This window comes from Heloderma suspectum, chromosome 1 (genome assembly GCF_057233095.1).
Source record: "Heloderma suspectum isolate Gila_16-S chromosome 1, 16-S_ref, whole genome shotgun sequence".
Classification (NCBI taxonomy): domain Eukaryota; kingdom Metazoa; phylum Chordata; class Lepidosauria; order Squamata; family Helodermatidae; genus Heloderma; species Heloderma suspectum.
The window spans coordinates 221,647,889-221,792,067 of NC_139458.1; the positions used below are offsets into that span (position 1 = coordinate 221,647,889).

General features: G+C 44.4%; 1 protein-coding gene across 1 annotated transcript; it reads right to left on the bottom strand.

The window, feature by feature from the left end:
- Positions 1-29,229: 29,229 nt before the first annotated feature.
- Positions 29,230-89,088, bottom strand: SH3BP4 (SH3 domain binding protein 4). Its single transcript, XM_084820124.1, has 5 exons — positions 88,890-89,088; positions 53,285-53,546; positions 38,884-41,237; positions 33,602-33,790; positions 29,230-32,604 (listed from the first exon to the last, which is right to left on the bottom strand). Exons 2-5 carry the CDS (start codon positions 53,400-53,402, stop codon positions 32,377-32,379), a joined length of 2,889 nt encoding a protein of 962 aa, XP_084676250.1. The 5' UTR covers positions 53,403-53,546; positions 88,890-89,088; the 3' UTR covers positions 29,230-32,376.
- Between the last annotated feature and the right edge of the window lie 55,091 nt (positions 89,089-144,179).

A 144,179-nucleotide genomic window follows, 5' to 3' on the forward strand; every position in this document is an offset into this window, starting at 1 on the left:
CCCTGGATAGGAGGGGAATTAAATGATGTCTCTGCTTTGTAGCCCATACCTTGGAGCTTTTCTACACAAGGTTGCTAATCACTGTATCTACTTTTGGTTTTGTCACAGAATTGAGATCTGAGCTGTAGACAAAGAGTATTTCCTTTCCTGCTTTTCTGCTACATAACCTCTAGGTGGAGTTGTGTAGAATAGCGCAAATACACTAGTATAAACAGCACTTTCAGAAATGATATCCCATTTTCTCCATTCTAAAAAACACACAAATTAACTGGGAAAAGGCTCTGAAAAAACAGAAGTGAAACTGGAGGATCACCACATAATCTGAACAACCCATAAACAACCGTGAGTGAATCACATGCACACAATAAATGCCTCATGTAGAAAAGCCTTTGGCATCTTAAACATTTGGAGGTAGGGTAGGGTTTCCTCACCAACCCGACATTTGATAGAAGCTCTGGTGCTGGTAAAAAAACCCACACAGAACCCTTTCCACATAACAGTGAGATGTCATATGGTAATCAGAGTTGGATGTGACAACACAAGTGTGGAAATTCACCACAAAGGAGCTGCTGGGGTCTGAAGAACAACCCCAAGGCATCAGGGAAGGGGATGGTGAGGGAGAATCCTGCATCCCTACCTTGACAATGGCATGAAATGGGATATCTCTCCTCTCCCAGGAGCTGTCAAGACAGGAAACTCACATCCCTGTTAAAGGATGGCCACTTATGTCCTGACAGAAGTGCTGTGCCCTTAGGAGTTGCATCACCAATAGAAAGGCAATGCATGCAACTTCTTCATCACTATCTATATGTCAACAAAAGTTCTGCCTGTTGAAAATCTGCCTGTTATGCAGCTGTTAAAGGCACATCGTGTCTGCTCAGAACTAACTGGCTAATTGCCAGTTTTGTGGTTGGTTCTTTTAACAACAGTTTGATCAACCACAATTAGCAGGTGATTGCATTTAGCCCTGGGGTTTGCAAAGCCTCAGCTGATGATTTCTGCTTATGGAACCACTGTTAAGGGTTAGAGAAAGAACCATTAATTACATGGCTTCTTTCAGCTTACCTGACAGTAGGCACTACCACTGTGGGGAATATTCCAGTTTCCTTAAAACAAAGGGCAGGATCCAATGCTGCCCATGTGCCAGCAGAACCCATTGTTGCTGCAATGGGAACTTCTCACTTCCTAAAGGAACTGGAAATGAGCCAAAATGTTTGTTTCCAGAATGGAGCAGGACATTCACAGAAGGAGCTCCATGGATTTGTCCTGTTCTGGAAATGAGCGTTTCTGGGGTTGCTTTGGGAAGCGGTAGCGGTGGGACCCACTGGTGTAACACAATCAGTGGAAGGGCAGCAATAACATTTGTCAGTTCATTCTTGTCACTGAATTCTTCTTTTTTTTTACTCATCCCTGCCATAATCCCTGGTCATCATTTTGTTTCCTGGTAACAGCTGAGACACCAATAAACATCTGTCATATTGCTGGCAATGCAATAGCAGCTGCTGTTGCCAAGGCAACAAAGGCTCTTGATATCAGGTTTAAGATATTTATGCTAACATATCCATTTGGAAGGGTCCCAGTAGCTTAGAACATTTGTACAACCAGCACCTGGTTGCATAAATAAAAACAAAAATATACATTATAGTTATGGAACTGTCTCAGAAATAAAATGCGCTGTTTACTCTAAAAAAAAAAGAGAGGAGTGTTCAGGTTACCCCAAGATGTTATGTAAAAGTGAAGTATTTGCACATTTCAACTTTGATGCAGTTCACAAATCTGATCAGTTTGGTGTAAAGAATTTGTTGGAAGGGCCCCTGCAGCTTAGCTGAGCAATTTGCAAATGTTATAAACTGAAAAGTTTGGAATTGTGAAGGCTGCAAGCATTCATTGCAATGGAATTCAGCAAGTTTCATAGATTCACATGATGTATATTGGGAGGAGGGGGTGTTGTGAAAGTAAATTAACACTGTCATTTTATTTACAAACACTCTTTGCTTAAAAACTGCAACTTGCATTTTTCACGCCCGCCCTCAGTGACATCTGTGTTTTACAATGCTGGCTGATGAGTCAGTGGTGGTATTAAAGGATCACTTTCCTCTTTTTCTAGGTCACTGTGCACCTTCTGAGATCTAAACCAGACTGCCGCAGATGTCGGTCTGCTTCTGTATTAGCCTTTATGGAGGCAAGAGGTTCTCCATTTCTAGTGTGCTAATAAGGGCCTGTGTATGTTGCCACGCTGTTGATAAACATGTCAAGTCTGAAATATGGAAAAATCTAAAGAATGCTGGCATTATGGACTACCACCTCAAGCAATCTTTCACTTCAGAGATTTTAACATATCAGTTTTGCACGGTGATCCTGCTGCCCAGGGCACATTGGTCTTTTTCACCTACTTTGCCCAATGTACAAAAACCTTTCCTGATTTGGTAGCACCTCTTTCATTTTTGAACTCAGAAAAAGCACATTTGTGTGTTTAGGTTTTCTCATACACATATGAAGAGGTCAGGTATAATAATAACAGGAATACATTGTTTGCTTTGTCTAGCACATTGCTTTGAAGTTATTAATTTCTAAAAAAAAGAAAGATGCTAGGATTCCAGCCTGTCTGGAAACCTTGCCCTCTAATCTAGATATCTTTCTTCTGAATCTTTGATGTTTAAGAGCTAGTACTGTTTACTCCATGGAGAAGGAAATGAACTCAGTCTACACAAATGCAAAGGGACACCCTGGGCCTGTTAGTTAATAATATTGCCTCTCACATGCCATTGGTTTGGTGATGGAGTGTGAGCCTTCTTAATCCAAATGGATGGAAGGAACACCCAGATTTCAACACAATTCTTATTGGCACATTCTGGTTGAAAACTGAGTTGGCTTTGCACTCTGCCAATGCAGGAGGTTTTAATCACAGAGATACCATAGAGAGGCATCTTTTCTGCCAATAAAGTAACCTGGCCAATGTTTCAGTTTTACCAGAAGTTTACGCTGTGTGCTACTGGAAGAGCAATGGCAGGGAATCGCACCAAATAACGATGCAAACAACAGGTTAATTTGTTCTTGAGTTTTAAAGCAGTTACTGGGAGCAACAGGAAGGGTCACTCAGGCTGCAGAACTAATTAACAACTCCAGATGCATCAGAGAACCTTGGGTTCATACAGGGGGTCACAATGGGTTGCTGGGCAGGCAGGTGGAGCCAGATAAGTTTCCTTTTTGCCTAGATTTCTCCTGTATAAAAAGACTAGCATATTCACTATGTTTAGTAGTAGTGGTGGTGGTGGTGATGATGATGATTTCATTTTGTTAGAAGTCTGGCCTGATTTGCGCTGCTGTTTTATACTTGTAGCTGCCTAGCCAGGGGACCATCTACTTAAGGCTCAGTAAAGTTTGTCATGCCAGTCACTTTCTGGATTCAGTCTGATTTATTCAGCCACTTCTCCTAACATGTGCCACTCTACCTTTATCTGTGGGGAACACTGTCTGCTTCGGCAAGAAGGGCGCCATTCCTCATGCCCCTCTGTTTCAGAAGAATGCTCGAAATGTTCTTATCTCCCGAGGAATGCTGTGAGTGGTTGGGAAGCAATAGGTGAATGTAATCTCTTCTTTGATATAAGTACACAGATATCTCAGAGGTTATTTTCACAATTCCAAAGTCATACCTACCCATTTGCACCAAGTTCTCACCAAATTTTTTACCCCTTTGTTCTGCTGGTGTAGTGTGTTCTAGAGATGAATGAATATTGAATGCAATGCTTGTTTTTCTTGCTCTGTGTCTCTCCCCCTCTGAAGTGGGAAGATATTCTGGTTGTCTAAATTTTTGTGAAGATATTCTGGTTGTCTAAATTTCTGTGAACCATCCAGAGAGCTTCGGCTATTGGGTGGTATAGAAATAAATAAGTAACTAACTAAGTAAGTAAGGCTAGGGGAGGGTTTCTACTAATGGTTAGAGCTATCTTGCTTCTACCACCACCCAAAAACAAATCTGCCTTGGGAAAATTACACATGCCAGAAAACCCTCAACTGGGTGTGAGTTATACATGCTGAAAAATTACTGGCCACAGAGGGAAGCTCACAAGCACTGGTCTGAGGCCCACAGGGGACAGCAGAATGGAGCTGGCTGGCTGGGAAGGTCAGAGGCTGCCAAGAAGGATGTCTCTGAGGAGGCTTTCACCATGTGAGAAACTGGTGACTCTTTGTGTTACCGAATCAGCTCCTCTACTGTAAGCTACATGCAGAATTGTGACTGACTCCACACATCAGGGAGTTCAGCACTGTGTGTGTGTGTGTGTGTGTGCGCATCATTCTGTGTTCTGGCTACACTAGTGGGTGTGACATAGACTTGGGGGTAGTAGTAAATAGCTGTGTAGGCAGGAAAGAGACAAGGCATGCCGTTTTTAAAATAAATTTTTGATCAATTTTTAAAATCAATCTTTTAATTTGTGATAAAGCACTTTTGTCAGTGCCATTTTGTGGTTGTGCAACAGTTAAAGGTATTTTAGCACAAATTAGAAGATGAGTCTTTTTTTAAAGCAACAATGTCGAAGTGGTGCTGCCCAGAAGGCAGCTATGAATGAATGAATGAAATTTGCACTACAGTTCTTTTTAATTTGCTATTGTGCACATACTTAACAGATACTTTAAAAATGAACAAATACAAATAATTTTTAAAATATGAAAATGAAGATGTGTTTTAATGCAAATCAAAAGACTGATTGAAAATAAGCATGCTGACAAAATGGTAATACTGAAGGTGTGCACAAATAAGTGCATCACTGTACACATAAAAAAGACATAGCTGTGGATACTTCACTAGCCTTCCTAAGGTCTTCCTGCCCATCTTCTTCCTCTCCTGCCCTGCAGTTGCTTCAGAAGCAGAAAGAGGCATCCTCTCCCCTGATGAGAGAGAGTAATTCAGCTCAGAAAAACTGCACCCTTTGTGTGCCTTTTCAGTGTCCAAGTCCCTCCCTGCACATTGCAGGGACAGAGGGAATCAATCTGTTTCCTCCTGCTGCAGAAGTGATTGACAGCTAAAGGGATTGGGCAAGCAGAAAAAACTTTGCCTGATCCCAATCCCGTCCTCCGGTGATGGATTCATTGTGGAGGGAACAATTTTACTGCATACTTTATTTTGTTTGGTGTCATTTCAATATTACTTATATAGTCGTATATAACAAAATGTAACCTTTGAAGAAGTGAACTCATAACCGTTAAGATGAAACTGAAAGAAAAGTGTGAACCCTAAACAAAGGTTAGGACTCACACAGCGACTTACCTCTTGTAAAATATGCTAGAGGTGCAATGAGTTGCCCTCACCCCCTGCACAGTACCAAAGTTGTCTTATTTGGACCCTTTGAATCGAGTGGGATGGAAGAAAGGAAATTAGTAAAGAGAATCAGGGAAGCCATCATGGTAATGACTGCAGTGTGCCTGACCTCCCCACTTGTTTTCCTGGTGGACTTTCCATAAAGACAGCACTGGCATAGAACCCTTTCCATTTTGGGAACTGAGAGGGAGGAGGAAAACATACAGGGTGCATTCAGTGAAGCAGCAGCAGGGCTCAAATAGTGATGGGGGAGTGAGGTTGTGCCCACCAGCTTCATCCCACCCTGCTACTGACACAGCTGCTGGCCTTGCCCCCTACACCCCACTAGTCAGGCATTCAGCAACTGTGAAGTATGGATCTGTGTGAATTGAGTGGACAGGAGAGAAAACAAACGGATGGATGGTCTAATTAGTGGCATATAGCCAGTCTTTCAGTGCCTTCTAGCTTAGCAATTCTATGATTAAAGTGACAGGTATGCACTGATCCTAAGATTTGACCCGGACCCCAGTCCCGCATGTCAGAAAATGGCCTAATTTGGCTCGGACCTACTCAGAGGCCATCTGCTTTGACTTGGGTACTGAACCCAAGTAGAAATTAAGAAATCTGAGGATTGCACCTGCCACATTTCAGAAAAAAGGTGCAGGATTTTTGTGCTACATGCCTTTATATTTTGTTTTTTTTCTTTTAAGGGAACTGCCAATAACTTTTTTATTTCTTGGCAGAATTAGATGTCAATTGCAAGGATAGTTGCCCCTCCTGACAGAATGAAGCCTGAACATTTTCAGAATGATATCTGCAGGGAGTTTTGTGCAAGAGCGGCTTTTATGTTTTGAGCATATCCAAAACAGAACATATTTATCCCCATAAGTTCCTTTTGGACCATTGTTCTGAAAATGACATACAACCTAGAGATGGCCCTAAGTAAGAAACCTGCAAGGTTTCAGAGTGATAGGTGCAGTAGTTTATGTGGAAGAGGCGTCCTCCAATTTGGGGGAGGGTAAAGTGACTCGCTTTCCCTTGCCTCCCACTGTATTGTACTTAAATGATGGACTTCATAGAGGTATCCTTCTATGAAAGAAACCTGCAAAGTTTCAGAAGGATAGGCACAGTAGCTAGGGAGTTATGATGTTTGAACACCAGTTTAAGGCTTTTTAATGAAGTGTTGTAGCATTGGATGAATGGGGAATTATCAAAGAAACATTTTTCACCACACGAAAAAGTCTGAGAGAAGGATTGTGTTAGAGGAGGGGGGGGGGAAAGGATTTGAAATCATGAACAAGCAAAACTGGAAGCCACCACCCAATGCAAAACCTCTCACTTCCTCCTACTTCCAAGCTGTTAGTTTGCACAGACAACTGAGAGAAATGGAAGAGAGAGAGAGAGAGAGAGAGAGAATATATTATAACTCAATTCCTCCCACAAAGCACAGTAATTGAAGCCACTGATAAAACATGGCTGAGGGTTAGAAGATGGACCTGTCAGTCACCGCCCACCCCCACTCATCATCAGCATTTAGAGAAACAAAACCAAAAGATGCTATTTAGAGAATATGGAAAATCTGCATCTCCAAAGCCTGAGCTGGTAATGAAGCCTTGTTTGGGTCCAGCTTTAGTCCTGGTCACTTCAGAGGAAAGCCTGCTTCACCTCAGGAAGCAACGAAATAGGCCAAAGGGACCTGATTTTGCCTGAGGTCCAGCCAGATCTAATGCTCATTCCTAATTAACATGGATGAATGTGAAATAAGAGCCTACAAATTATGCAGCCGGCTTCCTGGAAGGTGAGCAGAAGGACGGTACAGCCAGGCTGGTAAGGAAGAAGGACCGGAATGGCAGTTTCCCTCTCACATTCCGTTCACCGCCATACACTGGTTAAGCCCGAGATTCTGTTGCCTAGCAACCTTCTGTGGTTCATTTCATCCACCAGAGACTCAGCTAGTGTACTGGGACTTCAGAACAAAATTACAGGAAGTGTACAATTAACTATCAGCAAAGAGCACTGAATATAGGGTATGATTTATTTCCAGACCAATTAAATCCTAACGACTGCAGATGTGTGAGACAGACTATGCTTGCAGTCGTCTCAGCACATTTGTCCCATAACTGATCTCTCACTACAACAGCTGCCAGTGAGGCGGTCCTCTGACAGAAACTGGCCATCACCAGCCACCATGGAGCAGTCTCAGAGAGAGGCACGCCGTCCCCTCACCAAGTACTGTTGGGAGGTGGCAGTGGAGGCTGCCAGACACAGTCTGCTTGCACAGTGCTGACTAAGGTCTCCCTCACACGGGCGGAGAATTCCACATCAGTGCCAGTTCTTTCCCCATCCGGCATCATTGCAGGACTGGGTTGTTCTCTTTCGATGGCTGTCCCCCGTCGCATTATTTTTCATTTCTTCCCTTCTCACGGGGGTGGTGATGCCGCTCAGAGGCATCGCCACCTTTCCACAAAGAAGCATTACACATGCTCGGGGTGTAGCGATAATTCCTCCCTGGTTCTTGCCCCTTTTCCTCCCCTTGCACGTTACCGGCGGATGGAGACTGACACGCAGACAGCCCTCCCCACCGATCTCCCCAGGCCACATGGCTCTCCATTCAGTGCTTTTGACAATCTCTGCCATTTACTCAGCCTCTTACTCACTGGGAATGCGCAGAAGGGGGCCATCCCAGCAGGTCGGAAGGCTGGCACGCTGCTCTGCCAACCTGCTGCTCTGCTGCCCTGCCGCTCTGCTGCCTTAGTCAGAATGCTGCAGGCCGAGAATGGTGAGGACCCAAAATGGCGCCGGCAGGGGAAGACGACACTCCCCACAGCCCATCGTCACTGCCTTGGCCATCATGACCGCACTCCCAACAACCGCAAACAACTGCCCACAGCTGCCAACAAACAGCGGTTCATTCGAGCTAGGGGAGAAATACACGGGAAAGTCATGGCGCTCCATTTGCGCATATTTGGAAAAATACCACATTTTTTTTCTGTTTGAGGAAAACACAGGATAGGTGGGCAGAAATGGTGGGATAATGACTGGACGATGATGACGTCATGTAATGGATCCGCACAATTCAGTGAGTGGCCTGTCATGAACGTGCAATAAACTGAAGGTGTAGAGGTGCCGTAAGATGCTACTGGCCTCCCTCACCACTACCTGGTAGATACCAGCAAGAGAGGCCTTTCCCCTCCTCCCTTGATTGTCCCACAGTGGCAATCAGCAGCTCCTGCTGTGGACCACCAAACCAGTTGGCGGTCCACAGTCTATGTCCATACTACCCTGAACACACCTGATCTTGTCTGATCTTGGAGCTAAGCAGGGTCAGGCCTGGTTAATACTTGGATGGGAGAACAAATTGGAATACCAGGTGCTGTAAGCTTTTCTTCCTAGGGGATGGGCTGTAGCCCAATGGTAGAGCAGAAGGTCCCAGGTTCAATCCCCAGCATCTCCAGGTAGGGCTAGGAAGGAATCCTGCCAGGAACCCTGGAGAGCCGCTGCCAGTCAGTGTCGACAATGCTGGGCTAGAAGGACCAAGGCTCTGACTCAGTACAAGGCAGCTTCTTGTGTTGGCCCCACCTGATTACGTTAAGAGTCAGTTTTGCAACCTGTGCTTCAAAAAGGAGAATATTCTTTTGGAAAAGTGGCAGAGCAAGACACAACATTTCTCTCTTTGTGTGTGTGTGTGCATCCCTAGCTACATTTTACATACATCCTGAATTTCTCTTTACCCATCTCTCTTGGGCTGTAGCTATATTGCTCATTACTTATCCTTTAAAAACATTATATAAATGATTATAAGCAAAAATGCAGCAATTTTCTTGATAATTACACTTTGGTTAACTTTTGGTACAGAATCGTACCATTCTTCATTCAGAGTAGAAATAATCATGAGTTTATTCTTATGTACGTTATGGCATTTCTCTGACTTCTGTCCTTCCCTCAGTTAACTTTGTTGATCACAGGAGTGGACAGCCTTTTCACTGATGAAGCCACGTGTGTCCCTCCTCTCACTCCAATGGATCTAATGAATATGTTAACTTTTGTGAGAGAACAATAAATGTATTATTATCAGGCTATGCAAATTAGGCTGAGCTATGAACTGTCAGAGCTAGAGGTTGCATAAAATCTCCAGAAAGTAAGTGAGAAAACTCAAAGGGAGATACATAAGACAAATACGGAACACTAAATTCATGCCAATAGCAGGTACAAAAACGAGGACTCTAGAGGCTGCCTGTTGTCTATCACAGGCCCAGTAGATACCACATTGGGTTTTGATAAGATGGGTTCGAATCAAAGGGCTTCTGTACACCAGCCTAAAATCCTGCAGGGCTTTCTGCTTCCATTTTAAATGCAGGATCATGACGACTCCCCTTTTCACGTGCTTCCTTTCCCCCCACCCTTTCCCCCTCCTTCTCCCCGTACCTGAGTTTTCCATTATCTTTCATTGATCTCGCTCCTCGCCGCTTTTCCTCTTTTCACGGAGGGAAATGAAGTGGAACACAGTGGGGTAATTTGATAGCTCATTATCTGCGATCTATTTAAAAACGGAACAAAGGGCATATAGTGCAGGAGACGCCTTGGAGGATCACAGCATCATGGAAAGAGCCCACAAACTTCCATGAAGGAGCAATCTCAATCTCAGGATAAAAGATCAGTGTGAAGGAGCCCAAGGTCATCCACGAATTCACTTGGTGGTCTTACACAACAATTCTATCCTCATGTTTTTGGGTCCTGGCAGAACTGAGTAATCATAACTAAGTCTGATGTGCCAGTGGAGCAAAACAATGGCCAGGTTCAGACAATCATGGGGGACAATCACCGTGGCTTCTTTTCCCTGCTTTGCATGTGCTGCTCATGCAACCGCCATCTGCCTAATTATCCGCAGTGCAGGTTATTGTGAGGTGTGCGGCAGCAGTGGCTTCTAAACCACCCCACAAACATCACCAGGTTTGGGCAACACGCTAACCTGCACCATGGGTAATATGCCATATGGTAGTGATGTGAACGGCACATGTGGGGCAGGGAAAAGAAGCCGCGCCCACGGTGGCTTCTCCCCCCCCCACCGTGATTGTCCAAACCCACTCATTATCCTGGCACAATGAATTTATAGCAGCATAACAATACCATTGTGCTGGAAGTAACCTACCATTAGCATAAGGGTTATGTTGGTAGCACATCAGCAGCTAGGGAACATAGCAGTAGAACAAGCAGTACTTGCAGCCAGAGGTGCAGTGCAGCCCTCCCATGAATAGTTGAACTCAAGGAGTTTGATGTGCAATACTCCTAGCCACTGAGCTGTGCAGACCTGTGCTAGGGAAAGCTGCTGTGACAGTAATATTGTAGCCAGATCCAATATAAATTACAACAGTCATGATTCAGCCAGAGTTAAACACATCTCACGTCACACTTCCTGATTTCAATGGAGAGAATTAGAAATCCACTTAATTCTCCCATTGAAATCAGCGGGACTGATATGCTCAGCTTTAGTTGAATTGTGCTGAATATATCATTCTAAAATTTCACAAATACAGCAAGAATAAAAGTGTTTCTCCATATTTCTGAATGCAGCTCCCTTATTTACATTTTGCAGCTCCCTGGGTTTTTTTTTAAATTGATCTTTTATGCCAGATTTTTATGGCTAGTACAGGCGAAAGACTGGCTGGCACACCAAACTAGAGAAACAAAATATCAATTATCACAACTTGCTCTAGAAGCACAGTTTAGTTATTCATATTCAGAACCGAAAGGAATTACATTGACAGTATGTTGGTCCATAACGAGCCCTCCTGCAAATGGCAGTCACCTAACTAAGTCCGCTAGGACCACTTCCTATAAGTAGGGGAATGAATGTCCTATTAATTACTGGCCATCTGTAGCTTTCTGAAATCAGGAACTAACTATCAGTAACTAGATGGGAGATGTCCTCCTCTTACATGAGATGTGACACCTTTATGGATGTAAGCAGCGGTGGCTGGTGAGGCAGTTCACTGGCAGGGATGTCCTGCCGCCACTGTGGGGTGAGCAAGGGGAAAGGGAAAGCGCGCCCTCAGGGGCAGCTGCCCTAAGTGACAGCGGGGGCAGGCACAGGCTCAGTCAGCACTGTGCAAGGGCGGCGCTCCGACTGGGCAGCAGCAGCCCCCACCTTGGGCAGGGGTGGCAGCAGCTGTTTGTGTACATAGCTGGCTGAGCCACCTCCTGCCTCCACTGTTGCCTCCTGATGGCTGCTGTTTGGAAAAACAGGCACTGAATTTTGCTATGGTTTAGATTCAAACATGGGTAACCAGCCTTTTTGGCCCATGGGCACCTTTAGCAATGTGAGAAACTGTCCTAGGCATGACCACAAAATGACTGCCATGGGAGGCATGGTGAAAGACAAGTAACCTGCCCCAAAGACTGAGTACCAGGCAGAGGTGGGGTCTGAGCCCCAACCCACTAAATCACTCCTTTGAACCCACCATTTTCAGCACCAACAGAAACCTATTTCACTGCAATCCCAGCTGCTGGAAGGAAATGTGTTAATTTTAAAAAGTGGGAGGGGTAGGGCACCTTGGTAGGTGCACATTTAACTTGGGTAGACACGCCCTTTCTGTGGCATTAATTCTGCAGCTGACATTTTCCAAGATGGCCGATACGCGAATGTAGATATGTGACGGATACCTCATGAACGAGTGCATGTAGAAAGCTCATTTTGATGGCAAGATAGGGATTTTTTTAGTCAAGATGGGTAGAAGAACTATTACTAGCCACTGTTACTACCAGTATGGTCTAGTGAATAGAATGCGGGACTGAGAACAAGAAGACCCGAGTTCAAATTCCTGTTCAGCTATGAAGCTCACTCTCTACCCTTCAGTCAGTCACCATCTCTTAGCCAAGGCCACCACAGCAGAAAACTTTTTTTTTTCTTGAGAGAGGATCTGTCTCTCTAACCTGTGCTAGAAAGCATTTTGGCTGTGCTGTCAGTAGTAATGTGACTAGCCCCCTGGAGTTTCTCTGCAGGGAAGGATTTTTGTCCATTTGAAAGATCTGTAAAACCTGAAGAAACTGAGATGATCCAGAAGTTCTCGAAGCCTCAGCCATTTTGGAAGCACTAAGAAGTTAAATGGGAGAAGAAGCTAGAAGTAGAAATGACAATGATAAAGAGAATTTCCTTGAATCCGAGGCCTGTAGATGTTTCCAAAACAGATCAGTGCATGCTATGTCAGCAAGCAAAGGCAAGTATCAAATTAGCAAGAATGGATGGTTGGCAAAATCGAATAAGAGAGACAGCTGATGAGGGCAGGATGAAGGCTGTTAGTAACTAAAGCTTTTGAATGGCAGGGATAACATTTACTACTATGTGAATAAGAAATATTATTAAAATAAACAAAACACTGGGTGCAGTATGTGAAAAAACATTTGTGGGCCACATGTTACAACACTGTAGAAAGTGAGAATATGGAATCTGGAACTCATGAGGAAACCTTCAACATGTCTTGCAGATCTGCATCAACCACATGTACGTCACTCAGAGGCCATGTTTCCATGACAACGGAAGGAGAAGAGATTGGAAGAGTACCGGATTTTTTAAAAAAGAATCAGCTTTGCTGCAGTTTGGTCCATGCAGGGCTCCACAAGGGAGTGCTCTGGACCAGTAAAAATAATTTCACAGAACATACTTCCTGGTAGGGGTGGGGGTTGGAGTGAATGACATCTGACTGGCAGTGGCTGCTCAACCAGGGGCTTTCCCCCTCTCCCTCTCTTTCTCCTTTCCCCTGAAACTCTAGATGCACCTGCATTTCAGGAGCAAGCCTCATTTAGCACAATGGGAGTTACTTCCAAGTAGACACACATATGCTTGTGCTGGGAAAGGGCAGGGGGAGAACACAAAGAGGGAAACCAGCCCCCATTTTAACCTGCAGGCTCTCTATAACAAAGGGTTGAAGTAGTTTCTTCCTAATGCAATAAACCAAAAAAAGGAGAATCGGAGCCTCAAGATCATGTTTTACTGCACTTAGGGAATTGGGCTTTAAACTATGCCATGTCAGTTGAGGGGGATCTCTGCAAGTTCTGATATGGGCATTCAGAGGGCAAGCCCCATTGACTGCAATGGGAGTTACTTCTGAGGAGACACTAATGGGTTTGTTGTTGGAAAGAGAACAGTAAACACAAAGACAGGAAACCAGCCTCCATTTTAACCTGCAGGATCTCTATAACGAAGGCTCAAATTAGTTACTTCCTATTAGGCAATAAACCAAACAAAGGAGAATCGGAGCCTCGAGATTGCACTTTACCACACTTAGGGAACTGGGCTTTAAACTGTGCCATGTCATTTGAGGGCGATCTCCGTAGGTTCTGTGGGCATTTAGAGGGCAAACCTCATTCAGCACAATGGGAGTTACTTCTGAGGAGACAGTAATTGATTTGTGCAGGGATGGGAAACACACAGGAAATACCCCTTGACTTGGGTCACAGTGAAAGGCACACACTTGGGCAGGGCTACCATACCTGAGGTCAGTGTGGGGGTTGGGGGACACGGCAACTATACTGGGGAGAACCCGATGTAAGGAAAAGAATCGGACTTTAAGCAGTCCCAGGAAATCCGGGTTTTCCCTGATAAGCTCCAAGGTGGCTGCTGGATGGCCGCGACGTCATCTATCCCTAATGACCTCAACATGCAGCTGGCTCGGAGTAAATCGATGGTGGAAACAGGCCCAGGGTGAATCAACAATTTCATGATCTACCATGTATTGTGTGTAATAAAACCAGCACAATTGAGGTTGGAATTAGGGTGAGACTAAGTTCAGACTTTGTAGAAAGCAGCCAGGAAATAAAATATTAGTTACAGCTACTTTCTTCCAGGATGAAGTATTTGACTGCATTACAAATCTTGACAGTGAAAGTGGAATTTTTGCTGCAGATCTGTTTGCGGGTGGAAAATGTATGAAGGACTACCTTTTGAGATATCAGTGTATGTCTGGCAAGTCTGAGCATCTACAGAAAAGCTGCCAATCCACAGAAAAACTGCCAATCTCAGAAATTTCAGTTGTTTCAACAAGTAAATGATATAATAGACCCTCTTCTGGTAGTACACTGTGGCTTCATACTTACTGAGATTAGAGACCTGATGAACCACATAGATGAAAAGCCATTTAACAATAAAGTCAGCATTTTTTGTGTGAAAACCTATAAAGTAAAATTCTGTTTTGTTTGTCCAGCAAAAGAAATTAACTGGTGCTTCTGTTTTCAGCTACTTTGAGTGCTAAGGAATTTGCTGCTAATATATGATCGCACAATGCTGTGAAATCTGCAGAAGCACTTTCAAGGGAAGCAATGCAGAATATTGATTTCCAGTTGTGGGACAAATTCTGTGATGCTGAGGAACTGCACCACTCATAAGAGAACACAATAATATGTTCCTTACAAAGAAAAAACGCCATCTTTCTTCAGTATCAGCAAATCATGTTTGCTGCAGGTACAGCATGGAGATGAGCAAGCTGAAAAAAGTGACTGGGGTCTGACTGTGATGAGACTGACTGTGATACAAATAGTAGATTGACAGGAGAATTCCATTTGGGGGATGAAAACTCAGTGGATTTTCTGGTTTGGCCTTGGTGGATATTGTTTTATTTCCCCCCGCTGGCGTTGTCTTGATCTGTAGGAAGTGGAGCCAATATGTGAATTCCATTTTGTGTTTTTTTAATGGTGGCAATTTGAGCAAATTGGATGGGGTGGGGTGAGGTCTTTACATTTAGTGCTTCCACAGCGAAGTGGAGGATGAAATTCTCAAAATCTTTGACAAGTGTGGAATATGGCTCTGCTGGTCTAAATGAAGTAGTTTGTGGAAAGGAAGAAACTGACAAAGGTATTTACAAGAGGGGAATATATCTCTGCAGGGCTACATAGTGGACAGGTGGACTTGCGATCATGTGCACTCACACAAGATTGCCAATTTAAAAAAAAAATTGTTTTAAAAAATTATGTCCCCATTTGCACAAATTTAAAGATCCGCCCAATCCAATTTGTGCAAATTACAATTTGCACAAATGATGGGAGCCAGAAAAAAATGCACCCCCCCCCCATTTACAGAATCAGGAAAAAAAATTCACTAAAATCTGCCACCACTTACTGGAACAGAAAAACTGCAGAATCCTGTCAGGCTTAAATGGAATGGAATTCCTAGCGTTACACATCCCTAGCTGTACAACTATCATATCTTTTCCAAATAATGTTCCATGAACTCCACAAGGAAAAATCTGCTGCTGTCATTCCTCCACAGAAATTCACAGGCTCAGAAACTGCTTTTGGCTTAAAAAGAAAAAAGAAAAAAAGGCAACATCACAGAAAAAATACAGATGGCTGCATGTAATGTGTAGTTTGACCCTCAGCCTCTACACCGATCACACAGTGTCATACTTAGTCATGCATACAACCCATTCATTCCAAAATCCCGGGGTGGGGGAATTTCCACCATATTTAGGCAATAACATTAATAGGACCGACCAAAATGCCAACAAAGACTGTACAAGCTTTTGAGTTCTCCAGAATTCTTAATCAGGCTAGGTGGCATGGAAGGCAGGGATGGGGCGGCTATGAGGTCTGCAGTATAGGCTCTCTTTCAAAACAGAGACTGCAGATTGAATGAATTAATCACTGACAGATGCTGCAGAGATCAGCTTACATCTAGGATTCTGGGACAAGGGAGCCATGGGTGACCCCCATTTCAGAAAACATAAAGGCCAGTTGTAACTCAGATCTGTCTCTTGCCCTGGCCAAAACATACAAGTTCCTGAGTGGGCAGAGAGCATAAATAAAGAGAAACATGACAGTATTTATGTTAGCAAAGGCGTAGATTGTTTTTAGGTGGTGCACTAGGTAAAAAGGTCAATTGAAGCCAAATTGGGTGGTATTATGTAGGGGTTGGAGGGAATGGAACCCTCCAAATACCATCTTCAGATGGTACAATTATGTTGGACTTTTCTGGTCCTTCCCCCATCACTTGCCTTTTATACCACCTAGCCTGATGAAACGTTCTGGAGAACTTGAAAGCTTGCACACTGTTTTGTGGAGTTCTAATAAATGCATTGCCCAACTGTGAATTCCCCTGCCCCAGGACTTTGGGGTTTTTTTTACTCATGGACCAGCATAAGGTATTACTAGTGATATACAAATAACTATAGGTAAGACAGGAGTTAACATAGCCAGTGGTATTCCTCAATGTATGTGACTGCTCTTTAGTGTTGGATAAACATATTTGCACTAACAAGAGTGCATGGAGAGAAGTTTCTTCCTCTCACTCACTTTTAAGACATTCTAGCATTTGAATAGTGTGACATTTTCTTATGTTTGTTTCTTATGTGACACTTCATTTTAATTTTTAAAATTTTATTTTGCAGGTGCTTACGGAACAGCACTTGAATTAGCTGCAGTTTTCATTTAATCCTACTTACTTGCTCATTTGTTTCATCTCCTGCTGCTCTTTACATGGCTCTTATGCAATCAGCCTTCGTTTGTTTTCATACTACTGAATACGTTCTTTGAATAACTATGAATGCAGACATAGTTGAACTGTGACAGGAATAACTAACACAAGCTGTGCCCAAACAGGTAAGATCCATATTTTCATCCTTCTATTGAGAAATGCCTCTGTAACACTTCACTGTTAGCTAGGGATGGGCAAACGAGCGATTCTTACCATCGCTGAGATTCTCCAAACACCACCTTGAAGCTTGCCATGCCTCATTTCCCATATTCAATTGCGCTCTTTCTTCATTTCATTTGAACAGGAAAAGTACACAATTTGAAAGCCTTTTTTTTTTTCAAAAAAAGTGCACCCAAATGTATACTCCCCCGCCAATAGAGTAATGCATGAAAATATGTATTTTTGCAAAACAAATGCACACTTTGCAAATTTGTGAACTTCTTTTGGAGAAAATGCTCTCCTGCTTGCGTTCATGTTTGGGGTTGCAGACTGGTCATGTTCATATGATTTGTGAATATAAACAAAATTATTGTATGTCTACTTGCCAACTCTTTGGTTGGACCCTCCTTTTTGGCCACTTGTCTCCTTGCTTTATTCTGCTGTATTTGTTTTTTGGGAGACAGGTACCAAAAGGCCTTGGGGGGGCGGGGAGGTAATTGCTCAGATGTTACTTATCAAAGGAATTGTAAATAGTTCCTTTAGTCTTATGGGTCAAATTAAGGGATAAAAATCCTTCATGATGGTTATCATCCATTCTCCAATATTTTCAGTCAAGATTATTTTGTACTGCAAAAAAAGAAAAAGAAAAAAGAGGTCTATTAAAGATCTTTAACTCCATTTGAAAGAATTGAGCTGGAGACAGAAGCTAAAGGCCTTCCCCCTAACATACAAGGAATAAATGGAAAGAAATTTATCATTGAAATAAGTAAAATATAAACTGCCAGAAAGATGGTATTTTACTCCTGTAAATGATGTACTTTTTTCTTTGCAGCAGAAAATGCCCAGTTTTCAAGATGGGAGATGAAAAGCCGGACCCCAGCTTGCTGAGAGGGCAGCAGACTAGGCAGAGTGGCTCTTTTGCAAATATCCAGTATCCCGGTGCCCACCATCTAACATAGCGAAGCATAGGGATGGCAGAGAATTCCGCCACGGATCTCGGTGAGGCCGAATGCCAGTGCATTCGGCCCCCCGAAATCTGTGGTGGAATGGCCTGCCACCCCCCCCCCCGCAGATCCCCCCCGGGACGAGACTTACCTGGGGTGGATCTTCCGGGTGGTGGTGGCTCTGGCGGCAGCTGCGGCGGCGGCAGCTGGTCTTCCGACCGGCTGCCACCACCGCCATTTGCAGTCTTGTTGCTTTGTTTTTTTGTTTTTTTTACAAGATGTGATAGGCTACGTAAAGACTTACGTAGCCTATCACGTTTGGTTAAAAAAAAAAAACGTGTACGCAAATGGCGGCAGCTACGGCCGCCGCCATTTGCGTTCCTTATTTTTGACCGTCTTAGTCTACGTAAATATTTACGTAGACTAAGACAGCAAAAATAAGGGGAATGCAAATAGCGTAGCAGACGCTACCACGGCTGACTATAGGGACGCAAACGGCGGTGGCTATGGCTGCCGCCATTTGCGTCTCTGCTAGCCAGCGGCCGGATGTCTGGCTGCTGGCGGAGCCGGCCGGCGGCTCTGCGGAATCCCTGCGGAGCGGAGCTGGCCAGCCAGGATTCCGGGGGGAGGGACGGAGCGCCTCCCCCCCAGCGGAACCCAGCAGATCCAGGTAAGGGGACTTTCGTACATCCCTAGCGAAGCACATGCAGCCATTGAATATGGCTGTTGGTAGTGAGGAGGATCAAACTCAAGGCATGGGACACAGGGCGCTGCCTTATACCAGGCCAGACCATTGGCCCATCTAGCCCAGTATTGTCTGCTCTGACTGGCAGTGTGTCTCCACTGGGGGTCTTCCCCAGCACCTGCTATCTGGTCCTTTTAAGTGGCGATGCCAGGGACTGGATCTGGGGCCTGAAGGTGTGTGTTCTGTCAATGGGTTGCAGCCCTTCCCCAAAGGAAAGGGGTAGATGGTTGGTTGGAGAATGTGGGCTTCTCTACCTCAGCCTTCCCCAACCTGGCACCCTCCAGATGGTTGGACTCCAACTCCCATCATTCCCAGTGGCGATTATGGTGTTTGAAGTCTAACACATCTAGAGGATATCAGGTTGGGGAAGAAGCACTATTTCTTGTGAGCATGCTACCATTTGAACTAATTGCCTGTCAAACTGTGACATTAAAAAACAACAAGCCAGCAGGGTTTTTGCAAACTTATTGAGGATGAGCAAGGACATTTTAGAAGCAGTACCCTTAAAGTTCCACAGATGTTCTTAACACCACAGTGGGGGCTTGGGGGAGAAGAAGGCAGATTTTGGACCCTTCCTGGGCACAGAAATAGTCATGATATTGCTTTGGTTTGACTAAGCATAGCAATTCTAAATAATGCTGTTTTAAATGAAGAATGGCACCTCCTAAAGCACAGTATGCCTAAAGCCACCCCTCTGGGTAGATAAATCAGTTCTGGTATCCCATATCAAAAATCTGGGCTGTGTTTCCACCAGGGATTTACTTCAACCTGGCTGCGTGGTGAGGTCTCTGTGTTTCCATGATGTCGTGGCTATTCAGCCCCAGCGCCGCATCTTATCGTTGAAAAACTGTGTCTTCTGAGACTGCTTATAGTCCGACTTTTCCAGCTTACTGCAGCTCCATTACTGACCCATTTCCACAATCGCACTGGGTCCGGTATCATAGTCCTGCCCATGGGGCATGTAGCCCAGCCTTTGTGGGTGTGTTGCTCTGATCTCAGTGACCCAACCCTCCCTGTTTTCTGGAAGTTTCATCTCTGTTTTGGAGCAGGATGCTGAGGGACCAACTTTTAAAGCATCGTTGAAAAATAAGCACTAGAACACAGCCCATGACCCCAGTCAGGGTTTTTTTCCCTGCCATTGTGCTGAATGAGCTTTGCCCTCTCAATTACCACAGAAATGACAGAGAAGCCCTTCAATTGATGCCGCACATATCAAAGCCCTCAATTCCTGAAATGCGATTAAGCGCGATCTTGAGGCTTCGGTCCATTGCCTTAGGACGTAACTCCTTCACACAGCTTCCATATAGAGATCCTATGTGTTAAAATGGGGGCTGGTTTCAGTCTCTTTCCCACAACAAACCCATTAGTGTTTCCTCAGAAGTAACTCCCATTGCAGTGGATGAGGCTCAGATTCCCCCTCAATTGAAATGGCACACATTAAAGCCCAATTCCTTAAATGCGTTTAAGCGACCAAGCAAGGCTCCGAGGCTCTGATGAATTGCCTTAGGAAGAAAGTACTTTTGCAGCTTCATTATAGCTATCCTGCGGGTTACAACAGGGGCTGGATCCCGTCTTTGTGTGTACTACTCTCTTTCCCACAACAAACCCATTACTGTCTCCTCAGAAGTAACTCCCCTTGTGGTCAATGAGGTCCTCTGGGTTAAAATGGGGGCTAGTTTCCCTCTTTGTGTTCCCCCGCTCTTTCCCAGCACAAGCATATGTGTGTCTACTTAGAAGTAACTCCCATTGTGCTCAGTGAGGCTTGCTCCTGAAATGCAGGTGCATCGGGACTTTCAGGGGAAAGGGGGGAAGAGGGGGGAAGCCTCTCTTCACAGCAAAACTGATTCATTTGTAAAAATCCCCTACTCCTCCATTTGCTTCTCCTTCCATTGTCCTGGAAACACGGCCGAGGAGGCGGGAACACTGAAGTTGTGTGAAGGAGAGGAGGAGATGATCCTGGAGGGAGCAGTCAGGCAAAGATAAAAAGATGCACACATCAGCACCCATTTTAGGGGCAAGAAAGAAAGTTTAAAGGGGTGTGGGATGCTCCAGACACAGTGCTGTGATTTTTCACTCCTTCTCTAAAGCAAAACAGAAGGGCTGGGAAGGCAGGGAGGAGACTGGCCACAACACTTTGCTTTTTTGTCCCTTCGTTAATGAACAATTGCAGCTTAAATCCCCATTTTAGGGGCAAGAAAGAAGGTTTAATCAGGTGAGGGATGCTCCAGACACAGCACTTTGATTTTTTGTTGCTTCATTAATACACAATTGTGTTCTAAATCCCTGTTTCTGGGGCAACAAGGAAGATTTAAAGCAGGGAGGGATGCTCCAGACACAGCGCTTTGATTTTTCGCCCCTTTGTTAATGCACAATTGTGGTTTAAATCCCCGTTTTAGGAGCAACAACCAAGGTTTAAAGGGGAGGATGCTCCAGACACAGCACTTTGATTTTTCGCTCCTTCTCTAAAGCAAAACAAAAGGGCTGGGAAGGCAAGGAGGAGACTGGCCAGAGCAGGAAACTTCAGCAGAGCAGAGGGGGTGAGGGAAGGGGGAATCAGAAAGAGGAGGAGGCAGGAAAACAGACGGGGTAAGCAGACCCAACCTACTCCAAAAAGACTTCACACAGCCATCAAGAGAATAACACAATTAGGGCTCTTTGGAAACAGCGCAGACCCCCAGGGTACAACGATGATAAACCCAGTATTTTAGGACATGGAAACACACGCGAGAGAAGATACAACTGGAGAAATAGCGCAACAAAGTTGGACAAGAAGTGAAGCTGATGGTGTGGAAACACACCCCTGGACTCTAACCCCCAGTTCTTCTCACAAGCTCCATGACCTAATCAAGAAGTCAAGAAATGAAGACATTGCAAAGGAATGCAGATAGAGAGAGAGAAAAGAGGAATCCTTAAGCCTGTTTATCTCTCTTTGAAATCCTCCTCAAACTCCTTATCAGGCTTACAAACAACCTTGATAAGGTCCTGAAGTTGGTATGCAAAATGAACTGCTTTGATTTCCTTGTTTGCCCTGGTTTGTTGTTAGCCTCAGAAACTCAGGTCAAATATTTGTTTCCTTTGTGGAAACTCCCAAATTGACTTTATCCCAATCACACCTTAAAAACCTGTAGAATTTTAGAAGCTTGCTCCCAATATTCATTCCAGTTCTAATCCAAAACCCACCATTAGGCAATAACTTCATTAGGATCAACCAAAATGTCACAAAACTGAGAGCAAACATTTGGGTGTCGGTTGTTTCCTTTGCATCGCTGAGCTGCACTGCAAGAGCTCCGAAGCAGGAACTTTTATGAAATGCCTAGTGGATGCTTACCACAAAAGGTGAGAGATGAACGAGATGGGCTTGTGATGGCTCATGGTGAGCTCTTTGGGCAAAGGAACAGAAGATCAGCGGAAGCAGGTCAGCCCATGGGGTTGTCTCTTAGGCAATAGGGCTGCACACTAAGGCGGTCTTATGCAGTGGATTGTATACTCCATTACTAGTTCTCTACACATACCTTAATTCCAGCACATGTACACAGCGTGCTACCAAACACCAGAGTAGTGTTCAACAGAGTGGTTATCACAGGGTAAGAGACACACTGAGGTGACTGGCTTGGTTTTACAGCATGCAAGGAGAATGAACCTTGGTGCAGCTATGGATGTTAAATACCAACCTGGCTGACAAGGCAATTACAGCTCGAGTCCCTATTAAGTGTCTCTATGTGTTTTTGCCTGCTTTGCAAAGTTTCTTGGTTGGAAGGGCCCACTAACTTCCCTGGATGAGAGCCCCATACATTTTGAAGTAGGGGTGTTATTAGGGTGGACAGTCTGCTTCTGTCCACGTTATGTGTTCCTTTCCAAAGCTTCTGCAGCCTTTGCCCTGCCACGAGAGTCACCTATGGCAAATGCAGCAGTGAATTCCAGGAATTCAGGAGCAGCGTAGGGACAGAGCAATCTTGGCCTGTCCTGGTGGGCCACTTTATGCACTTTGCAGTTATGCTATGTGGGGAGTGATTGGCTCCGAGTACCGCTGCCCGTGCCTCATCTACTTTGGTGCTCAAGGCAAAGGCTGAGGGTTGGCCAGATACCACTGGGGACATCAGAATCAAGAAAACGTTAGAAGGGTGATCTAGATCTTCCCCTCTTTCTCCTGGTAAGTATGATCCTTTTATCCTGACGTTGTCTTGGTAATGTTAAATCGATTTACTAACATTCAGTCCTCCCAGTTTGAAGCAGTTTGGGGGCATCTCTACACCAGCCTAAAACCCTGCATTTAAAACGGGGCTTTCTGCTTCCCTTTTTCACGTGCTTCCTTTTCCCCCTCCCCCTTCCCCCTCCTTCTCCCCGTATCTGAGTCTTCCATTATCTTTCATTGATCTCGCTCCTCTTCTTGCCACTTTTCCTCTTTTCACGGAGAGAACTGAAGCGGAACACAATGGGGTAATTTGATAGCTCATTATCTGCGATCTATTTAAAAACGGAACAAAGGGCATTTAGTGCAGGAGACGCCTTGAATGATCATGGCATCATGTAAAGAGCCCGCAAACATCCACGAAGGAGCAATCTCATTGCAGGATAAAAGCTCAGTGTGAAGGAGCCCTTGGTCTCAGCTACAGCACTAGTGGCATTCTTCAATGCAGTGAGCTATTGGTGAAGTCCAGGAGTGATGTTTCCAGCAGGGCCTTGGAGGCCAGGGATGTGAGTTTTTCCTTGGAGGGTGTGGCAATCCAGACTCATATGCCTAAGACTGACCAGTGGGCCAAGGGTGATTGTATTCAGTTGCAGAAAGCTCTGTCCATGCCCTTTTCTGTATCAGGGTCCTGAGGAAATTTTGCAAGCTCCATGGTCATGCCTCAAGACCTTTTTCCACCTTTAACTCAGTTCCAGTTCTGGGCAGTGATACAGGCAGTGCTGGCATCAGTGGGCCTTGACCCCTGGGTCTTTGGATTGCATTTCTTCCCACGGAAGCCAGGTTGGGCTTCAGTGAGGCCGAGATAAAGCGCATAGGCACTATGCTCATTAATGCTCAGCAAGATGATTTGCCTTGCTGCAGATTTCTTTGTTAATAATAAAGCTGTGGCACCATACCAGTGTTGTGTATTCCAGAGATGGGGCGGGGTGGTGGTGGCAATTACCTAGAAAATACATTGCACAAGTGCTCTTTTAGCTTTCCTACAACAGCCCATCTCCCTATCCACACTGTGGGCTCCTTCACACTGAGCTTTTATCCTGCAATTGAGATTACTCCTTCATGGAAGTTTGCAGGCCCTTTACATGACTCTGTGATCATCCAAGGTGTCTCCTGCACTAAATGCCCTTTGTTCTGTTTTTAAATAAATCACAGATAATGAGCTATCAAATTACCCCACTGTGTTCCACTTCAGTTTCCTCCGTGAAAAGACGAAAAGCAGCAAGAAGAAAAGCGAGATCAATGAAAGATAACGGAAGACTCAGGTACAAGGAGAAGAAGGGAGACGGGGGTGGGGGAAAAGGAAGCATGTGAAAAGGGGAGTCGTTGAGATCCTGCAATTAAAATGGAAGCAGAAAGCCCCAATTTAAATGCAGGATTTTAGGCTGGTGTAGAGATGCCCTGTGTGTGGAATGAGGCAAAAAAAGAAAAACCACCTAGACCTCTTGCTTAGGGGTGAGCCCTACAATGCATTTGAACTAGGCTTTTATATTTGCTTGCTTCTTCAGTTATTATTGCAAATACCTTGCTAGTATGCAGTTCCCTATTTTCAGCAACGGTTTGGGGAAAATGTCTACTTTCTATTATTTAGTTGGCAGTTGGAACGGGTGGAGAACCCCCTGGACTTGTTGATCTTTCCGGATAGCAAAACTTCCAACAGCGTATCTTCCTGAACAGCAAAACTTCCTAGGGCAAGTTTAACATAGTATTAGAACTACTCCATTATTACTGGCAAAGGTTAGGCATTCAAAGGATAAAATATATGAAGGGGTGATTGCAGAATAATATGGAACAGATCATGTACTTATCATGGATGCCATCTCACCAGAACCAGAGCAATTAATCTGGATGATGGTGTTGGCAGTGGCAGTGGCAGCAACAGAGTTATGCAGCCCAATCCAAAGCAAGATTACTCAGATGTAAATCCTTGTAATTTCAATGTGGCTTGCTCCATCTTAAGTAAGTGTACAGAGGGTTGAAGGTTTAGTTTCATCCTGAGATTAACACCCATTGTCTGCTTCTCTGTGGAAAAATAAAAAACACCTCCTGAGGGCCAGGTTCTTTTAGTACAAAGTCACTGGAACTATTACAGTGCAACAAGAACATCTTATTGACTGATCAAAAACCAGGAGAAAAGTGGAGATAGGTTTCCAAGGTGAATTTAACTGCAGCATTTTCCCTTCAGTTATTGCTTTGGACAGAAAGGGATACAATTAAATGGCTCTGTTAAGTTTAGCTTAAAAACCTATGATGATTCAGTCTGAATGGATAACATTCTTAAAGACCACAAAAAGTAGAGTCTCTGCCACCACAGGGCTAAAATAAATAATCTGCCAGATGGGGAAACACAGAAAAAAAGTTTGCACAGCCCCATCTGCTACATAAAGAGAGAGCATGCTAACTTACCTTGGCACAAAATGAATGTATTTCAGTTTCTCTTGTCAGTTTTATCTTTCTGATAAAATCCATGAACATACACATTTCTATTTCATAATCATTTCCAATTTCTAGATGCACTAGGTTCCAGAGGGATGCATAGCCATAAAGCTATTTGCATCTCCTTATTAGATCCATAATTACAAACTTGAGATTCAGTTGCAGGGGAGCAAGGAGAATCCTCCATGGTATGCTAGACAGCCATATATCAAGTCCTCCAACATTTTACAGATTAAAATGTGGACCTACAGAACACTACCTATTTCACATCAAGCACCAATGACTGAACTCCCTTCAGTCCATGATTATACACTGCTGAAGACTCTTCTCCACATCTTACAGGCTAGTTTAATTTACTCTGCAATTACCTGTATTGCATTTATTTAAAAGCAAATAGGGCATTTGCTGTTTTGGTTAAAGATATCCTAGAAAATGTAATAAACTCATGATTTGTTATCAACAGGGCTGAACCTGAGGGCAAAGGAATATAGGAATTGGCTAATTCTGCCCTAAGTGATTATATGTCACTGTGACATCACATTCACAACTCAATCCCTGACTGGCTGGGATCATGTGAGGAAGACGTAGCTCTGATGAAAGTAAAAAAATGGTGCTGAGGCCACTGCAAGGGGGAGCAGTGAACAAAAAGTGAACAGGTGCAAAAAGTAAATTTTTGGCAGGGGGTCTTTTGGGGAACACGTTAGACCAGGGTGGCTAGAATTAAGTTTTGTTTGTTTTTTTTAATTGTATTTTAATTACAGTCAAAATTTTAAAGTTCTCTCAAACAATAACTTGGTTAATATTAAATAATCCAGACATAAGCATGTTAGCCCTACAGTTAATTCTCTAAACGGAATCAATGCCTTCTACCAGATATTTTGAGGTAAAGGTTTTTAAATGTAAATGAAGAATAAATTTGATCATGAACCTACCAAATATAGGGGTGGATTCAGACTTAGTCATGCTTAGAATAAACTCATTGAAATAAATGGGACAAATTAGTAATGACTAACCTAAATCCTACTGATTCAGTGGGTCTCCTCCAAGAATAACTAAATCTGGATCCAGCCCAATGACATTTCTGTCTGCAGGTAAAAAAATATGCAAAAACATGTACAGCAGGGGTGAGGAACTGGTTTTAGGTGGTTGGCACTAAATTGCCCTTCATTGGGCTCTCCGCAGGCCAGGTGACATTGGTGGGCATAGCCACACTCATGGATTTTATCACCCTACCCCCACCCATTTTGCTTTTATTGATTGATTGCATTTCTATACTGCCCAATAGCTGAAGCTCTCTGTACTGCAAGAGGGATGTTGTTCTCCCAGTGTCATTCCCATAGGGGCAGTGTGCACTGCACAGACTCGACCAGAACTGGGAAGAGCAATGGCTTCTCCCAGCAGTGGCTGAGTACCCTGCTGCCTGCATCTCTGTTGTTATCTCCACTATCCAATTGGAGATAACAGCAGGGATTCCTCCAAGGTCCGTTGGACGAATTCATGGAGGCTTTGCCAACCAGATGGTATAGTGTAGCACATAGATGCAAGGCCTGATTGTAAGAATGAAACAGTATAAATAATAATCCATTTAGGGTGCAATCCTATGGCCGCTAGTCAGCAGCTAGACGGCCATAGGATAGGTTGGTTCCTGGGAACCGACCTCAGAGCCCACCCTCCGAGATTGGCTCCCTGAGAACCGACCTCCACCCACTCCCGTGCTGCCTCATAGGCAGCGTGAAACGGCCCCATGCTCCACACTCTTAAGAGGAGCACAGAGTGGCAAAAACGGGGCATTCCTGGGTGTGTGTCGGGGCAGGGAAGTCGGAAATGCTGGTATGACACATCCTGCTTCCCGCGCTCCGAGGTCCCACGGATGTCTAGCCATAAATGCAGGGGGCTGAATCGCCGAGGGGACGATCCCCTCTGCACTTCTCCTGCCCTGCATTGGATAGGCAGTCGCCTCCAAGTTCAGAGGTGGCCGTCTATCCCAATAGGATTGCGCCCCAGTTGTAAATTAACATGTTTTACTGGTCTGATTTGCACAATTTTTTACGAAATATATGAAGTATCAATGCAAAACCTGTTTTAAATCAATGATTTGAAATGGTCTTTTTTCTTGCTGATTTAAATCAGTCCACGATGCTTCAACTCCTCCCAAAGGCCCCCATTTCAACTGACCAATGTCCAAGAAACATAAACACAACTTAAACTGCACCTGTTGAATTCCTGCATGCCATGAAGCTTTTAAAGGCACAGTGACTGCACCAGAAAAAAGGGAGCAGATTAATAATGTAAGTAATTCCCCAAGAGCTTATCTTTAGGACAAGGGTTTTTAAATTTTTGATTTCTGGTTTATGTCCATCATATTCCATTTTTAATTTTAATTATGGATTACAGGGTTGCATTGCAGTACAATACCATACTGTACAATACAAGTTTACAGATTACAGATTCTTGTAATCCAGGATTTAGTTCCTAACCTTAATAGATCAATCTTCAGGAGCAAGCCATCCAGACAAGGAAAGAAACTGGGCCCTCATAGGATGAACACATACCCCCAGCACGAACACTCCCGCTGCCAAATGATTCAGAACGATAAAGGTCTACACATGCACATAATAATGCAGACCTGAGATCCCCCATAACTACCTGGATGCAACAACCAAGTCCTTGAGACCTCAAGAAACAGTCTGATAGAGCATCGTTATAATTGGGAGAGGATTTTTCTAACCATGACATGTACCACACCTTTACAAGAAAAGGCAGGGGTGGGGTGGGGTGGGAATCCTGCTTTTTAGTTTACCTTGAATCTTAAAGACAATGGCTTTGATACTAAGAAGTGCTTGTGGGAGTTGCCTGTGCCCAATTCATGTGAGCCCTATCGGCAGCCTCAATTGGCACAGCCCAGACACAGGTTTAGCATTGCACTGAGAAATAGGACTTTTTAAGGGGGGGGGGGAAGTATGGCAGCCTGTCTGGGGCCTGCATAGCCCTTTTTAGGGGAGGGAAGCCGGGTGCCGGTTGGAAATGCTGAGCCTTAGCTCTTGTTAGTCCTTGAGCTTGGTACCCAATAAAAAGGGGAGACATACACCCACCCAACTAGAATTGTGTCCCATTATGAACATATTAAAGCTGTGCTCTGTGGCCAGGTTGGGGTTGTCAGCATTCAAGATCATCACAGGAACAGGCACAGCAGTTTTACTGAATAGCGTAAGCGATTGAGAAGTTAGAGCAGAGGGTCACCTGGTGGTGCACTACAAGTCATGACTGCCTTTGATAAAAATTTATCTCCCCAAGGCCTCAGGCTGGCACATATAGCTCCCTCCCCATTCTATCCTCAAAACAAGCCTCTGTAGTAGGTTAGGCTGAAAGTCAGCAATGGACCCAAGATCACCTAGCAACCTTCACAGCTGAGAGATTTGAACCCAGATCGCTCTGGTCCTAGTCTGGCACTCCATCCACTAGACAGTATGGGTTTTGCTGCTCTAGATATGTCAAGTGAATCAGTGCCTGTAGAATCACCTAGCTAACCTCATCAGACACACCAAAAACGATATATAATGGTGATTGGAATAGCGTGTGAAGCAGCTCAGCTAGCGCAGCTCTTCAGAAGTGAGACCAAGCTTGTAGGTTAAAAAAAAGGGACAAAGTTGTAACAGTGTTTTTGAACTACTGGGTTGGACCCAGAGAAAGTTGCCAGTTCAATACTATGTATAGTGACACTCGCTTTACAAAACAGTTTGTTTTATTGATTTAACTCATAACTCAAATGAAGAGGGTTGTGGATGAGAACAGAAACATGCTGGTGTACCCTGATCAGGACAGTCTGATCCTGTTTAGTTCTGATAGGACTCAGATGCCCCCTTGAAAATGATAATTTTCTCACAGTAGTTTTTGAGCCCTCATAAGAACAAAAATCTAAGTCGGACATGACAGGAACTGTTCCAGAGTGCCAAAAAATCATCCAAGTCAAGCTCCCACAAAACAAATCAGACTGAAACAAACCTGCGTTCAAATATCTGCTTTAATTGTATAGTTTTGACAAGTGTTTTTCTTTTTTTAAAAAAAGTACAACTAATTGCTTGTACATGGTATTAAATGTAAAATCCAAAGCAAGCTTACCTTGTAAGAACATACTCTGAGTGAAAGGCATTTGGCTGAACATACAAATCACTCCAACTATGTGCTAGGAGCTTTTAGTCAAAACAGAGGTGGTGGAAGTGATCATGCAGTGATTGCACTGACTAATCTAGAAAAGCTGCTGTAGTGATTCAACACTTCCCTGTGGTGGTGGTTTAGTAATAATCTAGGGAAGCCTTTAGCTTTGAGTCAAAACATGACAAGATGTGCAAGACCTGAGGTAGTTTGACAAAAATGGCAGAAGCACAAGGCAATCCGACCCCTCCCCCCAAATCTATTGTGGAATTTCTAGTCTAATTTCAGAAGATGAAACCTTCCCTAACATCCAGTTCTAAAATTCTGCTTATAAATGTCATTGCTTTGGCTCAATTTCTGGTCCTTACAACACCCAGAACTACCCACCTGGTTCTGTGACCGAATCCAGAGCCCATAATTGCTGTACAAAGTTCCACAGGTGCCAGTAGGTGGTGCTATGCCAGCACAGATCCAGGTGCAGAATAAAGCTACTTTGTACAAAGCTTCTCCAGCTGTAGATCATCAGCTCAGTGGTTGCCCACAACTCAGTGAGAACATTCATATGCATATACATGACTGGATTATCACACACAGATCAGTTCATGGGTCTGTGGGTGATGGAGGCTACCATGTTTAATATACTCCCCTCATGTTTTTGTACATATACAGAGAAAGACTAAGCATTCCATAGCCTATATGAAGTACAGAATAGTATCATAGCAAAAGAGACCAAAACTGATTTTATTACTCCAAGGGTGGACAACTTATGGCCCTCCACATGGTGTTGGACCACAACTCCCATCATCCTTCACCATTGGTTATGCTGGCTAGGGCTGATGGGAGTTGCATCCAACATCATCTGGAGGGCCACAAGTTGCTCACTCCTGTTATTACTTGATTAGTTCTGGCTCTCTACCTTGCATTCTATTCTTCTATGGGGCACAAAACACACATGGGTATTTCTCCCCTTCTCTCAAACACGCTATTCAATATCTTGTGTAGATTCTGCCTTTGAGAGAAGAGAATGCACATACTTTGGGGACGGAGTGGGGGATGTGTTCCATGAGCATACGAGAATACTGCTAACGTAATAAATTTCAAACGTGTGCTGTGAAAACTTGCATAGGAATCTGCTTCAATCTCTTGTGACAAGATCCAAAATTTAAGGTGCTTTTCATTGGAAATAGCTGAGAAAGTGGGTAGTGAGACCATTTAAAAGCAGCTGGTTAAAAAAGGAAATGAACAGCAAGCACTCCCCCCACTCACTGAACTTGTATTGAACAATAGGGATGCTTTCCCAACAAGCTAGATTTGGCTTTCATGAAACTCCGGAACTGCTGATAGGAAAGTTATGTTGCATAACCCAAGTTGCTTGAAAGGTCAGCTTGTTCCAAAGGACAAGGCTGTAACATGTTTTTAATGTGAAAAAAAACAGGTTTAAGAAGTTACTTTTAGTGGCCACAGTACAACAAGGTTTTATGTCTGCCCGCAAATCCTGACTGAAAAAGAAAACCTTTAGCATTCAATACATGAACAGTCTTAAAATGAAAAAGTATCTTGTGCAAAAAACAAACATGCATGCACACCAGAAAGAAAAAGCAAAATGTATTTTCTCCAACACTAAATATTTTTTGAGTCAAGAGGTAGACCGAAGGGGTTTCATGAAACTTTCATTTGAAAGCAGAACAAGTAGACTTATTTTTTATAGCTTTATATGGTATATGAAGCCACACAGGTGATGCCATTTCAACTCTCAGTTGCCCAGGTCAGTATTTCTTGTCATACAGCACATATGGTGAATACCAATGACCTAGAACTAGCATATGAATGAAGGTGTTGGTCTCTCAGAACATGATTACAACAGAGTTCTGTCCAATGAAGCATTTCTGATTGGCCAACAAGGCTCCTAATCAGAGGCGGATCCAAGTTCTTGTGGAGGTGGTAAAACTGTGTTCTAGGCTACAACTTACTTCAGACTGCAGGTGGGGCCTCACATGACCAAATGCTTCTCCACAGTCTCATTGTGGAGGAGCATTCAGCCGTGTGAGCCCCCACTTTCAGTTTGCAGTGGCACAGTCCAGACACAGCATTAGCACCTCAGTGAGAACCAAGCCTAAAACTTCAGTTTAATGATAGCACAATTAAAAACCATCATGAAATGTCCATCTTCCATATTCTAAGCAAATCCATACAAATGTAAACTTCTGAAGAGAGGCGCCAGACAAGATGAAACATTCAATGAAGTGAAATATTGTATTTGACCACAAATGGTACCCATTAAAGTTTATTTCTCTTAAATGTGAAAGGGGATGGGGCAGCCCCATAATCTGAAATTGTTTCTGGTTCTTTCTGATCATGGATTTGAAGCAGACAGAAGTGAAACACACCTTTTGCATGGACACTGACATATAGTGTTAAATTTTGGGTTACAAAAATAAGCTACATTGAAAAAAGTGTGCATTTTCTTCTTTACAAAAGGGTGTATGTACATAAAAACAAATCACGGAGAACAGTTATAACACTGATAGGATCACAGGAGGTGATGGAATTAACATATTGATTTATAAACAGTTCTCAGAGTCACATATCAGAATCCAAACCCTTGCAAGGAGATGTCAGGCTGTGCTTCATTCATTTTAATATATATCAATGATTCAAAGTGATAATTTAAAAAGGGACAAAAATGTTTTTCATGTTAGATAAAAATGGTAACGTCTCCCCAAAGTGATTTCACCATTCAAGTCTGATATTTGCAAAAGCCTAAAAAAGTTCCATTTTACAAATTAAGAAAAGCTGTCAACCACAGAGCATATAAAATAATATAGTCTTGGGTGTCTTCTGCAAAGGGGAGACGAGCATAAGAATTTTGCAATCTGAGCCCAGGAATCACTGCCCATAACTTTGGCTTTTCAGAACTGTTCTCTCTCTCCACCCTCCATCATTGGTAAAAACATAAAAACAAAAAGCAACTGGATCTGATTAGGTTACCACCTCCCATCAGATGGCACAATCATCATGTTCTTCTTGTGGGCTAAAGGCAGCTGCCCGTAGTATATCCAGGGAGTTGACTAAAATTAGGGTTCCTGTGAGATGTTTCCACCGTTTCGTGATAGGATTCTTCATCTTATCGAGACCGATATGAAGCTCCTGGGTAACATCACGGTAACTGTCTCCCATCTGGTTGCTCCATGTTAGCATAAAGTCATATGCTGGCTTCCACATTGCCTATCAAAAACAAGAAACTGACATAAATACAGATAAGAATTGTCTGCCATTAGACATTATGTTAGCCAAGCATCTGGTGTACACAGTACCACTTGCAGGATAATAATAACACCATACAGTAGAACTATCGTTCTTAATGGGAGGCACACTGGCCTGCCTGATTTCTCCTAGTATACAACTTAATTGGGCCAGGAGACAGTAGCTATCATCACCAATGCAAAATGCACACAATACAAAATGCCATGTGCCTTTCCCTACATGATGTCAGTGGTTGGGGTAAAAATCAATTTTGGAAAAATCTATGCCATTTCCAGCTTTCCTCCTAGGACACCGGAGCATGTTGTAGACTCACACGAGCTCTTAATCTAGGGGTGAGGAACTACTTTAAGGTTGGGGGGGGGGGGCGCTCCACAAGCTGGATAGCATCAGTGGCCATGGCCATGTCATGATTCCCACCATAAAAAGCCCATTTTGCCTTTCATGGTGCTGAGAAAGGCATGGAGTTGCTCTTGCTGCTAGGCAAGTTGGGTGCCTCCTTTGCATGCCTCTCGCCATCCCCATTGGAGGCAGCAAACAGTGTGCAAAGGATCACTTGGCCAGCACCTGGAGGATCAGCTCCCCCAGGCACCAGCCAAAGTCCCCTGCTGGGACAGCAAACAGCATGCACTGGGAAAAGCATGTTAAACAGATTCAGTCAGTATGTGACTAGCACATGTTACTCCATTATGACCACACCTGTCCTGTCATACTTAAAACTTTTTGTAATAAGGCTGTGGAAGGGGAATAAGCTTTAAGGATGAAAGCATTTCTTTCTGTGTGGCTGTGTTTTGGGGCACAGTGACCACACAACAAAAATTGCTATGTACCTCAGACTAGGCAACGTCATCATTCAAGATCGAAAAGGCAGCTGAACATAACACCAAGCTATTTTTCCAACCTATTGTGCAGAGTCAGTCATCCAGCAAACCTAGAATATATTACACAAATGCTTTCTTACCTCACTATCTACAGCTCCATTCTTGTCCCGATGGGGGGCTTCATAGGCATCCATCTGTTGCCTGGAGACCTTGGCCAATTTCTCAGCAAGTTCTCTCCAGCGCTGGGCCACTTCTACAGCCGTAGTCAGAAGCACAAAATCCTGAATAAGCCTAACAACCAAGCCCTGGCAGTCCATTTTCAGTAAGGCCTGAGAGAAGGCAAAACGAGCCAAGTCAGACACGGTTGCCCACATTCCTTGGAGCATCAGCAGATTTTTGATGCAGGGGATGTTTGGTAGCAAGACAGGAGATATATAAACACCACTACTATTTTATTTATATTCCTCCCCATACTCTTTTCTTATATTCATATTCAACGATACTACATTAATTACCATGGAAACAGATTTTTATCCTTCAGGTTAATAAGCAATAGACTTATAGGACACAAGAGAGAAGATACATACATAATTATTGCTACCAGAAAGGAACTTTTACTCTATTCTCCTATGACGGGATCATGTAGCACACACACCATTAAAATGTCCTGTCAATTTCTCTTTCCAAACAGGAGTGTTTCCAGGTAAATATTTAGTTCTTAAACCAAATAATATAGTAGAATGAATAATTTGACTGACTCTTATGTTTGGGAAAAGACAAAATATTAAAGTTAGCCCCAGGTTTGGAATTTTCCAAATTCCAGAGAAAAATGCATGTCTTGCTCCTTCTAATAGTGTGGGAAATTTAAATAGAAATAAGGATAGTGGCCTATATTATGGTACACTTTTGAAAAACATTACAGCCTAAGATAACTCCGTAACCCAAATTTATCAAGCAGTAAATGTTATAGTTGTGGGAAAAAGTATTAATGTACCACTGTTAAAATACCTAAACATGATCCAGGTCAAGATGGGTGGTGGTGGGGATTCAATTCCAAAGTCACTTCCAAAGCGGAGGTATAATAAAACACAGGGATATACAACCGGTGGCCCAGTATACTCCTCCCAATTTCAGGGACCCATCGCTGTCTTCTGCCATACAAGCAGGCACACAGAAAAAAGAATGCTTTAACCCCAGTAGAGGATGGGCAGAATTCTTCCTTTCCACACTTCAGCTGCCTGCATCATGGTGGACAATCGAAGTGCATAAGGGGGGGAGCTGACAGAACCTCTGTTGCTGTTCACACAGTGTGTGCATGGGCTGTTAGAATAATGAGTGCAGAACAATCTGCTATCGGAAGCACATGAGTCGAGTTTGGTAAAAGAATCTGGCTGCTCTTAACTATGGCCCTTAAACCCTTGGCTCAATTAAAAATATGATCTACCTTAAAAATTAGTTGCTGACTAGGGAATAAATTGTTTCTGTAAAAGAGAGTCCCCCCAAATGGTTCAACTCCACCCTTCCTTTTTGTTTGGGAACTCAGTGCAAGAGATTCAGCAAACCAGTTTCAGAAATCATCCTCATTAAATTTGGCATTATGTGTTGCTGGTTCTAGCGGAAAGAGCCAGGAGTTCATTGCATACCAGCTTGGCTGGTCCATTCATTGAAATGCAAATAGCATATTTTAACGTTGGGAGGTTGGATGGTTCAGAGCTGGCTTCTGCACCTGATCAGGATGGGAATCATGGAGTTGGGAAGCTCCTATGCCTGACCTTTAATAACCTGCATTAATTACATTGTTGCCCACATGCACTTAAAGTGATTACCACACTCCTGCTGGAATTAACAAATTCGACAATAGAAATTTTAATTCCTCATGAGGCTCCCCTAGCTATACAGTTAAAAAAAACAGACCATGGTAAAATACAGATGGATCTCTTTAATGCACTCAAAATATTTCTATTGTCATCGGGCTGCTTGCTACTTCAATGGCCTGCCTTCCACCGTGCTATTTTTTCCCACACCTCACAACTCTGCAATTAACAATGCCCTTCCATATTATTAACTGAAATGTTTGCTTTACACAAAAACAGCAGGCAGTAGAAGACTTGACATTCAAAATGTATTTCAAAGAAGCCTAGGAAGAATGTAATTTTAATGCACATAGCCCAAGTATCTGAGGGACAACTTAAAAAAGGGCAGACTTCGATTTCCAAAAATCAGATTAAATGTAAAGTAGTTTATAGGCAGTTGTGTGTACTCTGGGCTTTAAAAAAATTCCACACAAAAGTACTGTCTTATACAGAAAATGAAAAAATAAAATTCAGGTTCATATAGGGTTAAAGAAATGCTGATTTATTCACCAAAAATGGGCTATTGCAAGAGAACTCTAGATGCCATGGATTCAATATTTGTAAAAATATGAAAGAAGTACTGGATTCAGTGTGAGTGGAATGGTTCAGGGCAATACCCACTGCTTCTGGCCTGGAGAGAAAGAAGCCACAGCCCGAGTGAGCTCAGTGGAATGGCTTTGTTTGAATAAAATGTGGGTTTGTTTGGAAAGCAGAATCTGTGTGAGTCTGTGGGGTGCAGTACACCAACTTTGAAACAATATCCTACTTCTTTCTATAGACATTTGTTTTTTTTGCTAAGTGTGTAGCTAGCATATCAATGTTGGTTCTTTCTAGTGATTGGGCTAAGATCCAGGACAGAGGTGGCTGAAAGGATCACAGTTCCATTACAAACCAAACCCAAACTCTACTAAAGTTCAGAGCTAGTTCATAATGAGCTTGCCCCAGCACCAGGCCTCCCTTGCCTGCCACCACTGCCCCCTTCCCTTTCCCTCCCAAACTTACATAGCTTTGTGGCAAGGCCTCGCTTAGGCTCTCATGGAAGCATCTCAGCTGCAAGGAACCATGGGAAATGTAGTTCCTACTGGCTCATCCCCACCATGTCTGTGACAGCATCTCAATTGTCAGGCACCATGGGAACTACATTTCCAGTATTTCTTTACATCCAGAGAGGGTACAGCAGCAATCCTGTTACAAGGCCTCTCAGTTACAAGACTGCTCTACTGCCATTATCAGGTACATTTCTGAGAAGGAGGCGGGCTGGCAGGGATGTTTCCGTGATTTTGTCTCTCCCAATGTTATTGCTGGGAGCATGACGTGGTTGATTTCCTCTCTGCCCCACAAAAAAAGAAATTAATTATGTTACTCAAGTCATTCCAAACTGAGCAGAGGGCAGGGACTGCCCATCACTACTACTACTTATTTCTTAGTATGAAAGGGAGGGAACTGATGTTAATCCTAGTCATCTAGAAAACCTTTCTCCTAACATCTTTTCCCAAATTGCAGGGCAGCAGCAAAATAAAACCTTACTAGTGCCTGAATGAGCTCGATTTCTAACATTCTCAGTGCTGTCGTTTTTTGTCTCTCTTAAGACATGTCCTTTATCGAGCCTGAATAAGAGGGTTTTTTTTTCTCAGCCTGTTGTTGCTGTTGCAGCTGGTTACAAAAAAAAAAAGCAAGACGAAACACAGTATCTGTTCTTCAAAGACCTATATCTACAACTATAATACATTGGCAGCCTGGTCATTTTCTAATTCACCCGAGTATTTTCTCCCCCATTAACTTCATCCCCAGCAGATACTCCAAGTCCAGCAGAAAGCAGTAGTATCTTCAAGAATGCATGAATTTTTGTACCATTCATGTTACCGTGCTGTAGTTAGTACTGTCAGTCCAGGAGAATATCCAATTCATCCTACAGTTTTGCAATTTCATTTGCAGTGATAGAGCTATACCATTTCAGGCCTTTGGCAAACTTCTAAACTACTCCTATTTCCACTGCCAAAACAGAGCTGGTTCAGTCCTGTCTTCTGTGTGATGCTTTTCACCCAACCATGATTATTCATTCCCTTTGCAGAATCTTCACTGATTGTTAACTTTCTATGGACTGACCCTTCCCTCCTGTCCCTGATGTTTGCAGTCATTGTATATCACAGTAGCTCAACGGAGGGGAGGGAGGGCCCCCACAGGAAATAGTCAGTTTTTGGCATCTTTGATGTAAAACAGAAGTGGGCAACTTCCGGGGGCTGGGGGGCAACATTGCCCCCAGAAACCACTGAAGCCCAGCCCTGCTGAAATCATTGTTGAATTTGCTGCAGTAGCAGCAGCAAAAAATGCAGCAATTTTGCAAGGAAACCACTTTGTTTCCCTGCAAAACTGCAGTGCTTTTTGCTCCTAGAGCAGCAGCCAATTCAGCAGGGGGTGCAAAAATGGCCATGAGGGGTTGCATGCGGCCTTCAGACCCTGTGTTGCTCACCTCTGATGTAAAAAAAAGCATTCAGTGCTGAGGCAGAACTCTTTTCAAAGTCAAATTTATCTACATGCAGTCATCATTTTTTAAAAAACAAAACACCAGCCTCTTGTGTTATTGTTTTGGACACTGAGTGTATGAATCAGCTGTATTTATCCATTTTAGCTTCGAAAAAAGAGATGTTCATTTTTCAGGAGAGTTTGATTGCAGTTATAAGTGTGGTAACTACAATGCTGCCCTGATCACATACAATTTTCTATACTCTTGATAGAGAGGTAAAATCATTATCCAGGTGTTCCACAAGACAGATTTCTGGAAGGTCATTTTTACTTAATGTAAAAGGTAACGTTGCCTTATTAAGACAGGCATAGTCTCAAGAGACATGGCTTTCAAGTTGTCAGTTGCAGTCCAGTTCCTCACCCAATGAAGCAAGGTTTTATGAGCAATTTTTGAGGCAGATACAACCTCAACATGAAATTTACCTGAGGGTATTTCTTCCTAAAAATGTTCCTCCAAGCAGGGAAACAGACAAAGAATACAGCCATGGACAAAGAATAGTATTTGCTGTGGTGGTATTTGGATTTCATCACTTGGGGGTGCATTTACTAAAAAAAATTCAGGGAAATGGCCCTTGTGATTTCATTTCATTGTTAGAACTGCTTGTAAAAATATGAAGCTTAGATGATCACACCAGGCACACAAAATGCATCTTTTTCTATTTGCATTTCAACCACAGAAAACAACAGAACTAATATTCAAATCCTAAACATTTTTACTCCTAGGTAAGCACTCTTGCTTTCTGTAGTAATGACATGTAAATCTAGATTTCCATCTAGAACTGCCTAAGAGGCTTGGTGATCATAATGTACGAGTGGCTGAACAGTCATTATCCCAAACATCCTAATTTCAGGACAAGCACTAGAGTAGTTCAGAGTAATATACAGCAACAATGAAGAAGAGTTGGTGTTTTAGAAGTAAGCAGTAGCTTTCAGTTTTAGTTATTGTTTCCACAGACTGTTCAGCTGAACTCTTAACCCAACAAAAGGTCAGAAGAGCAGGCAACCATTCTTGAATTAAGAATACCTCAAATAACTACAATACTTACTGACATCAGCTCCTTCTGGAAAGATTTCCTATCCTTATTGTCCGAATTATTACAGTCTTCTTTCAATTTCTCCAACACAGAAGCCACACATTCTGGCTCACTGTCCAGCTCTGCTCGACAGAAGAAAGCGAGTGGCAAGTTGTCATATCCCAGAGCATCTGCAAATGCACGCCAGCTGCTAATGTTTTCCATGAGCAAAGTCCTTACTGAAGCATAGATGTAGGTGAGAAATTTACAAGGCCTCAGAATTTGCTCCAACAACATACTAGTGGTAAGCTCAGGTCCAGAAAAATAATTTGGCTTGACTTTCCCAACCACTAAAACGTTTTTGGTGTGGACAAGACCAATTTTACCCTGATAGTAACCAATGTACCATTCCTTTGTCCAGAGCTGGCCTTTTAACTTGATTTTCTCCTCACTTAGCAAAGCTATGGCATCCCCTTTCTTATATTCCAAGAGATAATGGTTCTTGTTTTGCCTCACCACTGTTTTCAGCAGTTTGCCATATTTTAGGCTTGCCACAGTCCGATCCTGGAAGACCGGATATTTGGTGGTGGTTGCAAGAGGCGACAAGATGATTTTTCCAACCTCGTTTTTCTTCAGGAATCTTCGCTGTCCAGTGGACCTGACAGCACTTTTGGGAGGCGGCTGTGGTGTTTGGACACAGAACTGAGTCAGTATGGCATCCTTGTCATCCTTGACTTGTATTCTCAACGTGAAGTCAGACAGCTCATTAGGATCATGTGACATGATGGGGAAGATGAGCCGGCTGACTTTGCCTAGCTTCATTTGGAAGCCTCTCACTATTTTTGCCTGCTCATTGGCTCTTACCTCATAATTTGTCATGTTTGAAAACATGCAAAGCTTTAGATCTTGCGGCCTCACTAAGGCAAATTGGTGCTTACCCCACAACTGCAGTGCCACAGATGCTGTGCAGTGTACTTGACGCGTGACTTCATTCACTAACAGAGTCTTTGGGGCACAATCATGTCCAAAGATGGCAACCACTGTTTTAAAAGAAGGATGTATGTGCTTTGGACCATAGACACCAACTGTGATTTTTTTACTGATGTAATCCCAAACCGTGTAGGGATAAAGAATGTTCTGTCCTTGGGCTACAATCGCTATATACATACAAGGCTCCAGGTTCTCCAGCTCAACCTGAATTGTGTCTCCATAGCAATATCTTAGTTGCAATGGTACATATGGGCCTTCCTTCATGTCACTCCGCAGGCACTGCACTTCTACTAAACTCTTGCTCACAATGTCATTCTTAACTTCTGCAGAAATTTTCATCTCCAGTAGGATGGAGGTTCTGATTTCCATGTTGCTCAGCTTAATCTCCAGCACAGGGCTTATGGTGCTGCATTTGTCACTGTTGAGTTCCAGAGGTGGATCCAACAGAGCTTTCATGGAGATCTGCTGTGTATCTCCAGCAATTACGTGTCCTTCTGGAATGCGAATATTAATATTTGTATCTGGAAGCTGAACTGCTCCCCCAGAACTATCCAGCTTGCAAACTATGTTAGTCTCCACAGGTTGTGTCTGACCCCAACCAGGGTTCTGGCCCAGCAGATCCAAGTCATGGCATGATCTTGCTAATTTCCGATGGTTCAGCCACGCAGCCCTGAAATCTTCCCTGCTCTGGAATTGCTCTGGGGTGGGAGATTTCAACCCAGCGAAGAAGCCTGAGGATGCTGGATTTTCTGATTTTGCCTGAAGTACCGAGAGCTCTGATAAACTGTATGAGCGTTTGCTTCTGAAAAAAGGGTTGTCCCGTCTGCTTGGCTGATCAAACTCAAATCCATTAATTGATGGAATCTCATCAAGATGGTTACCTACACTGCTATTGGTTGCAGAACTTGACCCTGTAAAGGTAGGCACCCCTGTGTCAAAGAGCAACAAATCCACCGTGGTTTGGGGGGTGCACTCCTTGTCCCTGTCAGGTATTATCTGCACATTCCCATTCAGAAAAGGGTTAGTCTGCATGTTATTCAAAAAAGGGTTGTTTTTGGTTAAGCTCCACTTTACATCTGTCCAGTCTCCAAGCAGATCAAGCTCTTTGGCTCCCTCATCAGAGCTTTCAAGCAGATTGTCTATCATTCCACTGTCAGTTAAAGAAGAGTTCCGGTAGTTTACAGGCTGCACATAGGAGGATGGGATGTAACCCATCTCTGTGGTATTGTGAGCATACCACCACTCACCTCCTGAGGTATCTAAGACATAAAGGTGGTCACCCTTGGAGAACTTCAAGGTGGTGAAGTTGTTTGGGCAGTAGTCTTTAATAGCTACAACTTCCTTTGCATTTCCAAATGACGTGAGATTGTCTACCATCAAGGCACTAGGAGAAGGCACTGCAAAGCAGAAAAAAGGAAAATGTGAATGAGCAACTACAAATGCTGCAATTATTTAGCCACACTGCACAAGTTACACTGATCACTGAAGCACTGTTGGCTCATACCCAGAATCATGCATGTATTAAGTACATCCTTTAACAATCACTCATCCATAACCTAAAAGCCCCCAGCTCTTCTTCACCAAATGGGTTTTAGTGAGTATAGAAGATACCATGCAGTGTTGTTAACATGTGAGAAATGATTACTGTTCAAGAGATCGTTTAAGACATTAATCCGACTCTGCGCTGCATTATGTGCAACTAAAGCTGCACGCCTGTACCCACTTACCAGAGGCTAAACCCCACTTAATTCAGTGCAACTTACTTTTGAGTAGACATGCACAGCATTGAACTGTAAATCTACTGTGGGTAGGAGCAGTTATACAGCGGGTTCAACTACGTGCAGAGTTGGCGATGGATTGGTGAACAAATTTATCGCCAAAAGCTCAAGGAGATGCTATGTCAGATGTGGCTCTGGCAAGTAACAAATGCATGATAGGAAAAACAGGATTATTGGGAATGACCTTGGTCATTAACTGATTCAGCATTATTATATTGGCAAAATAGTTGCAATCTGCCTGAGCCAGCACTTGTTGTACTTGCATTTGCAAGCATCAAGTTACTCCTGTATCTGATCATTTTTACAATTGCCTTATTAACTTGGGAATCTGACTCCAGACTAGCAAGAGCCAGATCTAAAAGAAACAGCTGTATAATATGTGGGCCTGCCAGAAGTGAGAGGGGCCTCTCCCCTTTGGATTCTTTCACATTTTCCTGTATTGAAATACAGATTGTAGGTAAAATTCTCTCCAGGTTAAAGAGAGAAGAAGTCTTAACTGGAATATTAGTGGAAGTTTTATACAAAGAGTGGAAGATAATTTGTATGCTAAGAGAGCCTATATTACACACAAATATGCACACACACACACACACACACACACTTATTCTCTTTGTTGCAATGGACAAACGCAAAGACTCATGGTGAGTAAAAGATTTAAAGGAAAAATAAAATATAGGACTAAGCATTACTGAATGTTAAGCAAAATTTAATCTTGCACCAAACATGCAAAGGAAGTGCTTTATAGTTATTGAAGAATGCACAGAACATGCATAATGGGAGGAAGGCACTGCAAGATAAGAATACAAATGCTTCAAAGTAACTTAGACAAGGGGAAAACCACACTTAAGGAATACTCTCCATCCATTATTAAGGAAGAGAACACCGAGCAGGGCAAGCCAAAGCAGAGCTGATGTAAATGAGTGGGGAGAAATGAAGATACTAACTGAAGACTGCGAAGCTTAGAGGTCTTAAAGCACACAAATCTGGGTTACTGGGTAATCACCATTGAGCATATTAACAGAGACAGCATATTAGCCTTAGGCCCATAAAGAATGTAGTCCAACCCTCCACTTTAAAGCAAGGATCTCAGCACTTCATATAGCTTAACCATCATCATTAAAATGATATACAAACCAACTCCCTACCCCGTACTTAGGCAAGGCCTGGCCAGGGAAAAAAAAAACTACCCACAAACATGACAAACGTAGCTTCTCAGCAAAAGAAAGACACGCACTCACATTCCAAGAGGATGTTCCCATGGCACATACCAATTTTGCTGCGAGAAAGGACTGGATAGTACGTATTTTAAGAGACACCCCAAGGTCTTGGGAAGCATGGTGTTGTGATGGCTTTAGTCTTTCCTGGAAGATCAGTTTCAGGTGCTGGCACTGGTGGACTACTGCTCTACCCCATACTTATGGGGTGCTGCAAGGGTCTGTCTTGCCCCTATGCTTTTTAAGGTACACTTGAAACCATTGGGGGAAGTCATCCAGAATTTTGGGCTGAGGTGTCATCGATCTTCAGATGACTTTCAGCTCTACCTTTCATTTCTATTTACTTATATCAGGGGAGATATGGAATTCTTAAGACGATGTCTGGAGGCAATTTCGGGACAGATGACAGTGAACAAAATCAAATGTGATCCAGACAAGACAGAGGTACTGTGGGTAGGGAAACTGGTCCTAGATGGGGCTGCACTCCCTCAAGGGACCAAATACGTAGTTTTGGAGTCCTCCTTGACTCAGTGCTATCTGAGGAAGCTCAGGTGGTGACTGTAGGCCAGGAGTGCTTTTTACCAGCTTAGGCTAGTTCGCCCATTGCGACCCTCTCTGGAGTGGATGGGTCTAATGATCTAATGACGTCCATGTTGGATTGCTGTACAGGTTAGCAGGCTGCTCAGTAGTAGGGCAGGCCCTGCAGACCCATGAAAGTTGGCAACCACGGAGGTAGTCAGCTTAAGAAAACTTTGCCTAAGCACACGGCCAATTTAAAAAATGGTTTTAGGCAGATGTTGTTTGCATGCGTTTCTCTGCTTACCTGCACCCTCTCCTAGGCCATGTCTGATTTGTTCAGTTTACTGCCGCTCTCACACTTGGGGAAATACTTTACATTAAAATGGTGTGCAGCTGCAGCCTCAGTCACCCCGGTGAAAAAAGCAGCACTTTTCTTTATGGTGTGCGCTGGTGGGCAGAAGCCAGTGAGAGGGACAGGAGAGCTGTTTCCACTGCTGCTGCCAGGGTTAAAAAAACAAAGCAGGGCAGGCAAGTAGTAGTAGTGGCAGCAGTGAGAGAAGTGGCCAGGGAAGTGGGGAGGCTGTGGAGGGCACCTTGCCTGGGGTCCCCTCAGGCCTGAAGGCACCTCTGAGCCTACTTGCTGCATGGGGTGGGGTAGGGGTTACAGCTGGGAAGGGAAGAGTTAACCCTCCTCTCCCTGCATAGCTATTACATTTCCAAAAAAGCCTTTCCCCTGGTCCCTGGTGCCCAGGAAATCTTTTTAAAAGCCTAATTGCCAGGGGAGGGGTCAGGGGGAAGGGTTAACCCTCACCTACCCATGTGCTGTGATCCCACTATTGCCCCTCCTTGATCCCAGAGGGCAGGGGCCCATGAAGGAAGGACGGAAAAGAGAATGAGAAAGAGTGCAGAATGGCTCTGGCCCTGCCACCACTTGACATGACGTTCCCAACAGATTTCCCTGGAGGTAACGCAGCCTCGAGGGAGCATTCCTGGTTTTGATGTCCAGTCTTTGAAACTGTTTCTCAAGAGATGCTCGCCTGGTGCTTACTCAGGCCTTTTTTGTACAGAGCAACATTCAATGTCCTGGTTTGCACACAACAACAACCCATGAGTTATTTAACCTAGGAATTGCTGGTATCTAGTGGGAGCGAATGGGTGTGCTGCCTCCGACGAGTGCTCAGCTTGTTCTTGGGTTGTTATTGTGACATTCAAATGCATACTCTCTGGACTGTTTAGGGATTAGGCAAGCCAGAATTAACCCAACAACAAACTATGGGTTCCTGGGTTGTTAATGGAAAGTGATGAGCGCACGGGAGGCAGCACGCCTATTCACTCCTGCTATATATTGGCAATTCCTGGCTTAAACAACCCAGGATTTGCTGTTCTGTGCGAACCAGGTCATTCATGGAAGCCCTACCTACAGCCTGAAATGGTATAATCCAAACACAGGTTTACCACCTCAGTGAGAAGTAGGCCTTGGTGACCTCCAAGCAGCATGTTTTGTAGCTGCAGTTTTATCAGTAATGGGATAAATATTGGATTGATTCATCTTGGCTTGATCAAGGAAGGGCTGAAAGAGTAATGCTTTATTTTAGAGAAGTAGGGTACTCAAATGCCCCTGCATATATTCAGTCAGGGCCAGAAATATTGGAACAAAGATAACTGTTTTGGCAGTTGGCCTCGGTACACCACCACGTTGAAGTTGAAAGGAAACACACCCAGCTGGGAGCGAAGTCAGGACTTTCAGCTGTAATTCAAGGGGTTCGACAAAAGTGGGGCAGTAACCATTCAGGAAGGACAGCCAGTGGCATACACACACACACCCATCGTTGGTGGCTCATAAGTAATGGAACAAACCAACATCATTTCAAACTTAAGGATCGCCTTTAATACCTGGATGAAAATCCTTTGCTGTCAATGACTGCCTGAAGTCTGGAACCCATGGACATGACCAAATGCTGAGTTTCCTCCCTCAAGATGCTTTGCCAGGCCTTTACTGCAGCTGCCTTCAGCTGCTGCTTGTTTGTGGGTCTTTCTGCCTTTAGTCTTATCTTCAGTAAGTGAAAAGCATGCTCTATTGGGTTGAGATCCGGTGACTGACTTGGCCATTGAAGAACATCCCACTTCTTTGCCTTGAGAAACTCTGGGGTAGCTTTTGCTGTATGTTTTGGGTTATTATCCATCTGCAATATGAAGTGACGTCCTATCAGTTTGGCAGCATTCAGCTGAATCTGAGCAGAAAGTATAGCCCTATACACTTCAGAATTCATCCTGCTGCTTTTATCAGCAGTCAGGTCATCAATAAACACCAGTGACCTGGTTCCCTTGGCAGCCATACATGCCCATGCCATAACACTGCCTCCACCATGTTTGACAGATGATGTGGTATTTATTTATTTATTTATTAAATTTATTAATCGCCCATCTGACTGGTCACCCAGCCACTCTGGGCGATGTACAACCCACCATAAAACAATTTAAAACAATAAAATTTTACCATATTTTTTTTTTTTTAAATACCCTAGCCCACCCCAAATGCCTGCCTGAACAGCCATGTTTTTAATGCACGACGGAAACTCATTAAAGAGGGGGCATGACGGAGTTCCCTAGGGAGGGAGTTCCACAAAGTGGGGGCCACCACAGAGAAGGCCCTCTCCCTCGTCCCCACCAGTCTAGCTGTCCTGGCTGATGGGACAGAGAGAAGGCCATCCGAGGCTGATCTTGTTAAGTGGCCTGTCTGGTGTTGCTGGAGGCGCTCCTTAAGATAGGCTGGGCCGGAACCATATAGGGTTTTAAAGGTCAAAACCAACACCTTGAATTTGGCCCGGAAAACAACTGGTAACCAGTGCAACTCCTTCAGCACTGGAGTGATGTGATCTCACCGGTGGCTGCCTTTAATCAGGCGAGCCGCCGCGTTCTGTACCAGCTGCAGTTTCCGAACCGTCTTCAAGGGTAACCCCACATAGAGCGCATTACAGTAGTCCAAACGAGAGGAGACCAGGGCATGTACTACCGATGGGAGCAGATGGTCGGGAAGGAAGGGGTGCAGCCGCCGTATCAGATGGAGTTGATACAGCGCTGTCCGGCTCACAGCTGACACCTGAGCCTCCATGGACAGCTGGGAGTCCAAAATGACCCCCAGGCTGCGGACCTGGTCTTTCAAGGGTAGCTGTACCCCATTCAACACCAGGTCAACATCCCCCAGCCTCCTCTTGTCTCCCACCAAAAGTACCTCGGTCTTGTCAGGGTTCAGCTTCAGCTTATTCCTCCCCATCCAGCCACTCACCGTCTCCAGACATTTGGACAGGGATTCTACGGCCAACCTTGGTGAAGATTTGAATGAGAGGTAGAGCTGCGTGTCATCCGCATATTGATGACACTGCACCCCAAACCTCCTGATGATAGCCCCCAGTGGCTTCACATAGATGTTAAATAGCATCGGGGAGAGGATGGAACCCTGTGGCACCCCACAAGTAAGTGGCCACGGGTCCGAAACCTCCTCTCCCAGTGCTACCCTCTGGTACCTGCCGGAGAGGAAGGACCGGAACCACCGCAATACAGTGTCTCCAATGCCCAACCCCTCCAGGCGGTCCAGGAGGATACCATGGTCAACGGTATCAAAAGCCGCTGAGAGGTCGAGGAGAACAAGGAAGGAGCATTCACCCCTATCCAGAGCCCTCCTCATATCATCCACCAAGGCGACCAAGGCCGTTTCTGTCCCATGCCCAGGCCTGAAGCCCGACTGAAATGGGTCTAGATAATCAGTTTCTTCCAAGTGTGCCTTCAACTGCACCGCCACCACTCGCTCAATCACCTTGCCCCAAAATGGCAGATTTGAGACTGGGCGAAAGTTGTTCAGAACTTGAGGATCCAAGGAGGGCTTCTTTAAGAGCGGTCTTATCACTGCCTCCTTGAGGGCTGATGGCATCACTCCCTCCTCAAGGGAGGCGTTCACCACCGCCTTGATCCCCTCACCCAGTCTCTCTCTGCAGCTCATAATGAGCCAAGATGGGCAAGGATCAAGTAAGCAGGTGGTCGGCCTTACAGATGAAAGCACCTTGTCCACTTCATCAGGAGGAAGAAGCTGGAACCGATCCCACAAAACCGGTTTGCCACAGGCTGCCTCTTGCTCATTAACTGTATCCACAGTGTGCAGAGTAACACACCTAATCTGATCAATTTTATCTGCAAAGTGCCTTGCCAAAGCCTCACAGGAGGCCTAAGAATGCTCCAGTGGTTCCGGAGCCACAGGACCGACCAGGCTCCGGACCACTTGGAACAGCCTCCTGGGGCAGCACTCTGCAGACGTGATGGAGGCAGCATAATATTCCTTTTTTGCTGCCTTCACCGCCACGTGATAGGCTGAAGATATAGCTCTAGCCTGTGTCTGATCGTCTTTGGAGCGAGACTTCCGCCACCGGCGCTCTAGCCGTCTCCCCTCCTGTTTCAGAGCTCGTAATCGCGGATTAAACCATGGTGCAGTCCGAGCCCTGTTCAGGGGGAGAGGGCGTTTCGGAGCCACCCGACCTAATGCCCCAGTAATTGCGGCATTCCAGCCACCCACCAGGGTCTCGACCGAGTGGCCGTTGGCATGCCCCAGAGAATCCCCAAGCGCGTTCAGGAATCCATTTGGATCCATAAGACGCCTGGGGCGAACCATTTTAATGGGTCCTCCACCCCTGCGGAGGGGTTGTGGAACCGAGAAGTCCAACATCACCAGATAGTGATCTGACCATGACAAGGGGGTGGTGGATATACCCCCGACTTCCAGATCACTCCCCGCTTCTCCAGAAACAAACACAAGGTCTAGTGCATGACCGGCTACATGGGTGGGCCCAGTTAGAATATGGTGCAGCTCCCAGGAGGCCATGGTCTCCATGAAGTCCCGAGGTGCTCCTGTGAGGATGGCCTCCGAATGTACGTTGAAGTCCCCCAACACCAGTAAGTTAGGGGACTGTACACGCACATCAGAGACCACCTCAAGCACCTCGGCCAGGGAGTCAGTCGTGCAGCGGGGTGGACGGTACACGAGCAGAATCCCCAGACTGCCCTTCGGGCCCAACCTCCAGTACATGCACTCAACAACCTTGGTCTCCCGGAGAGGGGGTCTGGTGAAGACCAAGGACTCTCGGTAGATAACAGCCACTCCCCCTCCCCGATCCCCAGCCCTCGGCTGCTGTGCATACGAAAATCCAGCTGGACACATGGCTGCAAGGGTTGGAGCAGCAGCCTCGGCCAGCCAGGTCTCCGTAATACATGCCAGGTCTGCACCCTCATCCAGGATCATGTCATGGATGAGGGAGGTTTTCTGGGTAACAGACCTGGCATTGCAGAGCAGCAAACGAAGGCCAGAAGATGGGGTCACGCCTCCCCCAGCCATCCTTTGGCTCTGGACAGGCCCAGAGCAGGGGACAGATGCTACACATCTCTCCCTTGTTCCCCTTACCTGGCATGGCCTGCCCCTAGCACTCCGCCAGCGCCTGCCGCCCAGCCTCGGTATGTTCTGGCCCCCAACACTCCCCCCACTGCCTCCATCAGGTGGACACATGCCCCCTCGCCCCCGCCTATCAGGCAGGCTACCCACCCCTAAAAACACAACAAAATCCCCCCCAACAAAATAAAACAAACAAACAAAACAATTAAAATCCCCTTAAAAATGCCAGGCAGGAGTCCACAGGGAAGGCCTGGTGGCAGTGGTAGCGGCGACGGCGGCAGCAGGCCCAGCGGCGGCAAGCACGCCTCTTCCCCGGTGATGGTGGTGGTGGTGGCTTCTCCTGCAGGCCCTGGCTTTCCCAAGCCACCTCAGCCAGCCAGCTTATGTAGCCCCTCCAGGGAGGGGCAGGTGGAGCAGCACAGCTGGCTCGGTACCTGGGGGCCTGGTCCTGCAGGGACTGGCGGTCTGCCAGGCAGAAGTCCACAAGGAAGGCCTGGTGGTGGTGGCAGCGGCGGCAGCAGCAGGCCCAGCGGCGGCAGCAGCAGGCCCAGCGGCGGCAGCAGCAGGCCCAGCGGCGGCAGCAGCAGGCCCAGCGGCAGCAAGCACGCCTCTTCCCCAGTGGTGGTGGTGGTGGCTTCTCCTGCAGGCCCTGGCTGTCCCAGGCCACCTCAGCCAGCCAGCTTATGTAGCCCCTCCAGGGAGGGGCAGGTGGAGCAGCACAGCTGGCTCGGTACCTGGGGGCCTGGTCCTGCAGGGACTGGCGGTGTGCCAGGCAGAAGTCCACAAGGAAGGCCTGGTGGTGGTGGCAGCGGCGGCAGCAGCAGGCCCGGCGGCGGCAGCAGCAGGCCCGGCGGCGGCAGCAGCAGGCCCGGCGGCGGCAGCAGCAGGCCCGGCGGCGGCAGCAGCAGGCCCGGCGGCGGCAGCAGCAGGCCCGGCGGCGGCAGCAGCAGGCCCGGCGGCGGCAGCAGCAGGCCCGGCGGCGGCAGCAGCAGGCCCGGCGGCGGCAGCAGCAGGCCCGGCGGCGGCAGCAGCAGGCCCGGCGGCGGCAGCAGCAGGCCCGGCGGCGGCAGCAGCAGGCCCGGCGGCAGCAAGCACGCCTCTTCCCCAGTGGTGGTGGTGGTGGCTTCTCCTGCAGGCCCTAGTGGTGGCTTCTCCTAGTGGTGGCTTCTCCTGCAGGTATGCTTTGGATCATGAGCTGTTCCTTTCCTTCTCCATACTTTTCACTTCCCATCATTCTGGTGCAAGTTAAACTTGGTTTCATCAGTCCAAAGAATCTTATTCCAGAACTGGGCAGGCTTTTTTAGGTGTTTGCTGGCAAAGGCTAATCTGGCCTGTCTGTTCTTGAGCATTAGCAGTGGTTTGCACCTTGTTGTGAAGCCTCTGTATTTACATTCATAAAGCCGTCTCTTGACTGTAGATGCTGACAATGACATGCCTACCTTCTTGAGAGCGTTCTTGACCTGGCTCAATGTTGTGAAAGGTTTCCTCTTCACCATGAGCAGCATTCTGCGCTCATCCACTTGAGTTGTCTTCTGTGCTCTTCCAGGCCTTTTGCTGTTGCTGAGCTTGCCAGTTAATTCCTTCTTTTTCAGGACGTTCCAAACTGTTGTGTTGGCCACTCCCAATGTTTTTGCTACCTCTCTGATGGGTTTATTTTGTTTCCTCAGCCTAATGATGGCCTCCTTCACTTGCATGGACACCTCTGTGGACCTCATGTTGGGAGTTCGAGTGAACAGCTACCAAATGCAAATGTAACACTCAGAACCACCTCCAGGCCTTTTATCTGCTTGCTTGGTCATGGGGCACCCAGGAAACAGGCCCCACCTGGCCATGCAGCTGCTCGTCAGCCATTCGTTCCATTACTTATGCGCCACCAATGATGGGTGTGTGTGTATGCCACTGGCTGTCCTTCCTGAATGGTTTGTGCCCCACTTTTGTCGAACCCCTTGAATTACAGCTGACAGTCCTGACTTTGCTCCCATCTGGGTGTGTTTCCTTTCAACTTCAATGTGGTGGTGTACAGAGGCCAACTGCCAAAACAGTTAACTTTGTTCCAATATTTCTGGCCCTGACTGTAAATTTAAAATATGCAGCAAGAAACTAAGGGAGTGTTTCACATTTAGTGAAGGAGGGTGACAGAATGAGTTCTCCTCCCTCAGCAATGTCAGGCTCTTCTCTGTCCTCACCTCATTTTTGTACAGAAGGGAAGAAAAACTGAACATAGTTGGGGTGCACGTGCGTCCTTGCCTCAGGCACAGAGGGCTACGGCAGGCCACTTCACTAAGCAACATTCTGCCAAGGGCAAGGTTTTCCATCTCTGGATCAAGTTTATTTTCCATAGCCATGAAGTCTCTCTCAACCTCGTATCTGTTCACTGAATTCCAAAGAGCCATGTGGCAGGTACAGGAACAGTACACAATGCTTTGGCCATGAGATGCCTCATGTGCCATTTCCTTCATTAGGCATTGAAGTCTTTTGGCAAAACAGACTGATTCACCAAAAATTCCTCCAAATTCCTCCTCACTCTAAAACTATGCCACACACAGTCGCCCCGAACACAAGACTTCCAATTAACTTGCCTGGTGTTCTCTGGCATGTTTCAGCCTTAGCATGTGAATTATGGAACAAGCAATGCCGGCTTACCTTAAGTGGCTGCTTTAAAAACATGCTGGCCTAGCAGATGGTGTTGTCCTTCTTGGACTTCCTTCCGGCTATAAGCGAGGGACAGCCTGTCTGAGTGCTCCCATACGTATGGCCACTCAGTGAGTTCATGCTGAAGCTAAGATTTTAATCTTATAACTTATTGTTCATCCTCTTAACCTGCATCTGTAATGAACTTGAAATACTAAAAAGCACGTCACTGCCATCAGGTTCTTTTTCATTGAGGATAAACGGAGAATGAATGTGAATTCTATATATGGGGCGTACAGGGTATTAGTTTGATTTGATTTGATTTAGTTTAATTGCACTCATGTCCTAGTGGGCTTCCCACTGTGTGGACTAGATAGGCCTTTGGTCTGATCCAGCATGGCTCTTCTTGTGGTCTTATGCACTCCAAAATTCACTTAACATTGTGAAGAAAAAAAATCTGTCCTGCATTGTGAAATGTCAAACTGTTAATCCATCTAGCTCAGTGTAACCTATGCTGACCATCAGTGACTCTCTAGTCTTTCCCAGCCTTATGTGAAGATGTCAGGGATTGAACCTAGGACCTTCCGCATGGAAAGCACATGCTTGATCACTCAGCTCCCCTCACCCTTCAATTTCAGCCAATAAAAGCCAAGCCATCGTCTACTACTTATGCCACATATCTTCCATACCTAAACATACATAATATACTGAATTTTGTAGTAAGATTAGAAGGAGACTGCAGGAGCATCTTTCTGTGCCAGGGTGGAACTTGAAGGACAAAATGTTGAACTCTACCAGAAACCTTTGAAAGCTGTTTCCCCATCTCTAGACTATGCAATTTGAACGACTCTAGCTAAATTCTGGCATCATCCTAACCACAGTTGTGATTTTGAGCACTTCTTTGAGTTGTCTTAATGAAATTAAGAAGTAGAGAAGAGCTTTCTCTTTGCCTTGCAATAAATACCAGTCACGTTACATTAACAGTGCTAAAGAGTAAATATTTTTTCATGCCGAAGTCTTTGCTTCTGGCATTCGTTTAAAAGGTTGACGCTCTCAGAGCCTTCCTTAGAAGAACACTTACATCAGTGGAATCCATTCTATAAAGTGGTCTGTACTCCTAACACTGATAATGAGACATGTGACACTAAAGCTCAGTTCAGATATTGCATCAAGCCATAGTTCAGAAAATATAACTATGGATTCGTGCAATGTCTGATTGACAAACCATAGCTTCCTATTGGTTGGCAAACCAAAATGAGATTTTCAAGCCATAACTCACGGTGACCAGAGACAGGGCCTTTTCAGTTACTGCACTTTGTTTATATAGACCCCTTCCCAGAGAGTTTTGCTTGGAACTATGTTATTTCTGGCACCAAGTGAAATTATTTTTAATTACTTGCCAATACCTTTTACAGTAGGTTAATTTTTTAAAAAAAAACCTTCTAGGCATCAGTTTTAATACTGCTCTGTCACTTTGATTAACTGTTCTGCTTTTAATGTTTTATTTATTTTTATTGGTTTTATTCAAGCTGCTCTGAGAACCTTACCAGCTGAAGTGTAGGGAAAAAATATATTAAATTAATCCATCAATCAAAGAAAACGACAAACTGAAGTTACAGCTATCACTCCAGAGGCTACTGTATGTAGATTTCAGAATGCCCAATAGGCAGGAAAAAAGCAGACAAGCAATTTTAAACCTTCCACATTTGGAAGCCAAAGTCAAAATTTGGGTTCGAAATTATGGTTAGCGTAAACCATAGATTACTAAGATTTCTGTATTGTGATATGCATACAAAACCCCCTACTCTTGTAGGCACTGACTTTGGTTGAATGCTGTGGGTGCTTCAACTTAAAGAGAAGAATCTCACCTTTGACAGAACTGAAGCTGGTTTCTGAAAATTCTTCACTCAGATCAATCAATGTCCCCTCAGACTTGCACCGTGGGAGGCCACTGGCATTAGCAGCACGAATCCTCTGGGCTGCCATTTTGAGATTTGTACCCTTCTCTGAAAATCTAATGGGCCATCTTCTCTAGAAGAGCTGTTGCAAATGTTGTGCCATTTATCTTCAGAAGTTCTAGCTTCCAATGTGATTATGGTGTCATTCAATTCTTTATATGTTGAGAAAAATCTAAAAAGAAAAAGAGATAGTCAGAATACGGTTTCTCTTAGAAGTATGTTCAACTTTATTGTGTGATTAAATTATAAAAAACTTTTCCAAATAAAAGCATTTTACTCTGAACAATTAAATCTAGATGTGTTATTTAATCACCACAAATAATTCTGACAACTTTTGAGTAATGGGACGATTCAAATGACCTGCATGTCACTACATTCATGTGGCCTTCAGGCAAGAGCTCTCTTCCCAGTGAAGGCTAATGGCTGCAAGAGATGCTGGAAAGCAACTTTTTGACAATTGGTGCATTATGTTGCACCACAGAGTTAAGATAAAACTCAAAAGCTTGTTTCCTTCATCAAAAAGCTTTGATAATGTAAACTCATCAAAAAGTTGTAGAAGCATCAAGTGCCCAGGTTGCCGTGCAATAAACGATCTCATGTCAGTATCTGGAGTTTGACCAAGGAGACCTGGGTTCAAGCACCTCCTTAGAAATGGGTGTCACTCAGTGACCTTAGACCAGTCTGTCAGTGGCTCAGTCTAACCTGTTATGAGGAAGTATGACATACTGAACTCCTTGGAAGAAGGGCAGGATATAAACATGATAACAAATAACATCAGCAGGCTGATCATCTGAGCCCATCCTAAGTCACTGGAGCATACCGCCTCAGCTTCTCTACATATACAAATTGAGACAATTCTCTCCCCTTTGCTCCAATCCACATTCATTTTCTCTCTACAGCAGAGGTGGACAAAACAAGCTTTGAGCAAGGCTTTACAGCTGTGTTAAATCCACCAGCGAACAGTGTAAACATGGAAGCTACACTTAACATGGCTTATACCATGGTATTTCCATGGCCAATGCCGCATTAAATTATTACACAAGGATTTGTATTAATCCCAAGCCAAGTCAGGCTGGGAGACAGCACAAATACCACCTTAGAGAGAACCTTGTGTAAAATAAGCCCTCCTCCTTCCATAATGGGATACACTTCCTTTGGGTGTGCTGCAAAAGATACACATGGATAAACATACATTTCATACTACTGAATCAGATTTTCCAGCCATTTGTTTCAGACTGCTGCTTAGATTTTGTGTAGATAAAGTGCAAGTGATAAATTCAATTCAACAGGTGAAAATACAAGGAAATATAGTATGGTCACATTTTCCAGCAGTTTGTCATCAGAGCAAGCCAGGAACTGAATGGCTGAACTGCTATTAAGCCATGTAGACAGAGACTAGCAAAGTAGTTATTCTACAGATGCTGGTAGCACAGCACTAGTTTTCTAGCCTGACTGCTCAGATGCCCTCCATAAATATATTTATGTTATTTATTTCATATGTTTATGAACTGCACCCTCTGCCTAACAGATACCCAAGGTGATATACAATAAACGTACCATTAAAAACTTCACATCATAAAACACAGGATCACAGCTATAAATAAAATAAAATCTGAGAGTTAAAATGAAAATTGGGGAGTGAGATAAAACCTCAAGCATCATTACAAGCCTGATGGAACAGGACACTCTTCACTGTCTATCTAAAACGGAGTAGTGAGGGAGCCAACTTCCTCTCCCTCAGAAGGGAATTCCACAGTCAAGGTGTTGCTATCAAAAAGGCTCTGTCCTATGTACCCATCAACCTAGCCTCTCTGCTGGGACTTCTAACAGGGCCTCCAATGATGAGCATAAATTCTGGGATGGTTCATGTGGGAGGATGCGTCCCACCCCTAGTAACTCAGTACCAACAGCTGTATATAATACAGTAACTACAGTAACTACTATCATACCAAGCAACTGCTGTGGTAATGGTTCTGATCAAAACTTCTGACAAGAGGTACTACCATCAGCAATGCAACTGCTGTACAAAAAGTGATTGTGTCTTGGTCCTTGTCTAGCACGAGTCTGAGCACTGAACTATTTCAGTTAGGTAAAAATGATATTAAAAGAGATGAACCGTAATGGATTGGACTAAAAAATAATAAGCAGGAGGAAAATAGCTACTAAGCGCTGCTCAAGAAATGCTGGTGCGGTTCTGTAAACACTTGCAAAACAGTTCATTCAGTCCTACTATAAGCACATTCTAAAGCAATTCTCATGTTTTTACTTGCACAAACTCCTGTGTAACCGGGGTACATCTCTGGGTTAAGGTTTGGTTTTCTCACGCTGTGTTCTGGCATGAGGTATAAAACAACCCCTTTGTGAGTGAAGATGTGATAAGGTTCCTTCGGTTCTAACCAGGGGGAGAGATTTTTAATTTTGGTTCTACCATCAGGTTCCACTGTTGAGAATAACTGAACACTATATTTCAATTTAAAAATCTGCACTACAGAGTTAACATAAAAACAAAGCTTGCTTCCTTTATCAAAAAGCTTCCATAATGTTAACATCAAAAATTGAAACACAGCTCAGCAAACTGGAATAAAGAAATAATATAGGCTGGAATTAATCCAAAAGGTAAGAAAGCTGGAGTTCCCCCCACCCATACCATTATATTAGAAGAACGTAATAGTTACCAGGTAATTAGCTTTGGTGAATATATGTGAAACTATAAAAGGTGGGGAGGCGGGTATTGGGTTTGCCAGATGTCAGATTTTTCCTTTTGTTTAAATTTGCTCTGCTTGCCAGAATGAGAGAGAACTAGGACAGGCCCTTAGCCTTACCTTCTGCTAAGAAGTTCCAGCCATCAAGACATATTCAAATAAATCAGGTCAAATACTAGAGTACATGACTCAAGCATGTGAAAGTTAAGTAGTGGTTTAGATGCTTAGCAGCAAAGTCCCAGCAGTCTTCCAGTGGTGAACCTGGATACATAGCAAGGGCAGCAGCCAACAAATGGAGGAGGAGGTTCAACAGAATCTTCCTTCTGTGTTCACTCTCCCCAGCTACGGAGGCAAACGCTAGCAGGCCTTTCCACTGCTGGTATACAGTAGCCCCTCTGACCACACCACCTATGGAGTCTTTGGGGCCTAAGCAAAGATTCCTTTATTCCTTACAACTAAGAAAGCTTTGGACTGAGAGGGGAGGGGGTTCAAGACAAATCTAGACCCACATATTCATTTATAGCCGCAGGATGAGAAAAAAAACTCAGGATGCCCCATACCTCAGAGCTCCCCAGTAGGGATGTGCATCAAATCTGGCTGAAGCCCAAACCTAATCAAGCCCCTTCGGACTGTTTTTGGTGCTTCCCAAAGTGAAGCCAGCTTCCCTCTGATGCAACCAGAACCGAATCTGGACCTGAACTCTGTGGCCATGATTTCCTGAGAGCTGCTGTCTTGCCCAGCAGCCAACATCCCAGGTGAAGGGGTGTTTTCCATGGCAGGTGACATTGTGACATCCCATCACAGCCGCTTGGAGGCCGAGCTAGTGCTGCAGCCGGTCCTCCTGAAAGTCCGCCTCCCCCTCTGGGCTTCCCCTCCTGGACCACCTCTGAGTGAGCCAGCGTCATCCTCACTCTGCCGCTTGCTGCTCTTGCATCTCCGCCTGCTATCTGGCTCATTTTCTGTCACTTTCCTTTCCTTTCCAAGTTTCTACGGTGCTCTGACCAAATTTGTTTTCCTGCTCCTTGCCCTTCGCTGCAACAACTCAGTGCTGGACCTCAAGACCCCCTTGGCTGTGCATGTCTGGCAATGCCACCTGCTTCCTTGCTCTACCTGGCTGCCAGCCTGCAACCACCACAGCAGCAACAGCTACCTCTGCTCGCTGCTTGGTGCAGCCACTGCCCACAACTCCTAGCTGATCATCTGCCGCTTGGAATGGCGATCCTGCGTGCTATCAGGGGGACTGTCCCCACCTGGCAAGGGTGCTGCTCTTACTTATCGTTAGATGCTTGCCTGCCTCCACCATCTGCCCACCTGGCTGCTCTCTTGGTGCAGACAACCTGCTAACCTGAATGGATAGTTCATCTTTTGCCACCCAAGTACAGGGCTCCCCGGTTGCCATGAGAGAAACTGTAGCAACCTGGCAAGGGTGGTGTTTAGTTCTGCATCAGTACCTGTCTGCCACTGTGAGTGCCATCTTCCACTCCCAGCACCTGCCTGCCTTCCTCTGCCTGTGCCTGCTGGCCACCATCTAGATAATGCTGCACATTCCATTGTTGTTCTGGTCGCTACTCTCTGTCACCACTGCTTTCCACATTGCCTTTGCCTGGCTCCTGGCTCAGATAAAGTAGTATTACTGTCAGAAGTACATTGCCTTCGCTCACATAGCCCAGCAAGGACTGCAACATGTAAATTCTCCTCCTGCAAGACTGGAGTTGCTGTGGAACTACAGACAGAGCATGACAGTTAGGCAGGACAACCCGTATAGATGACATGGGATGGGCCAAGGATGGGACCGTGAGATGGCCCATTCCAATGTTGCCACCATAAATTAGTTTTGAAGCATCATCACTCCTTAGCCCCTGCATCTATTCTTCTGAAACTTTACAGGTTTCTTGCCTGGGGACCCATTTTCATACAAATTGCTGAAAAACCATAGAGGAGGGAAGGGAGGTGAATCACTCCCCCACCCGGGCCAATTGAGAACTCCCCTTCCACAGAATCCTCCACCTATCCTTCTGAAACTTTGGAGGTTTCTTATACAGTCACTCCTAGGCTGTCATTCATTTTCAGAACAATGGCCCACAAGGAACATAGGACAATAAGTGCATCTTGTTTTAGATACCCTCAAAATGTAAAGGCTGCTCTTGCACAAAACTCCCTGAGCCTACTCAACTGAAACTTGGCAGGCTTGATGCCCTGAGAAGGGGCAACTATCCTAAATGTGACCCAATTCTGCCAAGAAATGAAAAAGTTATCAGTAGTTCCCTTTTAAAAAGTAGAGGTGCATAGCACAACTCCCTCCACCTGTATTTTTGACATCTGGCGAACGCACTCACCTCCTAAGGGGCTACTATGCCTGCAGATTTCATTAAATTCCAATGAAGAAAAAGAGTAATAGCTATTTTTACATTTATAGTTTCCATGCTAGTCAATGGGAAGCATGAACATAAGCACATACGAACATAGAAAGAGCCATGCTGGATCAGACCAAGGGTCCTGTTATAAAGTAGCTCTAACAGTACTGACTCCATTTTGAGACACAGCCAAAAAGCCAGGCATCTTCATCTGCAGCCTCAGCAAAGGTGGGAGAAAGGCACAGGAATGGGGTTGAGAGCATCGTGCAAGACTAGATCAAGCAATTCAGTTTCTAATGGACTTCCTAAAATGCATTCCCCAAAGGCAAAGTAAAAATTCAGCAAAACATGAATGTGCTGGAGAACAAGAGTGATATCTGGTAAGTTGCCTAGTCAACCACCTGCAATATGCTCCTATTGTTGAACTCCAGCGTTGACACCTGTCTTTAAGACAGTCGTCAACATGCAGAGTGATCTTTTGTTAAAAGAATAAGAGATAGTAAGTAGGACTTTTGACTGGAAAGTACAGCCATCATCCTCAAGCACCCTCTTTTGTTATACGGGACAGAAGGCCAACTCAGTCTTTCTCCCATTGCAAGTAGCACCATTTCCAGTGCCTGTGAGCAGTGTCTGGCTCATCAGAGTTGTGATGTCACTGCTTTTCTCTGAACTGTATAAGAAGCGTCAGGTTGGGGCAGTCCTGAGTTCCCCTCTTCCCAGAGCTGTGGGGCCATGCTGCTGAAATCACTAGGTGCCTCACCCCTGCATGGGCATGGTGCCACACTGCTGCTGAAATCACTCAGAGTCTCTCCTCTCAGAGGAAAGGCTCCATGCTGAAATCACTAAGCTCCTTGCTTGCCAGAGCAAGGTGCCAACAGTGGGTGTTTTGCCTCCCCTAATCAAGGCTCTCTGCTTTCCTTCCTCTTCACCTAAGACCAGGAATTGCAACGCACACTAGTTCCTGTTGGCAGGAAGGGCTTCAGCCCAAGGAAAAGTATATCGCTTTTGGAGGGTCTTAGTACAAACTGTAGCCTCCATCTCTGCGCTCTCTCTCTCTCTCTTTCTGGGTGTGTGTGTGTGTGTGCGTGGGCTTCGAGCCTCAGGAAGACTCCTTCCCACAGTCTTGGAAACTACTTTTAGGCCTGGAGCTCAGCTTCACCAAGAATGTAGCTAATTTCCCCACCAAAGCATAACTTGGAGAAGGCTGGAGAATCCCCAGTTGGTCCTAAGTGTTCAATCCATTTGCTCAGCTAATTCCCCCCAAACTAGCTTATGCATTTGAATCTTTGTAAACCCCAATAAATGTGCCATTGTGGTGTTATCCTCTCCAACAGTGCGAGGATAATGCTGTTATCCTGCCTCTTTGGGCAGGAAATGCCTTCTTAGCCATAGACACTCTTTTGCCAACACCTATTGCCAACAAGATTCCTTATAAGCGGGTGTGTGAGTCTCATTAGAATGTGTGCAAGTTTGTACACAGATCTAACTAGAGCACATCATGTAACAGTCCATCTAGTTTAGCCTTATGCTACACAGTGGCCAACCTGCTGCCCATGGGAAACCCATAAGCAGGACATAAGTGCAACAGCACCCTCCTGCCCATGTTTTCTAGCAACTGGTGTACATAGGCATACTGCCTCTGGTACTGGAGGTAGCATACAGGCAAAAGGACTAGTAGCCATTGATAGCTTTACCCTCCATGAATTTGTCTAACCCTCTTTTAAAGCCATCCAAATTGGTGTCCATCACAACCTCGTGATAATAAATTCCATTTAACTAGGCACTATATGAAGAAGTGCTTCCGTTCTGAATCTCCCACCAATCAGCTTCATGGGATGACCCTGGGTTCTAGTATTATGAAAGAGGGGAAAAATCTCTCCCTATCCACTTTCTCCACACTATGCATAATTCTGTACACCTCTATCATGTCTCTCTTTACTTGCCTTTTTTCCAAGCTAAACAATCCCAGCTGATGTAACCTTCTCTCATAGGGGAGTTGCTCCAGCCCCTTGATCGTTTTAGTTGCCCTTTTCTGCATTTCTTCCAGCTCTACAATATCTTTTTTTAGGTGTGGTGACCGGAACTGTACACAGTATTTCAAATGTGGTCACACCATAGATTTGTATAAGGGGAGTATGATATCGGCAGTTTTATTTTAAATTCCTTTCCTAATTATGCCTAACACAGAATTTGCCTTATTCACAGCATCCACACACTGGGTTGACATTTTCATCTAGTTGTCTGCCACAACCCCAAGATCTTTTTCCAGCTCAGGTCCCATCAGCATATACTTGAAGTCGAGATTGCCCCAACATGCATCACTTTACACTTGCTTACAATGAACCACATTTGACATTTGGATGTCCATTCTCCCAGTTTGGAGAGATCCTTTTGGAGCTCCTCGCAATCCCTTTTTGTTTTAACAACCCTTAAATAATTTGGTGTCATCAGCAAACTTGGCCACTTTGCTGCTCACTCCTAATTCAAATAATTTATGAATAAACTGAAAAGCATTGGTCCCAATACTGATCCCTGTTTACATCCCTCCATTGGAGAATTTACCATTTATTCCTACTCTCTTCTTTCTGTTCTGTAATCAGTTACTGATCCATAAGAGGACCTGTTTTCTTATTCTATGACTGCTAAGTTTGCTCAGGAGTCTCCGATTTCTGAATCTTGACTCAGGTTTGGTACCTGAGTCGAAGAGGATGGCCTCTGAATCGGTAAGTCAAACTGGGCCATTTTCCAAAGCACTGAATCAATGTCCGAGTCAAATAATGTGGTCAGCGCACACCTTTACTTCCCACCTGCTTGAATTTAATAAGAATATAGGCACCTTCAAATCTGTTATATGTAGTTCCCAGTCCCACACCAAGACATTAATGTGTTTTCCAAGTTCTAATTAGTCCCTGAGCAACTGAATGACTGATTACTTCAAAGAAGACATGGCTCATGTTTGCATATTTCCAAGGGTAACAAGGAAACAGCAAAGAAAGAAAGAAAGTTTGTATTTCAAATACAAGACTGAGATTATAAGCTTGTTTAGTAATGAAAAATACTATCACATTTCAATTTTATTTCCTTTGCTTTTTTTCACTCTTATCTTTTAACACTAGACTAACAAAGACCAATCCAGTCCTTCACTAGCTGGGATATCAATATATTCTTGTGCAGTTTCAAATACTACAATTCTTGCAGAAATAATTCAACTCCACGTTGATCCTGTGACTCAGATCTCCAAAAGGTGGGAAGATAGAAAGAGAAAGGACACACAGGATTGTTACCTTCCATTCGCCAAAGGGCTTTTGATCCAGTGGAGGTCTCTGCTAATCGGGGGAGGGGGGAGGTCATTTTTGTCAATTCCCTCTCTGCAAATCTGCCCCACTGAGGAAAATGTCACAGGGGGAAGGGGGACTTGGCAAAAATTGCCTCCCACCATTGGATCACAAACCTTCCCCCTTTTCTTCTTGATCATCTGCACCAGGGATGGGCAACATTTTGGCCCCCGAGGACAACACAGGGCTATGGGCTACACACCACATTTGCTTTCCCCCACTATCTCAGCATGAAGGATTGGGGGAGGTTTAAACCTCCCATTCCTGCATGCTGAGATTGCACCTCTCCTGGTTCTGCTGGAGACTGCACAGGTGGCCTCTAAGGGCTGTGGGTTGCCCACCCCTGAGCTACACCTATGGAGTCTTTGTAACACAGAGCCATGGCATTTTAACTACTATACCAAGCCAGATAATTAAACAGAATGCTATTTTATATTTCTTTTTGATATGCCTGAAACTGTTTCTCATCCTTAAATAAAACTCAGTTTAATGATTTGTGTATTCCCATGTAGTGTTCATGGCTCTGGCCAAGCCATAAAGCCATAGCCATAAAGCTTAGCCAGACGCAGAGAACACATTATGCTGATGCTACCCAGCCCTGTCTCTCTTTTTCAACTAGTGCCTTGGAGGCTGTAGAAATCCTGAATCATTGTTTGGATGCTGTGTGGGATGGGATGTGGGCTAACAAGGAGAAGCTCAGTCCAAACAAGACTGAGCTTCTGTTGGTCAGTAGCCAAGCCAATCTAGGACTGGGGGTACAGTCTGTTCTGGATGGGGTTTCACTCCCTCTGAAGAATGAGGTTTGCAGCTTAGGGATGCTTTCGGACCCAGCATTGCTCCTGAATGGTCAGGTGGCTGCTGTGGCCAGGAGTGCACTTCAGATGGTGCACCAGCTGTACTCTTTTCTGGAAAAGGTGGATCTGGTCACAGTGATTCATTTACTGATTCACCTCCTATTTAGATTACTGCAATGTGTTTTATGTGGAACTGACTGTGATGAGTGTTTGGAAACTACAGCTAATATCAAATGAAACATCAGCAAGATTCCTTTCTGGTGTGCACTCAGTAGACCTTATAATACAGGCCATATTGGATAATACTGGCTGTCCATTTTTTTCTGGGCCCAATTCAAGTTGCTGGTTCTTACCTGCAGAACCCTAAACGGTTTGGGGACAGGATGTCTGAAAGTCTGGCTCCTCTAAAATGAACCTGTCTGTAATTCACTTTATTCTTTCTTCTCTTTCTCCTCCTTCTTCAGAGGCCTCTTATATGCCCCACCACCAAGAATTGATGGGGTTATGGGACATGGTCTTTTCTGTGGCAGCATCCTAATTATGGAACTCCCTCCCTAAGGAAGGGAGATCAGACTGGTCTCATCTTTGCCTAGATTTCAGGAAGTCATAAAGACTTTTTTGTTTAGGCTGGCTTTGGATGGGTTTTAAACAGCTTTTCTCAGCTCTCTGGATGTTTTTAAAGATGGCTTGCTCTGTTTTTGATTGTTTTGATAGGAGATTCCTTTGTATAATACCGGGGGGATTGCCTTTGGGCAGAAAGGCAATTCATATATATCTTAATAAATAAGTATTTTAATGAATAATGCTTGACAGAATACTAAGGAAAGAAATGGCAGGTTGAAAAGCAACCTGGATAAAACCAGTTGTGCACAGGCTTATATCACGTTAACTGCTGGTGAGTCCCTGGAGCACCCGAGACTAAAGGAAATGGTGAAGAAGTGGAGAGAGCTGGAGTACTGGTCTCAGAGGGAAAATACTGTTGCTCTGTTCTTCCTTGTGAGTGTTTTTGTTTTTAGAGTCTCCCGAGAGTGGTTCTGTGTGTCAGCATGTGGGATAACGAGGAAGCCTCCAGACATGACAAGAGCTGCTTGATTTTTACAGAATGGAATCTGGGATGGCAGGTAACCCTAATCTTCTCATGATGGTCAGAACAGATGTGCATATCCCCAAATGTTCAAAACAAAGCCAGCTCATGATCTGATAAAGGCTCAGTTCAAGGAGCCAAACCATAGTCAAGGAAACTTACTGCACTGCATGAATTGACAACACAAGACTTGTGACTGGCTGGCAAACCAGAAACACACACCATGCTTTGGAAGTGGGTTTGCAAGCTATGGATTATGCTAACGGTGCTTTTAGTGTAATGTCCAAACTGACAAACTGGCATGCTGAGCAGATAGGGGAGGAGGGACGCAAATATACAGCTCTAAACCATGGGTTGTTTGTTGTATATCTGAAAGTGCAAAACATGACTTGGGTTCTGAACTACCATGGTTTGGCATGATGTCTGAACTGAGCTTTAGTGTTGATACTTATCAATTAGAAATAGTGTTGCTCAGTTACAGTATTGATTTTACCATTAATTCAGTCAGACGTCTTTAGAGTACTTTATCTCAGATGTACACACACACACACACACACAACTTTTCCTTTTTAACATTCCTGAAAGCAGTGACTGAACACCACCAGGGACACTGCCCTAACTTCTTAATTTCTTGGTAGTTGTTAATAATTGAAGTTGATCATAACGTCTCTTTAGAGAAGAGAGCTATGCTTTGAAAAGGAAAATGTCCCCACCCCCTTCAATTTATATTTGAGGCATGAGGGATACATAACACTTCGGTGAGTCACATCTCAGATATGTGAAGGAAAGAGAGGCAGAGCTTTAGGCCAAAGAAGGGAAAGATAACCCAGAAAAGAACTGCAGAACATGAGCAAGATTTCAGAGTTAAAGAACAATACATTTCAAAACATTCTAGTTTGAAGACTGTTTCCTGAAGTGATTTCATTTCTAACATGAGATGCGCTAGGACTCTCAGATTTGTACCCTCTAACCTGGGAGCATTAACCACTAAATCTTAGATGCCTGAGAGCTAATCGTATTTGCTGAGGGACTGTCTCCAATCTTGCAGCCAAATGCATGATAACAAGGAAAAAATAATGCGAACATGTTCTACCAAATCACACTTTGTGGAAATTTTTATTATTATTGCAGCAGCAGCAGAAAAATAGGAGAGGGAGTGTGCATTTGGGCAGCTCCTCCCTGTTAACTATGCATAACAGGGCCAGCACTTGCTCTCCATCTGCCCTGGCACAAGGTTAGACACTTTTGCCACATAGAACTGCCAAAGTCACATCTACAGAGAAATCCAAGCCAGAACTCAGACAAATGAAATAAGGATTACTCCAGTTAATGACACAGCTGACTGACTGATCTGAAATAAGAATGGATTAGCCTTTGTAAGAAGGTATTTACTAATCTCACTGTGATATGGTAAATTGTAGCCAGGCCATGGGTGGAACTACACATTATGTGTAATTTCCTATTTCTTTTTTTTTTAATACAATGCACCTGTGGAGGCTGCAAGCTGAAGTGGAAGATGGGCACAGGAAGACACAAACTGCTTAGCCCTCTCCCCTCGCATTGTTTTTCTGTTGAAAATGCCTGCTCTCCAGCTTCTTTTACTCTTGCTTAGGAAGATATAAGGATACCTGTAATCTTTTCCTGTGTGTGCGCGTGTGTGTGCGTGCACGCACAGGCAACTTTTAAAGGAAAAATAGCACAAGAGGAGGGAAACAAGAGGAGTTAAGAAGACATCATCCCCACACTGATCTTCTGCTTCAAAATGCATCTTCATCAGCTACATTGTGTTACAAACTTTTTTTTTTTTTTAAATCATGACACTATGCACAACATGTAGGTTCCACGCCAAGGTTTCTTAACTTGGGAAACACACAGTGGACTGGTTCACACGCTCAAACAAGCCACCGATCAAACAAGCCACCGTGGCACGTGCCAGGGAGCATTAGCCTAATTACCAGCTTGGGCGTGGCTTGTCGTGTTGTCTGAACCCAGACAGCATCGCTTGTTGGAGGAGGAAACAACCCTCAAATAACCCATGGGCTACTGTTGGGTTATTTGACGATTGTTTTACCCTCCAACAAGCCATGCCACCGGGGTTTGGACGACACCACAAGCTGAGCCCTGGCGGGTAATCAGAATAATGGCGCCTGGCACGCACCACTGATTAAAACAAGCCACCATGGCTTAAATGAGCCGTGGGGATTGTTTTGATCATGTGAACAAGGTCAGTAGCTTGAGACATCCCTTGAGAGAAGTCCATCCCTTGATTAAAAGGCAGTGGCGGTTTCAGATCTGGGAGGGCCATTGGGCAAAACATCCTGAATGGATCTCTGGCAGTCCTTATCATTGCTGCTGTTGCCACTGCTACCAACCACTTGCCAAAACGGCCAGCAGGGAAGGAGCAGAAGTCAATGGTCCTGTTTGGATGTAATGACAGCATCCAGAAGCAAATCATGGGTTAATTAACCCACAAATAGCAGGGATGTGCACCATGCCCGAGCTGCATGCAAGGTGCTTCCTGTTCCCATTAACAACCCTCAAATACAGCATTTGAGGTTTGTTTTTGTGATGGCTGAACAGGGGCACTTGGGGTTGTTCATGGGTTAAACAAGCCCAAGTTAACCCATGGCATGTTCTAAGCCTCAAGTTAACCTATAGCTTGTTAATGGAAAAGGAAGCAGCTTTCATTCAGCTCAGGTGTGGCACACATCCTGTAATTCATGGGTTAATTATTCCATGATTTGCCCCTGGATTCTGCCATTATGTCTAAACAGGGCCACTGTCTGTTTGCCTGCCCTTTACCTCTAGGCAATAGTGGAGAAATTGGAGCCAGCAGACCCAATTCTCACAGCTGCCCAGAGGAGTTAGTGTTGGTCTCACTGAATGAGGCCATGACCACTCCTCCCTTTCAGCAAGCCCCAGTGGGTCACGATACTTTGTGAGATCCTGAATCTGAGTCTGTATAATCAAGACATGCAAAATTACTTGAGGACACTCATCCCCATGGTGCCCCCAAATCTGCGACCCTTCCTTTGAGAAAAGACCTGTAAGTTTTTAACAATATCCTTCCTGATAAGTATACAACTGTTCCTAGCTTTAGCAGGAGGAAAAGACTTGGGTGTTCTGTCTAATCATAAGGAGAGTTGGAAACATTAATAGGGTATTCACTGTATTGTTACATGCTGTGTGAAGTACTTTACAATCCTGGGTGATTACTACTACTTGATCATCCTGTATACTTTACAAGCTTTTCTTTACAAGAAAATAGCTTGCAGTCAACTTGATGAAAATAAGGTAAATGGGTTTCAAGTTCATTTTTATCTATCATTGTCAGATTTGCTTTGCCTTTGAGAGTAGCCATTTCCGCCAATACACATGCTATTTCATTCCCATTTCTCTGACCAACAGGAAATCAGCTGTAGCACCAGCATCCTGCAGAATATATCTTACTTTGATTTGATTTTGTAATTTGCCAACATACAGGGTGATAAGGGATCATAATGGTGCAAGAGGAAATTCATGCAGTGCTAATCCAAAAGTGCCATCAGTCCACCACTGCTCCCAGTTCAAAACACGTTGGCCCAGTTCACATATAATGATAAGCCAGGGTTCCAGGGTCTTGTCATCTATGGGCAGTATGCTTAATAACACCTCCAGAGAGAGCAGCTAAACAAACCATGGACCTTCCATTACCTGCAGACTGAGAACTCTGGATTGTCTCTCCCCCAACAAGCCAGAGTCATGAGCTATGATGGTTTGAGGACTACAGAGGCAAAGGGAAAAATGATCTGGCTTAGAGGCCTTAGAGGGAGGAGGTAACCCTGAGAGGAGAAGTTTCATTTCTCCAGTTAATTTTCATTTCTTCAGGTTTGAAGCAGTACTTTTGGCTTTGTGGGAGGAGGGTATATAAAGGAATCAAGAGAGCTGGTAAGAACAGAGACAGCCAGAGCCTGAAGTGAGAGCAGAGTCTCAAGAGTGAGCAGGAAGAAGCAGCCTTGAAAAGTTTAAGGACAGTTAGGGTAAAGGAACTTGCATTTTGCAACTCTAATTTTCTTTTAAGGCCGTTTGTATCACTCAGCTCTATTGCGTAAATATCTTTAGTTGTAATTTGTTTGCTTTAAATTTACCAATACACTGTTGTGGTTAAAAAGTGTCTAGAGTGTCAGTCACCCCACCTCTACAGCCTAAACCCCACGTTACCAGGAAGGGGAAGTTTAAAAGGAGGAAGGTGGGACTCTTAAGGAAGCCAGAGTGAAGGAAGTCTATAAGCCAACAAGAAACTGTGGTTTATCACTCTAGCTTGTCAGAGGAGAGACAAGCCAGAGCTCCTGGTTAACACATACTGCTAAAAAAAAACCCCACAGACAGAAGGTCCATGGTTTGTTAGTGCTGCAGTGAGAGCACCTGAGCAGTGTGCATGAGCATGCTGCTCGTAAACAGGAACCCTGTTTATCATGACATGTGAATCAGACCACTGGCTGTGTTTGGATGTAGTGCTAAACCACAGCTTAGTGTTATGAGAATGAGCCCAGCCTCTCCCTAGTGTTGTACACTGCCTCCTACCATCTCCTCCTCCAGCATGGCTGTGAGCAGGAGAGTGGAGACGCCTGCTTTGAGTTTAGGTTAAGTGCAGTTTAGTGTGTCACCTGAACCATAAACTGTGGTTAAACCTAACTATGGTCAATGAGGGAGAAAGTCAGCTTCATACATTATTTTGACAATGGTCTAGTTCTACTAACCATAGTTAAGATTAGTGTTTGTCTGGGTTCAGGTGACCTGACAACGCTGGAAGAGGAGGGGGACTGTGCAAGCTAGGCTTGGCCTTGAAACACTAAGCAATGGTTTGGCATTATGTCTGATCACCAACCCCAGAACATGGGTTAAGTACACCAACCTTGTAGCTATAGCACACTTACTTTTCCTCTAGCTGCCCCTCACCACCTTGTGCCCTGCTGGTGTGAGCCCAGCAGGACCTGGAATTTGGCAGTTCCTCTGTCACAGATTCTCTGCCCCCCACCCCTTCAAACTGCACTGTTAGTTTAAGAACTCACTTCAGCTTTCTGTCTCTACAGATTGTCCACCTAAACAGCCAACCAATTCTTTTCCCATCACTGATGCAATGAATATGAACCTGAGCACACTCCGGGAAAGTGCGCAGGACAGGAAGGCCTGGCGTACTATGGTCCATGGGGTCACAAAGAGTCGGACACGACTGAACAACAACAACAACTAGGTTTATTATTAGCCCTCGTTGTTTCTGCGCTTCCCAAAAAGTTGATAAGTAATAACCTATAAAGCTACTGATGATCATTGTTATGATGCCTTGCAAGAACTTGCAAGAGAGCTTCGGCTATTGGGCGGTATAGAAATGAAATAAACTCTAACCACATTTTCCCATTTTACACAGTAAAAATAAGCATTTGTATCACTTAAAAAATAAAGTACTTCATATACATTCTCTCAGTAATCCTTACAGAAGCCCTGTAAAGCAGGTCAGTATTATCACCCCATCTTACAGATGAGGGACTGTGGCTAATAATCAATGGCTTCTGAAAGACTATCTACTGAGTTTGTGGCCAGAGGTCAGATCTGAGCCAGGGACTTTCTGGGTCACAACATACAACCCATTACACCACAGCAAATTATCTGCAATGCTGAATGTCAAGGACTACAGTACTCTGAAAATAGTCTCCACCTTAAATTCAGTGACTAGCCTCAGGAATAATCTTCGATACTGGAGCAGAGGAAAGGGGCAGATGAACATGCACTGTCAGGCTAGGACAGCAAACATTCTCATGGGCTTCTTGGCCCCCAAACAATGCTGTTTGTTGAGAAGATTGACAGTCATATTAGGATCCTTTATATCCATATGTTCTTCCCATTAGAAAAGTACTGAAATCCACATTCAGGTCCATTAGGTCCAGCCAAAATGTCACAAAATAGTGAACATACTTTCATGTTCTCTAGAACTCTTCATCAGGCTGAATTTTAGGCAAAAGGGGGTGGGGGTGGGGAGAGACTAGCTTGTTGTTGAAGCCATAAAATCTGCATTTAGTCACAGTCTTAAGATAGATTGTAGGGGGGAAATAATAGACCTACATTGATTAGGCCCTACTAGGTGCTATGCAGATTTCAAGTTGCACCTACATCCACTGGTATAAAGCAGAAAAAGAATGGCTGATCCCACATCCAAAGCAAATCTTCTAAGGCAGAGAATGGCATATGGACAGTCTCATTCACTGCTAAGCAAACAGAACATCTGACCCTTTTCTGAACAGATGTATATCTCTTAGTGTCACATGAACACATTTCTTTATCATGTTGTTCCTGCTTATCAGTTTAAGGGAGTAGATTTCTTTAAAAGAATATTTAAATCAGATAAGTGTCTAAAGAGGTTGACCTTTTTAACAAGTGTCAGAGGGAAAGAATTTGGCAGGAAAAATATTTACTCTCAGGCACTGTTGACACAATATGACAAGTGTGTCATCACAAGACAAGGGAATGACTCCTGCTTATTTTAGAATTCCATCAATACAACTCAAGGAGGTGCTCAAAAGCATGGACTGCATTAACCCTTCCTTTGAAACTGAACCACATCAGAGCAGAAAATAAAAAGCAAACAGTCCCTCCATAGAACTGGAATGAACAATCAACATCCCTCTACTTACTAAATCCATTCCATAGCTTTGGTAGCAGATTTTAATGCCTGTTCCACCAGGAAGTAATCTGAACAAGCAGAATTTTGTAAAATTTTTCCCAATGCCTGGAAACAAACCAGTTCAATTTGGTTAAATTGTTATAAACTGAAATGTCAGAGGAAAAGCATCAGGTTCCTCACAATTAAATTAGAGCAGCGTGGTTTAGAAGGTGCTGTCACATACTGTGTTATGAAGCAACACTCAAACAGCAGCAATTCACAGGTTGTTTGCATGAATTTAGCCCTGTCTTGAACATTTTCACTGCTGATCTTGATGTTAGAAAAAAATCAATGTAACCATAACAGACACAAAAATTGAAAATTTACAAAATTACTGAACCAGTGTGTGAGAGATTTAAGTACTCAGGAGCACTCAAAGTATGACTGAAGATTTGGGATAGGTAACCCTTTCCATAGGGAAAGCCATATTAGTTTTTAACTGCTCTCAAGATGTTATTATTGAGAGTTTTAAATTGTTTTGTATGCAAATGGTTTTTATATTATATTTTATTTGTATTCTTTAAGGTTTTAATCTTTTGTAAATTGCCCAGAGAGCTTTTGCTATTGGATGGTATAGAAATGTAAACAATAATAATCTGGTCCTGCAAAACAACAACAAAGGGTCTTATGGCACCTTAAAGACTAAGGGCATTATCCAATACTGCCCTCGCACCAGTGGGACCTGCCACTGGCACAATGGAAAGTTAGCACTTCCAATAACAAGCTAAAACACTCCTTTCCTGAAAGGAACAGGCTGGCAGAGCTCACAGAAGGGACCTCCACTGACCTGTCCTATTCTGGAAATGAGAATTTCAGCTCTTTCCAGAGTTGCTTTAGGAAGCGCTAGCTTCCTGTTGCACTGGTTATGGGTCCTACTGGTGCAACACAAACAGTAGAGGTGCAGGGGTAGCACTGGATACTGTCAAAAGGGCTGAATCCAACATTACATGAGTGGACTTCCATTCACACAGCGGGAGTTTCCCTTCTCCTCCTCCCACTGCAGCTCTCTACAATCCCCCATATCTGCTCCAGAGCATCCTCAACCCCCTGGAGCAGATCTGAAGTGTGCGTGCGTGTGCATGTGCTGCATGGGGAGGGCAAATTTTTATCTTCCAGCGCTGTCTATTTTGTTGGAATACAGGTGTTTGGGATACAGTTGTTTTAATATATTTTGTGTCTCAAAGTTTAAGATGAAACTAGGGCAAGTATCTTTCAGTAACAGTTTAACTTTAGAATGCAATGCTACTGCCAGGGGCTAGACTAGATGAATCTCATACATTGTCCAAGGTGTGAATTCAAACAGAGTAAGCTGGGAATCCAGCTTCCCTCTCCATTCCTAAGTGGAACGGAGTGTACAATTTCCAGTGATTTTCCCTGCAGCTCCCAAATTTGCTCCAGAGGTCTCCCTTCCCTCTGGAGCAGATTTGGGAGGGCATGGGGGCTGCAAGAGAAGAAAGAACTGCTGAAAATCACACCTCTTCCCATTCCTTTGGTGGAAGCCTTTCATCAGCTGAGGGAAACTAGTCGGAGTCCACCCTTAATTTTTTTCACTAACTTAAGGAGAGAAGGGAAAAACTGGGGGAGAGACTCACCTTATAGCTCTATATTTTGATGGACTAAAAAAATCCTTCTAGATTTTAATTAGCACCAGAACAAATCAGATGAGAGTCATCTCAATATGAAGGCTATTTTTATTTTGCTTTGACTAGTTTTTGCTTTATATTAGAGGTATCCTTGTTGTACATCTTGAAGTAACAAATCTGGCTTTTTGATGCCCAACATGCCCAGGAAATACTGAAAATCCCAGGATTGGTATGAGATCTTGGCTTAGTCCTCAATGATATAGTAATAAATCTGTGTCTGAGCTACCCTACATTAGACTGCAGGTGGTTGAGGATGAGCACATGATTGAATATTGCTCCATATTAAAGCACACACACACCTCTACAAAGAAAACAAGCACATCAAAAAACAAGGTAAACTAGAATCATAACCCCTGACATGCTAGTTTACTATATGTAGAGATTTTTATTTTTTGTATGGAAGAACAAGAGGCTGTATAAGACACTACTTGGATGGGGACAATGGAGAAGGACCCCCCCCAACACACACACATGCGCGTGTCTTCTATTTCTCTGTGCCCCCCTTCTATCCCAGGTACCCTATTCTATCTCTCCTCCATGCATGCTCTGTGCTCTCAACTGCGCTCCATGCACAGTGATTGTGACATCTGCAGCCAGGCTGCCATGGGATGACTGCAGCTTTAGGTTCTACCATCTTCTCTCCTTTGGACTTCTGTTTCCCACTTACAACCGGGAAGATCTAATCAGAAGTAGCAAGCTCTTTATAAAAAATCCTACTGGTTGTCTTTGTTATGTTTTGCATTGTTCACAGCCTTGGGTTCTTTGCTCCGTCTCACACTCCTCTTTCTAAGAGAAAGAACAGATGTAGCATTTTAGCTAAGAATGTGAACTGTGAGTCACTGGTTCAACTCGCGCCATAGCCACACACCAGCAAAGTCACACACCACTCTCAGCCCCAGCCCCAATGTGCCACATGGGGATAACAATACTGAGCTATTGCAAAATGGACTGAGAAAATGTACATGGAGCATTTGAACACCTGAAATGTGCAATATAAATGCTAAGGGTGTGCTCCTGTCAAAGCCGAACATTTTTGTCTCACCGATTGCATGTTTAGCTCTCCCCTCATAATCACTGGAGCTTAAAAGGGCTTAATTTTGCCTGGATCATGCCCCCCAATATTAATATACATGTTATTATTCATTGTCTCCATATGGAGTAATCCATGTTCATATTTATTTTGTGAGATCAAAGAAATATTGACATTTATAAATACAGTGGTGAGACAAGTCACATATTTCCAACCTAAAATGTTAGTAGATCTTAATCTAACCCCATAATCCTAAAGAACAACAGATAGCCTGAGTAAACAAATTACACACAAACATGATGCTTTTTCAACATTTATTTATCCACAACTGATTCAACATTAAATATCCATGTGTGAAAAAGTATGTGAACCTTTAGATTCAGTACCTGAGCAGCAATGACTTCAAGTAAGCATTTCCTATAACTGTTGGTCAGTTTCTCACATCAGTTTGGAGGAATTTTGGCCCATTCCTCCTTACAGAACTGCTTCAACTCAGTCACATTTGAGGGCTTCCTTGCATGAACAGCTTGCTTCAGGTCTTGCCACAACATTTCAATGGTGTTTAGGGCCAAACTTTGACTAGGCCATTCTAAAACATGGAATTTCTTCTTCTGCAGCCATTCTTTTGTAGATCTGCTTGTATGTTTAGGATCATTGTCTTTTTGCATGACTCGCTTTTGGTTCAGCTTCAGCTCACAGATGGATGGCCTGACATTCTCCTCTAGAATCTTCTGATACACTGCAGAATTCATGGTTGTGTCAATGATGGCCAGCCAGCCAGGCCCTGAGGTAGCAAAGCAGGCCCAGACCATCACATTCCACCACCATGCTTGACAGTTGGGATGAGCTTCTTCTGTTCGAACTCTGTTTTTCACCAAACATAACATTTCTCATTGAGGGCAAAAAGTTCTACCTTTGACTCATCTGTCCAGAGAACATTGTTCCAGAAGAGTCCTGGGGATCTTCTATGTGATCTTTATTGAACTTCAGATGCACAACAATATTCTTTTTAGACAGCAGTGATTTCGTCCTGGCTATCCTCCCATGAATACCATTCTTGTTCAGTCTTTTTCTGATCACTGAGTCATGAACACTCACATTAGCCAAGGCAAGAGTGGCCTGCAGATCCTTGGATGTTACTCTGGGGTTCTTTTTGACTTCCTGGATGATGTGCCAATTTGTTCTTGGAGAGATTTTGGTAGGATGACTGCTCCTGGGCAGAGCGACTGTGGGCTTGAACCTTTTCCATTTGTAGACTATCTGTCTGACAGTGGATTGGTGGAGCCCCAAATCCTTAGAAATGGTTTTGTAACGCTTTCTAGACTGATGAGCAGCAATAACTGCGTTTGAGGTCCTCGGAGATGTCTTTTGATCGTGGCATGAAGTGTTTCCACAGAACTGCTTGAAGACCAAACTCACAAAGTTTCTGATCCTTTTATAGGGTGGGGCCTCCCACAAACTCACCCCTGAATATCTACCTAATTTCTTAAACACTTGTTTCTAATTATTCCATTTAATTGAGCTGATGCAACCAGGAGTTCACTTACTTTTGCACATACCCTTACTCTTAAGTACTCATTGTTTGCCTAATTTATAAATTGTTTTATTTCACAAGACACACAATTGGTTAATATAAACCCGACTGGATATTTAGAAAAGGACTGGTTTTGATTCATGAAGGCTATCATGGTAAAACTATGGAATTTCTGTAATTATTATTAGAGATCACAAACTTTTTCTCACCAATGTAAGATCCTTAAGGGTGCAATCCTGTGCATGTTTAAACAGAGAAAAGGCCTACAACTCCCAGCATGCCAGTCTTTTTTCTGTTTAAATGTGCATAGGATTGCACTTTATGTTTGCTACAGTAATGGTCAAAATTGACTTCAAAAAATGTTTGGCAAGATTGGTACGATTGTGCTGTCATGCATTCCCAGAACACAACAGTCACACACTGAACGAGAAAGAGCCATAAACCAAAAATAAGGGAAGGTCTAACATGCTTCGTTCAAGTGTGCAAATGGGAAGCCATGCCTTGGAATCCAGACATATGGTCTGTCTACAAAGGCTTTGTCGACTCATGAAATGAAACAGTATGATGTGCCCTCTATTCTGATCACTATGGTTCGGAGGATGATCTCAGAGAGTTCTGGTTTCTCACAGTTCCAAGTTGCGGTAGACCAGGAGTAGGCAACCTGGTTGCTGTAAGCACCATTCCTGGTGCCCACGAAGGCGCCCACACCCTCCCACTTTTCTTTCAATTCATACATTAAAATTGTGGTGGGATTGCTATGAAATAGGCTTCTGTTGTTGCTGAATACCGGGGGTTCAAAGAGGTTTAGTGTGCTGGTGCTCAGACCCCACTTCCGCAGAGTACTCAGTCTTTGGGGCAGGTTACTTGTCCTTTGCTATGCCTCCCATGGCAGCCATTTTGTGGTGGTGCCCAGGACAGTTTTTCACATTGCTAAATGTGTCCACAGCCCATAAAGGTTGCCTACCCCTATGCTACACAGACTCTGCATGTCAAATACACATTTGAATTAAAGAATGGTTTAAGAGAAGCTACTAGAGATAGCATACATAACGTAACTCTCAGTAAGAGTGGCAAAACTTCCAAATTGATTATCAAGGCAGACAATTCTAGTTCAGAAGAGTACAAGCATACATTGGAAGCTACAAGCCAAACAGAGATGAAAGAGGATCAAAAAGAGAAATCAATCTAAATCATTGAAGACTGTTCTTGGGGTAAAGTCATATATATTGACTGTAAACTCCACAGGTTCTCATTCCCCATCCAGAAGCTTGACAATGTACCCTTAAAACCAGTAAGCTTACCAAAAATAGGTTGCTCGATTGGCAATATCCTGCAAAGTTCCTTAGTTCTGTGGAACGCCACTGTATATGAATTCTTTTTCCTTTCATCACTAAAGAATGGCATGGGGAATGGTGTTATGTAACAAAAAACTAAGAATAGTCCCCAAGAGGCCTGTGACAAAACATGAAAAGAATGATCTGGTGCTTTGCCAAACCAGCTTTCCTTTACACTGCTAAGGAAAAAGCATGTTTAAAAAATGAGCAGATTGCCTGCTCTGTGGTCATCCAGTCCACGCCACACTCATATGACAGGAGGGAACAAATTGCTCCTTGAGTCCTGTTATAGCTTTCAGTTAATATTAGGTCACCACTGCAACTCCGTGCCCTTCACACACACTCTCTGTCATGGGGTACTTGCTGAGGGGTCTAGAACTGTTGCCGTTTTTCCAACACTATTTCTAAGAAACTCAAACTGCTACTAACATGGCAACACCTTCTAACATGTAGCAAGAAGTTTCAGTTGTCTCCCAAACTATCTACCCAAGGGGTAATATCAAGCTTCACATGCTAGGCATGGACACACAGACTCCCTTCATATGTAACACTAAGCCATAGTTCTTTTAACCATAGTTTGTTCAACATGCCAGGATCCTGATTACAGATGATCAAAGAAACCACAGTTTCACCTAATGTTGGTTTGTTGTCCTCCCACATCCTTTGTGAATACCCAGCTGCTTCCCTGAATGCCTTCGCAGCAGCCAAGGACTGGCATGGCAAGAAGTCCCAGGAAATGATGTTTCCCCTTCTACTTGAGGAAGAAGCAACAGCACTGCAGTGGAGGCAGCTCTGCTAACTGGATTATATAGGATTAAGTTACAAATCCCTATCCACGGGATTTCACCTGAGAAAAGGGCTTAGGTGTGTAGCACACATAAGAACACTCTGGCACCTTCCATAGCCAGCAGCATATTTCATAAGATTCAGGAAGCAGCCTAAGAAGGTGAGGAGCACATCAAGTTACTCCAGTACATCAATTAGCCTAAAATACTATTAACTCTACTGGAATTCAATTGATTCTTCCTTCACCTCAGTAGTCTGTATTGTGTTTCACTGCAGCTCTGCTGCAGTGGTTAAAATAACTAAAACGGCCTGCAGTGGTGGCATTTTTCCATAAAAGCCACTATTCCATAAACCTGGAGAAGCTGAATTAAATACTAGGTTAGTGGCACTTCCCTGATCATTTTATTTGGCAAGGAGGGTGAAGTCTGTTGTTCCTTCCTTCCCTTCCCTTCCATCCCCTCCTTTTTCCTCTTTTAGGGCTGCAATCCTATGCCTATTCTAAACCCCATTTTGCACTCAATGGGTCTTACTTCTGGGTAGATATGTACAGGATTGCACATTAAATAAGGAAATCCTGAGAAGAGACAGAATTATTTAAATACATATTGCATATTAATTTCAATATTTCAGCAGAGTAGGCTCAATCTAGAAGAAGAAAGTTGCTTTTAAATATTAATTACCTGTTTCTACTTTTCTATTACATTATTACTAAGGGCTGTTCTAATGAATAAGCAGGTTCCAACTCCACTACCATGAATCCAATGTATACTGAAGTCTACACACCGCAACACAGATGTAACCCCCAAAGATTTAGACGGGGGGGGGGGGGGAGCTTCTGATGACAGTCAGAATGACAGAGGCACCTATCCTGTCTACCGATGAAACCTGATGTGATAATCTCCATAAAAGCTCCTGCAGAAGGCTCCAGTATTTGAGAGAGAATGTGTTCATGTAGGTTTATTCAATGGCTGGAATTTGAGGCACAACAATACTAGGTAGACTCACACTGCATCTGCCAGGAGGATGGATGAGTATCTTTCTCTTTCCACTGTCTTCCAGTGAAACAATTTAATTCTATTTGCTGTTGAGGCAGCATATATGACTTTATCTACCTTGCAGTACAGGAGTTCACAATATGCAGCCCACAGGCCACGTGCAGTGCCCCTGGCTTTAAGTGCAGCCCCATGTCGCCCCTGAATTTGCCATGGCAGCAGCAAAACAACTGATGGCTTTCCTGTGAATTTTGGTGGCAAACTACAACAGTGGCCTAAAAAGGCCAAATTTACCTTTAAAAGGGGGTGCGTGCCTTGTTTTAAAGAGAAATTTGGACTTTTTCTGGTTTGCCACTGAAATTTGTTGATTGTTTTCTTGCTGCTTCTGCTGAAATATGGCAGAATACAGCAGCAGTGCAGCCCTGAAGGGGTCAAAGTTTCCCACCCCTGTTGTAGGAGGTCACCTAAGAGTATGCAAAGCCACTCAAAAGGGAATATTTGGGCAGTGGGGAAATGAGCCCATATTTTTCTCTCCTGACTCTAAACCTGCCCCACCCCCCACTCCCAGCCCTACAGTCCACCTTGGGTCCGTACTAGCCTCCAAGTTAACCAGTGAATCAATATCGAGAAGGTAGCAACAATTTAACTGTTGTTCTGAAGCTACCTTCAAGTTGCTTTGGGATCTGAGGCATAACACAACACGACTGAGAACTACTAACTTCAAGTCACCATGATGGTTGATATCATGCTTGGATACCTTATAGTGTTTCACAAAATGAAGTATTTTAAGCCTACAATTATAGCGTACCTTCCATATAAAGCACCGTACAAATAGCACCAATATTGCATTATTGTAAGCCTTTCCTATATTGGAAAGTTAGAGACAGAGGAGGAAAAAGCTATTTGTATCTGCTACATATTCACTTTCAACTATAACATATTGTGTGTTCATTTGACTATTACATAGCATTTGAAACTGAATGTTGGTTTTTCAGTTCTGTAACTGGAATGCAACTGGAAGAAGCAGTTAATGTGGAAATACCACTTGGATGAAACTGAAGTTCTGCTTGTGCGGCCTCGCTTTTGATTAAATGCAATTTGTGAAAGAATGATCAAGAAGCACAAGTTTGTAACAACGTTTACATATTGTAAATGTCTCAAGTTGTCAATGATTGTGAAATATAAAATGGTAGTTATGTCAACTGCAGACACTCATGAGTCTCATGCTGGAACCTCAGCATAACCTAAATTAGCTTATGTCAGAAGGATTTGCTTTATGTAGATAAGGCTACTGTCCAATTGCTTTGCCCATTTTCAAGTCTGGGGTCCCGCTAACTCAAAACTGCATGAATGCTTTGGAGTAAAACACATTGTTGCCTATGTCAATTTAGGGATGAATAGTGGTCAATTTGTAACAAGGCATATAAGAGCACGTTGCTAAGCTCATTTTAGAAGTAGCAGGGGTCTGTAACACAGGGCTTTGCCATATACACAGGGGTAACCCAAACACATGTTAACATTTACACTGTATTCCTGCAATTCAGTTTTAATATAAATAGTGCTATATCTAATCTAATATATATGGAGAAGGAGATAAAGGTTTTGCTACAGAAGGTGCTCCTCTTCATGGATCACTGCCTTCTTGCAGCGAAGGGGCTTGTGTAACTCAGTGAAGCCATAAGCTATGCTGTGCAGGTCCACTCAAGATGGACAGGTGATGGTGGAGAGTTCTGACAAAATGTGGTCCACTGGAGAAGGAAATGGCAACCCACTCCAGTATTCCTGCCAAGAAAACCCCAGGGAACGTGTCACAAGAGATGACGCCGGAAGATGAGCCCCTCAGGTCGGAAGGTGTCCAATATACTACTGGTCTGGTGTATATACTATATACAGAGGGAATTTCCAAGTGGTACCAGAAAGAGTGAAGCGGCTGGGCCAAAGCCGAAAGGACACTCAGCTGTGGATGTGTCTGGTGGTGAAAAGAAAGTCCGATGCTGTAAAGTACAGTATTGTTTAGGAACCTGGAATGTCAGATCAATGAATCAAGGTAAGCTGGAGGTGGTCAAACATGAGATGGCAAGACTGAACATCGACATCTTGGGAATCAGCGAACTAAAATGGACAAGCATGGGCGAATTTAATTCAGGTGACCATCATATCTACTATTGTGGGCAAGAATCCCTTAGAAGAAATGGAGTAGCACTCAAAGTCAACAAAAGGGTGGGAAAAGCAGTACTGGGGTACAATCTCAAAAACGGTAGAATGATCTCAGTACGAATCCAAGGCAAACCATTCAGCATCACAGTAATTCAAGTCCATGCCCCAACCACTGATACCGAAGAAGCTGAGGTTGATCGGTTCTATGAAGACCTACAACACCTTCTAGAACTAACACCAAAAAAAGATGTCCTCTTCATCATAGGGGATTGGAATGCTAAAGTAGGAAGTCAAGAAATCACCGGGATAACAGGCAAGCATGGCCTTGGTGTACAAAATGAAGCAGGACAAAGGCTAATAGAGTTTTGCCAAGAGAACATGCTGATCATAGCAAACACTCTTTTCCAACAGTACAAGTACAACAGTCAACAGTGGCCACAAGACTGGAAAAGGTCAATTTACATTCCAATTCTAAAGAAGGGCAATGCCAAAGAGTGTTCAAACTACCGTACAATTGCGCTCATTTCACATGACCTCTACACATGTGGTCAATATCGAAATCAGATTGATTATGTCCTTTGCCACATGACCTCTACACATGTGGTCAATATCGAAATCAGATTGATTATGTCCTTTGCCTCCAAAGATGGAGAAGTCAGTAAAAACAAGACCTGGAGCTGACTGTGGCTCAGTTCATGAGCTGCTTCTTGCAAAATTTCGGCTTAAATTGAAGAATGTAGGGAAAACCACTAAACCATTCAGGTATGAATATACAGCGGAGATGACGAATAGATTTCAGGGATTAGACCTGATAGACAGAGTGCCTGAGGAACTATGGACGGAGGTCCGTAACATTGTTCAGGAGGCAGCAACTAAATCCATCCCAAAGAAAATGAAATGCAAGAAAGCCAAGTGGCTGTCTGATGAGGCTTTACAAGTAGCTGAGGAAAGAAAGGAAGTGAAAAGCAAGGGAGAAAGGGGAAGATATATCCAATGGAATGCAGAGTTCCAGAGAATAGCAAGGAGAGACAAGAAGGCCTTCTTAAATGAACAATGCAAAGAAATTGAGGAAAACAACAGAATGGGAAAGACTAGAGATCTTTTCAAGAAAATCGGAGATATCAAGGGAATGTTTTGTGCAAAGACGGGCATGATAAAGGACAAAGAAGGCAGGGACCTAACAGAAGCAGATGAGATTAAGAAGAGGTGGAAAGAATACACAGAAGAACTGTACAGGAAAGATCTTAATGTCCCTGATAGCCATGATAGTGCGGTCACTGAACATGACCCGGACATCTTAGAGAGCGAAGTCAAGTGGGCCTTAGGAAGCATTACTAAGCATTAAAGCTAACGGAGATGACAGTATTCCAGCTGAGCTATTTAAAATCCTAAAAGATGATGCTGTTAAAGTGCTGCACTCAATATGCCAACAAATTTGGAACACTCAACAGTGGCCACAAGACTGGAAAAGGTCAGTTTACATTCCAATTCTAAAGAAGGGCAATGCCAAAGAGTGTTCAAACTACCGTACAATTGCACTCATTTCACATGCCAGCAAGGTGATGCTCAAAATCCTACAAGCTAGGCTTCAGCAGTATGTGAACTGAGAACTACCAGAAGTACAAGCTGGGTTTCGAAGAGGCAGAGGAACTAGAGATCAAATTGCCAACATTCGCTGCATCATGGAGAAAGCAAGAGAATTCCAGAAAAACATCTATTTCTGCTTCATTGACCAGGCTAAAGCCTTGGATTGTGTGGCTCACAACAAACTCTGGCAAATTCTGAAAGAGATGGGAGTACCAGACCACCTTACCTGTCTCCTGAGAAACCTGTACGAGGGACAAGAAGCAACAGTAAGAACCAGACATGGAACAACCGATTGGTTCAAAATTGGGGAAGGAGTACGACAAGGCTGCATATTGTCGCCCTGCTTATTTAATGTATATGCAGAATACATCATGAGAAACGCCAGGTTGGATGAATCACAGGTCAGAATTAAGATTGCCGGGAGAATTATCAACAACCTCAGATATGCAGACGATACCACCCTAACGGCAGAAAGCGAAGAGGATCTAAAGAGCCTCTTGTTGAGGGTGAAAGTGGAGAGTGCAAAAGCAGCTCAACATTCAAAAAACTAAGATCATGGGATCTGGCTCCATCACTTCCTGGCATATAGAAGGGGAAGAAATGGAAGCAGTGACAGATTTTATTTTCTTGGGCTCCAAGATCACCGCAGACGGTGACTGCAGCCATGAAATTAAAAGACGCTTGCTCCTTGGGAAGAAAGCTATGGCAAACCTAGACAGCATAGTAAGAAGCAGAGACATCACCTTGCCGACAAAGGTCCATCTAATCAAAGCTATGGTTTTCCCAGTAGTAATGTATGGCTGTGAGAGCTGGACTATAAGGAAGGCTGAGCGCCGAAAGATTGATGCCTTCGAACTGTGGTGCTGGAGAAGACTCTTACGAGTCCCCTGGACTGCAAGGAGGTCAAATCAGTCCATCCTAAAGGAAATCAACCCTGAATGCTCATTGGAAGGACAGATACTGAAGCTGAAGCTCAAATATTTTGGCCACCTAATGCGAAGAGAAAACTCCCTGGAAAAGACCCTGATGCTGGGAAAGATTGAAGGCAAAAGGAGAAGGGGACTGCAGAGGCTGAGATAGAAAGCATCACTAGATAGCATTACTGATGCAATGAATATGAATTTGAGCACACTCCGGGAGACAGTGGAGGACAAGAAGGCCTGGCGTGCTATGGTCCATGGGGTCACGAAGAGTCGGACTCAATGACTGAACCACAGAAGGTGTTATCCTCTGTTAAAAATCTTTATCAGTGCGCACTATGGCATAGGATAGGTTAACACAATGCCCCCAAAGCATTGACAGGGTATTGCTATTGGCCATGTGAGGCTTCCGTACTTGTATAATTCAAGAGTGAAAGTCTTGGAGGGGGAGGGGCATTTTAGACACACACAACAATCTAAGCATGGCAATAATTATGTGTGATATGATTAGTAACTTTTAACATACTATCCAATAGTAGTTTGTGATACTTGCACAACCTTATCCCATTCAACAATCAAAACAGTAATTAATACTCTATATGGGGGCAGGGGGGTTGGATTTCCACAGGTACAAAAATATTGAGTGCTGGGAAAACACAACGGATCACAAAGCTTAGGCCTCCACATATCCATCTGCCAGTTCATCAGGAGCTAGTGCCTCCTTAAAAAGTCCCCTTCTCAGCACGATGTCAGCAGGGGATGGCAGACAAGTGTTTCATACTGTGTGATGCTTTGGAGCAGGCCTACTTTGAATGCCCTTGGAAAGCAAGGACCACCGCTCTCCCACATCTTCTGGTGTGCTTGTAAGCCAACCCCAAACTGTGGATCCTTGCCAATGCTAAAAAGAAATATGGTGATGATAAACAAGAGAGAAAGAAGATTCTCTTTACTGAGCACTAAACTAGGCCACAACAGATTTTGACAACTGTCAAAAAGAAAATGAAGAGGACTTCAGATAAAGTAGCATGGTCCTTTCAAACGCCTATCTTTACAGGTACAGTGTCCTTGAAAGTCCCCTCTTTGAAATCTCTTGCTCCCTCTCACACTTCCACTCACACAACATCAAATTACACAACAGCATTTACTTTCCAACCATCATTTTCATCAGCAGCACAGTTATCCACATATACCCGAATGGCTCAATTTCTGTTGGACTTTCAGTTGTCGGAGAAATATGCAAACAACACAGTCCACCAGACAATAAATCAAAAGGAGTCAAACAGTTCCATTAACATCTTCCCAGGATAGCGCCCTTTATTCTTACCCTGGGCAGACCCAACTTCAGATTAAGGAAAAAGTAAGAGAGTGTAGCAGAAGGCACCAAACTTGAAATATGAAACCAGTCAACTATCTTCACAGACCTTAAAAACCTTCAAACTCAACTCACTCTTAGACCCACAGAAGGATAGAATAAAGATTGAGAATCTCCACCATAGATGCATCCTAGCTACGTGTTCCTGTAGATAGTTGCCATCTCATCTTGGAAACAAAGGAAACACAGGCACATTCACAGGAAGTAGAAACCAGAGTAGGAAAAGCAGACAAGCTGGAAGGGAAAAGAAGAAAAAAGTACAAGAAAAGGCTGAGCATGTGAAAAACTCATGGCTGGTAAGCCACCATGTCCAGGTCTGACCACACCAGGGATTTTGTAGAAAGCCATGACTGGCAGCCATTTTTATGAACATGGTGACATGAAAGCATATTACAATTAACAAATACTAAACTTAGCTAAATTAGTATAACTCCTTGATAGAATACAAGTTAAATATTTTATTAGGAAAAACCTAAACCTGTAAATTTATTACAGTACCTTGTTTTCATTTTCTGGCCAGCTAGCTAAGAACACTATTTGTAGAGTATGCATAATTTGAGAAATGGGAAAGCCACCTGTCTTCTATATAGGATCAACCTTTCTAATGTACAGGTGCATAAAATTTGCTTGCTCTTGATGATTATTCTAGAAACCCACTTCATTTGGCCCATAACATTAACTTATAATGGGAAGAAAATGAAATTGCCTCAGTTCTGCTAGGGCACAATCCTGAGGAGATAGATGGTCGCATCCAACTTCCTCTGAAGTAAGAGGTGACCACCTATCCAATGCAGGGCAGCTGAAGCATGGAGGAGAGGATTCCTTCTGTGCTCTGGCTGCCCTGCAGTTTTCTTAGATGCCTGATTTTGGGGCTTTGGGGAGGGGGTGGGAACGGGGCTGAAGAATGCATAGGAAGCTGTCTAAAACAGGTTCTGCAGTCCCCCTCCCCCCAGGAATGGCCTTTGTTATGAGCATGGACAGGCACAAAGGGACAGCTGCTGTGGTTCTCTCTGCCCTGGCTGGGAAGGGCACGGTTTCTTGGCTAGGAGCTCATAGCGCTGTCTACGAGCTCACAGCTGAGAAACCAAAAAATCCTATCTTCCCCAGACACTGTCTAGGGGACATGGGATTGCTCTCTCAGACTACTAGAACAATGCAATTTCCTTGCAGTATCAGCTTGGGAGAAGCGAGATCCCACACCAACATTCAACAATCATTCGGGGGGGGGGGGGGTTAGTGGTCTAAGAAGCTCTAGATCATCATTACTGTATGGTACAATGAAAAACTCCACAAATAAGGTGTCGAGCCTCTCAAGACTATTCCACAAATAAAATCAGATTTGTGCATGAAGTTCGCAAAGATGTACATCTTTAAAAAGTTGAAGGCTAGATAGAATCCACACAACTTTGTTTTGTTCAAGGGATCAAGGTTTTCAGGACAAGACAACACATTACATACAAAAGCATGGGACAGAGCCTCAACACCATATAAATTCCGGTTGACGGGGATGTGCATGTATGCACACACACCATTCTCCCTTCTCCCCTGCTTTTCCTCTAGTCCATCTCTCCCACCCATTAAATGAGCCCCATCCCTACTGGGGATGCAGTAGCACCGGCAGATTATCACAGATCACCAATATTTTTTTCCCTCAGAAATTATCCTGATTGTCTTTTTCACACCAGTGTCTACATTGTACTCCTTCCGGTGCCAGGTGAAGACCTTTTTATTCTCCCAGCATTTTAACATTTTAGCTTCCTAGTCTTTTAGCTTTGGTTTTTAAACCTGCATTTTAAATCTCTGCATTGCTGCTAGGTTTTATTCTGATTATACTATTCTATTGTGTTTTTAAGCTTTCATATTTTATATTGTTTTATGCTGTGCTTTGTGATTTTAATTCTTGTGAACCACTCAGAGAGTTTCAGCTACTGGGTGGTATATAAACAAACAAACAAATAAATATCATTTATGAATGATATAATTAATATGTTAATAGGACCTCTTCTAAGACCATTCTCTTACCACTTATTTGAAACTTTGTTACATTATAGACACAGATATAATGCCCAGGGAAATAAGTTAATTTTAAGTACAAGCTTTTATTAGCTCAATGAAGGGAAACAGTTACTGAACAATTTTCAAAATTACTGGAACGTACTGGAAAATTACTGGATAGATCCTTATATTTAACTATTTCTGTACATTAAGCCCCACCATAAGGTTACCAATTACCTCAGAGATACTGAAGTATAGTGGCCCTGGAGATATTGTGCAAGTATGAAACTGTTGTTGTTGTTGCAAAGTGCAAGGTCTACATTCCCTATTTGCACAGGATTCTCTTCAGAGATGCCCTGCAGAAGGACATTTTATCCAAGGGTCACATTCTATGCCTCCATCAAAAAAACAAGAAAAAAACTGCCCCACTATTGAAATTAGGAGGATATTGTTGAACACCTCTAGAAACATTTACAGTGTGGTCCTATACATGTTTGCTCAGAGGTAAGACCCACATCTTGCTCCCCAGTAAACGTGCATAGGATTGCAGGCCTAGTTGTGAATGTTCTGCTACCAACAGAGCATGTCTAATGCCACCAAATACATTAATGGGGGAATTCTCAAGATCACTTCATACAGTTTACTTAATCCTTCACACACAAAACCACAGTCTACATAGCTGGAGTGGCTAAAATGAGTGAGGAGAGGGTGTATTTCTTCCACATGATCAACACACATCCTTGTGTGATAAAGTGTTGAGTTACTTTGTGTTCAAACACCATCATTTCTAGGACGAGGGCTGAGTCAGCAACAACACTGTTCCTAGCTGTCACTGGTCACGTTGGCATATACAGCATGCAGTCCAAGAGCTGTCACTCAGCATCCCCCAAGACATCACAGTGTGTTAAGTGACACAGGTGGCCCTGCCGCCCAATCTTCTCTGCTGCTCAAGGTGTCCTGGAATTTTATCTGCTGTGTGCAGCTTCTTGGACAAGCACTAAGGGTGCAATCCTGTGCCTGTTTAGACAGAAAAAAGTCCCACAACACCCAACATTCCCCAGCCATGCTTTTTTCTGTCTAAACAGGCACAGGATTGCACCCTAATTGATCCTTTCTAGAATTAGATATGGTACAAGTTAGTATAATCAGGTGATTTGCCGTTCCAGATAATGCCAAGAGAATGCTCTGTTGCCCAGTGTTTGTAGGAGCAAGCAGGGGATGTGGGAGATAAAACTAGAATGTAAGGAACTGATTTTCCCAGTACAAGAACAGACATTACAGGTGCTTCCAGACTAGGATTTTATCCTGTAATTGTCCTGCCTCATTCATGGCATTTTACAGTGATCCATCTTCCACTTGAAACCCTTCTATGTTTTCCCACTGCGTCTTCAGTCTTTTCTGTTACAACAAAAATTTTTACAATAAAAATCTGTTAAAGAGGAAAAGAGATGGAATAGCTGCACAATGTCTTTTGCTAGGTGCCCTCTGCCTGGAAGCACCCTACACCTTTCTGACTCCTCACCAAGTACCCCATCTGATACCTTACACTGACTTTGGTTTTATGAAAAAAATTGAGTGAAAGTTTGTCTACTAGAATAAACTATTGGTAAAACTTTTTATTTAACTCTATGCAAGTACTACTATGTCACAGAAGTTTATTTTCCTACACGAATGTGGCCTCTAGCTTTACAATTCATCATAAATACTTAGACTTTTATATTATGTGCAACTGGAGAATGGGGTCCTAATTTTCCTTTTAATCTGAAACAGAACACAGTTGCGGCACTTTGAGGAATGTTTATAACCATTTTTTTTTACAACTTTGGGGGCAGGGGGAAGCTTACAAAACTTGTCATTCAAAGTTTCAGTCATGAATATATCAGTCCTGCAACTATCATGGGGAAAGTACAATATTTTCATCTGCCTTGAATTAGAAGATTTGGGGGGCAATTTACAATCTGTTGATGTGATGTGGATAATGACTGCCTTCTTCTCAAAGGAACTGGAGAATATTTATCATATGGCTTAAATTTTACAGTTTCACGTGTCCTGCCCTCCCTAAAGTTCTAAGTAAATCTGTGGAAAACAAATTCGATAGGCTTCCTTTCAAAGGCTCATAGCCCAGTCTTATCTATGTTTACGGGGAAGGAGATCGCATAGACATCAACAGGGCTTACTCCCAAATATGAATAGGAAGTGGCTTCGGTTTAATTAGTATATCAACAGCATTGTGCGGGAAAGCTCCAGTGTAAACTCAACCCCGTGACAGCAAATATGCGGATTCTACAAGTGTTTCCCTTATTCTGATTTAACTCGAGCAAAGTCTAGGCAACCCCACACCGGAGATATATTTTCCAAACCGCTGCTGCGTTTCCACACCGTTTACGGTCACAGCAGCGCTTTGAAAAATACCCGTTGTGCTTCCATCCGAGAGCCAGGAACCGATTTAGTGCAAGCCAAGGCACGAACAACAAAAACACAACACCAAAACTCGCAAAACCAGCGGGTTGCCTGGGGAAAGCCGAGGAGAGCTTCTCTGGCAAAGTAGGAAGGGAAACCAGAACACGCCGACATTTGAGCTCTCTAAAGGGGAAGCAGCAGCTTCGCCTCTGCAGTTTGGCTTCTCTCTTTCCACGGCTGCAGTTCACGGCCGATGACTCCCTAATCAGAGGTCCATGGATTTGTTGGCCCGAACGACGCAGATCCCAAGGGGAAGAACTTCTCCCAAACTCTACCCCCTGTTCAGCCCAGCTCAGGCTCACTACCTCGCCTCGTCTCTGCTCCGTATTAATCCAGGTAAATTTCACTGCCCGCCGTTACAGAAGATTAGCGCCTCCACTCCCCAGCACCGGAAGAACGTGGAGAGACTCCCCCCCCCCCCACACGCACTCCTTAACAACCCCGACTTTCCTCCCTCCGACGACAGGTTTGTTCAGGGTACCTAACCCGCATCAGTGAGCACAGGCTCAACTCCCTGAAGTGGTTTGACCAGCCGTTCGCTGCCCGGAAAAACCAATGCCGCGCGAAACAGCAACGGGGCGCTCCAAGCCACCCCCACTCCCCCACCCAGACTTCCAAGGTTGCGTCCGTCTCCGAACACGGCTCCCCAGACTCCGGGGGAGGTGCAGGCAGTCCTGCCCGTGAAACCGACCCACGGCCCGGGGGAGAGTCAAGGCGTCGGAATCGGGCGCTTCCTCACCTCGCTCCTGGGAGCGGCTCTCCCCTCGCTCGATCCACGCCAGCAAAACGTCGGAAGACGAATCCAGCGCCGGAGCAGCCAGCCGCCGCCTTCCCGTTGGCCAAGTGGGGCGTCCACACGGCTCCCCCCGCCGCCTACTGCCGGGAACGAGCGGGAGGCGAGGCTGGCGAAGGAGCCGGCGTCCACTCGCCGCCCGCACAGGGACCTCCTCGCTGATGTCACTGGAGGGGAGACGGCGGAGGGGAGGGGCCGGCCGTGGAAGCAGCTGCGCCCCAGCAGGAGGAAGGGGCGGGGGGGAGCCGCGGGGCTGCCCCCCGGGAGCGTCGCTCCGCTGGGGAAGGGGGGCTGGGGCGGAAGCGAGGCGGGATTACGCGGCCGTCAGGGCGCCGCTCTCCCCTCCGCCGGAGGAAAGCGCCTTCCCGCTTTCCAGAATCCGCTCCAGTTTAAACTTTCTTGTTTACGAGCTGGGCGAGGAGCTGTTCTTACTGTTCCGGGACAGGCTGTGCGCTTGCACGAGGAGCGTGTGTTCACGTTGTGTGCTTTAAGTCGATAAACGTCGGGGGCTGGAGAAAGGCCCGGGCACAGCGGCAAACTCCCGAGCCCGCCTTGCAGGGGCCGCGGCACACGCGCGCCTCGGAGCCTCTCCTTCCAATGAAGAAGGGGCGCGGGGGCGGGGCGGGGATGACCTGGTGGGCGGGGCTCGCTCGGCTCGGCTCGGGAAAGCGTGTCGCCGCCCTCCGCGCGCTCGGCCGGCGCCGGGGCCTGGGCTCCTCCCGCCCCCACCCCGCCCAGGCCGCCTCCCGCCCGTGGAGATCGGCAGGCAGGTCACAGAGAGCCCCGTGATACGCCGAATACTGTTACACCGCAGCGCGCTTCTACCCCATGCGGCATTCCCCTTACCTGGGCGTAAGCAAGCCCCCTGACACTCGGAGGGGTATTCTTTCCAGTAGAGACGGATACGGTTGCCCAGTCAGTGTACAAGGTGGTTGGGGGTTGTTCCCACCAGCCCCGCCTCCATACATTCAGAATCCCATCGGCCAAGGGGCCTACTTTGAACGAGAGGTAGAGCTGCGTGTCATCCGCATATTGATGACACGGCACCCCAAACCTCCTGATGATAGCCGCTGGGGGCTATCATCAGGAGGTCTGGGGTGCGGTGTCGTCAGTATGCGGATGACACGCAGCTCTACCTCTCATTCAAATCTTCACCAAGGTTGGCCGTAGAATCCCTGTCCAAATGTCTGGAGACGGTGAGTGGCTGGATGGGGAGGAATAAGCTGAAGCTGAACCCTGACAAGACCGAGGTACTTTTGGTGGGAGACAACAGGAGGCTGGGGGATGTTGACCTGGTGTTGACTGGGGTACGGCTACCCTTGAAAGACCAGGTCCGCAGCCTGGGGGTCATTTTGGACTCCCAGCTGTCCATGGAGGCTCAGGTGTCAGCTCTGAGCTGGACAGCGCTGTATCAACTCCATCTGATACGGCGGCTGCGCCCCTTCCTTCCCGACCATCTGCTCCCATCGGTAGTACATGCCCTGGTCTCCTCTCGTTTGGACTACTGTAATGCGCTCTACGTGGGGTTACCCTTGAAGATGGTTCGGAAGCTGCAGCTGGTACAGAACGCGGCGGCTCGCCTGATTAAAGGCAGCCGCCGGCGAGATCACATCACTCCAGTGCTGAAGGAGTTGCACTGGTTACCAGTTGTTTTCCGGGCCAAATTCAAGGTGTTGGTTTTGACCTTTAAAACCCTATATGGTTCCGGCCCAGCCTATCTTAAGGAGCACCTCCAGCAACACCAGACAGACCGCTTAATAAGATCAGCCTCGGATGGCCTTCTCTCTGTCCCATCAGCCAGGACAGCTAGACTGGTGGGGATGAGGGAGAGAGCCTTCTCTGTGTTGGCCCCCACTCTGTGGAACTCCCTCCCTAGGGAACTCCGCCATGCCCCCTCTTTAATGAGCTTCCGTCGTGCATTAAAAACGTGGTTGTTCAGGCAGGCATTTGGGGTGGGTTAGGGTATTTTAGAAAACGTTTTTATTGTAGAATTTTATTGTTTTAAACTGTTTTATTATACGCTGTACATTGCCCAGGGTGGCTGGGTGACCAGCTAGATGGGCGATTAATAAATTTAATAATAAATAAATAATAAATAAATACTTGTGCTGGCTTCCTGCCCCTGTTCCATAAACATGATCCTGCGTCCACTGTTATACTTAATGAACATCTGTACAAGGCTGCTGTTGTGAGCAGTTTCTGGGAATGTCGCGACATCTGTGGAATGGAATTGACACCAGGCCACCCAGTGTCAGGGGTTGAAGGCAGGGTTGTCCTCAATCCAAAGGTGTCCCCGAGTGCAGCTGCTTAATTTCCCCCATAGGAATGCGCAGCAACCATTCATCTATATACAGAGTGGCTCAAAAGTAGGTATACCAGTGTTAAACAAATGTAGATGTAATAAACAATGCAATAAAATGCAAATAAACTATACTGTATACCTACTTTTGGACCACTCTGTAGAAGAAAGGAAAGAGGCTCACTTTGGAAGATGGGGCTGAAACTCCTCCAGGCCCCTGGTGATCCCAGCCATTGAGACATCAAAGCTGTTCTTATCTACAGAGCCTCCTCTTGGGTATCATGCTAGAGCCCTGTGCAGATGTTGGAAGCATTTATAGATTAATGCAGGGGTGGGCAACTTGGGGCCCTCTAAGATGTCTTGGCCTACAGTTTCCACTGGCTGTAGCCAGCATAGCCAATGGTGAGAGATGATAGGAGCTGCAGTTCAGAATATCTGGACGGCCACAAGTTGTCCACCCCTGGATTAATATGTAGAGGGGGATAGAGATCATGCCTGCTGGTCTGCCCATAATCTCCATGAGTTTGAGGTTAGATGTGTATTTTCATTACAATGTGGAATAGTGAGACTGATAACCTACAAAAAAGGAGGGTACAAATCATGCATGCTTTTATATGTATGTAGATAATCAGCAAAGCGCCTGTTGTTGTGATGGAGTGAGCGTGGATGGAGGATCCCACAGTTCTCCCAAATTCTATGCCCTGTAAAAATTATGCAATTTTACTTTTAGAAGCAATGTGTTGTGCTTCTGCTAGTCATAAAGAAGGGTATATGGTTGTCTTGGGACTGCGGAGCTGAAGGGAAGGAAGCACGCTCTGGCTTCCGTCATGGGCCAGGTAATTAAGGGCTGCTGGGTTGTGTGGTTTTGGGGTGTGGCTGTCAGTATTATTATTATTATTATTTATGGCACTTTGAGAATCATTGAATCAAAAGACCAGATATAAATCTTCTAAATATATAAATAGTAAATACAGAACACAGGCTACTCCTCAGCCCTCTGGCTCTGGAAATTTCACAAGCATTACCCACACACTTTCAAAGCCAAACTTCACAGCCTTAAGGGCTAGAAATTCATTTTAGAAGAAAAGTAAAGAGCCAAAACTTAAAATTTCAGAATGCTAAATTTATCATCCAATTCCAAATTCTATTATGTTATGCCACCACTTGCATAAATACACAAAGCCCTGTGCATCATGTACATATACACAAAGTGTAGATAGATGGCTATATTTCTTGGATTTTGTAACACATGACTAGTCATACAAGCTGCTGATCATAGCTTTGCTATTATGAAGCCATTCCCGGGACTCAGAGTAACAGGAGTCCAATGACTTGTGAGTCATGTCAATAAAAAGAAAGCAATTGATAGATCTCAACCCTTACCATTTTTGGTACAATTGTAAATGTAGAGTTTATATTCTGTGACCATTTTTCTAGTTTCAAGAAAAAAGGAAATACTTTTCCATAGCTAGCCAACCAGGGTGCCGGTTTGTGACCGTTATGTGTGTATTGGTGGAGAGGGCAGCAGGAAGTAGAACTGTGGGGTGAATTTCCCTTTAAAAAAAAAAAAAGTTACAATGGGAAGATGTGATGCTTGCCAAAGTGAGGCTGTTACTCTGGTCTGCTCTTGTTTTCTTTACAAACATTGCCAGCACTATGTTTTCATTGTTTATTTCTACATGCAAGATTTGTGGTAGAACTTATCCTTTAAAGAGAGACTTCATGATCTCACCATAGTGATCATATGCGGTCTGATAGAATCTAACTTTTGTAGCACTGCAGCTTTGATTGATAACTCCAAAATTCCAGAATAATCACCTGCTACAGCCTGGATGCAGAAAAGGCTGGCCAAGTGCCAACCCACAGACAGCATAAGATTCTTTTTGTGATTTTGACCAGCCCGCTTGTAACCTGCTACTTGCCCCCACCAGAGACTGTACGTGGGCTGTGGGGGAGGAAGATGTCTCATCTTCCTTTCCATTGTGCATTGCTACTTTAAGCATGCATGAGGGCCCCAAGACTTATAGCAGAGGAGAGGCCAATGCCCCTCCTGGAGCTGGTCAGGGAAGAAAAGATACTTCTATCATGGGCATGGGGGGGGGGGCAGGGAGCAGTTGCCCTAGCCAACGAGTCATAATCCCCAGATTCCCAGCTTTCTTGGGGGGGGGGGAGCAAGTCAAGATATGAGGCAAAATGTGCAGCTGCTATTCTGCCCATTTATTTTGTAAACAAAAATAACCAGCTCCGGCATTTCAGTGTTTTTAGCTCAATGGCTGATAACAATGTGAAAGGTAATGTGAGTAGTCCAGGTTCCTCTGGAACCCTAAACCCCAAATCAAATGTACTAATTTATCCTGCCCCTCCCAAAGACACTCCCCAAAGATTCCACTGTTGTTCTCTACCACAGGGATAGGCAACCTGATGCTCTCTGGATGTTTTGGACTACAACTCCCATAAGCCCCAGCCAGCATTGTCAATGGTTAGGGAGTATTGGTGTGGTAGTCCATAATATTTAGGAGGCGCCAGTTTGCCTGTCCCTGCTCTACAGAACTTTCCATAATGTTTCCAAGAGGAAGGAAATCATTCTAGGTCAGCTTGTGTGAAGTTGGCCATGTTACGATAAGGACAGTGATGCCATAAAATATCCAATATAACTTTCTTCAGGCTGCTGTTCTGTGTTTGTGCATCTGGTTTTCCCCCTCCCCGCATATCCCACACTCCAAATAACATTTTGTTGAAGCTCATGATGCCTCTTGTATACAGCTTGACTATAATACTCTTCTGCATTAGTGCTGTCAAATTCCCAGGATTTTCTGCCACTTTGTGTGGGCTTCTAAATGTCATGGAATGTGACACTTAGCAATAAAACACAGACATAAGGAAAATGCACAGGTGTGTTGTAGTGGCACATTCTATGCGGCAAATTACAATTACGCACTACTGTGTAGCTTTGTCCCCTGCCTTCCCAAATCCTGCAGACACCTATAACTTCAACCCTTGAATCATACTCCCCTCTACTCCAAGCCTGGCACTGACATCATGGCTGCAGCTAGCACAGTTCCTGAATAGCTTGGCTGGAGAAAGCCCATCCCTAGGCATTCCTAGTTATCACTGTCATAGGGTGCATACAGATGGAGGACATAATTTTAGAAGTGACCTCAGTGTGGAAGTGCTTTCACTAAATTTTTGTCAGACATACTGTCTTCTCTCCTGGATCCACTAAATTGTGTTGGATTCGTCTGCCAAGTGGATTGAGAAGGCAAGGAGGGAAAGTCAGGCTTGAGCAGCTGGAGAAAAACAAATATAATACAGCCTGATTGGCATGTGTGTCTGTGCGCACCTTTAAATAACCATGCAAGCTTAGTTAGGTGATGGGGGAAGTGTCTTACTTTCAGGAAAATAAAATCCACAATGTCTTAAGCATCAGTCTACAACATTTCCAAGTAACTTAGTTTTATTTTTCATTATTCAATTGCCATTGAAAAACATGACCACAGGGATGAACACCAGGCAGAGGTACATGAGCAGTTTCAAAGTTACATACATTATCCAGTAAGTAAGACAAATGGCCATGTAAGCTGATGTTTTACAGAATTAAATTTCATGCAATATTGGGATAATATACACTTGCACATTCAATCTCTGCTGCAGTTGATGTCCACTCAAGCCCCATCACTGAGATTTTGCATCATGTATGCTTTGCTTGTGTTGGCATTTTCAGAGCATGCAGGCAGCGGTGAGTCATCATCACATGGATGTTCACCTCTGAACATTCTTAAAGGATTGCTTAGAGTGAGGGAAACATAAGAAGCTATTCAAATCTAAAAACAGGAAGAAAAGATTATCAGGATGCTTCCAGACAGATGACTCCTAATACTAACAATCCACAGTGACATGAGAGCCCATGGTGAGGGTGAGGCACATGTGGAGTGTATGCAGCTGCCATTTTGCATATCCAACCCCCACTCAGGGGTTGTCATGTTGTGAGAACCCAGGGAGCATGGATTATGTGAGGGTTAAAGAATCCCCACATAACCCTAGAATAGACCACAGGTTATGTGGGAGTTGTTTAACCCTTTCATAACCCATACTCACTGGTTTTGCATGACGTGACAACCCCGGGGGGTGGGGAGGGGTGGATATGCAAAGTGGTGCCTGCAGGTACCGCAACTTGTTATGGGTTAAATAACCTACAGTGAGTCACGCCGTGTGGTGTGAACCAGGTCACTGTACAGCTGTTGTGTCTTTTCCTCAACAGATTTTCTGTGGTAAGGATGGAAGAAGCGGTGAAAAAACACGGAGAGTTACAAATGGAAAGTGACATGGAGAGAAAAGAACACAGGCCATGGTCCAGCCAAAGTGAAGCATTCCCAATATCAGTAGGAGAGTTACATGCTTAACTTTTTTGCACTAAATCAGGGGTGGACAACATGTGGTCCCCAGATGTTTTGGCCTACAACTCCCATCAGTCCTATTCAACATAGTCAGTGGCGAGGGATAATGGGAGTTGTAGACTAAAACATCTGAAGTGCCACAAGTTGCCCACCCTTGTGTTAAATCAAGGAGCTGTAACAATGCTTGACTTTGGCAGGAACGTGTCTACAGTGAGAGGAAACAAGAATCCGCTGCTGAAGATCAGAAAGGACACCAAAACCTCAAAGGGAAGCCTTGAACCAGAGAGATTCAGACACACAGTGTATAGCTCTGAAAGGCTGTTTTTCTCTTACAAAAAGCCCTGAGAACACAGTGTACCCCATTAGATGAAACAAAATGGTGACAAGAGATCCGTTTCATTGTTAAATGCATCAAATGGGCTTTTCTTTATTATGGGCAGGTTGCTGAAATAATGTGCTATTGTACTGCTTTGAGTATGAAGATTATTGTTTTCAAAATAATCACAGAAGGGCAGAGATCAGCGATGTCGGTGGAAAGCCTGCTTCACTGAATATTTTAGTGTTTTTAAGCTTATGTGTAAGAAGTGTGTTCACTATGTGCAAACTAAAGAACTATACACATTAAAGTCCAATATGCTGTTTGTTAAAGGTAATAACATCACCCAAAGAACTAAATCATCATATTAGGGCACAGTCCTGGCTGGCTGGGGAATGCTGGGAATTGTAGGACTTTTTTCTGTCTAAACACGCATAGGATTGCGTCCTTAGTTACTTTGGAGAGGACCTTCTGATAGAACTTTAGGCTTACAAGAAAGCAACAAGAATTCTGATGGTACAGAAAGCTCCTGTCAACCATGGGATTCTCAATTCCTCAAACATCTTTCACACCGAGAGCCAAATTAGATGTGATGACATGATAGATCCCTGTGCTTAAATACAGAACTGGCCACATCACGTTGAAATAGGAAAGTTAGAGGAGTTCAATTTTAATTGCAAAGGGAGTGTGCAGGGGGGTGCGTGCAGAGCCTTCTTACCTTCCCACAGCTTCTGTCCACAAACACTTGGGCTGGAGGGATGTAATCAGAAGGCAGGATTCAGTGGGTTCAGTGTCTTTCTTCTGCATGACCCCTTTGCTGTTAAAATTGGACCCCACTCCCTTCTTTCTGATTAAACACATACATTAAACAAAATGGGCCATGTTTAAACACACAGAACTGCCACTGTCACCTCTAGGTCAGCCCTAAGCCAACTGCTCTCCTTTTTACCTAGCAAATGGACCACTCACCCATAACATGCCAGGTAAGCTGTTTTCCCCACTCAGCCATTCTCAATCCCTGTCTCCAGATCCCCATGTCTAGCTTGTTGCTGGTCCCATCCCTGTACTTTCAGCTTGGATTGCGTTAGAGTTAGAAGGGGCCCATCGCCAAGGCCAGTCCAAGACATTTTTGTGCTGGATCTAAATGGCACCCACCCCACTAATACAGGGCATAACCCAATGAGGAGGAGGTTTTCCTGGATAACTCATATTGAATTAGTGGGAGCTGTACAATACCCACATTGTGTTCTTACACTGCTCCCATTCATTTCAGAGGATTGTGCCCCATAGCTCAGGTCTGTCTGGCTCCTGTTCTGTCTCCCCGAATGGGATCCAAAATCCTCTGCCTGAGGCAGCTGCTTCACTGTAAGCCTGCCTCTGCCTGTCCCTGCCCTGAAGCCTCTAGGGAGAACTTGCCTAGACTTTTCACAGGTGCATTCAGGGAGGGGGACTGCGTACGGTCACTGATTACATATACGTACATTAGATACACAGACACAGTTTGCAAAAGCATTTGACCACTTTGCTGGCATCCCACTGTGTGGGTTCTGTTTTCTCAGACAAGGTGTCAGTGCTTAAGATCAAGATTGGCTGTGTGCTATGAATAGGACAGAGAGAGATGAGAGTTAGGAAGGCTATACTTCCCTCTCCAAATAAGATCCTGAATATGTATATGTACTTTGGGGTTACAATATGTGGTTCCCCTTTTCATGTATGTCACTTTAAAAACCTGATGCGATCAAAAGAATGGGACATAGCTTCAATTTTTGTGCATCTAGCAACAGGCAACATACAGTGTGCAGTGCTGAGCTACGTTTCATGGCTCAGACCGAGAGTACCACATTTCAGGTAGTCTCTTCTAGCCTCTGGTTTCTATGCCAGCCTATCTTCTGATGGCATTGGACTGGCTAGGCTCTACTCAAAGTGAGTAGAAATAACAACTATCCTTCATTCAGGCTCTTCTTTTGTAACTGCTTGCCTACTCTACATCTTTCCTTCAGTATCCTTGCATCTGGATTTTCAGCCCCTTCATTTCCCTACTTCCTCGGACCTGTTTCCTGTCCTCAGCCCTACCTTGTGTGAGATTTTAGTTCCAGCCACACTGACAATTTTCCCTTCCCTAAAGAAACTGGATGGCAAACTGTTTAGTTCTATGAGCAATTGAACGTTCTGAGCTATCACAATAGCTTAACCAATTGGTGTCAGATGTTTTACAGTCACACAAACACAATACAATATACAGGCAAGTGGGACCTGTGACTGAATGTTGCTGTGCGAAGTGCTCCTGCTTGGGACACTCCATTATCCGCACTGGCCCCAACAGTCATCATTTCATAACCACTGAGCACTCTTTGGGCTGTCTGGGGGGAGTGGATCCCCCCTTAAGGTATTTTCCCCTAAAGATTTTATTTCTGCATACCCTGGGGTCCCCCTGAGCCAGCTGATACCTCTTGTGTGTGGATGGTGATGTTTTGGCTACATAAGGACTGGAACTTGGAGAAATGAGATTGCTTTTAGTAAATATAAGCAAGGCAAAATGTTGCAATGTGTGTTACCTGAGTCTATGGCTGTGGCAGTTGAAAAAGCAAAAACATCAAAAGACAGGAAATGTTTGATGTCCCTACTTTAACTTGATTCTTACTTCATGTGCAAAGTTCATTCATTCATTCATTCATTCATTCCATTTTTAAACATTTTAAAGCCTGCATTCAAGTCAAAGGAGAACAAGGTTTCTGCATGCAACTGAGTGCCTGATTTGACCTGGGAGGAGGTCTGAGAGAGCAGTTTATGTAGATGGACTCTCGGTGCAACCTGAGAGGTATGGGGATTTTTTACAGGGAATTCAAACTAGCTTGAGCCCCACATCTGACCTGGAATATTAACAAGGGACTATATTTCAGGGCTGCTGTAAGCTACTCTGCACAGTCCTCCAACCTGCATTAGGTGTTTAACAGTGAAATACAGTACAGGGTTGTTGCAAGCTACTCTCAGCCCAGCCTTCAGTATGGGCATAAAAACAATGGATAGTATTTCAGAGTTTTTCTACCCTTTCAAATTCAGCCCAACCTGCAGTAAAGGCTAATATTGTTGGACATCATTGCAGGGGTGTTGTAAACCAGTTAGAGCCTGACCTGCAGTATTCAGGGTGAACTAAACTGCAGAACTCTCATAAACTACTCTCTCCCAGCCATAGCCCCTTCTAACCTAAATGTGGAAAACGAACTGCATTTGCTTTGGAATTTTGCTTTACAGAAGTGTTTTTACATGCTTAATACTAAATTAGAGCTACAGTCAGGGCCAGAAATATTGCAACAAGGATAACTGTTTTGGCAGTTGGCCTCTGTATACCACCACATTGAAGTTGAAAGGAAACACACCCAGCTGGGAGTGAAGTCAGGACTTTCAGCTGTAATTCAAGGGGTTTGACAAAAGTGGGGCACTAACCATTCAGGTAGTACAGCCAGTGGCATACACAAACCCCCATCATTGGTGGCTCATAAGTAATGGAACGAATGGCTGACAAGCAACTGCATGGCCGAGTGTGGCCTGTTTCCTGGGTACCCCATGACCAAGCAAGCAAATAAAAGGCCTGGAGATGGTTCTGAGTGTTACACTTGCATTTGGTAGCTGTTCATTGGAACTCCCAACATGAGGGCCAAAGAGGTGTCCATGCAAGTGAAGGAGGCCATCATTAGGCTGAGGAAACAGAATTAAACCCATCAGAGAGGTAGCAAAAACAGTGGGAGTGGCCAATATAACAGTTTGGAACATCCTGAAAAAGAAGGAATTAACTGGCAAGCTCAGCAACAGCAAAAGGCCTGGCAGACCACGGAAGACAACTAAAATGGATGACCGGCTGCAGAATTCTGCTTATGGTGAAGAAGAACCCTTTCACAACATCTAGCCAGGTCAAGAACGCTCTTGCGGAGGCAGGCATGTCATTGTCAACATCTACAGTCAAGAGACGGCTTTATGAATGTAAATACAGAGGCTTCACAAAAAGGTGCAAACCACTGGTAACGCTCAAGAACAGACAGGCCAGATTAGCTTTTGCCAGCAGACACCTAAAAAAAGCCTGCCCAGTTCTGGAATAAGATTCTTTGGACTGATGAAACCAAGATTAACTTGTACTAGAATGATGGGAAGAGAACAGTATGGAGAAGGAAAGGAACAGCTCATGATCCTAAGCATACCGCATCATCTGTCAAACATGGTGGAGGCAGTGTTATGGCATGGGCATGTATGGCTGCCAATGGAACCAGGTCACTGGTGTTTATTGATGACCTGACTGCTGATAAAAGCAGCAGGACAAATTCTGAAATGTATAGGGCTATAATTTCTGTTCAGATTCAGCCGAATGCTGCCAGACAGATAGGACGCCACTTCATATTGCAGATGGATAATGACCCAAAACATACAGCAAAAGCTACCCCAGGGTTTCTCAAGGCAAAGAAGTGGGGTGTTCTTCAGTGGCCAAGTCAGTCACTTGATCTCAATCCAGTAGAGCATGTTTTTCACTTACTGAAGATAAGACTGAAGGCAGAAAGACCCACAAACAAGCAGCAGCTGAAGGCAGCTGCAGTAACGGCCTGGCAAAGCACCTCGAGGGAGGAAACTCCGCATTTGGTCATGTCCATGGGTTCCAGACTTTGACTGCAAAGGATTTTCATCCAGGTATTAAAGGCAATCCTTAAGTTTGAAATGATGTTGGTTTGTTCCATTACTTATGAGCCACCAACGATGGGTGTGTGTGTATGCCACTGGCTATCCTTCCTGAATGGTTAGTGCCCCACTTTTGTCAAATCCCTTGAATTACAGCTGAAAGTCCTGACTTCACCTAGTTATCTTTGTTCCAATATTTCTGGCCCTGACTGTATGTTAGAAAGCACAGGAACTCTTTGATTTCCTAAATAAGTACTATGTTAGAAAGCACCAGAGCTCTTTCCTTTGGGGGAGGGTTGCTTTTTTGTTTTTTTTTGGGGGGGGGAGGTAGGTAAATGTGCCCAGTTCCATCTACATAAGGATTTCTTGGATTTCTCCATTGAATTTCTCTATTGTTGTCTACAGCTCCAACTTCAGTCGCTAAGGACATTTTAAAATAGCTTCATTATGAACCAGGAAATGACTCATTAGGATAATTAAATGGTTCTCTCTAACCCCCTTTATCTCTATGTGTCTCTTACCCCTGGCTGGAGCTGAAGAGGGAAAGAAAAAACACCCCCAGGCTAATTACGGCTGATTCGAGCTGCCTGGGACCGCGCTCCCTGGGAAGACTCTTATCTGCCCAGCTCTGATGTGGGGCAGCAGCACCCCAGTGGCAGTGACGCTGAAGGTGCTGCTGCCAAAGGGGGGGTCGCCCTTTGCGGGGAGACACAAGGCAAGGGCCACCCCCCTAATGCTGGGTTGACTGGTTCTTGCAGCTCCTATGTGTGGGTGTTGGTTGTTGTTGTTTTTGTGTTGTTTTGTGTCTGTTTTGCTTACTCCTGTTATGTGCCTGAGTGAGAGGATATATGGCCAAGTCAGGGCACCTGAGTGGGCCCCAATTAGTGTGGTTACGGGTCAAGGGCGATATGGCGTTGGGATGAGGGCTAGCCAGGTTAGGGGAACACGGCCAAGACAGTTAACGGCTGTGCCATGTTGCAGCCCTCCCCACAACCGCAGGCATGGTGGTTGCCCTGTCAGCCTTCCCTTGGGTCTCCAGATGCTGATTTTAAATGCCAGATTGGTTCAAAGTAAAACCTCCCTCATCCATGACTTAATAGCAGATGAGGCGGCTGATCTGGCAGGTTTAACTGAGACCTGGGTGGGTGAGTAGGGAGGAGTTCGTTCAGCAGCTTGGTTCAGCATCAGGGAAGACCTGAAGGCCAGAAAGGGGGGGGGGGGTTTGCTGTGGTCTACAAGAATTCTATCTCCCTCTGCAGGCTCCCTGTCCATGTGACTACTGGTCTGGAGTGTTTGCACCTTGTGTTGGGCCAGCGGGACAGATTGGGGACTCTGTTGGTATACCATCCACCCCGCTGCTTAACAGACTCCCTATCTGAGCTGATGGAGGTGGTCTCTGGTGTGTTGTTGCCAAGAGGGTTGCTAGGTTCTTAAAAGATCCAGGGCGCAGGCCCATAACACAAATTTGCATCTGTCTGTCTGTCTGTCTGTCTATCTATCTATCTATCTATCTATCTATCTAAAATATATCCAATTCTAAGTGCACCTCATATATATATATATATATATATGTGTGTGTGTGTGTGTGTGTGTGTGTGGTGTGTGCATGTGGTGTGCTTGCGTGTGTGTATAGACTACATACATACAAAAGAATTGTGCACTGACCACCCACCCCACTTCAACTCAGACCCTGATTCAGCATTTTGGAAAACATCCCGCTTCTGCTCAGGCCAATTTGTAGTCTGACCATTTCAGCTCAGCGCCAAACCTGAGTCACAGTTTGGATAAATGAGTCTTTATGCTTCCTGCTGACTAGCATGGGAAATTAGGAAAAAAAGCTGTAACTTTTTTCTCTTGGTCAGAACTGGATGATAATTTCAGGCATAGTAGCCCCCTAGAAGGGGATTACACCTGCCCAATGTCAGAAAAATAGGTGCACTGTTTATATTTTGATTTTCTTTTACAGGGAACTGCCAGTAAAATGTGTATTACTTGGAAGAATTGGATAAACATTTCAGGATTCATTGCTCCATCAGAGGAGATCATGTCTCCAAATTTCAGAATGCTAGCCACAAGGGTTTTTGTGCAAGGGTGACCTTGACATTTTGAGGTCTCCAAAAGAGGACATACTTATCTCCCTATGTTCCTTTTGGACCATTGTTCTGAAAATTACAGACAGCCTACAGGTGTCCCTAAGTAAGAAACTAGCAAAGTTTCAGAAGGACAGGTGCAGCAGTTCAGGTGGAAGGGGAGTTCTCCAATTTAGGGGAGGGAGTGATTTGCTTTCCCTTCCATTCACCCCTTCCCCAATAGTTTTTGGGTAAATGTGTATGAAAATGAGGTCATTAGAGGGGTCCCCCAAGCAAGAAACCTGCAAAGTTTCTGAAGGATATACATGCATTCTAATTTAGAATTACTAGAATTTATTTACATTTCACCAATATTAGCAGCAGGGGAACATGGGTGGGAAGGTGCTATTGCACTCATGTTCTACTTGTGAGATTCTCATGGCCATCTGATTGGCCACTGCGTGAACAGAATGCTGGACTAGATGGACCTTGGTCTGATGCAGCACAGCTCTTCTTATGTTCTTAAATAGAGAGTGCCTCTGAGTGTGTGCAGAATGTTTTTCTTTCACCACTGAGCACTTACATTTTCCCCCTACCAGTTCTATTACCCTCCATGCAACCGTCCCTCCTCATCCTACCATCCTCCAGCAACTCTTCATCAAAACAGATGTCTTGTTTTGTGCAACTCCTCTCTACCTCCTCCTTGTTATGCACAAGCTCTCATTGTATCTTCCTCTCCATAGCTTCATTTGTGCCAAGACTTCACCAGGATTCAGCCAATGAGTCTGTTTTCAAAACTAGGGCTAAGTTATGGAGAAACTCTGAGCATGTGCCTTTCCCTCACCACTGAAGCTAGCGTTCATGCAAAAACAACAACAACAACCCCAAACCCACAAATGACAAAACATGCATAGGACTGGGCTGAAATGGTAGTCAATTCATTAGGTGGAATTGGGTAGGCGCTGTATTAAGCTTGCAGTACCATGCTCACAACTCAGGACTTATTTCTGAGTAAACATCCAGAACATCAAAGTGCCAACGTCCATGCAAAAGTAACTCGTGCTGGAATCCTATGCACACTTTCCTGAAGGTAAGCCTCATTAAACATAATGGGGCTTCTGAGTAGGCATATGTAGGATTGAATAAATGAGCAGTATTTATGTCCCCTCCACTTAAAAAACAAACCCCAAACTCCTATTTTTATTAAAGCTTTCTTTTCTTAGGAACACAGGAAGCTGCCTTGTACTGAGTCAGACCCTGGGTCCATCTAGCGTAGTATTGTTGACACTGGCAGCAGCGGCTCTCCAGGGTTTCAGGCAGGATTGTTTCCTAGCCATACCTGGAGATGCTGGGGATTGAACCCGGGACCTTTTGCATGCCAAACATGTGCTGTACCACTGAGCTACAGCCCTTCTTATTGCTGGATAATGGCAACTGACAAACAAAATGGCCCCAGATTTGTTTCTCTGCAACCATGTGAACCCACTCTTCTCAAAGACTTGAGTGAGAAGGAGAAAACCCAACCGTTTTGCCTGTTTGTATAAAGTCAAGTACAGTTCAGAACTTCTCTTGCCTACTGAAGAAAATTCTCTTTAAGAATTCCCCAAGATATGCTCTGGGTGGAATAAAGAAGAGAAAGAAAGAACAGGATAGGGGAGGGATGAAGAAGAGAAGAATGGTGACTGGAAATGCAGTGGGGGTGGAGGGTAGAGAGATTTCCCTAGGCCAAGTGGCTCCTTTCAGAGAGGTAGAGCTTCAGAGGAATTTAGGAGGCTGTGCAGGGTTTGTAAGGATTGCACATACTTAAATGAACTTTATGAGGTGAGGTGGCTGAGGGCTTTTTTTTAGCTTTTCTAGCTTTTTTAAAACTGTAGAACCTGTTTAAATGCCTTAACAGTTCCTCGATCATGATGCCACATAATCCTAACCCTCCTTTGGATATAATTTGAGTCCTACAGCTGTTTAGGAGAAATTAAAGTGGAGGGGGAGAAAGAAGTTTGTGGACGTTGATTGGATCCTTTGCTGTACTGAAGCTACTAAACTTCTGCAGAAGCCAAAGCTTCCACTTTGGGGCAGTAAAATCAGGTGCTGTGTGAAATACCAGTATTTCACATGAAGCTCTTTCTTCATTGCAAGCAAGCTCCCAACAGTGGGCATGTAAGAGCAGAAAAGTAGGGGGAGAGAGGTTTTTTGCGCCTCAAAAAAACCTACACCAGAGATTAGGGATAGTGACCTCCTAATGGTCACCTTAAATATCTTCTGATTAGGATTTCTAATCCCCTGTGTAGCTTGGCAATTTTTACTTTTTGTTTTAGTCTTTGAGAAAAGGAAAATTTACACATGGCTAGCACAAAAGCCATTGGACCTAACTGTCTGAAATTTGGCAGGTTCAGTCAGCTCCATAGAGGCTGCCAGGTCCCCCAATTCCATGCACGTATGTGGAAGAACAAAAAAATTATAGCTCTTTGCTTTGACACATTTTCTGGAAAAAATCAAATTTTACCTGTGACTACCATAAAAGCCAGTCCACCTAACTGCCTGAAAATTGGCAGGTTCAATCAGCTCCACGGGAGCTGCCAGATCCCCAAATTCCATGCACTTATGTGGAAGAATAAAAAAATTATAGCTTTTTGCTTTGACACATTTTCTGGAAAAAAAATCAAATTTTACCTGTGGCTAGAACAAAAGTCACTAGACCTAACTGCCTGAAATTTGGCAGGTTCAATCAGCTCCATGGGGGCTGCTAGGTTCCCAAATTCCATGCACTTATGTGGAAGAACAAAAAAATTATAGCTCTTTGCTTTGACACATTTTCTGGAAAAAATCAAATTTTACCTGCGGCTAAAACAAAAGCCACCAGGCCTAACTGTCTGAAATTTGGCAGATTCAGTCATCTACAGTATATAGGGGCTGCCAGGTCACCAAACTCTATGCAGTTATGTGGAAGCACACAAAAAATATAGCTCTTTGCTTTGACATATTTTCTTAAAAACAGCAAATTTTACCTGTGACTAGCACAAAAGCCACTGGACCTAACAGCATAAAAATGGGCAGGTTCAATCAGCTGCATGGGGGCTACCAGGTCTCCAAATGTCTTGTATTTATCTTATAAAAGAAAAAAGCTATGGCCATTTCTGTTTTCCAATGCAAGTCAATGGGAAAATGTAAAAAAAAATGCAATTAGGATAGCTCAAAAGATCTGGGGCACAGCTCAAAAAAGATCCAGGGCCTGTGCCCAGGTGGGCCCTCTTCTAATGATGCCCCTGGTTGTTGCGATCCCCCAGACTGTTGGTTCTTGGTCGCCCTCTATGATGACCTGTGTCAGGACAGAGACAGGGGGAGTGTGACCTTGTTGATTCTCCTGGATCTCTCAGCAGCTTTCGATACCATCAACCATGGTATCCTTCTGGGATGATTGTCTGAGCTGGGAGTGGGAGGCACTACATTGCAGTGGTTTCACTCCTACTTGGATGGTCGGCTCCAGAAGGTGGTGCTTGGGGAATATTGCTCAGCTCCCTGGATTCTCCAGTATGGAGTGCCCCAGGGGTCAGTTCTATCCCCCGTGCTATTTAACATCTACATGAAAACACTGAGTGCGGTCATCCAGAATTTGGGGGCATGTTGTCATCAGTATGCTGATGACACACAGCTCTATTTCTCCTTTTCATCTTCTTCAGGGGAGGCTGTGGATGTGCTAAATCGGTGCCTGGCTGCGACAATGGACTTGATGAGGGCTAATAAACTGAAACTCAATCCAGACAAGACTGAGATGCTGCTGGTGGGTGGCTCTTCTGACCGGATGGAGGGTGCTCTGGATGGGGATGCACTTCCCCTGAAGGAGCAGGTTCATAGCTTGGGGGTTCTCCTTGAGCCAACTTTGTCACTTGAAGCTCAGGTGTCCTCAGTGGCACAGAGTGCCCTCTACCAACTTCGGTTGGTGGCCCAGCTATGCCCATATCTGGACAGGGATAACCTGGCTTCAGTTGTCTATGCTCTGGTAATCTCCAGGTTAGATTACTGCAATGCACTCTACGTGGGACTGCCTTTGAAGATGGTTCAGAAACTGCAGCTAATGCAAAATGCGGTGGCCAGATTGATAACGGGGACCAGAAGGTCCGAACATATAAGACTGACTCTGGCCTGCTTGCACTGGCTGCCTGTATGTTTCCGAGCCCAATTCAAGGTGCTGGTTTTAACCCATAAAGCCTTACATGGCTTGGGACCACAATACCTGAGGGAGCGCCTCTCCCGACACAAACCTACCCGTATACTACACTCAGCATCTAAAGCCCTCCTCTGGCTGCCTACACTGAGGGAAGCTGGGAAGACAGCGACAAGGGAGAGGGCCTTTTTGGTGGTGGCCCCCAAATTATGGAATGATCTCCCCGATGAGGCCTGCCTGGCACCAACATTGTTATCTTTTCGGCACCAGGTGAAGCCCTTTCTTTTCTCCCAGGCATTCAGCATTATATGATAAGTGTTTAATCGATCCTGGAATGTCTTATGGTTATGGTTGTTTGTTTTTGAGATGGTTTTTTGAAGTTGTTTTAGATACATGTTTCTTTTGTGTATGTTGTTTCTTGATGTGTTTTTATGTAAATGGTTTTAATCTATGTATATTGTATTTTTAATGTTTTTAATCTTTGTAAACTGCCCAGAGAGCTCCGGCTATTGGGTGGTATAGAAATGTAAACAACAACAACAACAACAACAACATCTTGTTGTAATGTAAACAACAAAAACAACAATGATCTCTTCCTTGGTCGGTCACCGCTAGCACAGATCCCATCAGCTTATACTTGAAGTTGGGATTTTTTGCCCCAACATGCATAACTTTACATTTGCTTATGCTGAACTGCATTTGCCATTTAGATGCCCATTCTCCCAGTTTGGAGAGATCCTTTTGGAGCTCCTCACAATCCCTTTTTGTTTTAACCACCCTAAATAGTTTGGTGTCATCAGCAAACCTGGCTACTTCACTGCTCACTCCTAATTCCAGATCATTTATGAACAAGTTGAAAAGCATTGGTCCCAAATACAGATCCCTGTGGGACCCCACTATTTACTTTCCTCCATTGGGAGAATTTACCATTTATTCCTACTCCCTGCTTTCTGTTCTTTAACCAGTGACTGATCCATAAGAGGACCTGTCCTCTGATTCCATGACTGCTAAGTTTGCTCAGGAGTCTTTGGTGAAGGACTTTGTCAAAAGCCTTTTGGGAGTCCAAGTAAACAATGTCTACCGGATCACCCCTGTCTACATGTTTCTTGACACTCTCAAAGAGCTCTAAACGGTTAGTGAGACAGGACTTACCTTTGTGGAAGCCGTGTTTATTCTTTTTCAGCAGGGCTTGTCCTTCTATGTGCTTACTAATTTTATCTTTAATAATGCCTTCAACCAATTTACCTGGAACATACGTTAAGCTAACCAGCCTGTCATTTCCTGGATCCCCTCTAGAACCCTTTTTGAAAATTGGTGTTATATTGGCCATCTTCCAGTCCTCTGGTATAGAGACTGATCTTAGGGACATGTTGCATATTTTGGTTAGAAGATCAGCAATTTCATATTGAGTTCTTTGAGAACTCTAGGATGGATACCATCTGGGCCTGGTGATTTATTTGCTTTCAGTGTATCAATAAATTTGAGAACTTCATCTTTTGTCACCACTATTTGCCTCAATTCCTCAGACTCCCTTCCTGAAAACATCAGCTCCAGCACAGGTATCTGCCCTATATCTTCTGCAGTGAAGACGGATGAAAAGAATTCATTGAGCTTCTCTGCAATCTCCTTGTCCTCCTTCAGTACTCCTTTAACTCCATTGTCATCCAATGGTCCAACTGTCTCCCTAGCTGGTTTTCTGCTTCTGATATATTTAAATAATTCTTTATTGTTGGCCTTGATGTTGTTAGTGATATGCCCTTCAACACATTAGGCTTATCGTGTAGTGTTTTGCTGAGGCTGGTCTTATTTTCTATTTTTGTGTAAGTGTGTGCAGCTTACTCTTGGAACGAGGACCATAGCGGTGTAGGACGGGAGGGTTAAAACTCCCCCCCCAACATTTCCCCCCCAAATTCCCCCTGCAAGGGTGTTTTAAAAGAGGGGGGGGGAATTATCCATGATCCTGATCCAAACTGCTTACATGATGGTAAAAAATAAGACGAGCCTCAGCTACATGCTAGGCAGTTAGACTAATGTGTACTTTGGCTCTAAAAGTGGAGCACAGTTGGATGGGAAGGGAGAGCTGTATCTTTCCCTTGCATGCTCCGCCAGAACCCTCTTTTTAAAGCAGTTTTTCTCTTGATGGCCTCGTTGTCCAAAAGTAACCCCCTCAAGGAGAAAAATGGTTTTAAAAGCAGTTTACGGGATAAAAGCATGGGGGGGGGGAGTTCAGTCAGTTTGCCCTCCTGCCTATTCAAACTGTGTCTTAAATTCTGCCATTGCTGCCCCTGGCTTTGTAGGGATTTGACACAATTCAGGTTGGGTTTTGCTATGTCCTGTCTAATTTCACTGAGAGTGTTAGATCCAGGAGACTGGGATGAACTTTCAGCTTATCTATAGTCTCTGGGTGCTTTCAGACAGAGAGCTCCTAGCACTACTAATCAAAAGGCATTGTGAAGTTATTCTGGGTTTGTTTGTTTGTTTGTTTGTTTTGTGGTAAGGGGGGGGAGGAAGTGGTGAGAAAACACGGGAGAATTACCAGTGGAAGATGACTTCATCTGGACCCTCCATAAAATTCCATTAATGAAACAGGGAGAGGTGCAATAAAAGCCTAGTCTGGAAGCACCTTCATTGGGTGATCCTGGGTCAAGTACTACCTCATAACCTCCGTTTCCAGTCTGTAAAGTGTGAATAACTGATCTTCTATAGATGCAACTTTTTCAAAGTCCTGGAAATGCTCCCTTTTGTGCAGCATACTCTCCCCACCTCCCAACCTTTTCTATTATTAGTGGCAACCCATTTGTTTCTGGATTTTTGTAGCACCTCAAGATGTACCTGCTAAAATCTGAAATAAAGTCCTCAGAAGTGCATCCAGTGCTGCCAGTCTAAAGTGTGTGCTGTGGTTATAGTATTGTCCCAGACAGTTATTCAATACTATTTATGACAACTTTGGGCACAATCCTATAGCCACTAGACAGCATCTACATGTCCATAGGATGTTTCAGTTTCTGGGAACTGAGCTTGAAGCCAGGGCTCTGAGCTCAGTTCCCAGAAATTTGACTCCCCTCCCTGTCCCCTGCTGCCTCATAGGAGGCACGGTTCATCCCTGGCTCCGCACTCGGAAGAGCAGTGCAGAGCAGCCAAAAAGGCAGTGTTCCTTGGGGCGGGGAGGGGACTGCAGAAGAGCCGGTACAATGCTTCCTATGCGCCATCTGGCCTCCCCCCCCAAGGCAACCCAGTTAAACAGCTGAAATTGACCCTCTAGCTGCAAATGCAGGGCGGCCAGACTGTGGAGGAGAAGATCCCCTCTGCGCTCCACCCACCCTGCATTGGATAGTCGGCTGCCTCCGAGCTTGGAGGCGGCTGACTAACCCCATGGGATTGCACCCTTAGTTGATGAGGAATATAATTTGCTCCCAGTCCCCCTGCCCAGCTTTTAAACTATTTTAAAGGATTTTCTTATAATGTGTGTTGTAGTTTGTAAAAGGTTGCTTGAGCAAATGAGCAGTCTTGCAGTCCAGTAAAAGAAAGGTGCACATTTACCCAGTCCCAAAGCAATTCTCTGACATTTTGTGGTCTTTCTTTGTGTAAATATCTACTTTTCTTTGGAGACGATGTGTTGGCTTCCTATAGCACTGGACTGTGCATCTCTTTTTTTAAATCCTGCTCCTTTCCACCACTGCACCAAGGCTATTTCTCCTTCGTTATATTTGCACAGTAATCACATTACTGTTGCAAGTGGAGCTGGGTGCAAATGGCCGCTCAAAATTCACTGCCATATTTGTGGGTAGAGAAATTATGGGGACCATTTCATTGAATTTTTCCAGGGGAATGAGAAATTCTCCAACAGTTTCTGGGGCTCACGACTAGCAGCAGCAGCAGCAGCAGAGTGTCTTTCTTTTTTCCTAACATGCTTCTTTGTTTTGCTGTTGCTGCAAGTGTCAGAAGCAGCAACTCTGTTAACAACCTGGCCCCCACTTTTCATCCATTACAATGCTCCAGACCTAGCATCATTTCAGGGCACTGGGTGGGTGGGTGGGCGGGTGAGGGGAGAAAGGCAGCCACCACCCCAAAATGAAGAGGAATATTCAGAGAAAATTCTGCAATGGAGCCTTGTCCTAGGGTGTAAGAAAAAGAAAACATTCAAAAATGTTCTCAGAAAAATATATTCTGAGAAATTCCAGCTCAGCTAGTTGCAGGATGGGCCAAGTTGCACTCTAGGAAGCTGCTCCCATTGCTCAGAAAAGAGTTTGTCTAGATGATCTCTGACACTGAACTGCTGTTGCATCATAGAGTTGTGGGGAAAGCAAAGGCAAGAGTGTGAAGAACTTTGTGCATTAGAAGTGCTATAAAATAGGTTGGTACAATTGAACTCAGCAGACAAATTTCATTTGGAGACTTTCTCTGTTTCTCATGGGTTTCATGTCTTCTTTTGGAACATGGTACAAATGTGCTTCTACCAATGCAGCCTAGACCTCACTGGGCCAGTGAGGGTTTTCACATGTTTGTAATGGCTCTCCTCTCACAGAAACAATGCCATGTGTGGTATGGGTGTTCCACATAGGCACACAATCACAAAACCTGCACCCCCTACACACACACATGCACGCAAGTGTGTGTTTTTGAGGAGGAAGAATCATGTCAGTTGAGCATCCATGTGGAGTACCCAGAGACTTTCGGCTATTGGGAGGTATGGAAATTAAATGAATAAAAAATAAAATAAATGTCACATTATCTGCATGATGAATGGGAGGGGCCACACCCATGCTAGTGTAACAGAAGGAGTATTAGAAGTTTGGAAAGAGTTAACAGCAGTTAATTGGGAGTTAATGTGGGTGTGCTCATCCTGACCAGGTGTGCATTGAAGTTAAAGCCCTGAGGCAGAAAGGGGAGAAGGCATTGTCCAGCTGCAGTTCTTGTTCAACAAGTTTGCTGAAAGAAGAAGAGATTAATGGACAGAGTGGGGGAGGCTTCAATAAGGAGTTTAGGACATAAATTTTCCTGCTTGGGGGAGAAGGAGGATTGCTGTGCTGTTTCTGCTGAAATGAGCAGATGGGGGTTGGACTAGATGGTCTTATAGGCCCATTCCAACCCTACTATACTATTCTATGATCTGCAACTGGAAGCTGAGAGAAGGTTTCCTTCAAGAAATGAGGACTCAATTGTTGCAAACTGGGACCTGGTGGCTACTACGGTGTTGGAGTCTGGAGGCCTGCCTGTTTTCCCCCAGAGCCAAGACAGAGGCTTTCTTCACATGGAGCTTTTATCCTGCGATTGAGATTGCTCCTTCACAGAAGTTTGCGGGCTCTTTACATGATGCCGTGATCCTCCAAAGGTGTCTCCTGAACTAAATGCCCTTTGTTCCATTTTGAAATAGATCGCAGATAAATTCCCCTGTTGTGCTCCACTTGAGTTCCCTCCATGAAAAGAGGAAAAGCGGCAAGAAGAGGAGCGAGATCAATGAAAGATAATGGAAGACTCATATGGGGAGAAGGAGGGGGAAGGGGTAGGGGAAAAGGAAGTATGTGAAAAAGGGAGTCGTAATCCTGCATTTAAAATGGAAGCAGAAAGCTCTGTTTTAAATGCAGGATTTTAGGTTGGTGTAGAGATGCCCAGAGAGTCTCGAGAGAGAGAGAGAGAGAGAGAGAGAGAGAGAGCGCACCAGTGTGGTGTAGTGGCTAGACTGTTGGACTGGGAGTCAGGAGATCCGGGTTCTAGTCCCCACTCAGCCATGGAAGCTCACTGGGTGACTTTGAGCCAGTCACAGACTCTGAGCCCAGCCCACCTCACAGGGTTGTTGTGAGGATAAAATGGAGGGGGAGGGGGATTATGTATGCTGCCCTGGGTTCCTTAAAGAGGAAAAAAGGCAGGATATACATGTAGAAAATAAATAAACAAACAAATTTGCTACCCTGAGGGTTTGTAATGTTGTGATTAATCTGCCTACAGAGACATGAAGTCTTGAACTATGCTTCACAGTTGCATTTTGCCCTCCTGCTAAGGGCTTATTGGGATGGGCTTTGATGTTCTGTTGGGAATGTGGTATTTGTCTAGTATGTATTAACAAATCCTTTGTTAACTGATTTGCCCTTGTCTGGGTGTGTGAGTGAGGTTGACTGCCTGGGGTTAAGTGGTAAGACTCAGGTTACACTGGTAACCACATGCTGACTGGGCTAATCATAGAATCATAGAATAGTAGGGTTGGAAGGGGCCTACAAGGCCATCGAGTCCAACCCCCTGCTCAATGCAGGAATCCAAGTCAGAGCATCCCTGACAGATGGCTGTCCAGCCTCGTCTTGAACGCCTCCAGTGTGGGAGAGCCCACCACCTCCCTAGGGAATTGGTTCCATTGTCGTATTGCTCTAACAGTCAGGACGTTTTTCCTGATGTTCAGCCGGAATCTGGCTTCCTATAACTTGGCCCATTATTCCGTGTCCTGCACTCTGGGATGATGGAGAAGAGATCCTGGCCTTCCTCTCTGTGACAACCTTTCAAGTACTTGAAGAGCGCTGTCATATCTCCCCTCAATCTTCTCTTCTCAAGGCTAAACATGCCCAGGTCTTTCAGCCTCTCTTCATAGAACTTTGTTTCCAGTTCCCTGATCATTGTTGCCCTCCTCTGAACCCTCTCCAGTTTGTCTGCATCCTTCTTAAAGTGCTATGCCCAGAACTGGACACAGTACTCCAGATGAGGCCTAACCAGTGCTGAGTAGAGTAGAACTAGTACTTCCCGGGATGTGGAAGCTATGCTTCTATTAATGCAGCCCAAAATAATATTTGCCTTTTTTGCAGCCACATCGCATTGTTGGCTCATATTCAGCTTGTGATCTACAACAATTCCAAGATCCTTCTTGCTTGTAGTGTTGTTGAGCCACGTATCCCCCATCTTGAAACTGTGCATTTGGTTCTTTTTCCTAGGTGCAGAACTTGGCATTTATCCCTATTAAATGTCATTCTGTTGTTTTCTGCCCAGTGCTCCAGTCTAATAAGATCACTTTGAATTTTCTTTCTGTCTTCCAAAGTATTAGCTATCCTGCCCAATTTTGTGTCATCTGCAAATTTGATCAGCATTCCCTGCACCTCCTCCTCCGAGTCATTAATAAAAATGTTGAAGAGCACTGGGCCCAGGACTGAGCCCTGCGGTACCCTGCTCGTTACCTCTCCCCAGTTGGAGAAGATCCCATTGATAAGCACTCTTTGGCTCCAGAGTGCCAGCAATACGGCCGTATCGCTGGCTGGGCTGATTGACTGTGGATGCAAATGGCGTCCACTACGCCATTTGCAGCTGTAAAGATCTTAGTTTAAGCTAAATGCAGCCATTTACGGCTGCATTTAGGTTAAACTAAGACCTTTACGGCTGCAGGATTCCTCCAGAAGGATTCCTCCAGGAGGCAGAGGTAAGTCTTCCGATCCTCCACGGACTCCAGAGGCTGGATTCTTTTGAATCCAGCCTCACTGGGGTCCATGGAGGATTTCTCCCCCATCCCTACCATTTCTTTCCTCTGTCTTTTACTATGCACGTAGCTGAAGAAAGCCTTTTTGTTGCTTTTAGCATCCCTCGCTAACCTCAGCTCGTTCTCAGCTTTAGCCTTCAGGACACCATCCCTGCAATTCTGTGCTACCTGACTGTACTCTTCCTTTGTTGCTTGGCCTTATTTCCACTTCCTATATGTGTCCTTTTTTGTTTTCAGGTCATCTCTACATCTTTCGTGAAGCCACATTGGCTTCTTCTGTTGTCTTCCACCTTTTCTTCTTGTTGGAATTGTTTGTAATTGTGCCTTGAGAATTTACTTTTTTAAAAGCTCCCACCCATCTTGGACTCCTTTTCTCGTTAGAGTCGCTTGCCATGGGACCTTACTGATTATTGTTCTGAGTTTATTAAAATCAGCTTTCCTAAAATCCAGGGTACGTGTTTGACTACACTCAGCTTTTGCTTCTCTTAGAACCAAGAATTCAAGTATAACATCGTCGCTTTCCCTCAGAGTTCCTGTAACTGCTACTTTATCCAGTAAGTCATCTATGTTGGTTAGGATCAAGTCAAGGATAGCCAATACTCTAGTTCCTTCCACTACTTTCTGTAGGAGGAAGTTATCCGCCACACAAGTCAGGAATTTCCTGGAGGGGCCATGTTTTGCAGAATTTGTCTCCCAACAAATATCAGGGAAATTGAAGTCCCCCATTACTACTACATCATGCTTCCTTAAAACACTGGCTATTTGCTTTTCAAAAGTTTCATCCTCGTCTTCTCCTTGATTGGGTGGCCGGTAGTGGACTCTGACCACCAGGTTCCTTTTATTCTTTGCTCCATATATTTTGATCCAGATGCTCTCGATGGGGCTACCAAGCTCCTCCTCCTGTATTTCTGTGCAGAGATATGTATTTTTCACATACAGTGCAACCCCACCTCCCTTTCTGTTCCTCCTGTTCTTTTTGAACAAGTTATATCCTTCAATTGCTGTATTCCAGTCATGGGAGTCATCCCACCAAGTCTCAGTTACACCTATCAAGTCATAATTTCCCTCTTGCATTACGAGTTCAAGTTCATTCTGTTTGTTTCCCATACTTTGGGCATTAGTATATAGACATCGAAGACCATGTGCTTCATAGTCTGGCTTTCTTCCTACATGTGTCTGAAGACTATCATTGGGCGCTATTAGAGCTGTTCTCTCCGTTGCGGTGCATGAGCCTTCGTCTGAGAGTCTTCATAGAGTAACCAGACCTTAGTAAGCATCCTATGATTTGGGCTATAGGCATTACCACTTCTTCACACATGGTGAATTAATACTCACATTTTGTGGAGGGCGAAGAGTATTTATCTCTATTGATATGGACAGGATTACGTTGTTGCCATTTCCCTGGCCTACCCATGCAACTCTCCCTCTCCACTCACAGTACAGTTTCACCAGTGTTATTGCACTATCCTGGATGTTCTGCTGCACTGGTACATCACTGCTAGTGACACTGCACTGGTACGAGGACTCTTGCTCTGGACCTTATCAACCCATTGCCTTGCATAGCAGATCATGCGATCAAGCCGGAAAGTGGGCATCAACTTTAAATGGGTTAGGAGTATTGTCAGTTCTACAACCTCCTACACATTGCCCCAATATATTCCTGATTTGTATCTGTTATTTGATGTGATGAGAGAAATAGATCTTTATCGTCAAACAGCCCAGTGCATGTTCAGATGTTTCTCTATCCAGCTCAGTATTTGAGGCAGCACACAAGACAATTCACCTGTTAAACTAGATAAACGTACATGACATTTACAAACTGATTGAGAAGTGTTGAGATTAACCATGATTGGGGGAGAATATGCATCCTAGACTTATAAAGCGTTCATGTATACAAGTTTTCCCGTTCCCATCCTAATTCAGTCTACTCTATTTTTCTCAGTTGTCAAATGGTAAAATATAAAGAGAAACAGAACACCGAGGGTTGCAGAGGGTAAGCTTTTGGGTCATCATGTCTGACAACTGTATCCCAGGGGTTCTTTCTCACTTCAATTTATAGATTAACAAAGCATTACTATATATGGATGTGGAAAACAGACAGCTGTTTAGAAGAGCAGCTTGCTCTATTGCAAAGTCAGGCCAGATGACAGATCGTTATTTTAGTAATCTTCACACCCATCAAAATCGTCCACGTTCAATATCTTTAGCTTGTGACTCATTCGATCTCCACACATAGGCTATGAAAAATAGATATAATCCCCACTTTTTAATTGAAATATTGCATTGCTAAAAATGCAGCTGCAAAGTTCTGTGCAATTTGTGCAACTCTCCCACACAAAAGTTGCCCTCCCAGCTGCTGCTGTGCAGCAGAGAGGTGACAATCTAGGGTCCCAGACCTGGGTTTGTCACGGAATACTTAATTCATCCCATGTAAGTTATACTGGACAAGGGCTCCAGAACAGTGGGACAACTTGCATCAGTATCTGGATCTGACCACAGCCCTTGAACCAATATTTTTTTTAAATTATTTTTTAATTGTAAAATTCAACAATACAAAACCAAACCAAAAAGAAAGAGGACAAAAAGGAAGCTACATAAATTTGAATCTATCCATTGCAATGCATGCATATGAAATGTGTGTGTGTGGGTGGGCATGTGTGTATATGTGTGTGGTGGGGGGATATATATATAGATAGATATATATATGAATGAAAATACAGCTTTCTAATACATAAACTTCAACAAAAGCAGACCAAATATCCAAATAAGTATCCATTCGCAGGTGGTGTTTATACACCACCCGTTCAAATGTTGAAAGCACTGTAAGGTTTTCAATCCACTGCATTATAGGAGATGAGCATTTATCCTTCCAGTGTTTTGTATCAGTCTTTTAGTTGTCAAAAGGGTGCAGAGAATCAATTTGTGTTGACTATGCATTAACTTTCAGGAAGCAGGTAGATAATTTAAAAGGCTCTGTACATCAGTAAATATCAAAGAGTGTTCCATTACAAAGCTTATCCATATAATAACCTCCTCCACAAAAGAGGTAACTATTGGACATTTCCAGCACATATAGTTAAATGGAGCATTAGCTGTGTTACACCTCCAGCAATTAGCTGACTTAGATAAACCCCTGTTAAAGAGATGTGACACCCAATAGACACACAGCAAGAGTTTTTGAATTATGAATAAGGCATAACCTGAGATCCATAGATGCTTCAGATACAGTGGTGATCCACTGATTAGGCAAAATGGGACAATCCGGTTCTCTATTCCATTCCTGCTTAACTCCCTGTGTTTTATATTTATTCACCAATAATAAGTATTTATAAACATGGATCATGGGTCAATATACCTGATCAGCCTCAATAAGTGTTCCCAATAGTGAAGGAGACTCTGAAGCTGTAAGAGCAGCAGGGCCAAACCTAGATTCCAACAAATGCTGCAATTGCAAGTATTGCCATTCAGCCATAGCAGGCAAGTCATGTTTGGCATGCAAAGCCAAGAATCACAAAAACTCATCATCAGCACCCACTAGTTGATCCAAGTAAAAATCAGTTTATCTGTCCAAGTCCACACAAAATCATTTTCATAGCAATTTCCCCCCATACAGTCAATTTAGCATGAGAAAATGGATCAAAATGTAATTGACATGACATTATAAACCACAGCTGTAATTGTGGGAGGAACCCTATCTGGTTTAATATGCCAAGAACCTCATGCCATCCATTTGGAGAGTGGATCCAGACAAGAAGATTCCAAAACTTACCAAGGTAGAAAATCTGATCTGATATAAGTGGAAAAGATGAAAATTTGCTACAGGTCAACAAATAGGCCTGATGATATAAAGGAAGACCCGGAAAGCCAAACCCATTTTCTTTAATTGGAAGGTGCATCCTTTTCAAGGATATTTGTGGCAGGGAGGAACACCCCACCCCAAATTTTATGAAAGAAAGCATTGAGGTTTTGAAAATATTTGCCACGTATAACACAAACAGTCCATGGTAAAGTATTCGTCTTACGTGTATTTACCTTACCCCACAAACTGAACTTGAAAGATGCCCATCTATCTAAATCCCGTGAGATCTCATTAATCAACTTATTCAAACTGAGCTTGATCATTTGAGATATGTCTCTGGGAATGAGTATTTCCAAATAAGTAACAACGTCTGGGCACCATTGAAATTGCCAATTAGAGAGTTCTGACAAAATGTGGTCCACTGGAGAAGGGAATGGCAACCCACTCCAGTATTCTTGCCAAGAAAACCCTTGGAACGTATCACAAGGCTAAAAGATATGACGCCGGAAGATGAGCCCCTCAGGTCAGAAGGTGTCCAATATACTACTGGGGAAGAGCAGAGGGTATTTCCAAGTAGCGCCAGAAAGAGTGAAGCGGCTGGGCCAAACCCGAAAGGACACTCAGCTGTGGATGTGTCTGGTGGTGAAAAGAAAATCCGATGCTGTAAAGAACAATATTGTTTAGGAACCTGGAATGTCAGATCAATGAATCAAGGTAAGCTGGAGGTGGTCAAACCATGAGATGGCAAGATTGAACATCGACATCTTGGGAATCAGCGAACTAAAATGGACAGGCATGGGCGAATTTAATTCAGGTGACCATTATATCTACTACTGTGGGCAAGAATCCCTTAGAAGAAATGGAGTAGCACTCATAGTCAATAAAAGGGTGCGAAAAGCAGTACTGGGGTACAATCTCAAAAACGACAGAATGATCTCAGTACGAATCCAAGGCAAACCAACATCACAGTAATTCAAGTCTATGCCCCAACCACTGATACCGAAGAAGCTGAGGTTGATCGGTTCTATGAAGACCTACAACACCTTCTAGAATTAACACCAAAAAAAGATGTCCTTTTCATCATAGGGGATTGGAATGCTAAAGTAGGAAGTCAAGAAATCACCGGGATAACAGGCAAGCATGGCCTTGGTATACAAAATGAAGCAGGACAAAGGCTAATAGAGTTTTGCCAAGAGAACACGCTGATCATAGCAAACACTCTTTTCCAACAGCACAAGAGACGACTCTACACATGGACATCAGCAGATGGTCAATATCAAAATCAGATTGATTTATGTCCTTTGCAGCCAAAGATGGAGAAGCTCTATACAGTCAGTCAGTAAAAACAAGACCTGGAGCTGACTGTGGCTCAGATCATGAGCTTCTTATTGCAAAATTTCGGCTTAAATTGAAGAACGTAGGGAAAAACACTAAACCATTCAGGTATGACCCAAATCATATCCCTTATGAATATACAGTGGAGGTGAAGAATAGATTTCAGGGATTAGACCTGATAGACAGAGTGCCTGAGGAACTATGGACGGAGGTCCGTAACATTGTTCAGGAGGCAGCAACGAAATCCATCCCAAAGAAAAAGAAATGCAAGAAAGCAAAGTGGCTGTCTGAGGAGGCTTTACAAGTAGCTGAGGAAAGAAGGGAAGCGAAAAGCAAGGGAGAAAGGGGAAGATATACCCAACTGAATGCAGAGTTCCAGAGAATAGCAAGGAGAGACAAGAAGGCCTTCTTAAATGAACAATGCAAAGAAATCGAGGAAAACAACAGAATGGGAAAGACTAGAGATCTCTTCAAGAAAATCGGAGATCTCAAGGGAATGTTTTATGCAAAGACGGGCATGATAAAGGACAAAGAAGGCAGGGACCTAACAGAAGCAGATGAGATTAAGAAGAGGTGGAAAGAATACACAGAAGAACTATAAAGGAAAGATCTGAATGTCCTGATAGTCATGATAGTGCGGTCACTGAACTTGAGCCGGACATCCTAGAGAGCGAAGTCAAGTGGGCCTTAGGAAGCATTACTAACAACAAAGCTAGTGGAGATGACAGTATTCTAGCTGAGCTATTTAAAATCCTAAAAGATGATGCTGTTAAAGTGCTGCACTCAATATGCCAACAAATTTGGAACACTCAACAGTGGCCACAAGACTGGAGGTCAGTTTACATTCCAATTCCAAGGAAGGGCAACGCCAAAGAGTGTTCAAACTACCGCTCATTTCACATGCCAGCAAGGTTATGCTCAAAATCCTACAAGCTAGGCTTCAGCAGTATGTGAACCGAGAACTACTGGAAGTACAAGCTGGGTTTCGAAGAGGCAGAGGAACTAGAGATCAAATCGCCAACATTCACTGGATCATGGAGAAAGCAAGAGAATTCCAGAAAAACGTCTATTTCTGCTTCATTGACTACGCTAAAGCCTTGGATTGTGTGGATCACAACAAACTGTGGCAAATTCTTAAAGAGATGGGAGTACCAGACCACCTTACCTGTCTCCTGAGAAACCTGTACGAGGGACAAGAAGCAACAGTAAGAACCAGACATGGAACAACCGATTGGTTCAAAATTGGGGAAGGAGTACGACAAGGCTGCATATTGTCGCCCTGCTTATTTAATGTATATGCAGAATACATCATGAGAAACACCAGGCTGAATGAATCAGAGGTCGGAATCAAGATTGCCGGGAGAATTATCAACAACCTCAGATACGCAGACGATACCACCCTAACGGCAGAAAGCGAAGAGGATCTAAAGAGCCTCTTGTTGAGGGTGAAAGAGGAGAGTGCAAAAGCTGGTTTGAAACTCAACATTATAAAAAACTAAGATCATGGCATCTGGCCCCATCACTTCCTGGCATATAGAAGGGGCAGAAATGGAAGCAGTGACAGATTTTATTTTCTTGGGCTCCAAGATCACTGCAGACGGTGACTGCAGCCATGAAATTAAAAGACGCTTGCTCCTTGGGAGGAAAGCTATGGCCAACCTAGACAGCATAGTAAGAAGCAGAGACATCACCTTGCCGACAAAGGTCCGTATAATCAAAAGCTATCGTTTTCCCAGTAACGTATGGCTGTGAGAGCTGGACTATAAGGAAGGCTGAACGCCGAAGAATTGATGCTTTCGAACTGTGGTGCTGGAGAAGACTCTTACGAGTCCCCTGGACTGCAAGGAGGTAAAATCAGTCAATCCTAAAGGAAATCAACCCTGACTGCTCATTGGAAGGACAGATACTGAACTGAAGCTCAAATATTTTGGCCACCTAATGCGAAGAGAAAAGTCACTGGAAAAGACCCTGATGCTGGGAAAGACTGAAGGCAAAAGGAGAAGGGGATGGCAGAGGCTGAGATGGCTAAATAGCATCACCAATGCAATGAATATGAACTTGAGCACACTCCGGGAGAGAGCGCAGGACAGGAAGGCCTGGCGTGCTATGGTCCATGGGGTCACGAAGAGTCGGACATGACTTAATGACCGAACAACAACAACAAATACACTATGAGATGTATCTCCAATCAGCATCAGTTCAGACTTTGACCAATTAATTGAATAGCCAGACAGGATACCAAAAGTATTAATCAACTGCATCAAAGCCAGAACAGACGAGTGAACTTTTGAGATAAACAATAAAAAATCATCAGCATAAATAATACTTTTAAACTCTAAACTATCATGCACAAAGCCATAAATACTACTATTCTGCCTAATAGCACAAGCCAGAGGTTCCAAACATAAATACCAAAGGAAAAGGTGGACATCTTTGTCTGATGCTTCTTCCAAGTGAAAAGAAAGCTGAAAAAAGACAATTAGTTATAACTCTAGCTCTTGGGGTTGTATATTAAGTTCTAACCCATTTAAAACATTCTGCCGGAAAGCCAGAATTACACAATGTGGTGAAAATAAATTTCCAATGAATTTTTTCAAAGGCCTTTTCAGCATCCAAACGAACAATAGCTGCTTGGTTTGTTCTATCAGTGTTTAAAGCTATCAGATCCACAACTAATCTGAGGTTATCAGCCCCCTGTCTATGTTTAATAAATCCCACCTGGTCTACTCAAAACAATGTTGTGGCAACTTCTTGCAATCTGTTGATCAGAATTGCAGTTAATATTTTAATATCTATGTTAATTAATGAAATAGCACAGGAAGTGTGATCCTTGCCAGGCTTAGGAATCGCTGTAATATAAGTACAGTTTAACGATGAAGAAAGGGAGCCTGCCTCACAAATATGATCATAAAGATGATGAAGTTTTTGAACTACCAGGTTGGAAAATGTTTTATACCACTCCATTGGAAACCTGACCAGAGCAGATGATTTCCCAGTATCCATATTCCTAACTGCTTTTGTAATTGCCTCAATTTGCAAAGGAGCTGAAAGAAACTGCCATTGTGAAAACCCTCTCACTGTGTAGGTGACCATGATCTTGTGGAGGTGCTGGCAACCCTCATGGTGGGTGCTGGTGTGGAGATTCTAAATGGATGTCAAACATTACAGCCCTCTGTAACAACAGTTGAGGATTGCTATCTAAACTATTTTTTAATTATCACTACATGAGCAGTTTATAACGTTCAAATCAGCCCTTGTCATGTCTCAGATTGCAGATGCCATAGAAAGTGATTTCTGATCCACAGGAGAGTGATACAGATGTGAGACAGTGGTAGTCTGCCTCAGGGATCCCATAGACAAGGCAAGAAGCTGATCAGAGGTCCAGTCTCAAGAACAGCCACCTGCAGCCACTGGAGAAGAGCACCCAACACCTCTTTTCCTGAGCCTGAGGGTTCAGAGCCAGGCTTCTCAGCAGAGGAACCAGAATCCACAGCTCCATCAAGTCTCCAATCACCTAAGACTCCTCACTTTCTTGAAAGCTCCCAGGAAGAAAGCAGAGAGATCATCCTAAGGGTACCGCCCCATGAAATGCTTAGAAACTCTCAGCTGAGGAGCGGAGCTTGTGCACTTGGTAGACTTTCTCTTCCATTTTGTTGCTTTTCTATTAGTACTATTCAGCCATTCTCCACAGATTATAGGCACACACCCACTGGCTACTTCCACACATCCCAGCTGACATTCCTGCAGCCCTCCACATGTTGGGGCTGTACTAGGGATGTCAGAGAATTCTGCGATGGATCTCGGTGAGGCCGAATGTCAGTGCATTCATGCTATTTGCGTTCCCCTTTCTTTTCTTCGTCTTAGTCTACGTAAATATTGATGTAGACTAAGACAGCGAAAAATAAGGAACACAAATGGCGGCGGCTGTAGCCACCGCCATTTGCGTACGCGTTTTGTTTGTTTTTTACCCAGAGCCCTCCGCGGCCGGAAATCCGGCTGTGGACGGCCCTGGCCGGCTGCTCTGAGGAGCCACTGTGGAGCACAGCCAGCTGTCGAAGATTCCAGCGGGGAGGACCGGATCGCCTCCCCCCGTCGAGGATTCTGGGGGGAGGGACAGAATGCCTCCCCCCCACCGAACAGAATCCACGAAAAGGTAAGTGACTTTTGTACATCCCTAGGCTGTACTTTATGTGGCATGGAGCCTTTTCTACTCATGTTGGCTCCCCATGTGATTTAAAACCCTGGACAATCTTGTCATTAATGTTTGTAAACTGCTCTGGGAACCTTTTTTGTCTGAAGAGCAGGGTAAAACATTCTTTAAATAAGAGATAAATAAATAAATAACAAACACCTGAATAGGGCTAGTGAGAAAACAACGTCTATCACTCCTGGGAATTCTTACTGGGAGCTTCTCCAGTTCCTGCCTCATCCAGCCCAGGCTTGGCTATGTGGCGCTTACAGCTAGACTCTTGCCACAGGACATGAGGGTTCTTTGGCACTCTGCAGAATCACAGCCTTGCCAAAACAGAATATATGAATATACAGAGCTACCTTGTACCAGTTCAGACTGTCCATCCATCTAGCCCAGTACCTGGACTGGCAGCCGCTGTCCAGGTTCTCAGATCAAGCACTAGTGGCACCAGCAAAAGACATTGGGGCATAGTGCATTTTGGGGAGGGGGTGAGCATGTGAAAAGCCCAAATGCCACAGGGGTCCGTCAATAGCAGGGTGAGGTACTTGCCTGGGGGACTGTTCATTCACCCTCCCTCCACCTCCTTCTGGTGCCACCAGTGAGGCCAAGGCCTTTAGCGGTCTTTCTTCCTGAGATCCTTTTTAACAAGAGTTTCCATGGATGGAGCCTGCGGCCTTCTGCATATAAAGTATGTGCTCTATGGTCCTTCCCCAGACCTCAGAATTAGCCATAACAGAATCAGTGCAGATCAGGTTTTCAGATGAGGACTGAATATTTTCCAGTAACAGACTAAACTAGCAGATGATAAGTGGGGGAGAATTGAGCCATGTAAAAGCAGCTGCCATCACATCGTGTCTCTGTTGCTTACTGTCATAAAAGATTTAAGATGATGCTTCATTTTAAAATGCAATGTACTTGTAGCCTCTGGTGATACAAGCATGATGACAAATCACTACAGTACTTTTTTGCCTCATTCTTTGCTGGTGCTTCCTTAATGTGCAGATATTCAGTATTACTGTTGTTCAGTGCCTGCTCTGATACTACATTTTGAGTGCTGCTCATAGCCAGCATAGGAAGTAGAACTGATCCGTTTTATGCAGTTGGTCCACTCTTCTGGGTGTTGAAAATGCGTAACCCCTGGATAAATTCAATGCACAATGTTGTATGGAGTGAGCAAAACAGAGATGAAACAGAAATGGGTGGCAGAGTTTATTTCATGGCTGCTACAAGACAGCGGGCTCCTAGCACTGTCAATCAAAAGGCATTGTCCAGCTATTCCACCTTTCCCTCTTTAACAGGGGGTGGAGGTTTTTCTGGCAGTAAAAGAAAGATTGGCTCCTTTGTAGGTTGTGGCATGTGATGTGCGAACCAGGAATGCTGGGTTGTTTAAGGGCTAACAGTGGTTAACCCAACAACAAACTATGGGTTAATCACTGGGCTGTTTAGTCCCTAAACAACCCAGCAGTCTGGGTTCGCACATCATGTTCCACAGCCTACGAAGGAGCCAATTGTGGGTAGTGGAGTAAAAGCAGAAGAGGCAGCGTCCCCGCATCCCCACTTGTGCATGCCAACGTGCCCATGTCCCCACTTGTGCATGACAACCCATCAGTTTTTAAACTGATGGATTGTCATTCCATGCAAACCAGGTCATTATTTTTGTAAGGTTGATCATTGACAACCAGGTTGAAGGACTGATAAGCCAATTGTATAAACTGCAGATTTAGACACTGTGGCTATCAGTGCTCATTCAAAATGGAATAATGATTTGAAGAAAGATGTTCTGGAAGAAGTGTGGGTCTGGATTTCAGAAGTGATGCCACTGGTCATGGTATGCATAAACCTAAAAGAAAGTCTGTATAAAATCCTTTTTAGATGGCATTTGACACATTATAGACTCAGCAGGATATATGCAGGAATGGATGATTGATACTGGAGATGTGGCTCTAACAGACTGAACATAGTTCATATTTTTTGGTCTTGCCCCAAGATTAAGAAATTTTGGAGATTAATCTGTGTGGAGATTAAGAACATTATGGGTAGGCTGACCATATGTACCATTTTAAACAAGACAGTACCGTTTTTTTCATATTTCCCGACCATCCCGTCATTCTAATATAAATGTCAATTTTGTCCCATTTTTAATTTTTTGTAAAAAACTGAACGTGTTTATCATAAGGCTCTATGCTAATCAATGCGTGCAGTAAAACTACTAGTGTGACAAAAGAGGAAGTTCCATTTACTTTATCCAGTCAGGGCCAGGCTTCTTGAGCTAGCAATGATCAGTCGCCACCCCCTGGCTTGTCTGCAGTGGTGGAGAATTCAAGAGGCGGTCGCTAAGCCCCATTCAGCGTGTGGGAGCCAGGAGGGTGAGTCCTACTGTTATTTCTACCATCATTCAGCCCATAGAGATTCTTTCCGCCCTACATTCACTTTGATCCGTCCCGTTTTTGTCATTCCAATACCCCGTTTTTTTCTCAAGGAAATATGGTCAGCCTAATTATAGGGCATGAGCTCCCTTGGGATCCATTAATGATTTTGATGGTTATGTAAAGGAAGTGGTGAATTCAGAGGACACTGAGATGTTGATTCATTTATTAACCACAGCATGTCTGCTTATAAGTATAAAGTGGGAAAAGATCAGCCCCCACATCAGTTGATGAATGGTACTTGAAAGTTTGGGAAATTGTATGTTTAAACTCACTTATTTAGTGAGGGTTAGAGATGGGAGGCAACGAACAGACCAGTTCATTGAAAGATGGATTTTGTTTATAATGTATTTGAATGATCAGATTCAAGATGGATTTCAGCCATATACATTGTTAGAACTAATACGATTGTTTTGCTCTTTTCCTTTTTGGTAAATTTAATTAAGGATGGATGTTATGAAATATTGTCTTATCTCTATTTTATAATTTTTTTTAACCATTTAAAATAAAATTTAAAAGCATTGAAAAAAAGTCAGTAGGAGCTTCTAGATGAAGGGCTCATAGCAGTACCACTCAAATCAAAAGGCATTTGCAGTTGTTCTGTCTTTTCCTCCTCACTGGATTTCTGGGGAAAGAAAAGAGTTGGAAGAAGCACTGGGAAAACACAGGAAGGTTGCAAGCGGAAGATGAGATGATCTGGACTCCCAATAAGGAAGGGCAATAGCATGATAAATGGCTTGTCTGGAAGCACCCAGCCTCGTTTTACTCTTTAAGATGCCCCATAAGTGCCAACACCTTGGATTTATAAAGGGTGAAAAGACTTGCCATAGCTTCATCTTCCCAGATACACCATTTTAGGTTTCATTGGGTATGGGGAAAAAGGTTTCAGGAGAGGAGGCAAGATTTGCAGCAAGGTCAAAGGCTTTCTTCACACAGAGCTTTTATCCTGCAATTGAGATTGCTCCTTCATGGAAGTTTGTGGGCTCTTTCCATGACGCTGTGATCCTCCAAGGCGTCTCCTGCACTATATGCCCTTTGTTCCATTTTTAAATAGATCGCAGATAATGAGCTATCCAATTACCCTGTTGTGTTCTGCTTGTGTTCCCTCTGTGAAAAGAGGAAAAGTGGCAAGAAGAGGAGCGAGATCAATGAAAGATAATGGAAGATTCAGCTACGGGGGAGAAGGAGAGGGGAATGGGAGGGGGGAAAGGAAGCACGTGAAAAAGGGAGTTGTTGTGATCCTGCACTTAAAACAGAATCAGAAAGCCCCATTTTAAATGCAGGATTTTAGGCTGGTATAGAGGTGCCCAAAGGCAGCCTCTTGAGCCATTTTGAGTATATCCTTTAGGGGCACTATGAAAAAAACAGGAAAAGATATTATAAAATATTTGTATAAAGTAGAACTCAAGTGTACCACTTGTATAAAAGGCAATAAAACAAGGAGGAGCAACTTTGGGGGCACCAGGGGTTAATTTCAACCCCCCCATATCCCCCTGGGGCTACACAACCCCTGCACGCTACCAAATGTCAGCAGTGGCAAAACCATCGGTCGTTTGTCGATAAATTTTAGCGGCTAATAGCAACAGTAGCCTAAAAAGGGGAAATTTAGCTTTAAAACAAGGAATGTGCCTTCCATTCTAAAAACCTGATGACAATCCGCCAATCATTTTGCTGCTACTGCTGCAGAAAATTCAGGGGTGGCAGGGAGGGGCTGCATGCAGTCCATGGTCCATGTGTTGCCCACCTCTGCACCTCTGCAACTGTAAAATAAGGATTGATCCTTATATGATCCTTATATATGTAGCATATAGTACATATATGGTATTTAGTATGTTGATTATTTGATTAGCATATTTATAATATACTTAGCATGTTGATAATTTTAAAAAACCCTAAGCATTATACTGCGTAAGTAAAAAATGGAAGAAGAAAAAAACACCTACGTAATTGCTATCAATTCATGGAACCTTATAAAGAAAACTACCAAACTATCAAAATTAATTATATGACCCCCAAACAGACAAGACTTGCAGACAACTGCCTCTTGTTTCTTTACAAGTCTAGTAAAGGAGGTTTGTACCTTGCTACATAATGACAAGATAAGTAAGAGCCCTTTTTGCAAGTAAGGTCTGTTTGGGATTTTCTCCCCTCTCACACAGAGGAAGAGGAAACCCATGAGCCCAAGGCTTCTTTTTCTCACAATCCCCAAACCGTGTTTTTTAAAGCTAGGAAAGCCAGAATGGGAATTGAAAGTATGGAGAAAAGATGGGCCACAATTTTTATTTTGAGGTCTGCATTCCCTCAGGGTAATCAGGGCTGTAAGCTGGTGGTAGGGGGCTCTGAAGGCAGTGGTGGGAAAGGCCACCCCCTTTTCTTTCTCCCTCTTTGCCATCCACTCTGTCAGCCCCTCTCCTTTTCTCTATTTCTGACACCTTGATCTCTCCCTCCCTCATTCTCCCTGTCCAACACATCACTGTTGCCAGAGGCCTGAAGAGGTCATTTGCAGCAGATAGCTATTGAAATCAGGCTGAGTGTCACATGAGGCCTTAGGGCTGCAGGTTGCTCACTCATGAGTTACATAAACCATATAAGATGTTACTCTGTATATGTTTGCACGTATGTATGTATATGCGTGTAACAACATGATGTCTTGACTCGCTGTGTGATTTCTGAAAGATAAACTTTTTCATCTTCTTTTGAAGTGAGTAATTACTGAATATTTTCAACATGTCTACTGGTAGTGGCTGGCATCTATTATACCATGCAAATTGAGTTAATTAGAGTTGATAAAATGAGCTACAGTTCTCAAGCTTCCACACTGTGCTAAACAGGCCATCCACCTCTATCGTATAACTCTAAATATAGGCAATAAATAAGCAAAGAATATTGCCATCAACAGGACAATAAACTTTTTTTCAGAACTTTTTGACTCCAACTTGGAACATGATCCTATATACATGTTGAATTCAGTAAGACTTAGTTCTGAGTAGACATACATAGAATTGTACTGTTGTTCATCTGCTTAGTGAAGCTCAAGACACAGACAAGGTGAATATTTATATTCTGGAACAGATAAACTCCACAAGACTTCCTCACCGTGTCACTACACTTTACAGTAGTATCTTCTTGGCATTCTTCCATCCCTGCCACTGCCTCCGATTCCAGTAATGATCTTTCCTTGCCCTGGGTAGCACACTAGTTAGTAATATGGCTCCAAATTGCCTGCCAGCATCAGTAGGCCATAAATTGCCTATCAGCTGCCTCACTGCCTGCCTGCCCACACCTGTACAGTGCATGGGAGGAGTCTGGCTCCTAGAGACCTTGTTTAATATATAGAGCAGGGATGGAGAACCTGCGGCCCACAGAGATGAGCTGGCAGACGAGAGAGAGAGAGAGAGAATGCTATAAAATCTTGCACTAAGATGAATTCTTCCCAGTTTTGCCCCTGGCTCTTCAACTGCAGCTCCTGACTGACTTTTCCCAATGGGTCAATGGCTCATCATACAAAAATGCTTTCCCACCCCTGATCTGAACGAGAGGTGAAGTGTGACTTCATGCCACTCCAAAAGGACCAGGGCTATGTCAAGGGCAGAATTTGCCCAAGGTACCCTTGAGAGGTCCTATTCAAGTTGGATCAGAACAACCCAGACTTCTTTCTCTGCTGATATGCTGAAGAACTCCTAACTGCCTCCAAGTTAGACACATGAACATTTAATAACTCTGTAGGGAAACATAAAATATTCAAAAGTCGTTCCATGACTTAACAGCCCATAATGTGGCAGCAATTTAAAAAAAAAAATGAAATAAGGCTGTGCAGAGGCAATGCATTTTGAGAATGTGAAGATCAGTCAGCACTTCATCATGTCACCTTTCAACATTATGGCAACTTTCCCTTTCCAGACCAGCACTAAATCTAAATGAATTACAGAAGGAATTTCACACTGGCACAGTATAATTACCTGAGCTAGACTCTTGCCATAAAATGAGGCCCATCGTTCCTCCTCTTCAGAGGAAAGTGTCATTATACATGCTGGGCATGGCCAGGCCTCCAGAACTCTTTTGTATATAATCTCCCCTATCAAAGTCACAGCAGCAGCAGCAGCCATCTTGTGGCCCATTTAGGTCTGAATAGCAATAATCCATGCTTCACTTAAGGGCATTTGGAGCTGCACCTCTTGAGAGGGAATGGCAAGATATGCTTCTTTTCTTGGGCGGAGGTTGGGAGAGGAAATCACAGTCATCATGTAGAAAACAGAACACAGTTTAAAAAAGAACAGTTTTGTACAAATGAAATCGTTTTCAGTCTGTTATAATGCATCTTTACTCAGAAGTAAGTACCACTGTGTTCAATAAGATTTATTTCCAGGTAACTGCGTATAGAATTACAGCCTTACAAGCTTTCAGCTGCTTGTTGGGCTTAGTTCTGCTCTGGCCATTATTTGCAGTTCTCCAGCTTTCTTGCCAGTTTTAAAATTCTCTTAACATAGGTACAAGAAAATATATAGAAAGTGGGCCTGTATTCCTTCTTCAACTGAACTCAATGGCATAGCTCCTAGTGATGTTAATAGAGAAGGATTTTTGGTTCAAGGCAAGATGCCACAAAAGACATTGCAAAATTCACTCAACCAGCTAATGAATGAATCTGGAATCCATAATCAATTTGGCTTATTTAGAATTTATTTATTTTATTTATATTTTATTTATTTCATTTCTATATCTCCTGATAACTAAAGCTCTCTGGGCGGTTCACAAAAATTAAAACCACAAATCACAGGATAAGACAATATAAATAGGAAAGCTTAAAACCACAATATCAGTACAACCACAATAAAACTTACAGAGATTTAAAATACAGATTTAAAACACCAAAGCTAAAAGACTAGGAATCTAAAATGCTAAAATACTGGGAGAATAAAATACCGTCTTCACCTGGTGCTGGAAGGAATACAACGTAGGTGCCAGGAGAACCTCTCTAAGGGAGCTCATTCCAGAGCCAGAGTACCACAGCAGAAAAGGCCCTCTTCCTGGTAGCCACCTACCTCACTTCCTTTGGCAGGGGCTCACAGAGAAGGACCACTGAGGATGATCTTAGGGTCCAAGCAGGCACATATGGGAGGAGGCAATCCTTCAGGCAACCTGGCCCCAAGCCGTTAAGGGCTTTAAATGTTAATACCAGCACTTTGAATTGGGCCCAGAAATGGACTGGCAGCCAGTGCAGCTGGAGAAGTACTGGTGTAATGTGATCTCGTTGGCCAGTCCCTGTTAACAATGTTGCTGCCCTATTTTGGAGTAGCTGAAGTTTCCGGACCATTTTCAAAGGCAGCTCCATGTATAACACATTGCAGTAATCCAGACAAGAGGTTATCAGAGCATGGATAACTGTAGCTAGGCTATCTCTGGCGTAGTTGGTATACCAGCGTAAGCTGATAAAAAGTGCTCTGTACCACTGAGTTCATCTGTTCTTCAAGTGACAGTTCTGGATCCAAGATCACCCCCAAACTATGAACCTGATCCTTAGGGGGAGCCCTCCAGAACAGGTTGAACATCACCTAGCCGGGCAGATGAACCACCCACTAATAGTACCTCTGTCTTGTCTGGATTGAGTTTCAGTTTATTGGCCTTCATCCAGTACATTACCATGCCCAGGCACTGATTTGGAACAGCCACTGCCTCACCTGGTTTTGATGAAAAAGAGAGGTAGAGCTGGGTGTCATCTGCATATTGATGGCACCTCAGCCCATACCTCTGGATAACCTCTCCCAGCAGTTTCATGTAGATGTTGAACAGCATAAGGGATAAAACAGCCCTGAGGAACCCCATGGCATAGCTGCCAAGGCACACAGAGCAATAATCCCTCAGCACCACCTTCTGGAATCAGCCATCCAAGTAGGAGCGGAACCACTGCAGTGCAGTGCCTCCAACTCCCAACCCAGACAACCTATCCAGAAGGATACTGTGGTCGATGGTATTGAAAGCTGCTGAGAGGTCCAGGAGAATCAACAACGTTGTACTCCCCCTGTCCCTCTCCCAGCAGAGGTCATCCTACAGGGCAACCAAGACAGTTTCCATTCCAAAACCAGGCCTGAAGCCTGATTGAAATGGATCTAGATAATCCGTTTCATTCAAGAGTGCCTGGAGTTGTCCTGCAACCACCTGCTCCAGCACCTTGCCCAGAAAGGGGATGTTGGCCACCCATTTGAAATCCTGGTTTGAAATCACCTTTTAAAAGATATAAGGTTTCTGATCCTTACGAGACAAGAAAGTGTCTATTAAAACCTGAGAACTAAAAGGACTTACAGTGCTTCCAAACTTATATAATGCTAATGGTCAGCCTCTACAGAAAAGCATTTTGACCAGATGTACTGTGTTCTTTCCTGGATCAAGTCAGGAGCAACCCCTTCTTCTTGTTTGAAAAGGAAACTGCTCTGCACAGTGCTGATTGGTTGGGAACTGGTGAGGTTAGTAACTGATTTCCCTCTCCTCTTCCCTGAACATTTAAAGCAGGGATGGGGATGGCACCAGAGATTCCTGGTGCACAGAAGAATTGATCGGAGATCACAGTGAGGAGGCCTTTCTGTTAGCTTCCCCAGTGGTGGAAGGCATGGGGCAGACAAAGTTACCCTGGCCAAAGCGTGGTATGGAGGAATGCTCTTTCCCCTGTGCCTTGGTTGGGCCAGCTCTGCTGTATTTGCAGCACTTGCAGCAAAGACAGGTCCCCAGCCAAAATGCTCAGAGCTCCAGCTGGCACTTTGGTTGGGGGCTGAATGACATCAGGGGGCACAGCCCCAGCCACCAATGTCCAGGGGCATGGCCATGGCTGCTGACCTTAGGGGTGAGGCCATGCCCCTTTACATCATTCAGCCCACAGAGGTCTGGGGAAGGGTTAGCTGGCCCCCACCCCAAACAGGTTCTCCACCCGATTCAGAGAATGGATTTTATTGTTTAAAAGGAGGGGAAGAATATACATTGCAACCCTTTAAAAATGAAAAAGTAGAGAGCCCATCTGAAGCATGGTGTGGTCCGATAAGACAGACTACTGAACCAGCACTGAATTCACCGCCTCATAGCTTGTCTAATGGGTTGTGAAGATGGCAGGGAAGCCGGGCTCAAGCAGTGGGAGAAAAAATGCAGTGAATCCTGATTTACACTTCTGCCAACATACAGCTTTAGTAGATGCTTCTGTCTCTTGCAGACTTCTCAAGAAAAGGCTGGTGTTATTGTCTTCCCTGCTCAGAGGATTGTTGATATTTTTCCCACCACCCTGAACATTGATACTTGGTTTCTTCCTGAGCCCAGTTTGTGCTTGTGTAACCCACAATATCTCTACATTAGATAGGAGAAATGGGTGGTTTCTGTCTTTTCTGACAGTGTGATTTGCAATAACAAAGAAAAGAAACAACAACAGAGATCAAATTTAAATGTATTTTGAAATAAAAGAAATGATTCTCATTGATACACAGAACAGTAATACACTGTCAAGTGATAGTAATTCTCTTGGTATTATTGACAGTGTGGTTGCTATTGCTCCATAGCAGCAAAGAAGTCACAGTTTCCTTCAGCTATTAACAGGGTGCACAGAAGAAAAAACAATGAGCTCACAGTCCTTTTATAGTTGTTGCAGTTTTCTTGTGCAGGAATCTAAATCTTCATTCTTAGTTGCTTGTGTCCTAAAAACAAGTAAAGCAGGCCTGTGAATAACAAAGAGTGTGTAGGCCTTCCCTCTGGAGCAGCTTTCTCTTCTTGAGCAAGGCTGGACTACTGGAATCTTCTCGTTACATACATAATTCAAATATATTTATTTAACAGTATGTCTTCTAATATAAGCAGATATATATTTTAGAATATTACAAATTTATCACTCTGCTGTTAAAGTCTATATTAATCCCACCAAAATAATGTTTAACCATTCTTCTAAAAATGCTGGGAGCAACAACTGAAGCATGGGTTACATTTGCTTCCAAATTTTTGCAAAGCACTTGTTTTTTTTTTTTTTTGCAAATCTGGCAGTTCTGTCCAAAGGCAGGGCACTGCTTGGATCTGTATTGCCTGGATTTTCCACAGCAGAATGATCATTTATGTAGTGTTTTGCAGATTTATTCCAACTGTTTTATGTACACTTCAAATTAGAATATTCCATCTGGTTTGGTCTTGCATGTCTTTTTGGCTTTGAGACTGGTCTGATCCAGAACACTGTTGGAGTGACAACAGGATTTGTTTTTGAGCCAATAGGAATCATTTTCCTAAGCCGCATAGTTGCATGGGTGGGGGTGGGTTTTGGCCCACTTGCAGCTGGGGGAGAAGGGATAAACCTCTCCTCCCTGCATACTGTGATCAAAAGCACAGTCCCTCCTGCACATGTAGTAACATTTAGAAGAAGAAAGACACAGAGTTGCTGCACGCTGCACACTCGGAAGGCTTTGCAGCAGCAAAGCAGACAGTGGCCCAGTTGGCATGTAACAACTTACTATGGGTTAAACAACCCATAGTTAGTTGGGGCCACACAGCAGCAAGCGAACATGCTGCCTCCTGCCTGCTCGCTACTTCTGCTTTACGTTCGCTTTTATCAACAACCCAGGAACAAACAACCCAGCCTTTTAAGGGACAAAGAATACAGAGTTTCAACCCATGGTTTGTCTTTGGGTTAAAACTCTGAGTTGTTTGCCCCTCAGCAACACAGAATTCTGGGTTCGTACATCACATCAAACCATCTTAGGTTGCTTTTGAAAGCTGGTGCAAAAGGGGCAGTTCGCTCGCTCGCTCGCTCCCTCCCTCCGCGGCAGCCCTGCCGATTCCGGGGTTAAAAAACCCGTGATTTGGTGTTATGTGCAAGGTGGGTCTGTAAGTAGAGAGCGGCCCAGCCAGGCTAGTTTCTGGGCATGAGGGAGGAAGTGAGGAGGGCGGCGGCAGCAAGCATTGGCGGCAGACTGGCGAGCAACAGCCACCGAGGAGCAAGCAGGCAGCAGTCCAGTGCAGCTCCCTCCCTCCCCCCTCTGACACCTGCCTTATGGCCTCGCAGCTTGTCAGATGCCGATTCCAACCATTTCCCACGCCTTGTGTGCTCTCATGAGAAACTTCTGTCTCAAAGTTTGCACTTGGTTTGGGGGTGCAATATTACTGGGATCTATAGTCGTGCTGTTCTTCACTCAGTTACAAACTGCATGCACCATCATAACATTATGTAACAAGGATAGAGCCATAGCTACTATCAGATTGTGGTGGATTTACATCTTACTCTGCCATAGCAACTGAAGATCCCATTTTTTCCTCTGCGCTTTCATAATTCTAGCCCAAATGACATTATAAACAAAGGGCATCTTGTCAAGGCTTCACCCAATGATGTTAGACTGTGCAAGATAAACTCTTGGCAATTTTGTATATGGCTGTCCTGTTGCGAGCTGAAACATGCTGCCTTTGTGTATGAGTGCAGCTGTTTTTCTGTGCTTCAGGGTCACAGGAAATGAAGCAGTTCAGCTGACTGCACAGGGGGGCAAAAACAAGCCTGTAAGACTATCTATTTTGAAGATAATGTTCTAAGCCAAGTGAATTTATGTTTACCCTGAACCATGGAATTATGAAGGATGAGAGGCCATCTATTCTTCCCTACTTCTAATGGATTAAATGTCCATTTTTCAAGGACTACTGATGAATCTAATACGTTTTGAAAAAATATCATGATGGGGTCTTCCAAACTTCCTTAGGGTTCTTGCTGTCTTGTTTTCTCATGGCACTCGGCTCATTCTTTGAAGCTCGCAGGTCTTCCAAATATAGAATTTGTTTTGTCTTTCCATTCACTGTGTTTCTTTAGGTACTTCTTTGTTATTGTTTCTCTTTCCCCTCCAGGTAGAGATTTTGGTGTGTCCCTGACACATACTGCCACCTCCATCAGAGGAGAGGCCTGAAGTTGAAGAGAACAAAGAGAACTGGGTTCCTGAACCACCACAGGAAGCAGTCAACAAAGCAACCCTGCTAGAGATTTCCACGAAGAAGGAGCAGCAGGAGACAGTGAGGCCCTGTTTTTCCTCATGAAGAGGGAGTTTTTCCTCCTCTTTTTAAGTTTCATTTCTGTTTACACGAGGATGCAAACTCAGTGGGCAGGGCCTCTCTACTAGGACTGTGCAGGGACCCCCTGATCCAACTCAGAAGCCGCTTCTCAGCTTTGGAGGTGGGCCTCATTTGGCTCGGGCTGATTCGGGGGGCCACCGACCCGACTCGGTCCTGAACAAGAAGCAGGATTTGGATGCTGAACCCTGCTTTGGGTCCCCCCTTGATGCCCCTGCTCAAGGCCCCAGTTCCTTACCTCACTGCCGCCTTCTCCTCCTCTGTCGCCGCCACCACTGCTGCTGCTTTCTCCTCGCCGCCACCTTCTCCGCCACTGCCTTCGCTGCCTGCTCCGCCACCTTCTCCACCTTCTCCTTGCCGCTGCCGTCTCCACCGCTGCTGCCAGGTCCCGAGGCCTGGATGCGTGCCAACTCTTACTGCAGGGAGTTGCCATTTTTAAAATGGCGACTCCCTGCAATAAGAGTCGGCACGCATCGAGGCCTCAGGACCTGACGGTGACGATGGCAGTGGCGTCGGAGGAGAAGGTGGCGGCGATGGCAGCATCGGAGAAGGCAGCGGGGGCGGAGAAGGCAGTGGTGATGGAGGTGGAGGCGGTGGAGGTGGGTGGCTCAGGTAAGGACCTGAAGGCACCGGCGTGGCTAGGCCAGGAGTGCCAAAGCTCCGAAGTGCACCGAGTGCTTCAGAGAGCCCCCGACCCGCTCCTGGTCTCTTCGTGCCCCCTCCGCTTCACCTCGGAGGGGGCTCAAAGTGACCCGAAGCAGCCTGCTTTGACTTGGGGTTCAGGCCTCGGGCTGAAGCAGTGCACAGCCCTACTCTCTACTTTTATGTTTTGTACAATACCTAATTTTTAGGTGATTCACAAATAATAAATCTCTCTTAGGAGCCCTTGGGAACTGCATTATTAAGAGCTCAATATTTTCTTTTCTTTTCTTTTGGTAGCGGAGCCTACTTTGCATTTATTTTCTACTTACAATATGTACCTGCTGTTATATACTGTTTTCATCAGTACTATCCAGAAATATGCGAATAGATAGAGGCTTCCGATGGTGTGTTGCTATGTTTTGCTATGCAAGAGGTGAGCCTCCTTAAGAAGGCATGATGATTCCTTTGCGGTACAGCTGTTGTTCACCCAGAAGCAAGATCTGCTCTTTCACGTGGAGAAAGTAACAGGAAAGGAAAGGAAGTAACTAAAATGTCCACCACGGTGACACACCAGCCCCGCCTTGGTACTGCATCTGAGGAGATGTTCTGTTACTCTCATTTATGATTTAAAGTGGTTCACTGTAATGAACTTTGATAACCCTGTCATCTAGTAAGAACTCAGTTAAAGTATCTGTATTTCCTCAGCCGTGGGCGTTGAACTCTTAGGTTAGAGGTGCCAAAATAGTGATACATCAGACTCAAAGGTTTACTTACAAGGAGACTTTATTGGGTAACTTACAGCACACAGGCATACCCAATGGTTGGATCAGACAGCTTCTCTGAACCCCAAGCCATTGGGTCCAATGGGTCTTATACTCTACAGGTTAGCAATAGGCAGCATAACAGCAGCAAGCGCCCCTAGCATTCATTCTCAGCTTAAACTAACAGCGCTTGGTTCTCAAGCACAGCCACCTGCAGCTCAGCATAAACACATAGCTTCACTTCTCAGGCACAGCCTGTTAAGGCTCTCTCCTCATTAGCAAGGAATGTTCTGAGAAGGCTGTTATCGGCCCTTTGACTCATCTGCACATACTCAGAGGCTTACTAGCATGGGAATTGCACCAATAATGAGCTTAAGCAAGCATTATGGATCTCTAGGCCCCTCTCACACTATAAATGACTTGGCTACGCTCCTGGGGCCAATACAGTATCCCAGGGAGGCTGGTGTGAATGCTATATTCCAGAATATTTCCTTGTTGAATAAAGATAGCAGCATCTGGGGAAAGTGCTGGCAAGGCTAGGAGGCAAGGAAAGGCATCCACAAAAATACCCACTTAACATATCTTGGGACTGAACCAAATTAGTTCCAGGACTGGACCCTGGGTTTGGTGTAGACTACTGATGGAACGCTGCCATGTTTTACCATAACTCTGAGCTAGTCGCAGCTTCTAGAAAGTGTAGGTTCAGTCAAGGCTATATTAAGCCACAAATCCATGATTTTAAAAATTAAAATGCAACTAACAGGTAAACCAGCCCAAAGTCACTGCAGGAATCTGGGAGAATCTCGATAGAAAACACATTAATAACTGAGTGAGAGTAAATCAAAGAGTTCTGAGTGTTCACTGTACATTTTTAGCATTTGACATTTATTTTCAAGTCATAGTGTATGACTTCCTGAACCTATTTATACAAAATATTTGCATAATGAATTAAATGGCATACTTCTTTCTGAAGAAGAAAAGGGTGAAATGTCCAGTCAACATAGCATGCTGCCTTCTTTTCTTTTAAAATTCCTAATATAGTTTTCTTGCGTGACATGTATAGTAAGCTGTAGCCAGCATAGCCAATGGTGAGGGATTATGAGAGTTGTAGGCCAAAACATTTGGAGGGCCACAAGTTTAAACAAATTAGCCCATGTAAGCAAATATAAGCTGTGCTTTACACACTTTCTAAGAGCATATCTAAAGGTAAAGGTGTCCCCAACCAGTCGTGTCCGACTCTAGGGTGCGGTGCTCATCCCCGTTTCTAAGCCGAAGAGCCAGCGCTGTCCGAAGACGCTTCCGTGGTCATGTGGCCGGCATGACTGAACACCGAGGTGCACGGAACGCTGTTACCTTTCCCGCCGAGGCGGTACCTATTTATCTACTTGCAATTTCTTGCTTTCGAACTGCTAGGTTGAGCATCTCTACACCAGCCTAAAATCCTGCATTTAAAACAGGGCTTTCTGCTTCCATTTTAAATGCAGGATCATGACGGACTCCCTTTACACGCACTTCTTCTCCTCTTTCCCCCCTCCTTTTCCCCCTTATCTGAGTCTTCCATATGTTTCATTGGTCTAGCTCCTCTTATTGTGTGTTTTCCTCTTTTCACAGGGAACTCAGGCACTGTAATTTGATAGCTCATTATCTCTGATCTTTTAAAAATGGAATAAAGGTCATGGAAGGAGCAATCCTATGGATGCTAGACAGCAGCTAGATGGCCATAGGATATCTGGTTTTCTGGGAACTGACCTGGGAGCCTGTGCTCCGAGGTCGATTCCGGGAGAACTGACCTCCCCCCACTTCCATGCTGCCTCAGAGGCAGCACGGGACACCCCGTCCTCCATGCTCGCAAGAGGATAGCGAAGCAGCCGAAAATGGGCGTGCCGGGGGGCGTTCCAAGGTGGGGAGGGCGGAAATGCCTTTATGACACATCCTACATGTTGTACAACAGCCTCCTCCCCTGCTCAGGCTAGACCGCCGCAATCAGCTGTCTAGCCGAAAATGCAGGGCAGGAGAAGCACAGAGGGAATGATCCCCTCCATGCTTCTCCTGCCCTAAAATGGATAGGTGGTCGCCTCCGAGTTCAGAGGCGGCTGCCTATCTGAACAGGATTGCACCCTTAGTGTAGAAGATGCCCTGGAGGTTGATGGCATCATCTAAAGGACCCACAAACTTCCAGAAGTAACCAATCTCAATAGCAGGATAAAAGCTCTGTGTGAAGAAGCCCTAGATTCGGATATCATGCCAAACCATTGTCAAAGAAGGTTAAAATGATGGTTTGATATGATGTCTGAATTGATACCATGGCTTGTGATCAGCCAGCAAACAAGAGTTAGAATCTATAGTCTGAGGTAGATTTGCAAACCATGTTTTGTGTTAAGTTTGAGCCCTGTGCAGCTGTTTTCTTGCAACACACTGGGGAAGGGATGTGGACCTGAAGCTTTGTTCCCAATGTCTCCCACCCCTCCACTGCTGGTAGAGACGCTTGTGCATTTAGCTGGACAGACTTACAAACCTGCCCACAGAAGAGAATCCTGATAATATGGGGTTTCTGAATGCAAGGAGTTTTGTAAACACATTTAATTAACCCCCTTTCAGATACTTGTACTAAATGTGCAAAGATCTCTAATAGCAGGGATATTGGGGGCAGGGCTTGCATGGATGCCTCCACACCCTTCCTAGTTTTAGCCTTCACATGTTTCAAGTAAACGCCTGCATAAGGCTATAGTTGTGCATGATGTCTACATTGAGAAACCTTGGTTACAGTGATTACTCTGCTTTCAGAGACCCTTGTACCACAGAAACGGCTGAGCAAATGGAAAATGAAAACATACAAAGCTATTCCAGACCATGGTTTCCCTGTATGTTTGGAAACCTCACATAGTTAAACCTTACCTGGCAGCACCATTCACATGATGAATGGGCAAACTTGAATGCAACAAGCTAATATTATCCATATGATGACAGTCATGGTACATTGCAGATATTATTGTGATACTCCTGGTTCTTTTGGCAGGAACTTAAAGGCATAGTCATAACGTTAGGCCGTACTGCTTTGCTAGCCTGCATGTTTCAATATAGTTCCATGGCTAAAGTTAAACTCCATTTGTCTGGCTTCTTTAGATAGGATCCCTTTGTCTAAAAAAATACAGTGGCCTCCAAACTAAATTGCTCTTGGCTTCAAATATCTGGAATTGAAAACAAGTACTGTACAAAAATAAAATAATGGAATTTCACAAGAGGTCAAAGCTACAGGGTAGAAATGCAACCTCATGTAAACTAAGCACTAAGCAACCTTGTGTAAAGTAAGGACTGCACTTTCAATGGGATGTACAGACAAATCATATGAATGGTTACTTGGAAGTAATTCCCATGGATTTCAATGGGTCTTACTGCCAAATAAGTGTGCATAGGACTGCAGAATTAGACTGCAGTCATAAGCACCCTTACTAGGGAATATGTTCTGTTGAGTTCAGTGGAATAAACATGGCTATGATCAGGCTGCATCTTCCTAGCTAATGTGCTTAGCATTGGCAGGTCTACCACCAGCTTTTGGGGAGCTTTGGGCAACTTGGCCCAGGAAGGCCCCTTAACTGTCAGAGAAGGGATATGTTAACTAAGAGAATGTCCTAGAGTACCCTCCACCGCAACAAGTGAAAGTTGAGATGCACTTTCATCTTGCACAGGACTCAGTAAGGGCGCAATCCTATGGGGATAGGCGGCTGCCTCTGAACTCAGAGGCAACTGCCTACCCAATACAGGGCAGGAGAAGCACGGAGGGGATCGTCTCCTCTGCACTTCTCCTGCCCTGCATTCACGGCTAGACAGCCGGTTTTGGGAAGTCGGGAAGTTGGAGTGGGGGTGGCGGCGGCCGGACAACACATAGGGTGTGTCGTACCAGCATTTTCGCTCTCCCCGCCCCAGCCTGCCCCTGGGAACACCCTTTTTACGTCGCTTCGTGCAGCTCTTATGAGCGCAGAGCGTGGGGTCATTCTGTGCTGCCTGCGAGGCAGCACGGGAGGGCGGAAAGTCGGTTCTCAGGGAACCAACATATCCTGTAGCTGTCTAGCCGCTGACTAGCAGCCATAGGATTGTTCCCTTAGGTGTGTTCTTAACTGAGATTTCACCCCAGAGTCCCTTGCGCCATCACTGTCAGGGTTAGATTGGAGCCCATAGATCCCCAAAGCAGTTCTGTTCTGAGGAAGAGATAGAAACCGTGGGAGAGGAACCCGTGCGCTGTTCAGAGGCGCCACCGGAGGGAGAGCCCCTCCCTGAGAGTGGTAGCGACCCTGGCAGGCAAGGGGAGGGACAACTGGAGCTTTGGGATGCTAGGCGCCGGCACAGGGATAACCAGGAGATGGAGGGCACTGAGAGGAGGCGCTCAGCCCGCTTGGCACGACGTCAACAGCTGCGCCCCGATGCCCCATGGGAAAGGGGTGGACTTTCGCCTCCTAGCCCTTAAGTTCAGAGGCTTCCCGTCTTTACCCTCCAAACGGAGATCAACTGATTCACTAAGGCTAAGAACCCCTAGTAGGCAGCTCTCTTAAGTTTCCCTCATTAGGCTCATGCAATTAGCATCTGTAAGCGTCATTAGGTTGAATGGAAATAAAGCCTTAGAAAAGAGCCCTATCATCTGCGTGTTGATTCTGGCTACTTGAGGATTTCAGAAGGCAGCAAGGGCACTCCTGACAATCACAAGCAATTCTGGAGCAGAGGTGAGTGACTTGTGGCCCTTCAGATGTCATTGGGATGCAACAGCATAGCCAATGGCGAGGGATTATGGGAACTGAAGTCCCAACTGGAAGGCCACAAGTTGCCCACGCCTGTTCTACAGCATGATCTCACCTGGCATGGGAACCAGTAATGCCAAGCCATCTTTGTCCCACATCAAATAAGAGCCAAGATGGCAACACAGGCCCTTGGTAGGTGGGCTCTTCATTTCAACAGGTATTAGTGTGATTAATTTTCTCTGAATTAGAATGTGTTTGGTTGGTGTTCTCTAACCAAAGATCCAATCCAAAGTGACCACCAAAAAATCAAGATGATGATGACGATTGCATATAGACATGGTCTTTTAATAGACATACCAGCTTTTTCAGGCATTCCCCCATCATGTGATTGTAACTACATGGGGGTGTGTGCAGGGCTCCCTTCATTGCCTCTGCCCTTTCTGTTACATCCCCATCACCCCGCCCCTTTCCACCCTCACACTGAGGGAAAAGGTCTGCAATGGGAAACGAGCTCCACACTTGTATGCTCCGTGCACGACGTAGATCTTTGCACAGGGCCGGTGCAATGGAGGGGTTGGAGCCAGGACTGTGATTGTGTGATGGGGGGGAACCCCTGAAAGGGGCTACAATTTCCCCTGCAGAATAGAAGTCAAGAGAAACTAGATCTGCTAGTTTCTAGTAGAAGCTGACTGTGCACAATACTCATTAGTTGGCCCTTTTGACATCATGAAGCCTCCTTCCATACCCCTTCCTAGAGCAATTTTTTCTTCCCCCCCCCCCCCCGCATAAAAATACACTGAACACACATTTAATTGGCTAAAACATGGAAGTCACTTGAAAACAATTCTAAAAGGCAGACAGCCTGCCTGAAGTATGGAATATGAGTGAAGAGGAAATCCACATTGTGTTCAGAGGCAAGTACCTATGTTATTTGAGAAATGAGGGGTGGGGGAATTGAGCTTACCCTGCCACAGAAAAGTAACACACTGAGCCCTGTTTATATGCATCTTTAATATTCTCTTTCTAGCTTATTTAGGCACTCTTTTTTTTTCTTGTTGTTGTTGTTCAGTCGTTCAGTCGTGTCCGACTCTTCGTGACCCCATGGACCATAGCACGCCAGGCCTTCCTGTCCTGCGCTCTTTCCCGGAGCGTGCTCAAGTTCATATTCATTGCATCCGTGATGCTATCTAGCCATCTCATCCTCTGCCGTCCCCTTCTCCTTTTGCCTTCAGTCTTTCCCAGCATCAGGGTCTTTTCCAGGGAGTTTTCTCTTCGCATTAGGTGGCCAAAATATTTGAGCTTCAGCTTCATTATCTGTCCTTCCAATGAGCACTCAGGGTTGATTTCCTTTAGGATGGACTGATTCGACCTCCTTGCAGTCCAGGGGACTCGTAAGAGTCTTCTCCAGCACCACAGTTCGAAAGCATCAATTCTTCGGCGCTCAGCCTTCCTTATAGTCCAGCTCTCACAGCCATACATTACTACTGGGAAAACCATAGCTTTGATTAGATGGACCTTTGTCGGCAAGGTGATGTCTCTGCTTCTTACTATGCTGTCTAGGTTGGCCATAGCTTTCCTCCCAAGGAGCAAGCGTCTTTTAATTTCATGGCTACAGTCACCGTCTGCGGTGATCTTGGAGCCCAAGAAAGTAAAATCTGTCACTGCTTCCATTTCTGCCCCTTCTATATGCCAGGAAGTGATGGGGCCAGATGCCATGATCTTAGTTTTTTTAATGTTGAGTTTCAAACCAGCTTTTGCACTCTCCTCTTTCACCCTCAACAAGAGGCTCTTTAGATCCTCTTCGCTTTCTGCCATTAGGGTGGTATCGTCTGCATATCGGAGGTTGTTGATAATTCTTCCAGCAATCTTAATTCCGACCTCTGATTCATCCAACCCGGCATTTCTCATGATGTACTCTGCATATAAGTTAAATAAGCAGG

Excerpts from the sequence above, each read along its gene's own strand:
- SH3BP4 (XM_084820124.1), bottom strand. The coding sequence starts at position 53,402 with ATGGCAGCCCAGAGGATTCGTGCTGCTAATGCCAGTGGCCTCCCACGG. Across the intron at positions 33,791-38,883 it reads TCCAGAAGGAGCTGATGTCA|GCCTTACTGAAAATGGACTG; the intron begins GTAAGTATTGTA and ends GCCTTCTCTCAG. Across the intron at positions 32,605-33,601 it reads ATGGAGCTGTAGATAGTGAG|GCAATGTGGAAGCCAGCATA; the intron begins GTAAGAAAGCAT and ends TGTTTTTGATAG.